We start from the raw sequence: 141,824 nt of genomic DNA on the forward strand, positions 1-141,824 counted from the left end.
GGAAATGCAAGAAATATATATATAAAGACATTAAATTGAATAAAACGGATTTTTTTTTTTACCTCGTTGCCAAGATTTTGACCTCTTCGAACATTTGTCCACGACCCCCCCGCTTCAACGGAATAGGCCATTTGTAATTTTGCACAAATGAAATTTTGTAGTAGAAAATTTGGTGTGGAAAGTGAAAAATATTGGAAGGAGAGGAGTTTGTATGAAGATCTGGTGTGGAAAGTGAATAAAATTGTTAGGTATTTATAGGGAAAAAATTCAGAATTTTTCGGTATTTTTTTAGCCAAAAAAATCAAGGCCGTCGAATTTCTGGAAAAAATTGCATCGGAGCGTCTAGGAAGCACCACGTGGCATATTCCCGTTGGGGCCTGTTACCGATGATGTCATGCTGACGTCAGCGCCTTTAGGCTGAAGCCCAGTCAAGATTTGCTCGTGGGCTTGACCAGGCTAGTGGGACCCAGGGCATGCCCGGGCTCATTTTGCTGCTTTGGAGTTGCTTTGGGCTAGCCGGGGGCCTTTTGCCCTGGCCAAACCGAAGTGCTACACATGCTCTAAGGCAGATATTGTAATGACCCAAACCTAAATTCATATTTAATTAGTAATTTATTAAGAAGAAAAGACAATTTTGCCCTTGGAATAATTTAGTAAAAAAAGTTGACTTTTTGACCGAGAAGGAATTTGACAATTCCACATACATCGTTGCGTAGAGCACGACGAAACGAGTTCGCAGACACGATGTGGACTTGAATCGGAGTTTTAACGAAGAAAATACAGTTAAAATATCACTAGGGGCAAAATGGTAATTAAGAAAATTCAGATTTTAAACCCTCAGTCTCTCTCTTCTCCCTCAGTTTCTCTCTCTCTCTCTCTCTCTCTCTCTCTTTCTCTTTCTATCTCCCGTCACGACTGCCTTCTTCCACCGAGCGAATTCTCACAGCCACTGTCACCACCACAAGCCGCCTTTGGCCACAAGATCGGACTCATTCGAACCGCCGCCACCTCCTCTTCCCTTTCCGATCTCTCTCCGCTCGTGGAACCGCCGATGCTGACCAGAAATTGCAGAAAACCGAGCGGTTTTGACAGAAACTTCAACCCGATCGTTCTCCCTTAATTCTTCTCCAAATTTGTCAAGTAAGTTATAGATTTCTACATATTTTTCATGCTCTAGCTGATGGTTGGGTAGGTTTACATCGATTTTGACCGTAACTAGCACGGTTTTCAAATTGGAATTCGGCAGGTTTTCGGCCTCCGTGTTCGGCCACTTCCGGTCAGTTTTTGGGGTAGGTCCAAGAACAAAAGTGGTTCCAAATATGGTGTTATACCTAGGGTAGGAGTTTGGAGCTGTGTTTTTGAGATTTTCCGGCGATGCGTAATCGCTTTGGACACCCAGCACTGCCGGCGCGTGCGGCGGCACGTGGGCGAGGGTAGTGAAGTGGCATTGTGTCTTGATGCGAGCCTTAGGTTGTCACGAGCGCGTAGAAATTCACGGATCTCAATTTGGATACCGTTTGAGCCTCGAACAGATTTTCCATATTGTGCGAGTTCCGGGTTCAATACAGTTGAGCCGTTGGATCTTAATCAATTTCAGATATGTCACTCTAGATAATTTCAGAAACTTGTAGGATTCAACGGATCATGAATCGAAGTCCCGGATACTCCGAAATCGCGAACCCTAGGGCTATGGTTTAGAAATTATGCGATTGCATGATCGTGATCAATCCGACCGTCCGATCGAGACCAAACCCTCGGGACATGTGTCCTAGATATATTGAACCCTCAGCGGCTTCCGGATCATATTGGGAGGTCATGGACCCGCGGGGTCCCGGATTGACTTTTTGGACTTTAGCGCTTTTTGAGTCCCAAGATACGGCTAAACTGGAAGGAAAGCTTTTATGGGCATAGGAATAATTTTAATTTGACGCACGTACTTCTAGGAGCGGGAGGTCAGGATTTTTAAGGTAATACTATTTGTATTAACAGAATATTATGGTCATTGAATCAAGCACCCGGGCACCAGTTGACCCGCAGGAGGACCTTCAAGAGATCCAGCGAGCTCGGACTATCAGTGAGTGGACTCTTTGTTTTAATAAATGAATTTAAGCAATTCAGTTTCAGTTATAAACTGTTTTATTCTGTTAAATATTTTATGTTGCATGCTGCCGAGTGAAATCTCCTTTAAAGAATATAGGAAAAGATATTCTCGTTAATTATCAGATAAATGGCAGCAGAATTTTAAAGGTTACAGGAATTCTGTTATCCAGCAGATTTTCTTCAGAAATTTTATATTTTCCTAAATCACCTTGTACCCAGAGTTTAAATGTTGCCTTCGGATTATATTGGTTGCCTTCAGTTTAGTCAGCATGCTTGACAGTTGCCCCATGACATCCTTGGTACTCGAACTCGTGTGGAGCGAGTAATGCGGATCAGGTGGACTACGGTCCCCTGAATCTTGCGAGTTGCTGCTTGGACTGACCTCGTGTCACTGAGACCTGCGAGTATGTGTCACCAATGGTGATGCAAGGAATTGACGGAAATAAAGGGTACACCTAGGTGGTAGTTTTAAACTGTTTTCAAAAGTAATGTTGACCATGAATATGATTATGTACATGTATAATTATATACGTGCATTGATTTCAGAAATAAAGAGAATAAGTTAGTTTGTATAACTGTTTTTACAGTGGGGGTTAGTATGTTCATATGCTATTTTCTAAACTTTGTTTTTGGGTCCACTCACCTTTTTCCATGTTTTGCGCCCCCAGACAATAGACGTGCACAGTGATCCACCACCGGGCCGTTTTCCATCTTCCGTGTCTTTCCCTTGATGTATGATTTTTGTTTTGTAAAAGGATTGATTCCTTTGTAAATTCTTAGTAGTTGCTATGATGTTTTGCCCTAGACTGAGAATTGAATTGTTGGAATGTATATATATGTATGCTGGCAGTTGGTTGTATATATATATATATACTTGTTTTGGAAGGTGTAAATGATTTGGTATTGAGCCAGTTACAAGAGAAACTTTGCCGGTTTTTCGGTAGAAGTCAACCTTGTTATTTTATCGTGTTTTGTATAGAAGGGTAAATAGGTCATTTGTGCCCGACATTCGCCCGGTGTCGGACACGCACAGGGTTCGGCTCGAATTCCAAAGCGGAATTTGGATCGGGTCATGTCAGATATATTGATAAAAGGACATGACATACATGGGAACAATTCTTAATAAAGTGTTTTTTTTTCCTTCTAACCACTTGCCTAACTATTTTGTAAATCCAGTTATTGGAAATGATTTAGGATGTTTGGTAATTCTAGTAATATGAAATGCTTTTATGCCACATGAATTTGTCCCCATTAACAATTTAGTCCAACAACAAATATTGTTGGTATTCTTGCAAATCAGGTATAGTTCAGTTAGTTGAGCTGAGCTCAACTGGCCTCAAAGCAGAGGTTTGAAACTCTCATGCACCTAGGAATGTTTGTGTGTAAATCCCTAACACAATCCATCCCCCCTCTCTTCTTCCTGCATCCCTCAATCGCTTGTATTAAAAAAAATGTTGGCATTCTTTTTTAATTTTATATTTCTAACATGGTGTAATTGAAAAACTAAATAAAGTTTGTTTTCCATTCCTACACAAATCAAATATGGAAAATGATATAAAGTAGTATGTCCTAGTTACTTTCCCAACGTTATTAAATATGAGAAAGAAATCTTCCATTCTCATATCTTGAAAAAGGATATGAGATTTTTTTTTATTTTTTTAAATCAAATCAGTTCTACAAACCAAACACATCTTATTAGACACATTTACCACAAAGCATTTTGCCTTGGAGATGAGCCTTGATTGCAAAGCTTGCTGTAACTTTTCATTAATTGTAGCCATCTGATTTGGTCACATTGACATTTCGATTTGAGTATTCTTCCCTTTTCAACATGGACTCTTGTGTTACTCATTTGGTCACATTTTCAAAATGGATGCTAAGACCATATGAGGTCACCCCTAGCATGAGCCATTGCCCACCACTCATTGATTATGGAAAATGACGACATAGTAGATTAAAATTGATCCAATATATATGAATTTTCATAAACGTGAGGATCAAAGGCAAAACTTGATTTCTCTTGGTGGAGAAATCTCATTGGTGATGGAGATATGGAGAAAACCACCACGGAGGAAGATATGCAAAAGCTATAGGCATGTAGAAATGAGAAAATTCAACATTTGTTAATTATTCATATTAATTTTAAATAGAAAATGACATAAATTGAAAACTAATATTCAAAACACGACCAACTTTTTTCCCTTCAAAATTTAGTAAACGCACCCTTTTCTAATACAGAAATACCATTTTTATCGTTGGATGGGGGTTAAAGTGAAATCCAAATGCGAATATGATATAATTTGTTGGAGGCAGAGAATTATTTAAAACCCAAATGTAAGAGGCAGAGACAATAACGTGCTACTTTTATAAAATTAATCACATATTACACAATAAAGATATAATAAATGAACAATTTAGATTCTATATTGTTGAGTAAGCCCAAACGAATAGTTAACACCATATTAACTTAACTGGTTAACGCTCCGTTAACGCTCCAACGCTAATAAGCTTTTATAATATCTGGCAAAAAAAAAAAAGCTTTTATAATAAGAAAAAAAAAAAAAAGGTGTTAGCAAAATAAAAAGAAAGAAAGCTTGTGAAAAAAAGAAATTTAATTAAAATTAAATCCGATATAAGAAATTTTTACTCGAAAAGAAATACAAAAGATTCCAGAGGGGTGAAAGCGTGGATTGGGTTGTTGTTGCTGACCTTCATATACCTGACCAAATTATAAAGCTTCTCACTTTCGTTTGGGTTTTAACTTCTTCGGGCTCTCCTCTCTTGTTTACTCCTTTACGCTTTCCTTCTCCCAAACCCTAATTGCGATCGTATCCAACGCGGTTTAAGATCTCCATCGCTGCCGATCAGGTAATTTCTCTTGTTTTCACGATTTGTTCGTTCTGGTCGTCGTCGTCGTTTTTCAGTTCTAAGGTTCTAATCGTTTCAATCTGCCACTTTTTGTGCAATCAGATATCTGAAGTTGGTTAGTTTTTCGATTTTAATTCGAATTACTTAACTTTCTGCAATGATCTGCTATTATTTGTAGGTTTTTGTATTGAATTTATGTATTTTTAAGTGAAGAGCCTTGAACGGATCTGATATTTATACGTTATTGAGTATCATATTTATTTCATGCATGCGCCTACATATTTATGGACATGTGCGTGTGCAAGGGTTCATTAAAAAAATTTGGTTACTGGACAACAGAAAATCGAACCTGAAGATTGGTTGAATATAGAGGCAGGTTGGTTCTTATGACAAGTTATGGGTTGTTTTTGTTATTGATTTATTAGTGATTATAGGAGGTCAAGTTTAGATAGGCTACATAGTGCATAGGCAGCAACTTTTTTGATCAAGTAAAACCATTGTAAATGCATGAGCATAACCTAAATTTTATTGTGATTAGAAATTTCTAACCAGTGTTGATCACAGTGATCTCTATGTCTTGTTCGGTTTTTGTTAATTTTAGTTTTGTAATTTCTCATGGTTTGTGTATTGTTTTTAATTTAGCAGGAGCAATGTCTTTTACACGTAACTTCCGCTCCCAAGGGGGCACTACTGGTGACGAGTATTGGCCCTCATTCAGTAGAAACGACTTCAAAAACTTCAACAACTTCAAAAACTTCAACAACTTCAACCACTGCAACAACAACTGGAACAGGAGCAGGAGCAATAGTTTCTCTAGGAATTTTAACAACTTCCATAATTACATGGGCAATTATAGGGAGCATGCTGACAATTCTAATTATTCCAAGCCTGACAGTGCTCCATCATTTAAGAGGAGGAAATTTTCAGCTTCTACTTGGGGTGATGGTGCGAGACACTATCTTCCTGCCAACACATATGACTTTGCCCCTTCTATCTACAATAACTATGTTCCTCACACAAGGTCCAATGGTGATGCCTCTACATCTACTACCGGTAAACGTGACCGCTCAAAATTAGAGGAGGATGAACTGGCCTTTATGTCAAGGGATGAGATTGAGAGACACTCCCCATCTAGAAAAGATGGTATAGATGCAGTGCGTGAAGCACATTTGCGATACTCATATTGTTCTTACCTTCAGAATCTTGGATTGCGGCTTGATTTGTAAGCTTCTTCTCTCAAAGTGTGTCTTCGTTTTTAATAAAAAAACTAGTGGCTGTAATATTATAAAGATTTTGCTAGTTGACATTGAGTTTCAAGGTTTTATTCTCTTTTTGTAAGACTATGTAATTGACAAACTATATCATATATATTCCAGGCCACAAACTACTATCGCTACTGCAATGGTTCTCTGCCATCGGTTTTTTGCTCGGCGATCACATGCTTGCCATGATAGATTTGTAAGTATTCAAGTTCTTTTGAAATTCATTGCATCTATAGAAGTTAAAAAGGTTTCCATGTGTGAATTTGGGAAAATAGTTGTATCCCTTTCTTTTAGATAATCATCATTTTTATTGTTCTCGTACAATCAGCGTTATAGCATTTCAGAAATTCAATAATTTATTGTGTTCAAAGTCTTTTCCTTTTTACTTTTCATTTTCATTTACTTAATAACTCATTTAACCTATGTTTCTGCTCTCTTTATGTGCTATTTAGTAATTTCCTACTGTGTAATGTATTAAGTATGTTATTGACTTACTCTGTCACTCCCTCTGGAAATTATAGTTTATGACTCTGCTTCTTTTTGCAGTTGATTGCTACCGCCGCCCTTTTTCTTTCTGCAAAGTATGAGGAGACACCACGCCCTTTGAATAATGTGTTGAGAGCGTCTTGTGAGATTTTCCATAAGCAGGATTTCAGTTTCTTGTCCTATATGCTCCCTGTTGTGAGTATCTTTGAGACTCTATACTCTTTTCTCTCCTCTTGAAAAACCAAACATGAAAGCTGAGATTAGAATTGTACTTTCAAGCATTCTGATATGTGTTGTATGTTAAGCAGGACTGGTTTGAGCAGTATCGGGAACGGGTGACTGATGCTGAGCAAATGATACTGACCACTCTAAATTTTGAACTTGGTGTGCAGCATCCATATGATCCTCTTACGTCTATTCTTAACAAATTAGGCCTTTCACAAACTGTTTTGGTGAATCTGTCCTTAAGCTTGGTCAGTGAAGGGTAAGTTCATACAATCCGAGGTTTCAGCCTTACATTTTGTTGAATGTCTCTACTTGGTCGTTATTTTACCCCCAGCAAAATGTTTGTGTTTGGTTACCTTAGTTGAAGAGGTAAAACCAGCTAGCTCATGTTCAACTTAACACGATGCTACTTTCTACGTAGCCAGTTTACCTTGCATGCCTTCCTCAAAATTGTGTTAGTTTTAGGATATTCACTGTGGTTTTGGCGTTCCTATGGCTGTGGAGGAGGATAAACACTGGTTTTCTTCCTTTTCTCTATAACTTTGATGCTTGATGCTTGTCTCAATAATTTCCTTGTTTAGAGCAACTTCTCTTGTAGCTATTTTGGAATATTAATTCTTTTGGCATGCATATAATTGCAGGATGTACACAAGATTAGCGTTGATCACCTGTATGATATTCTTAGCTGGCGGATTGATATGCTGTTCATGGAAACTTTTTGATTTACTTCTGAAGTTGAACTGCCGATATGTTGTGGATGAATTTTCATAATATGCCCCATCAACTTGGTCATTGGCTATTGAATATAGCCACAGAACCTCCATAGCCATTTTCACTATTTTCTTTTAACATTCTGGTGGAGTTTATTCAGAAAGAGTCCTCTAAAGTCCTGCTTACAAACATACAGTTTGTGAGACAGGGCTTTTTGTGTGCTAGGTTTTGGAGGAAGACCATTCACTAGGCAAGGATTTATTTTGTGCTTGGTAGCCCTTCCTGTCCTTGAGGCATTTTTACGAACGCCTCCAAAGACTTTGCCTACTAACAACAAGCGGTTGACCAGATATCTAGGGGTGGCTTTAGGTTTAACGGAGGCTATGATAAGTGTTTTCTTTCTGCATCAGTTTTGAAAGTTTTGAATTTTTTTTTCCTTATAACCTTTTGCACAAATGAGATAGTACACTGGGTTTGCACTCTGAGTGTTCTAATTTTTCTTCCTTCTTGAGTATCAGGGCTTCAATCTGATTTCAGTTTCGACCAAACTCTTTCTGATGGAAGTTTAAACCTTGGCCCAAGAATTGCAAATTGTTGTAGAAATGTTGCTACTGATGCATGTGTCTCAGGAGCTTGTGTGGGTTCTGTCTGACTTAGATGTTTTGTTGTTTTTAGTGCTGGGTTCTTTTTCCCAGTACAGAATGGAATGGGAGGCCTTAAAATATTGCCATTCATCTACCCTCTCCCCAAAAGGAAGAAAAGAAAATAGAGAAAATAATAATAATGCAACACTTGTGAAGTGAAAATGAGAAAGAAATTGGCAAAATGTGCGGACAGCTCTCTCCATTAGTGAAGCTTTGAGATGTAACTTGTTTTCCAAGATGGGGAATAGGAGGCCAGGAATTGTATCTCAATTTTGATATAGTTGCCTGGTGTCATATCATATCTATTTGGTTTAACCCATATTTCTCAGGTAATGGTTTGTCTGGATCTAGACCGTGCCCAATTATTTATCAGGGCCGAGATCTTGACTGGGAACTGTTTGGTTCCATTTACTTGTTATCAGTTATTGTCAATTGCCTAGTCCCAACTCCCATGTAAGTTCTTTTTCACAATTTTGAATAAATTTTGAGGCCAGTTCGAGTTGGTGGGCAATCTTTATTTTGTTTTTTTGGCCTTGACAATATTATAATATCTTATTTAAGTTTTCCTATATTCAAACTTTATTTGAAACATTCTTTCAAGTGATGAATTTGTTTCTAGATATTTTTTATGAAAAAAAAAAGATAACAGTTTTCTTGAAATGGATTTTGATTTATTCAGTGTCTAAATTTATTATTTTTGTTAACTACATTTTATATCGTATTCCTATCTTCATTTACTTGTGATAATGAGTTTGATCTTAATGCTACTATTGGTGTTATTTATGATTATTAATTTTACTACTGTCACTATGGACTGGCTATTCCTTCTGTTAGATGACTCCTTGTTTTACACAGAAGTACACAGCCATATGTATTTGAAATTTGAAAATTCCACATTCATTTATGACAGTTTGTAAAATCTCATAAAAGAATTAAATGTTTATCTTTTATAGCATATGTCCTTATCAGAAAAAAAAAAGAAAAAAAAAAAGAAAAAATCATAGCGGTTAAGATATAGGCATATACTTTTGTATCCTACTTGGTTTCATCCAGGGATGTTTTTGGTGAGGTGGAAAGGCTACCCCAGATCATTTGTACAAGTGTTGTAAGATTATGTGTACTGACTGCAGCTGGTATGAAAAGCTTTTGTGAAGACTAAAATCACAATGAGTATAGGTTCCAGAGGAAAGATTTTACTACTTTTTCTTTTTGGTCTGAGATTTTGCTAAACTATGTTAAAACTTTTAGCCAATTTTCTTTAGTGAGAAAAATTAACCACCCTACCCCAGTTGAATATCTAGCATTCATCCTTGTAGTTGTCTGAAAATTCCAACCATTGTTAAAATCCTTCTTCTAGGGGTGCAGTCATCATTTTGGTGTTCTAAGAAGTTCTCGGCAAGCCTTGCTTTACCCAGCGCTCCTTAGTATGTTATATAGAATAGATTAGTTGATGGTATAAGAGAAGGATATACGTGTTGTACACACGCAGTTACACACATACTGACCAGCTGGAACAAACTATAAATGACATTTCAGCTTTATCTCATGCCGGCAACATGTGTATAGTCGATGATTCTCATTGGGAAGTCAATAGTTGGGGTAATGTGTATGTTCAATGAGCATTGATGCATGTGTTTGACAAGTCTGTCCAGATCCAGCCATTGAGCAGAAGATTGTGGATTAGCTTTCAGAAGTTTGATTGTTTGCAATGCGCTTCTGCTTCCTGTTTGCTTTCTCATATGAATTGTGTACATGAGTAAAATAGCCGTGCAGCAGTTTTGGGCCTGGGAGTTTTGATGTGTTCTCTAGATGGGTATAACATGTTTGCTATAGATTTGGTACTCTTATCAGCAATCCTGCAGAGATTCTGGAAAATATTCTACCTGACTTGCTGCTTTTGTAGTTGGTAAGAAGAAAATGACCTGTTATTTCCTCATGATCAATGCTTGATTTGATGTCATTTTGCTATTAACTTTTTATGCTATATGTTTATCGCTTGTTGCTGATGTACTGTCTATCAATGTGAAAATTATGCTAAGTTGCACTGGACATTGCCTGGTGTTTCTAGTGTTGCCCCAGATGGTTTGGTTTGGATATGTTGTCTTTCTGCCTCTCCTTGCCAATGTTGGTGTTTTTCTCATAACCTTGTAAAACTGATTTCCTTCTTTTTATTTTTTTATTTATTTTTTGATTTTTCAGGCTCCGGAGTTCTCTGTGGCTCCAGTTCAAACCACATCATATTGCTGCTGGAGCAGCGTACCTTGCTGCGAAGTTTCTAAATTTGGATCTTGATTCTTATCAAAATGTCTGGCAGGAGTTCCAGGCTACACCAGATATTCTTGAAGGTATGCATGCATGCTTTGTTATCACTTTCTATCACAGGTAGAGAGGAAAATGAATTGTACATTTCCATATCCACGGTGAGAAAATGAATGCTTTGATCAAAAGCCGAGCCGTAGCTGCATTATCTTATTTCTTGTAGGTATTAATTTGTATTAATTGTTGATGCAGATGTGGCCCAGCAGTTGATGGAACTGTTCTAGGAGAATGGAACATGGTTGTGGTGGTAGGCTTTAGCTACTTTTTTGTGGATAAAATTAGGATATGCATGTCATGATCAAGTGGGGAAGACATATACACGACTTTGCAAGGTCTGGGCGTGAGGAGGCAGATATTCCCACCAAGATATTTTATATACGTGCCCATCTTTTGTCTCACAACTGCCCCTTCCTCTTGAAGGCGTAAAAAGTATAGGTTTTTTTTAAAGGTTTTTGTAACAACTTCTACCAGCCATACTCTTTTCTCGGAGTGGTAAGTTAATACAATGACAAAATCGCTAAAAAGTTTTTATTTCATGTGCTTGATGTTCTTGTTTCTACTTTTATCTCTCATTTGTCTTGTCTTATTTTTATTTCTTCCGACCAAAAAAAAACTTATTTTTATTTTATGTGCTTGATGTTCTTGTTTCTATTTTAAGACTTGATTATTATACTGATGAGGGAAAATGCTCTTTCAGATTGAAGTATAAAGTCCTTTCTCCCTTGTAGTTTAGGCAATCGTTTGTATTAAAATAAAATAAAAAAGGTAAAATTCTCTTGAAGCAAAAATAGGTTATATCGGCAGTTGTTTAACCATTCATGAGGCTGACAATTAAGGACATATTTTTTGTGGGTTAGTAATGTAAGGATCAGGCAGTCATAGGCTATATCGGAAGTTGTTTAACCATTTGATTGCTGACATTTTTGTTTTCGTTTTTGTTTTAACGAAATGGATTTTTTGTTGTTGCATATTTTAGATGAGTGACCTGAAATATGAAGGGTTTAAATTGTTGATTTTCATTGTGGAGTAACTCTCAGAATTCTACGAGTCTCTTCCTTTTTGCGTATGGCATTGGTACTCCGTTGGCAGCATCATTCTTCTTAAAATTTAGGGCATCTTTAACATTTGTACCCAAAAAAGACATCTTTAATGTATGAAAAACATCAGAATTTATTGGCTAAAATATTTTTCCATCCATTTCTTGGGAGGCGACATTCTTGCTCAAACTCGATGCTTGTTCCTTGCCTCCAAAGTTATGATGGGAACTCAGCGGAGTCTTGGATTTGCAACCACACCAATCATTGTTGTCAGCACCTGCCCCCATTCCATAGCGGGAGATTGTTGGAGCATCTTCAATAGTAGTAGAAAACCAAACTGTTCAAATTGAAGTTTGTTGACCGATGTGGCAATTTGAAAAGCTTTGTTTGCTACTTTAATATTTTGTGCCCCATTAGACTCTTCAATTCAATTAATGCAATGTTATGAAAAAGGATGAAAAATATAAAAACATGTGAAAAATGTCTATGTATTTATTGTTTGAAATAAAAAAAGGACAATGCTTCTGGATCCTGATATATCAGGAGCCATTCCTCCTCCACAGCTGACGTGGCTCCTTAAAAAACAAGAGAGCTTTAGTTTTAAAACACAATATAGTTTACTAATTTGGAAGATAGGAACACAATTTCATCTAATTAGCATAAGGCCAAAGACCAAAATGTAGTGCCTAATTTTACAAAAATGTCATTAAAAAATATCAAAATTACACACAATGCCACTCCTAAAGCAAGCATACTATGCCACTTGTCCATATCTAGCCAACCATCACTGCCGGTGCGGACAAACTTCGTTGCCCTTTATTCACCTTTAAAAAAAAAAAATTTTTGTGTCATTGAAGGGACTCAAACCTTGACCCTTAAAGGAGGAAGGTCACTCACAAACCACTACACGAAACTTGATTTTGTAATATTTATTTAGTTATACAATATTTATATAAACAATCAACGGTTTAAAAAAAAAAAAAAAGGGTTATTGATCCCAATGGTCCCCCAACTATTGCTCTAGTATCATTTTGGTCAACGAACTAAATTTTTCATTTGAACCGTTCTTCAACTCCTTTTTTTGTATCAAGATGGTCCTACCATTAAAGTATGTCAAATATTCCGTTAAATTGAGGGGCAAAAAAGAAAAATATTATTTTAAAAAGGGTTAACGACTGAAATTGTCCTTCAATTATTGCTCAAGTATCATTTTGGTCCACCAACTAAAATTTTCATTTGAACCGTCGTTCAACTTTTTTTATTTTTTTTTGGTATCAAGATGGTCCTACCGTCAAAGTCTGTCAATATTATTGTTATTTATTTTTGTATTTATCTTTTTTTAATTTTTTAATTAATTTAAACAATAGAGAAAAAAACTATTACTTTTGAAGTCCATGTCAACAAAAAAAAAGCCATGTATAAGTTCCCATAATAGTTTCCTTTAAATTTTAATTATTGTTTACTCTTTAAAAAATTTGTTATTATTTTATTGTTATATTTATGTGATTTTAATTGATTTAAACAATAGAGAATTTTTTATTATTAATTGTTAGGTCAGTCTCACACAAAAAAAAAAACTATGTGGCTAGTGATATTCAATTTTTTAAATTTTTTAAAGTTTTATAATAGGTTTTATTTAATTTTTAATTATATATTACTATTTTAATTCATAGAGATATTTTTACTCCTCAATTTAACAATAAAATTGACAGACTTTAACAGTAGGACCATCTTGATACAAAAAAAAGAGTTGAAGGACGGTTAAAATGAAAATTTTAGTTGGTGGACCAAAATGATATTGGAGCAATAGTTGGGGGACCATTGGGATCAATAACCCTTTTAGAGGAGGGTGTTCACCCGTTTTCGCGGTTAACTCCTTATGTGGAAGGGTGAAGTTCCCCACTGGCTTGGAGACCACTTGTTGGTCGACAAGTCAGCTTTCTTTGGTGTGCGAGCGTGCCACTGCTAGCAATGCAAATTCTAGCAGACTTATTTTTAGAGTGGATAACTTGCGCCTCAAGTTACTGACTTCTAAAACAACCGATTGTGAATTTGGGTGAGGAATATCTCCCAAGTAAGTTCTTTTCTTGCCTCAGACTGGTGAGGACTTTCACAATTTATCTCAGTATCAAAATGGTTGTTCTGGCCAGAATAGATAATAATAAAGCACTGTTTCAGGCAGAACTGCCTTTTACAAAATTAAACAGGGAGAAATCAACTCTAGAAGGGCAAACAGGATGGCTGAAATCCCATTTCTGCCTGGGTAGAAACTTTTGATCCAGGCTGGACTGGGCACGTCTATGCTGGACTGTACTGTCCACAACTTTAGCTTCTTAGCTTCAGCTATAAATCGATACCAAAGTTTGATTTTGGCAGAGCTTCAATCTACTTCAAGCCTTGGGAGACTTTCTGAGCGGGCAGAACTGCGACTTCTTCAGTTTGAAGGGACAGAAGTGGCTGTTCTCGAGAATTTAGCAGGCTGGAACTATGCTGTAAAATTTGTTGAGGTTTTCATATTTTGTGAAAACTCAAACTGTGTTTGTCTTGGCTTTTGCTGAACCAAATTTGTAACGAGGGGGATCTCGTTTTCAGAAGACTTATTTTCTAAGTCTGAACTTTGAAATTCTGATCTAAAGCTGTCTTCTCATTTGTTTGATGAGTTTGAGTGTATGTTTTTGATGTTGTTGTATTGATGTCCCTGCTTCCTTGCCTGCCTTCGTCTTTTATAAGAGACCTGTTTTTTTGGGGAGGTGGTTTTAAAATAATGGGCGGCATAAAAGATCTCTTACAACGCAAAGTAAACAAGATCTTTATCAGTCATGGCAGACAAACTCTAAGCAGTCACCTCCTAAAGCAGTCTCTTCCCTGGTTTTCTGGGTGGCACTTCTCTAATTCAACCGATGCCATTTGTCTGTGTGGGCTTTTTATGACGGTTTGGTTTTTCTCTCTTGTATTTCTTTGAACAGTTCCCTATTTTCTGCTTTTTAGCTCAGGAAGCGTGGTCTGTGAATTCCTTGGAAGATGGTATACTGATTTGAATCAAAATCTCGAACACAGATGGGTTTTTGATGTTCTGTCGGCAGTGTTTCAGAAATGTTCCCTTCATATTTTAAACTTAGTTGGAATTGCCGATTCTTCAATATTGAGACAATCACGTGGGCGTGTCTTTGATCCCCTTGGGTCTGAACCTAATCAATAATTCCTGGGCTGATCTTTTGAAGCCCATCTTGTCAATTTCCTCTTTGGGCCTTTCTTTGGGCTGAAGCTTCGTTTTCAACATTCTTGGCGTGAAGCCCAATCTGTCTGGATCCTATTTTTATTTTTCTCAAGTCTTTGGGCTGGGCAGGCAATTTTATCATGGGCTTGTCTCTTGGTTTTGGGTGTGCCGAATTTGGGTCCAAACAATGCCCCCATTAAGTCTGAATCGTTTTTGGACGGTTTTAGACTTAATGTTTTGCCAATTAATTCGCGCGCCAGTTTCTTCCGTCTTTTCGCCCACGTCTGCCACGTCTGCTTGCTACGAACTAGAGTTCGTGGGAAAACGGCTAGTTACTAGCTAATAATCATCAGGTGTCGTCCCATCTTCCTCTTCCCACGTTCTCGAGCTTTTCTTTAAAAGAAATTCAAATTCATAGCCTCTGAAAAAACCCTAAACCTTCCAACTCTCGTTCCTGCGAGCTTCTTTCGAGATCTCCATATTTTCCTTCAAACCTTTTCTTCTTCTGTTTCTGCCTTCGAATCAGAAATGTCTTCTCCAGGGTCCCGTGCTCAATCCTCCTCTGCTTCAATTCCTCCCGATTACATCACTGGGAGCGGGATTGATGCCCACGCGATAGAGGTCAGGAGCAAGCTTCACCCTTTTGCTCAAAAAAATCTGGACGAGAATGTCCTTCATCTGTTCGAGAACACCCTGGTGTTAGGGCCTCATTGGTTTGGTCCTATTCCAGCTGAGATGGCAGAATTGCTAAAAAAGGATGCGGATGCTCCTTTGTGTTTTGGGAGCTCTTCTGCCCTGGCCCATCATTCTTGGGTTAGCAAGAATCTGAGTCGATCTTTCCCGTCCAGCGAAGTGAGGAACAGTTCCGTCAAATGGGTAGACTGGATTGACAGACTTCTCCCGAGATATGGGGGTCACTGGAGGAGAGCTGGGATTTATGACGCCATTCTTCTGTCCAAGCAGTCGATTAACAGAGATGAGAACCTGCTTGCTGCTGCCCTGTGTTTCTGGAATTCTGCCAGCAACACATTTGATTTCCGTGTGGGTCCCATGGCTCCAACTCTGCTGGATATGGCTCAGATTTTTGGGTTTAGGCCCCATGGCAGACCTGTTGATGCTGTTGGAGATTATCACAGGCGGAGGAATCAAGAGAAAGTGGCCACCCCCTTTGTTATCCCCCCAGCTGTGATCAACCAGAACTGCTCCTTCTCCAACTATCTGAAGAAATTCAGTGCTGAGAAGGACAAGGACCAGCAACATATGTTGTTTCTTCTGTATTGGCTGAACCGATTCGTTTTCCCCAATCGGTCCTCTGCAGTTCTGCTTGAGTATAGACATCTGGCAGAAGCTCTTCACAATCACACTGATGTGGGGCTTGGAGCAACAGTTCTGGCCCACCTTTTCAAGAATCTGCATTCCGCCACTCTGGAAAATCCGCTGAACCTGTCTGCCCCTGGCGCATTCTGGATGATCCAGATCTGGCTGCAGGTATATTTCCCTGAGTTGAGGTTCCCCGACATAGTTCTGCCTGAAGACCAAGTTTGGCTCTCCCTCTGATGTCGGCAGAAGTGCCTAAGCGCTCTCTTGAGGAGTATTTGATGCTCTTCAGGCATTGTACCAAGAGGTCGGCTGCTCAGTGGCAAGTGGTGATCAGAAGGACCTATCCCTGGTTCCAGACTGGGTTCCGGCTTTTTGAGAAGGAGCCAGAAGATGAGGCTGCTAGAACAGACTTCAGGAGGAAGTTTTTGAGCATTACTCTGCCTAGAGATCTGCCTCATGGTGGGGGCAAACCTCCCAACTATCATCTGGGGGCAGAAGTTTATCATCCTAACTTCTGTGCAAGGCAGCTTGGCTGTCCTCAGCTTATTCCGCTGAAATCCTACCGGAGTTGCAATCGGGCCTCTTCTTGGAGGGATGCAGACGATCTGGAGGTGCACAAAGATGCCCGGTGTGCAGTAAATAAGATCAATAATAGCACAGATGCCCTCTATCCCTCGTGGGAACCAAATTCCTGCAGTTCCGCCGATTTTGATGCCTGGTGGCACGCCAGATTCCAGAGTCTGCCAGCTTCTGTCACTGCTCTCAAAATGCTTTTTGAAGGTTGGGAGAACTGGCACATTTTTGCGGATGGGGATGCCAGAGCGCACCTGATCCAGACCATCAAAGATATCAATGCGCAGATCGTAGAAGGTAGACATCTAATTCTGTCTTGTGATTTTGTTCTGTCTTGGTTCTCGATCTCTAACATATTTTCTGCCTGCTTTAGATCCTTCTTTGACCAGCGTAGGTGGGCAGTCTATTCATGCTGGAGAAGTGATTGGTAAGTTTTTTCTTTGAGTTCTATTCTATCCCTTCCAGCTGGATTGGTTTCTAATGTCTAATGTCTTGGTGCAGTCTCTTCTGTCATTGCTGCCGGGGACTTGGAGCTTCCCTCTGCAGATGAAGGAGATGAGGTCCAGACAGAACAAACACCTGCCGAGGCTGCTCTTTCTGGCAGAAGAAAAAGGAAAGGGCCTGTCCCTTCTTCGGACAATATCATTCGGCCTGGTATTTCGGGTAAGCTCATGATGTTCCAACCCTTTTTCTTTAAGTTTATTCTGTCTTGCCTTCTTTTCCCTAATACTGCTTTTTGTTCTGTGCAGCTGGAAGTCCTTCCCCTCCTCCTACCAAGCTGAAAAAACCTAAAAAGAAGAGTGAGGAGGAGTATGTCGCTGTGGAAGAAACGGGAGCAGTCCCCACCACTACCTCTGGGACGGATGAAGAGCTGCGGGAAGCCTTTGAGGAGGTGGAGCAGGAGAAAGAGTTGGAAGAGCTGGAAGAAATGCCTCAGAACAAAACGACAGTGGTGGAAGAAGAGGTAGGTTTTATTTCTACGATTTTCGCATCAGTTTCCTTCTTGCCCTGTTTCTTTCGTTCTGACCCCCGTTCTGCAGGAGGAGATTCCTGCTGAGGTGATTGCAGAGAGCATTGCCTTGGCGCAGAAGCAACAAGGGGGCCCAAAGGCTGAGCTGACCAGCTCAGAACTGGCTCTCTTTGAGGATGCTGAGGCAGAACACTCTACTGCCGCTCCAGAGGCCGAGGGTCAGGTGGGGCCATCTGCATCAGACCCCGTGGACCAGGCAGAATTGACTGTTGTGGTTCCGGAGGCTGAGGTGGGAACGACTGCAACTGCTCCTGTGGTTGTGGTAATTTTCCTCCTTGACTGTTCATGTTTTCCTGCTGTTCTGTCTGTCCTGTCTGTTCTAACAGTTGTAGTCTTTCCAGGTGGAAGTGCCTAAGGCTACTGGTGCTCTGGCTGCGGTATCCAGCCCCCTAAAACCTCCCATTGTCGCTGTAAGTTTTTATAACTTTGAGCCTCCTTTATTTTCTACTTTCTGTCTGGTTTTTAACTTATGTCCTCCTCTGCAGATGCCTATTCATTCCTTTCCAGGATCATCTGCCACGGCCTCTTTTGCTGATCCAGAGCTAGAAGAATTTGAAGCCATGGATCTGGATGCTCAACTGGAGAGGCTGGAGAAACTCAGCTCTCCTCCGAGCAAGGCAAAATCTAGAGCAGTGCAGGAGGCCATGGAGAGGTTAAAAATCTGGCAGTCTACTGAGCTGGAATTTGATGAAGATACAGGGGCTCTAGATCAGCTGATGAAGGACCTGGATCTGCTGCATAGACAGAACATGGCTCCGAGGCCTATTCTTAAGATGGGCTTAAGCCTGGCCAGGGATGTGCTTAATCTGCATGATCGCTATGAAGATCTTAGGCCTACGTTCAAAACTTCTGAGTTCTGTAAGGCCACACATGAAGCCAATCTGGCTGACTTTGCTAGGCAGAAAACAGAACTGGATCAGATGGTGGCTGGATATAAGGAGGCCAAGGCTACCGCGGATAAGTTGGAGAAGCAGATTGAAGAACTCCAAAAGCAACTGGCAGAGTGTAGGGAGGTGCAGAACAAGCTTGGGGCTGGGCTAAGTTCCAAAACCAAAGCCACCTTTCTTGTGCAGAGTATGGTTGCAGCTTCCAGGCCAGCCTTGGAAATTGCAGAGGCTTCAATTCACCAGGGGGTGCTGCTCCAGAAAGAATTGTCTGTCAAGAAAGCAAACCTGCAGGAGACTCTTAGAAAGCTAGGATTTTAGCTTCTTCTTTCTCTTGTTTGAATATTTTGCCGCGAAGACGGCTATTTTTATATAAGCTTTCAAAGCATTTTTACTGCTTTTTATTCTTGATGCAATGACCGGACATGGTTGTGAAAGTAAAAGCTGGACAACTTTAAAGTAAAAACAAATCTAAACAAGATTCCTTTTCAAGAAACAAAAGGGTCAATCTTGTTCCTCTTCTATCCCAGGATCCGTTTGTACAGCCTGTGAATCCCACATGGTTGGATAGAACTTCTTTAACCATTTACCATTAATTGGGGCAAAATTAACAACTCCATCTCGGTCCTGCAACTTGTATGCCCCCATTCCGAGGATTTGGTTAATTATAAAAGGGCCTTCCCATGTAGGTGACCATTTTCCATATCCAGCTATGTGTGTTCCAAGGGGCAGAATTGCCTTCCAGACTATTTCCCCCTCTTCAAAACTCTTATCTCTGACTCTTTTGTTGTATGCCCTTGACACAGCCTGTTTTCCTGCCAAGAGTTTGTTGAGGGTGTCAATCCTGCTTGCATCCAATCCTTCTAATTCAAGTAGCATGGCTTGAGAGTAATCTTCTCCTGTGAGATCGTGCTGGTGAGCAATTCTAAGAGACTGGACTGCTATCTCCATGGGCAGAATTGCATCATGGCCGTAGGTCAGAGCATAGGGAGTCATGCCGGTTGCTTCTCTTTTTGAAGTTCTGTATGCCCACAAAGTTTCTGACAAGTTCTCATGCCATTGCTTCGGATTCTTCTCCAGCATTTTTCTGATGATATTGATAATCACCTTGTTACTTGATTCTGCCTGTCCATTAGCTTGAGCATAATAGGGGGTAGATTGAAGCAACTTGAATTTGAATGTTTCTGCCATATCTAGCATATCCCTAGATATGAAAGAAGAACCCCTATCAGTTGTGATCGATTCTGGAATGCCGAATCTCTGTATGATCTGTTCTTCTATAAAGGTGATGATCTCTTGAGAAGTTGTGGTTTTGATTGGCTTGGCTTCTACCCATTTGGTGAAATAGTCTGTAGCAACAATGATAAAACAATGCTGCTGGCTGCTGGTTGGATAGATTTTGCCAATGAGATCCATTGCCCATCCCCTAAAAGGCCATGGTTTCACTACTGGATTCATGGGGACTGAAGGAGCCCGCTGGATTGGGCCGTGTCTTTGACAAGCTTCACATCCCTTGGAATAGTTGATGCAATCCTTCAACATGGTTGGCCAGAAGTAGCCATACCTTCTAATCAACCAGCACATCTTTCTTCCTCCTTGGTGAGCCCCACAAACCCCTTCATGGGTTTCTCCCATGACTTTCATATATTCTGTCTTTCCGAGGCACCTTAATAGCACCTCATCCTTACTTTTTCGGACCAAATCTTCATTCCACATGAGATAGTTTGTAGCCATGATTCTGACTTTCTTCTCAGAGGGTAGAGTGGGGTACTGCAAGTAAGTCATGATAGGTTCCCTCCAATCGTTTTTAGTAATCAAGGCAGAATTGACTTCTATCTCCATTCCTCTAGTCAGAACTGACGGTAGACTTTTCCTTCCTACCTTGATGATCCTCTGGACGCAGTCTTCAGGCATTTGTATGCCTGATGCTACCTGAGCCAGTTCATTGGCTGCGAAGTTCTTCTCCCTCGGGATGTGCTCCCAAGTAGCTTCTCTAAATTCTGTTAGCAGATTTCTAGCTGCCACTAGATATACAGCCAGAGAGGGATTCAGACACTTATACTCTCCAGCAATCTGTTTTAGGACAAGCATGGAATCTCCCAAGATTTCCACGGACTGGACTCCTAATTCTACCAATATTTCGAGCCCTATAATCAAAGCCTCATATTCGGCCCTGTTGTTGGTGCATTGGAAATCTAGCTGGAAAGAATAGCAATGCCTGACCCCCAATGGTTCTTCCAGAACAATCCCTGCTCCTGAAGCCTTGTCTGTCTTCGATCCATCAAAATATAATTTCCAAGGTGTGAGATGAATCGAGTAGATTGGATTGTTAAGGCAAACATGAGCTCTAGTTAACAGATCTGCATTTGCTATGTCCAAAGAATCCATGTTTTCAATTTCCTCTCCCGGGTGATCTGCCAAAAAGTCTGCCACAGCTTGCCCTTTGACAGCTTTCTGGGGAACATATCTGAAGGTGAATTCTGTCAAAGCCAAAGTCCACTTCCCAATTCTGCCCCTCAGCATTGGTCTTGTTAGCATGTATTTGATTAAGTCTGTTTTGGCAATGATGTAAATAGTGTGTGGCAGCATGTAGTGTCTGAGCTTTACTGCAGTGAAATATAAGGCCAGGCAAAGCCTTTCTATCGCGGAATACCTTCTTTCCACTTCTGTCAATGTTCTGCTTAGATAGTAGACTGCCTGTTCTTTCCCTTCTTTGTTATCTTGAACTAGCAGACTTCCAATGGATACTTCTGATGCAGATACATAAAGCTTGAGGGGTCTGCCCCTTTTCGGTGGGGACAGAACTGGCGGATTTGAGAGGTAATGCTTTATTTCCTGGAAAGCCTGTTGGTGCTGTTCTTCCCATTTGAATGTCTGTTCCTGCTTTAGTCTTAACAGGGGAGAAAAAGGTTGGATTTTTCCTGCAGAATTAGATATGAATCTCCTTAGAAAATTGATTTTTCCTAAGAGACTTTGAAGTTCTTTCTTGTTCCGAGGTGGTAGAGCTTCTATGATGGATTTTGCTTTATTTCTGTCAACCTCTATACCTCTCTGGTGGACCAAGAATCCTAAGAAATTCCCTGCCTGGACTCCAAAAACACATTTTTTGGGGTTCATTTTTAGCTTGTGCTGCCTCATTCTCAGGAATGCCTTTTTCAGACTTGCTACGTGATTTCCTTCCTCAGGGGATTTAATCACCACGTCATCTATGTATACTTCCAAAGAATGTCCTATCATATCATGAAAAATAGAATTCATTGCCCTTTGGTAGGTAGCTCCTGCATTTCTCAAACCGAAAGGCATTACAGTATATTCGAAAGCACCTATATGTCCTGTACACATAAAGGCTGTCTTGTGGATGTCCTGTTCTGCCATCATAATCTGGTTATAACCTGCATTGCCGTCCATGAAAGATAGCATCTGGTTATGGGCGACTCCATCCACTAACATGTCTGCCATTGGCATAGGATATTCGTCTTTAGGAGATGCCTCATTCAGATTCCTATAATCTACGCAGATTCTAACTGCCCCTGTTTTTCTTTTGAGAACAGGTACAATATTTGCTAACCAATCGGCATAAACGGCTGGCCTGATGAATCCTGCCTTGAGCAACCTTTCTATCTCTTCTTTGACCTTTAGTTCTGTGTCCATAGACATTCTTCTTCTCGCCTGTTTGACTGGAAGGTAGCCATCTTTAATTGGCAGCTTGTGCTGCACTAACTGCCTGTCCAATCCTGGCATTTCGTGATAATGTCAGGCAAAACAATCTCTGAACTCCTGCAAAAGTGCCGTGAGTTCAGCCTTGAGTGGTTCTTTTAACAGTGTACTGATGAAAGTAGGCCTTGGATCTTCTTCTGTCCCTAAGTTTATCTCCTGTAGAGGGTCCTCTACTTCTGGCAGGGAGTCATCTAGTGCTGCTGGTGCAAAATCTAATACTTCCTCCTGTAAAATTTCCTCCTCTTGTTCTTTTGTGCTTTCATGGGTGAATTCTGCCATATTGATGGCTGGATTCTGTATGAAAAGCCTCCTTTCTTCCCAGTATGTCAACAACCTTTTTGTGATGGATCGGATTGTTGCAGCTCGATCCTTATCCGGTTGATTGGGACTAAACATCAGAGTTCTGGAAGTTCAGCACAAAAAGGTCTATTCCAGTCCTCCAGAGAACTGGCTAAGCCTTCTTCAATGAGTCTTTGGGCCGTGACACCATGGGGGCGGCCGTTCTGATTGACTCCAAGGAAAGTGTAGGGACCGAGGTCATCATGATAATACCTTGCTTCAAAGCACATGGCAGAGGGCAGGAATGGCCGTGGATCGGCCTCTATAATCTCCATGCAGCCTTCTTCATTCCATAGTGCTAACTGCTGGTGGAGGGTGGAAGGGATACAAAGACTCTGGTGAATCCAATCCCTGCCGAGCAGTGCATTGTAGGTGGTGGAGGTAGTGTCTATAACAAAGAATGCTATTCTCAACTCTTTGCTTCCGACTACGACATCTACATCTAAGATGCCGTGTATTTTGGTGATGCCCCCAGCGAAGTTGGTGACGGTCAACCGTGTTGGAATCAGATCTTTCTCTGTTCTGCCTAACCTGGTCAACATTCTGTGGGGTAATAGATTAATGGCTGCACCTCCATCTACCATGATCTTGGAAATAGGAATACCACCAAGATTTGCCGTTATAAACAAAGGTCTGAGGTGATTTGCCATTTCTTTGGTTGGCTTGGTAAACCAAGGCTGCTCTGTAGCTGGTTTGTTGGCTGTTCTGCCTGTCCTAGGGTCGTCTGCTTGTGATTCTGGCGGCTCCTCTGCTTCTGCCAACCTACACTCAAAACTCTCCTGGGAGAAAACGTCCCCTTCCAGAGTGCTTTTTTGCCCTTCAGTAGCCCTGAACTCACCTGGTAGGATGAATACCATGTTAATTCCTAGATCACCCTGTAGGAGGTCTTCTAGTTCTGCGCCAAAAGCTTCTGTTTCTGGGTCTAATTCCTCACCAAATTCCATTAATTCTTCCCCATATTCTTCCGTCCAGTCATCCTGTTCTGTTACTTCGAGGGGCTCTTTCTGATCATTTGCAGAAGGTTCATAGTCTAACTGCTCTTCTTCATATTCCTCAGCGTAGTCGTCTTCTCCTTGTGACGGGGTAGACCTGGATTTCTCTGGTACCTGCGTGGTGTCAGGACAACTGCTGGACGACGAGGCTACATGGATAGAAGACTTGGCTGGTGGTTCTGTTTTCAGCAATTCTCCTGACTGGCAAGCTTTCTGTTCTGTCTGGGGAAGTGTTTCAGGATTTCTTCCTTTCCTGGCAGTACTGGGTTGTGAACGCACCTGCGCATTATCCTGGCTCTTAAGATATGTGCAGTATTGCCTCTGGATTCTCCTTTTCTGAGTTCTGGTCAGCTCCAGAGTTGGTCTACCACTTCTTCCTACGGAATACCATCTTCCTTCTATGATTGTTGCCAAGGGTTTTTCGTTCCCGGGTGCCTTGACTGGTATTCCCTTTCTGGGCTGCTCCATCTTCCTCTCGCTGTACTGTGTAGGTTTAAGACAGCTCTTCTGCCTCGTTTTGTCTTGGGATGAGGTTCCAATCCTGTCAAAGACACTAGGTGTGGGCCGATTTTGTTTGTCTAGAACCACCTCTAGTTCTGTTTCACATTTGCACCTACTGCAGAGCACTACCCCAGCCGAGATGGTCGCTCTTGGTATTTGACTGGTCTCTCTTATGATACTTCTGCCTCTGCTGCAACCGGCATCTGTGATTGGCTGGGTTTTCCTCTGTTCTGGCCAATTTAAGTTGACCATATTGACTTGAGGTTGAGGAAAAGGATCCGTTATGACCAATGGTGGTTTTTCTGCCAGTTTAAGCCTTCCTGCCGTTATTCCTTCTTGTATCACGTCCCTGAAAACAACACAACTATTGGTGGAATGATTCCAAGAGTTGTGCCACCTGCAATACTGTCTGCCCTTGAGTTCTTCTGGCTTCGGTATTCTGTGAGGCGTTTCTATTGCCTTCTGTAGTAGCATTTCGTCGAACAAGGCATCGACCTTGGTTAAATCAAAGGAGTAAACCTTGTTTTGTGTTGGTTTGTTTGGAACGAATCCTCCTGTGAATGGTGGCGGCTTTTGGTCTTTAGGTGGCTTTGTGAGGGCCTTGCAACTAATGGGATGTTTTAGCTTTGCTATTTCTGCCACTGAAACCTCTTTCTCTTTTGATTCCTCTGTGTCTTCTTGTGATTCCACCTTGATCAAGTGGACTGAGGAGGAAGGGGTTTTGTAGTATGTTCCTTTGGAGGAGTTCCTCCTTTGCTGCTCTTCCCTGAGTAGCTCTTCATATTTGGATGCCTTATCAGCCAGTTCTGCCAGATCTCCGAATAATATCCTGTCGAACCTCTTCCTGAGGGAGATTTTAAGGGCGGCTTGGGCCATCTGGATGAAGTGTCTTTCTTCCATTGGGATTCGGCACTTCATCTTGAGCCTTCTGAACCTGGTTATAAAATCTTGCGCCGGTTCATCTTCACTCTGCTTGAGGGCAGCTAGATCACTGATGGTGACTTCTGGCTGAATCCTGTAATAGTAATCATGGAAGACATTTTCCATCTGTTCCCAGGTTTGAACAGAGTTAGCTGGCAGGCTGGTGTACCAGGTAAAAGCTTGCCCAGAGAGAGAGTTGCCAAAAAGCCTTAATTTCAGCAGAGGGTTGTTTTCTATAGCTATGCATTGGACGGAGAACCTGCCTATATGTTCGACTGAGGAAGCATGGGGGTCTTCCCCGTTGAACAAAGTGAAGTTTGGCACTTTGAAACCCGGAGACAATGGTATTTGATCGATGTAGGCTGGGTATGGCTTTCTGTAAGTAGGCCTTTCCCCTCTTCTAGCCTCGGGTTCCATGATCTCTCTGACCATTCTTCGTAATGCCCCTACGTCATTTAAAGCATTGACTGGGGGAAAATTTTGTCCCTGTTCTGGCTGAACGTAATCAAACCTGGGTTCTGCCCTGAGTGGTCTGGGTGGAACTCCCTCCCTGTGTTCTTCCTGCTCTTCGACTTCTGGATGATTCCTCCAGTTTGCCCCCTGTCTATTCCTGTCATGATTAGCAAAAAGGTTGTTCCCTCCTCGGCCTCTCCTCCCTCTTGCAAGTGGAGGGAATGGATTAGTGTCCATCCTTCTGGGTCTATATGGTAATACTGCCGGTGGCTCAGGCAGAAGTGCCAGAGGTTGATCAAGCGGGGGCGCATGATATGGAATGGGCTGAGGTTCCGGCTGGTTTTGAGCCAGTGCCGGGTTGTCTGGTTGGGCTGGGGCCTCATACTCTTGATTAGGAAGGGCTCTTTCCCTCGGACCAGCCTGAATTTCTCTGTGGTCGGGCACTCCAGCCATCTGTGCAACTAGGGGATTTTCCTGGTATGGCCATATTAATCCTGGCGGAGGGCCATAAGGGAGATCCAACTGCTGGATTACAGGATCTGGGTTTGGGGTTCTAGCCAAGGCGGATTCCCGGTCCTTCCGGAACTGTCTGTTTACCTGCCATTGCATCATGGCTGTCATGTTATCGAGAGTGTCCTGGCTCCTTTGTACTGTGATCTCTTGTCGGAGTACTGACTCCTTTATTTGACTCATCCTTTTGGAGCCAGTCCTGGAACGTCTACTTCCTGTACTGCCGTGGGCAGAATGCCTAGCATCACTTTCTTCTGACTCGAGGCCTTCCCTAAGAACCATCTTGTTTTTCTCCATATCTGGTGTTCTGACTAGATCTTCCGGTATTTGTCAATCTGTGGATGATTCTGTCAGAATATGCATACTGAGAAGTCCCACCGGGCGTGCCAAATTGTTCACCCGTTTTCGCGGTTAACTCCTTATGTGGAAGGGTGAAGTTCCCCACTGGCTTGGAGACCACTTGTTGATCGACAAGTCAGCTTTCTTTGGTGTGCGAGCGTGCCACTGCTAGCAATGCAAATTCTAGCAGACTTATTTTTAGAGTGGATAACTTGCGCCTCAAGTTACTGACTTCTAAAACAACCGATTGTGAATTTGGGTGAGGAATATCTCCCAAGTAAGTTCTTTTCTTGCCTCAGACTGGTGAGGACTTTCACAATTTATCTCAGTATCAAAATGGTTGTTCTGGCCAGAATAGATAATAATAAAGCACTGTTTCAGGCAGAACTGCCTTTTACAAAATTAAACAGGGAGAAATCAACTCTAGAAGGGCAAACAGGATGGCTGAAATCCCATTTCTGCCTGGGTAGAAACTTTTGATCCAGGCTGGACTGGGCACGTCTATGCTGGACTGTACTGTCCACAACTTTAGCTTCTTAGCTTCAGCTATAAATCGATACCAAAGTTTGATTTTGGCAGAGCTTCAATCTACTTCAAGCCTTGGGAGACTTTCTGAGCGGGCAGAACTGCGACTTCTTCAGTTTGAAGGGACAGAAGTGGCTGTTCTCGAGAATTTAGCAGGCTGGAACTATGCTGTAAAATTTGTTGAGGTTTTCATATTTTGTGAAAACTCAAACTGTGTTTGTCTTGGCTTTTGCTGAACCAAATTTGTAACGAGGGGGATCTCGTTTTCAGAAGACTTATTTTCTAAGTCTGAACTTTGAAATTCTGATCTAAAGCTGTCTTCTCATTTGTTTGATGAGTTTGAGTGTATGTTTTTGATGTTGTTGTATTGATGTCCCTGCTTCCTTGCCTGCCTTCGTCTTTTATAAGAGACCTGTTTTTTTGGGGAGGTGGTTTTAAAATAATGGGCGGCATAAAAGATCTCTTACAACGCAAAGTAAACAAGATCTTTATCAGTCATGGCAGACAAACTCTAAGCAGTCACCTCCTAAAGCAGTCTCTTCCCTGGTTTTCTGGGTGGCACTTCTCTAATTCAACCGATGCCATTTGTCTGTGTGGGCTTTTTATGACGGTTTGGTTTTTCTCTCTTGTATTTCTTTGAACAGTTCCCTATTTTCTGCTTTTTAGCTCAGGAAGCGTGGTCTGTGAATTCCTTGGAAGATGGTATACTGATTTGAATCAAAATCTCGAACACAGATGGGTTTTTGATGTTCTGTCGGCAGTGTTTCAGAAATGTTCCCTTCATATTTTAAACTTAGTTGGAATTGCCGATTTTTCAATATTGAGACAATCACGTGGGCGTGTCTTTGATCCCCTTGGGTCCGAACCTAATCAATAATTCCTGGGCTGATCTTTTGAAGCCCATCTTGTCAATTTCCTCTTTGGGCCTTTCTTTGGGCTGAAGCTTCGTTTTCAACATTCTTGGCGTGAAGCCCAATCTGTCTGGATCCTATTTTTATTTTTCTCAAGTCTTTGGGCCGGGCAGGCAATTTTATCATGGGCTTGTCTCTTGGTTTTGGGTGTGCCGAATTTGGGTCCAAACAGAGGGTACTGACATAAAAGTACGGTTTTGTCCCTCGATTTCACGGAATAATGTACAGACTTTGACAAATGGATCATCTTGGTACAAAATAAAAAGTTTAAGGACGTTTCAAATGAAAATTTTAGTTGGTGGACCAAAATGATACTAGAGCAATAGTTGGAGGACCATTTAGGTCATTAACCCAAAAAAAAATAATAGAAAAAAAAGAAATATATATCATTTCAACACTTATTAACACAAAAACTGCAAATAAAAACAGAAACTGCAACAAAAATACAATGTGGATATCAATTATGTTAAAAACAAAAAACAAAAACAGCTACAAAATCAAAATTTAATTTTATTGAAGCAAAATGGAGGAACCAAGATGAAAGTATTAAAATGGAAATTGCGATGTAGAAGCGGAAACTGCAATGCATAAATGGAAACTGCAATACAAAAATGGAAACTGCAATGCTGAGTTTGGAAAAAAATGCTAAGCTCTAGAGTTAAACAAAACAAAACAAAACAATATATTTTTATTTATTCAAGACATGTTGGTAAAATAATTTGTTTCTCACAATGCAGTTTCTAATACTGCAATGCAGTTTCCAAAAGTCCAATTTTGAGTTTCCTTGATCTTGGGTAGTTCTACTCTTCTCTTATCCACCCAATTCCTCATATGGGTAGCCTCTACTCTTCAAATTGGTGAGGTTGAAGGCCAAAGAAAGAAGAAAAATCCAATTGTAATTAAATAAAAACTGCAATGCAGTTTCCCAAAGTCCAATTTTGAGTTCCCTTACTCTTTGATAGTTCTACTCTTCTCTTGCCCACCCAACTCCTCAGTTGGGTAGCCTCTACTCTTCAAATTTGGTGAGGTTGAAGACCAGGGAAATAGCAAAAATCCAATTGTAATTACCGAAACTGCAATGTAGTTTGTGCAAAACTACAGTACAGAACCTATGTAAAATTTCACTAAATTAAAGCTTAAATGGTATTGCAAAATATTATATGACAGTGATGACATCAACCATTTCCAAATGAAGACAAATATATAGTAAGTAAGCTTTAAAATAAGAAGTTGCAGCTAAATTAGATCATTGCCTAACCCCATCAAAATCAATATTCATTTAGTAATTGGATCAAGTTCTATGAAACTTATACAACTTCTTTTTCCAAGAGACATATCGGATATGAGGAATATGTTTTAGGTACAATGGTAAATTGATCAAAATGTGTCACGGTACGGTGTTCCATATACAATAAGGTATGGTACAGATCGCACAATACTGTCAATTGGTATTGCAAAGTTAACACCAGTTGATGCTCATGTCCCTGCAAAATATAGAGAGATAATATAAGCATTTAAAAGCCTTAACTAAGTTAGCTTCCAGTGTTTAATAAGTTAACATCATTTAAAAGCCTTAACTAAGTTATCTTTCAGGAGTTTCTGCAACATTCAAGTTTACCAGTTCGGAACAGATTTAAGAATATTGGATTCTGGCGTCAACTGACGGTAGGTGTTGTAAATTGAGGGTCTATTTGAAAAAGTTATGTATGGTAAGTATCACTCTTTAGCCAAGCAGGGAATGCTCAACCCACTTTTGATATACGCCTTAAAAGTTATTGTGCTTGCTGTCTCATGATTTGTCTTCTTAGGTTCGAGAAGGGAGGAGACCAGGCATGGCCTCTGATGTTGAAAATTGTGAGGCCAATATTGCAGAGGTCATGCTTATTGTTCAGGTTAGTGTCTGAACTTGCATCAGGATTGACAATTTCCTTCCTTTCTTCCTCCCTTCTCCTTCTTTTATGGTTAGAAAATTGAATAGTAAACTATAAATTTCAGTCTGAGTTGGAAGAAAAATCTGATTGAATATTGAGAAACAACCCAACTGTAATTTCATTTTTCACACTCATCTCTGTTTGTAGGTTTCTAGTACAGGATTTGATGATGCTCAGAAAACCAGTGATTTTGAGAGAGAGAGACAGCGGAGTCTCTGGATTCATGAGATGGATCAGATTTAATTTATCAAAGGCTCTTAAAAAAAAGGGTAAAATTGTATTTTAACTCTATAATTTAGACATGCCAAACGAATCTGGGCCTCTTCTTCGGCTTAATTCAAAATAACAATTATTTCCTAAGTATTAAAACTCAAACTAAAATACCTAATGTCTCAAATCCTAATTAGTAAAGTTAATTATGTATAATATATAATTTTTCTCACATTTTATAAGACGTCCTCGATAACCATTTTATTTTAAAATTTTATTTTTCATTATCACTAATTTTCTTTTAATTGAAAAATGAAAAGAAAAATTCATTTTAATTCCAAAAAAATCATCGAAAAATACTACGAATTCTTTGTAATATGCAATTTTATTCTATAACCTCAAATTCAAAAATTGACCCAAAAAAAATAAAATTATAAGTTCCTACTTTTACGTAAAACTAAAAATTGAAAATAGTTATCAAACAACTTTTTATGTTCTCGATTTTGTTGAAAACTAAAATTGGTTAGCAAAGAAGTTTCATGTTTTCAGGTTTTTAAAAATGAAAACAAAGAAAGTAACAAAAATAAAATAATGTCAAACTCAACGCCATCATGTTTACCAAACCAGCGAAAGTAACAAAAATAAAATATAAAAAACCCATGAAAATAGCAAACCAGAAAAAATAGAAAAGAAAAGAATTGAAATTGAACTCTACCTGTGATGCGGTCCATATTTGACCACAATTCGGAAACTATCTGCCAAAATGGATAAATATAAAACTTAAAGGTACAAATAATGTTCGACGGCCAAGAAAAGAAGAACAAAGAAGCAGATTTGACTATTTCTTATACAAAAAATCGACATAATTTCCTCGCCAAAACGAAACGAGGCGAATTATTGAGACCAGACACAGAAAGCGAAAAAAGCACCAAATTATTGCATATTTATCTTTTTTTCCTTCCTCATCTGCCGTTATTCTGATTTCTGTCCGTATCCATCTCCTACGTGATCTCAATCTCTTGATCGCCATCGTTGGAAGGCGTGCCCGCATTTTCTATCTCGGATATTCCCGAGAAACAAACAGAAAACAAAAAGAGCTTACGGAGCCTGACCTCACTAGATAAAAATCACGCCAACTACTCCCAATCCAACGCACAAAAGCAACACTCACGAGACCAATCGAGTTTCAACAAAGACATACCAGAAGCTCTCCTATGGATTCAACGCCAGCTGAACGTCGCCTTCAAGCCATTCACGGCCACCTCACCACCGCCGCTGCCGACTCTGAGTCTCCTCTCCGGCCAAACCTCACCGCCGGCGAGTTCGTTTCCGGTGCGCCATCTCTCTCTCTCTCTCTCTCTCTCTCTCTCTCTCTCACACACACACACACACACACACTCTGTTTTCAGCTGAATTTCGGTTTTTTTTGATCGCGTAGTATGCCGGAGAAGCTCAAAGCTTCTTTTTGGTCCAAGTGAGGGGCTTTAATGGTGTGGTACAAAAAAGCTAGGGCTCGTTTTAGGTGGTGAACCTGGGTTTCTCAGTTAATTAAGTATTGCTCGTAGTTTTTTGTCGTGTCTTAATCTTGAGCGCCTTGAGAATCAGAACAATTGTGATTCGCTGCTTTTCGTTGGCTTTGATAGATGTGTGAGCTTTTCGATTATTGATCATCCGTTTTAACTTTTCGATTACTCTTTCAGCAAAGGGTGGTGTGTTCCGTTTGATTTCATGTTTGATACTTTTTTATGTGTCCCACTTGAGCCCACTTTATGAGGATGCTTTCTGAATATAAGAACCTGCTAGAGCGTTATGAGGTGCGTTTGGATTTTAAATTTTAAATTTTGGGTTTTTAGAGACTTGGAATTTTTTTCCTCTGAATAGGTGTTTTCTGAAAAGTTTATGATATGAAATTTACTCTTTAATTCTTTTAGTATAAAGTTTTGGCCCCTCATCCACAATAAAAGCGTAAACATTTTTTTTTAGTTTTTTAGAACAGTTTATGCAAACAGAACTGAAGCTAAATGGTCAAATCAAAATCCCTCGTTTTAAATTACAAGTCCAAATGCCAGTGTGCTTCTGGATTTCATCTGATATTTCTATTTTTTACGTTGGTGGAGCGTAGGTGCTTCTGCCATTACATGACCTTGTTGTATGGGATATTTCACTGCGTGAATCCTGTATTGTGGGATAAAAATGAGTTGTGAAAGTGCTACTGGATAAGTTTATTGCTCAAAAGATGTTTTAGGAAACAGATTTTTGAGCGGGAATTTAGGGCTTTCAAGTGGGATAGGAAATTAAATGCGATTGTTTGAAAGGTTTAACTTTCTTTCTTATTTGGTGGATTACAGAATGAACACAGACAGCTTGACAAAGGTGATCTGCAATCGGATCTAAAAACATGTCTAAAATGTTCAACTTATTGGCTTAAATACATATATTAATCAGGCAATGTCACAATTAATTTCTTAACAGAGCAAGGGTACAGTGTGGTGCTTCCAGAGAAATTACAGACAGGAAAGTGGAATGTATACAGGTGGGCAAATTCCCTTCTTCTTGTATGTGTTGCCTCTACAAAGTCCTCTGGCTAATCTTGTAAAAATCTGGTGGCAGATCTGCACGCTCCCCATTGAAGCTTGTTAGTAGATTCCCTGATCATCCTGAAATTGGTACACTGCATGATAATTTCGTGTGAGCCACCTACTTTTTGCTAAATTACACATGTTTCCCTACAAATATCAAAATGTCTAACCACTCTGTATCTTCCCTTGAATTTTTCGAAATGATTCCATCTAATTTTGTGAATTAGGCACGCAGTTGATACTTTCCGAGATTACAAATATTTGGGAACACGAATTCGGGTTGATGGAACAGTTGGAGAGTGAGTGTCTTTTTATATAAATAAAGTTCTCAAATTCCTGGGGAAGCCTCACCCATTTGCATTCATTATTTTTTCCGCTTCAAGATACAAATGGATGACATATGGAGAAGCAAGTACTGCACGGTCAGCAATAGGTTCTGGCCTAATTTATCATGGAATACCAAAGGTATTTTCACTAATAATTCTACGGTTCCAATATATATACTGTTATTGAACTTTATCTTTGTAATCAGTTCTTTGAGAATTCTCAAGTAATCTGAAAATACCGAGTGGAAGTGTCCATGCTGTTTAATGTCAAATCCTATCTTTCTTTTATTTCTATAAATGCAGGGTGCTGGCATTGGGTTGTATTTTATCAACAGACCTGAGTGGCTCATTGTTGATCATGCTTGCTCTGCATATTCGTACATATCAGTTCCTTTATATGACACTCTAGGTTTGTACTACTCTTCTCGAATTTTGCCAATCTTGGTCTAGTATTCAGATGTTACAGTTAAATATGGTATTTTTTGCAGGTCCAGATGCTGTCAAGTACATTGTAAATCATGCTGTTGTACAAGTTATATTTTGTGTGCCTGAAACGTTGAATAGTGTGAGTTTAAGTTATTCTTTATTCAGGGTGCTCTATAACTTAATGATATCTTTTTGGTTGCTACTTTCTTTCTTCCTCAGTTTTGTATATGTAGAGTATTCAATGACAACTGATAATTATTTTAAATTTTTGGAGATGCATATAGGATCAGCAATGTAAACCTGATGTTATGATAAACCTCATGGAATTTAAACCTGATGTTAATGTAGAGTTTATCACAATGAGTTGCTTAGTTTGAAATCATGGAATATAAACCTGATGTTAATGTAGATATTAAACCATTATAATAATGACAGGAAAATATGCTTTACTTCCTACCCTTAAGTTATGCAAAATATAAAAGGAAGAGATAAGAAGAGAAGGACAAATTTATAAGAGAACATTAAAAATTTATTGCTACAATATAAAACAATCACAATATCCACCTAAATTAGAGAAATGTTTGTTTCTCAACTATGTGGTGTTGACTTCTTTAACCTTGGCATTTGTCTCATGTTTGGCCACGATTAGTGTCAAGGTATAGTTTAGTTTAGTGTATCATTTCTCACTGTTTCAGTGACATCGTTTAAGGCCTTTTTGCCTTCTTCGTGATTGGAATTACTCTTCTTGTTAGTAGATCATCAAAGAGGACTGCATATTTGTAGTCATACTAAAGATTAAATTCGACATTGTTATATTATATGGCTCTGAATTTACTTTGTTGATTCTTGTCATTTGGAATTGCAGTTGTTGAGCTTCTTGGCGGATATTCCAACTGTACGCTTGATTGTGGTATGATAATCCGCCTCATAGTATAAATGAATCTTTATACTATTGAAGGTGATCATGATCTTGACTTTGCAACTTTTTTATTATATATCTTTTAAAGTAATGCTTTCTTTTTCATTCATTATTATACAGGTGGTTGGCGGTATAGATGATCAAATACCATCACTTCCATCATCAACTGGAGTGAAGGTTGTAACATATTCAAAATTGCTTAGTCAGGTAATTCTTTTCTTTCTTATGAATCAACCAAATCCTTGAAAAGTCTTGGGAGATCTTATAAATGATCTTCTTAAGAATGGGGTATGTATCCAGGTTTCATATGGAAGTTTTTCTGTACTAAGACTAACACAATGATAATCCACTCAGGCATGCTAAATGAACTCGTAGACACATCCACTCAGGCATGCTAAATGAACTCATAGACACACACCCATAGCATAAGCAATCTACATTTTTTCATAGCTGCGTAATGGATAGTTTTTCTATTTTACACCTTGTCTTCACAATGAAACTTACCCCTTACATGTGGTTGGTAAGGCTTTCTTCTCACATATTCCAATGCAGAGTCTGTTCACACACGCACATGAGCTGTTTTTATATGCACATGTTGCTACATGGATATTATGACTGTTATCATAGTTGGATTCCATAAGTATGTGATGGTATAATTTTTCAAAAACGTTTGAGTGATGTGCTTCATATTCGTCATATCCTTTTAGGGCAATAGTAGTCTTCAGCCTTTTTTCCCACCAGAACCAGAAGATGTTGCAACAATATGCTACACAAGTGGTACAACTGGCACCCCAAAGGTACAACTTAAACTGCTATGAACTTTTCGCTTTCTGACGAAGTTAGTGGGTTTCCATTAAATGATTTGACTTCCATTTTTCCATATATAGTTTGGATTTCTCTTTTTATGTTGGATATTATGGAAGAAAGGAAGAGAAATTGAGGGAGAAGAGGAAAGGAGAAAAAAACAGCACCTAAGAATTCTAGGGCTGGCTGGCTCCTCCTTATACAAGATTATGTTAAATACTGTCCACATCAGTATCATCCCAAATATTCTAACAATTGCACTATTCCAAATACTATCGTTTGGCTAGGGAGCTGTATTGACACATGGAAACTTGATTGCAAATGTTTCTGGGGCCACTATGGCTATCAAATTCTACCCGTCTGACGTGTGAGTATCATTGGCTGTCTGGTGCTTAGTATACAATAGTTCGTTTGAGGTTTTGTTCTGATCTTTATACATCCAGTTTTTTCTCTGCTAAACTTACCTTATATTTTTCCAGGTACATATCGTATCTTCCTTTGGCGCATATTTATGAACGTGCTAACCAGGTCATGACAGTATATTTTGGGGTTGCTGTTGGATTCTTTCAAGGGGTATGAGACTTGATTTATGCATTTTTATTTTTTAAATATTTCCTCCTGTGGCCTATTAGTACTTTTAAAACTGCAGATTTACCTGTTGTAATATGTGCTGGTATGTTAGAGTAGCTGAGGCATTAATATCTTCTGATACAAGCCTTACAGGGTTTATTTAACTGCTATACAGGATAGTTTGAAGCTAATGGACGATATGGCTGCTCTAAGACCTACCATCTTCTGCAGTGTTCCTAGGCTGTATAACAGAATATATGCTGGGTAAAATGATTTTCAAAATTATGTGATGAGTCTTTGAGTCATCACATAATTATGTGGTTTTTCATCTAAAAGAAACAAATATAGTTAATCATTCATTGATTCAGATGTCCTGGTTATTCAGAATTATAAATGCAGTAAAGACATCTGGTGTGCTGAGGGAGAGGCTATTTAATGCTGCTTACAATGCCAAGAAGCAAGCATTATTAAGTGGTAAAGTATATTATCGACGAGGTCCTTTTTTTGGATTATAACATGAGATTATGTCTATGACTTTCTCAACAGATTATGCTTTAACTGCAAAACTTCTTTAGCCTACTCAACGCTGATATATTAAATAAGTTCCTCTGATCTTATATTAATGGTTTTAAGGGGTAAAGTCAAATTCCTTTACTTTCTAATTGTTTTGATGTAATACAAAACTAGAATTGTGGAAAATAAGAACAAAACCACAAGTGAATAGGTGATATTCTATATTTGATGTAGAAATATAGCAGCTTGAAACATGAGATGTACTGAAATGTTTGCTTGGTACTGCCTCATGATCTCCTGGGACTTTCTGTTTGCCACAGCTGACAGGATGAGTCTCAACTGTTTGATTGTTAATTATAAAATTATCTTGTGTTATGTGATTTCACTATTTCTGATTGTATCATTACTGAATCTTCTAGGCAAAAATCCATCTCCCATGTGGGACAGATTGGTATTCAATAAGATAAAGGCTAAGCTAGGAGGACGGGTTCGTTTTATGGCATCAGGTGCTTCACCCTTGTCTCCTGATGTCATGGAATTTTTAAAGATGTAAGTCGTTTGAATGCCTAGAAGGAGTCACATATGGTTGTTTATTTTATCTTATTGTTTTGTTCTTTCTTTTCTTTAATTTTTTTTTTCCCAACTGGGCTTATAACTATTGATGATTTATTTCCAGATGCTTTGGTGGTGAAGTAAGTGAAGGATATGGAATGACAGAGACTTCTTGTGTTATTAGTTCTGTGGATGGGGGTGACAACCTATATGGCCATGTTGGCTCTCCTAATCCAGCTTGCGGTGAGTTATTGCCCATTGATTCTGTGAGTTTAACACACCTATTTATTGGCATCAGTTAGGTTTATTGCATATAATGCTTACCACAAATTTTAGCTTCTTATTTTTCTTTAACATTTCTACCCAAGGAATCAAAGATTGTAGAAAAGAAGGTTTTCTTCATATAGGATTTATTTCACCTTATACATTCTGCTCTAACCTTGGGCTAATATTTGATTTCCTATTTTTGATTTCAGAAATAAAACTTGTTGATGTACCAGAGATGAACTACATGTCTGAGGATCAACCCTATCCTCGTGGTGAAATCTGTGTCAGGGGTCCTATTATTTTCCAAGGCTATCACAAAGATGAAGTGCAGACGTATTTAACTTACCTGTTAAATCTTGTTTTAAATGATTATTCCTTTAGTCAGATATTAAATTAGTTCGATAATATATTCCTAATGAACAGGAGAGAAGTGATCGATGAAGATGGATGGCTTCATACTGGAGATATCGGGCTGTGGTCACCAGGAGGTCGTCTGAAAATCATTGATAGGTGAGATCATACCATCCTAAATGGTAGTCTCAGATTTATTGATACTGCTTCTGCTTTATATTTTCAAACTATGATATGTTCCACATATGGGGGTTGCCCATGTATAACTTTACTTTGCAAAGGGATAGTCAACCTGATAACTCTGAGGTGATTTGCTTTGCACCTTCCCAGGGCTTGTTTGGGAGTGATTATGCGCGGGCCATAATCACTTGTGGGGAGAAAGACCTACTATGCTTCTCCATATAATCACTTTAAGTGATTTTAAACGATTTTGGGGAGAAGCACATGGGAGGTGCTTCTCCATAAAATCACTTAAAACCACTTAAAGTGTGCTTCTCCTCAAAATCGCTTAAAATCACTTAAAGTGATTATATGGAGTAGTGATTCTCCATAGAAGTGATTTTTGGCCTATCCAGAATCACTCCCAAACGAGCCCTTAGTGTGAAAATTTCAACTTGGTAACTCTGAAGTTCAATATATATATCTGCTACAATAGTGGCTTCTTTATCATCTTATATAAGGCTGCTAAAACCCGTTTGAATTGGTAAGAGCACTTAATGAGGTACACTATATTTTTGGACAATTAGGATCAGACGTGCTGTAGCATGGGTTTATATTGTATGGTTTTACTAAGGGTCAAACGAACTGTGAGGTTTATTGAGAGAAAGGAACTATTCAGAAAAAAAAAAGATTTACCCCACATATAGAGAGATATTTATCAAACTTACAGGATTTGTCATGATTAGAGCATATTAGTGTCTGTTTAGCATGTGGCCTTACGCCTATAACTGAAGGTTTTGTATGCCCATAGGAAGAAGAACATTTTCAAGTTGGCACAAGGAGAGTATATAGCTCCAGAGAAAATTGAGAATGTTTATGCCAAGTGCAAGTTTGTTGCCCAGTGCTTTGTCCATGGTAAGAAATAAGAATTTACACTCTCACTCTCTCTCTCTCTTTCTCTCACACACACACACACACTCACACACACACACACACACACATATGGGCTGCTGACTTCTTATTTGCTGCTACTGGTAGGTGACAGCCTAAATTCTTCTTTGGTAGCAATTGTCTCAGTTGACCCAGATGTCTTGAAAGCGTGGGCTGATTCTGAAGGCATTAAGGTCAGATATGACATTTCAGTCGCACAAAATGAAAATGAAAACTTCTATGCTTGAGGACTCGAGTAAAGTTTGGTTTACATTTTTGAACATGCACATAGAAAAGTATTTGGCCTTCCATTTACCTACAACTAGTTGATATCTTCATGCATTAACTTGTCAAAATTTATACAAATTAGAAGCAGTTTAAGTGCAATAGATCTTTTCTCCCCTGCATATATGGAAATAGTGGTATGTAGACGAGTAAACATACAGTCTCTTCACATATATGTCTGATCATATAGAATTACTGCTTCCAGGTTTACAGTGATTGACTCATCTAGATCACTGAACTAATTTTGTCTTAAATGTCCTGCATATTCTGTCCAACTATCATGGCCAATTTTAATTTTATAACTTCCATATGAAAAAAAGAAGCAAGTCCGCAAAAATCTTAGTTACAAAGTCTAGATTTAGTGTCTTTCTATTATTTGGAGAGAAAAGGGAAAACATGCACATTTGAAAGTTTACCTTTCTAAGGATCAAGGTGTTGGAGGTTTGGTGCTATAAACAAAATAAGAATATTATAATATTACATCTACATACATAAAGGGCCCTTCTAAGGGATCCTTAATTTAACTAAAATAAGGTGCACATTGAGGGAATTGTGTTTACTCCCTCATTTCTTTCTACATCTAAGGACATGGGCATTAGCTGCAGAAATTTGATATTTGATTCATGGTTCTCTGGTGGTGTGGGTGCAGTATCAAGATTTAGGGCAACTGTGCAATGACCCTAGAGCAAGGGCAGCTGTATTGGCTGATATGGATGCTGTTGGCAGGGAAGCTCAGGCAAGTGTTCTAATAGCTCACTCAGGGCTACCGTGCACTTTGTTCAGATTTACACTTTGAACTTTTTTCTTAATAAATAATTCTATATATTTCACTTCAGTTGAGAGGTTTTGAATTTGTGAAAGCTGTGACACTGGTGCTTGAACCATTCACGATAGAGAATGGTCTGCTCACTCCAACATTTAAGGCAAGTGTTCAGTTTCAAAAGATTGATAGCAAATGCATGGATGAATTAACATCACATTCTCACTTTCTTCTCGACTTCTTCAGATCAAGAGACCTCAAGCAAAGGAATACTTTGCAAAAGAGATATCAACTATGTATTCGGAGCTCTCGACTTCTAATCCCGCCCCTTCAAAACTTTAAGTGATAGTATGAGGATCAGCTAAACTGATGCTCTCAGCCAGCCGCAAAAGAATTCAAAGAAAAATATGGAAAAATGAAAAAGGAGAGTATCGGATGGAAAAAAGAAATAACAAAAGCAACTGAGTAGGGAAAGGATGCCAAGCCAAGCCACGCCAAGCATCAGAGATGCTCTGGAGGTGACATACTGGAAGACACAGGTCAAAGTGTCTCATATCTTGCTTCGGTTTTTCATTTGTTTCTAAAAGAAAATTATATAAATAATATCAATTTGCTCATTACAATACAATGTACCAAAAATTAGAAAATTATATTATTTTAATAAACATACATTATTTTTCAGAGCATAATTTTGATAGGCGAGGAGGTAGATGGGAAAGTCTTCTTATATTATATGTCAAAGGAAAACTGAAACCTTCTTGTGACACAGTTTTGACTGATAAGTGTTCTGTTTGGTGTTGTTCATCACATGTTATGACAGCTTATTTCTATAATAATACTATGCATCTTTTGGCTGCTTCGAAGTTTGAAGCAACAAACCTTCTTTATAGGACATTGAAATTCCCTCTTTTTTCGTTTTCTAAGTTAATTTTTTATGTTAATATTTTTTGTTGTTGAGGAAATGGTAGAATCACTCTTATATTGGCGGTACTATTAGTCGTGACCTCAGACTTGGAATGCATTCGCCAATTGCCAATTGCCGATCGTTTGCGTGCTTAAATCCCTCTTATGTGACTCTTGGCTCACTAAGTAGAATGAATGGATTTCGACTGAAAAAAAGTAGAATGAATGGAGTTTCATCATAGACCACTAAAAGAGCCTTTTTTTTGGAAATTAACCACACAGAGATAACATACCCACCAAAATCTAGCCTAGCTAATTTTTTAGGTGACAATTTCGACCCCTAAAAGAGTTAAGATACCCATTGTCCTCATTTATATGGTCCGACAATATAAAGAGGCAAAACCACTACTTTTTTTTGTATATTTTAGGTATATTTTGTACAAACGAAAGAAGGAGAAATTCAAACACATGATCTCTGATGTATGAGTATTTGCTTGTAATTATCTGAGCTATAATCGCCTTGCAACAACTGCTATAATCACACAATATTATTTTGAGTAATGCTAGCAACATTCCTTTCTTGTCTTCCTCTTTTTTCCCTTTTTTATTCATTTTCTGCCACACTTACACATAAATATATTTATTTAATATATTCAAAAGCTAAATGAAAAATAACATTAATTCGCAGATCAGTGATTTCAAATTCAAACCCGAATAACATCTTAGCGTGTCAAAAGTCCGCAACAAAATGCACATTTAGCTAGCACTGCTCATATATTTTTATTTTCTAGAATGGTACTCGGGATCTTAATATACCCGAAACAAAAATATACTTGTTACTCATGTTCAATTCTATGTTATTTCAGATTACCAAAAGTAGAGATGACACTGATATAGCGGCATCCATCCATGGACTAAACAATGATTATAAACCATGCGCCTTTGCCCGCCTCGGTTGGACACGTCCCCACCAACCACCCACCATACTATAATATTTATAAAAAAAAAACATTTTTTAATTTCCTCAACCGTAAGTCCAAAATTCCGTTCAACCGACCCCACGGGCTACCCTCCCCTACACTACTACCCTCAACCTAACTGTGCACTTGTATCCCAGGCCACCCACCACGCTAACAGCACAACATTCCAAAATTCCAAAATTCGCCTTGTCTTATATAACCGCCGATCTCAAGAATTCTTAAGTCACCATCCAGCCGTCCATTCACTAGACCCCCAAAAGCTCACACAACCGCTGCCGCAGAAGATCCTATCCCAGAGCGCGTAACACCTGCTTCGTTGCAAAGCGAACGGTTTTCAGAGTCAGTCAAACGCACGCAAAGAAAATAGTAAAAAGACATAACAAAGCCACACACAGCGAAGGAGACAGAGAGAGAGAGAGTCACTCCCGGTTCTAACTTTTACCGCCAAAGTCAGCCAACACCTCACCTCTCCCACTTCTCTTCTTCAAAAGCACTTTCTCGGATTCCGAATAAGATTTGGTTAATTCAATTCACTTCTCTGTAATCTCCGATCTGTTATGCTGTACCGGCTCCGATTTCGAATTCGGAATTTCTAGGGTTTGATCCGAAATCCGAGTTTGGAGCAATCATGCTGTCGAATCATTTGCATAACGGGATCGAGGCGCCGAAGCTCGCCTGGTCTCGTCTTCCGAACTCGGAGGACGGCGAGCCTGACACCGTCGGCCTCGTCAAGAAGAGCGACGAGAGCAGCATCGATAGCCTCGACTATGAAGTCATTGAGAATTACGCTTATCGGAAAGAACAGGTCACACTTCTGAGCTTAATTGAGCGTCAACTTTGTAGAAATGTTCGTTTTTTTTTGGGGGGTTAATTTTGTGTGTTTTGATATCTACAGGCGCAGAGAGGGAAGCTTTATGTTGGATATTATGTGATGGTGAAGTGGTTCTTTGCTTTGCTCATCGGTATCGGTAAGCATATATTAGCTATGGCACCAATTGTTTAGCTTTTGTGTAGTAGTGTCACTTCAGAGGAACCAAATTGGAGTAGAATTCAGTATTAAAATTTTGTTTGGTGGTCTATTTACTTTGGTTTTAACTCCTCAGACTTTCTATTCATTTTATGAATTCTTTTTTTTATTGCTTTCAGGCACTGGATTAGCTGCTGTTTTCATCAATCTTTCCGTTGAGAACTTTGCAGGCTGGAAGTTTGCATTGACATTTGCTATAATACAAAAATCATATGTGGCTGGTTTTTTGGTATACGTATTAATCAACTTAGTTTTGGTTTTTTCCTCTGTATATATTGTTACACAATTTGCACCCGCAGCAGCTGGTTCCGGTATTCCAGAAATCAAGGGATATTTGAATGGTAAGTTGGACTTATAATGTATTTCTATTGAGTATTGCTAATTTTATGAGCCAAGCGTCCTGCTAATTGTTAATCAAATGTACAGGGGTTGATATGCCTGGTATACTTCTTTTCAGAACCTTGATTGGAAAGGTGTGATTACCTGTTTTGGCTTTCTATTTATTTGTTGAGATTTAAATAATGTACTTTGAGTTATAGTCTTCTGGAAACTGCGCAGATATTTGGGAGCATTGGGTCGGTGGGAGGTGGTCTAGCTTTAGGCAAAGAGGGCCCTCTTGTTCATACTGGTGCTTGTATTGCTTCTTTGCTTGGACAAGTAAGCGCATGCATACTGCTCTTTTTGAAGGCTTCTAATTAGTTCTTCGTTCAACTTCTGGAGTATGTTGGCAATTGTTTGCACATTCTTGTTTTTATTTATTTTTATACATTTATAATCTTAATTGTCATGCACAAGTTCTTAAAAACCATGTTTTTGATGTCACATATTATAATATCTTTCTAGTGTCCGAGTTACATACAATTTTTCTTTTAAAAATTATTGTGGTCATATCTGAATACAGGGTGGATCTTCAAAATACCATCTAAGATCCAGGTGGCTACAAATTTTTCATAGCGACAGAGATCGTCGGGATCTGGTGAGTGATTTATGACTTTCAGGTTTATTGTCTGAACTCTAAAAATTTTACCTGCCTGGAACTAGATTTTTGTCAAATTCCATTGCGAATTAATCATAGGCATGGTAATCTCCTTTGACTAGTTTCTATTCACAACTTCCATACTTGCTAGTTGTCAAGTTCATGAGCTTTGTAGTTGTAGCTGTCGTTTTTTGTCCTTCCCTGATGGTATCCAGAATCTAGTTCATATATGGTGTTCTGTTTTGTTGAAAGAAAAACGTAGGCACCCTATAACAGTCTTGAACCATTTATTTATTGTATGTTTGTCTGTTATGTTAAAAATATCCAAGTACTGTTCTTACCATCTACCTTGGTATTCTTAGATATGTCCAACTCTGGTGATAGAAGTCATGCACCTCAAAATTGTGCTCATTTTGCATTTTTGTGATTTTTTGAAAAGGTAACCTGTGGGTGTGCAGCCGGAGTTTCTGCTGCTTTTAGAGCTCCTGTTGGCGGCGTACTATTTGCATTGGAGGAAGTTACATCTTGGTAATGCTGTTCCATTCTTCATCATGCAGTTACTGTCTGATTTTTATTATAGTTATTTCTTGCCGGTGTGTGGGTCTTTATGTTTCGTTGTGTTTCGATCTTTTAGTTTCTTGTCTCGTAGGAGTGTGGTTTAAGTCTGTCTGTAGTTCGCTTGAGGATTGCCTTTCCTCTTGTTTATCAATATAATCGTTTCTATTATAAAAAAAGAGTTATTTCTTCAAATATGCAGTGTGCGTTTCTTGTGGATTCATGCAGATAGTTATATTTATATATGCTAGTATTGTGGAATTAAATTAAAAAATATTTCAAACTCATTTCCTTGGAAGCATTTTTCTTTTGTATTTCATCAACTTTTATGTTTTTCTTATAAGGTGGAAGAGTCAACTTATGTGGCGGGTCTTTTTCACTTCTGCTATTGTGGCTGTTGTGGTGCGTACTGCAATGGGATGGTGTAAGAGTGGAAAGTGTGGGCATTTTGGGTCAGGTGGCTTCATAATATGGGACATATCAGAGTTAAGATCTAAATTTTCTTCATTTTTCTGAAAAGATCTAAAACTTTCTTTAGTTCTGTATTTTTTTCTCAATTTTTAGCCTTTTCTAACATCCTAATTAATTTCATTTAGTGGTCAAGAGGACTACTCTTTTGAGGAGTTCTTGCCGATGGCAGTTATTGGAGTTATTGGAGGTCTACTGGGTATGTGTTTGTTGCCTGAGCTATGAAAGTGTCCATGCTCTTTTCTGGTTTCTGTTTCTCCTGAAATTAAACTTTATTTTCAAATTGTTCTCTTTTTCAGGAGCCTTATTTAACCAGCTTACATTTTATATTGCTTACTGGCGCCGGAATTATTTGCACAAAAATGGGAATCGAGTCAAGGTAGGTTTTTGATGTAGTCAATGAAATTTATGTTTTTCAAATGGTGCCATGTTGCTCTACGGTTGACTTCAACTCTCTTCTTGTCCCTTCCTGCTGAACCCCAAAATGCAGATAATTGAAGCGTGCCTCATCTCTCTGATAACATCAATCATTTCCTTTGGTTTACCCCTTTTAAGAAATTGCAGTCCATGCCCTGAAGCAAATCCAGATTCTGGTATTGAATGCCCAAGGCCTCCAGGAATGTATGGGAATTATGTAAATGTAAGATGTTGACTGATAATTATTTGCTCTCAACTATTTTGAGATGATTTTTTTCGTTCTTTCTTGTATTTAGCATGAATTGAAAAAACCTTACTATTATTTTCACTCATAGTCATATAACGATGCGGAAATTGCATAGCCAACTTAAAACCTGAAGGTGCACGTGTCAATTCTTTTAATAAAAAAGAAAGATAATAACTAGGTTAGGAAGTACATCTCTAAGATAATTGTTAGATTAAATTGTGAATTATTTGGAGTTGCTCAGTGCATGTGGAAGCCTCCTGCGTTTCATGGTTTTAAAAGATATCAGAAATACTTCTTGTTAATTTTCTTGGAAGAGCTCAGCAGTTGTTTGAAGACTTCAATTTAGAGTTTCTCATGTGAGCCTAAGTTACTCTTACAGATTAAAAACACATCTTACTTTATTAGTAAGCTTCATCCTCATTTAAGTGTTGAGTAGCTTTGGGTTTGTGTTTGAATTCTGAGAATTCTGAGGCTGCTTTAGAATTTCCATTCCTAATTCTAGGCTATTTCCAGTTTTATTGCAGCAAGGACAAGGAATACAATGATCTGGCGACTATTTTCTTCAACACTCAGGTTTTGAGAATTTTTGGAACAATTTATCTTCTTGACATATAAGGTTGCAGGTCTCGTCGTTCGTTTTATTACAGATTTGTTTTTTGTTGTTGCAGGATGACGCAATCAGGAACTTGTTTAGTGCAAAAACAATTCATGAGTACAGTGCCCAAAGTTTATTGACCTTCTTGGTATTGCTTTTATTTACTTAGCTATTGCCTTTTGTGCGTATATACTGTTCACACACAACATTTTTTTTGTCTTTAGATGATGAATTGACCGGGTTCCTCTACTTTGCGTGTTGGTTTTTTGTCATTTGGGTACTGTTGGTCTTATGTATTGGCCATGGTGACAAAATCTCACACTCCTTGAGAGGGGTAGCTGTTCCATATCCAATCTAGTTGGAAAAATAATTGAATGAAAAAGGAAATTTTAAGACTCAGAAACAAATGAAGGTACATGAATGAGTACTTGCACATGGACATCCCTGGAAGTACGAAAATAATATATAGAAGGTAGGAAGATTGGAACCTGCCTAAGGGGCTTGGAGTTTCTAAGATACGAAAGTATATTTACCCTAGGAAAATGAATTTAACTCTAAAACTAATGGGCCTTCTAAGATACTGTTCTAAGGTCTTGGCAGTCCTTTTTCCTGGGCAGCTTGACGGTTTCAATAAAAATGTAATTTGACTAATTAAGTTCCCAGAGAATTTTTCTCTCATTGCTCCCTTGAGTTTTATTTTTACGTGACTTTGTTTTCCTAATGCATTTCAGGTTATGTTTTATTCATTAGCAGTTGTGACATTTGGTACAGCTGTTCCAGCTGGTCAATTTGTTCCTGGGATAATGATAGGATCAACGTATGGGCGTCTAGTTGGCATGTTTGTTGTTAAAGTTTACAAGAAGCTCAACATTGAAGAGGGAACGTGAGTCTCTTGAGCCTTTATGATCTTTGATACTCAGATTTAATCTGCCACATTTTATACTACTAACAGAGCTTTAGAACTAAATGCACTTTTATGCTTGCTGGTTCTGCAGATATGCACTACTCGGTGCGGCTTCTTTTCTTGGAGGTTCAATGCGGATGACAGTGTCTCTATGTGTCATTATGGTTGAAATCACCAATAATTTGAAACTTTTGCCTCTTATCATGCTTGTTCTTCTTATTTCAAAGGTACACTTTCTGAAACTTTGTATTATATTAATAGACTCTGTGGAGAGATACTTAAATCTTTTAGGTTTGCAGGCTGTTGGTGATGCTTTCAATGAAGGCCTGTATGAAGAACAGGCACGATTAAGGAGCATTCCACTACTGGAATCAAGACCCAAGTACCAAATGCGGAAGATGACTGCGAAGGAGGCCTCTGGAAAAAGGGTGAATGTCACTTTAATTTAGCATATTTAGCATTACTGACCCCTCATATGTATACATTAGTACGGAGCCCATGTATAAATGTGCCTAGAGATTTTCACTTGTCCTGAACTTCCCTACTCTGATCCATTCAACTTCAAAGACGCTTATCCCAAGTATGAGCCACCTTAAACTCCAAGGATTATGGCCAAATTGATTTGAATCCTTTGAAAATGGGTTCTGCTGGTGATATCATTGTGATAGATAACTGACAATTGGAAGCTAGGGAGCCTTTTGTTTAGTTCTCACTCAACAGGGAAAACATTGAAATGAAGGCAGAGAAGAAAGTTGAAAGAAAAACCTTCTGTTATCATACGAAAGTGGATGCCCATACCTTAATAACCTCACAAGGCGGTCTTTCTGATTTCAAGTTCAACACCGTGTTCTTTATTTTGTTTGATGCATTTTTCATTTTGAACCTATTGTACATGGGTCTCTGTGCTCTGCGATCCACAGTGCATTGATTTCTTTACTCTTTTTATTCATTGTAATAGTAAGCTCACTGTGCTCAATTTTTTTTTTTTTTTTTTTGTGTGTAGGTTATTTCCTTCCCTCGTGTTGTTAAGGTTGCAGATGTGGTTTCCATTTTGCGGAGCAACAACCATAATGGCTTCCCTGTATGTTACAAATTTGTTTTTTCTTCTCTCTCTCTCTCTCTCTCTCTCTCTCTCTACCCCTCTCTTTCTATCGTTTGATATATAAGTTTGTGTTTCATGTTATATTCATTTCAGGTGATTGATCATGCAAGAAATGGAGAAACACTTGTCATTGGACTAATGCTGCGTAGGTATGGTGTTTATATATCTCACATTTATGTCTGATTTCATGTATGAAGGTGGTAAATGTTCTAAAAATTAACATTAGTATGTGGTTTGTGATGCAGTCACTTGTTGGTACTTCTGCAGTCGAAGGTGGATTTCCAGCATAGTCCCTTGCCCTGTGATCCAAAAGGATCCAGGTCTATCAGGCAAGTGGAGGCTTGAAGTTGGTTTGTAGTCTGGCCCTTCCCTTTTACTATGAGATTTTTGACAGATCCTCTGTACTGCAGGCACACTATAAGTGAATTTGTGAAACCTGCTTCCAGTAAAGGATTATCTATACATGATATACGTCTTAGTTCAGATGACTTGGAAATGTACATAGATCTTGCCCTCTTTTTGAACCCATCTCCTTACATTGTCCCTGAGGATATGTCTTTGACAAAGGCGAGAATTTCGTTGCAATTTATGACTTCCTAGTTTCTTACCATGTCACATAGTTCTAGTCTTATTAGATTTATGCTGCACTTGATGATGCAGGTATATAATCTTTTCCGCCAACTGGGTCTGAGACATATATTTGTTGTACCCCGGCCATCTCGTGTGATTGGCTTGATTACCAGGAAGGATTTATTGATCGAGGTATTGCCATCCATCCCCCTACTACATTCTACCAACACTGGTTCCAAGTAATGACTTTTGAAAGTTTGTGTGGCAGGAAAACGACGATTCGGCTTCAATGGAGCTCCAATCGACTAGTGTAAGGTCTCTATGATGCTTTACTCATGTCAAATATCTCAAAATAGCTAGATGTGCATGGGATAATCCAAATTTGATAGGAAAAGCTTGTGGCATTGTATATGGCCTTCAAGTACAAATTTGGATTCAATGTATATGCCAAAGTCTTTTTTTATCTTTATCTTTTTTGGTGTGTGGGTGAGTAGTTAACTTTTCTCGAAAGAAGCCAAGTACCACACCAGGGACAAGCTTTATACAAGTGATCAAGTCTGAGATTTGAATTTCTCACACATCTTTCATGCTATCAAGAAAGTAAACTACTGATTGAGCTATGCATGAGTTTGGATTTCAAGTCCTAGCTTTTTGTTTAGCACCTAGAATACAAAGATACCTAGATGTATATGTCTCAGAAAATATGTGTTTGCAGACCAGAAAAATAAAGAAGCTTTTATTCTTTTATATAATTCATAATTTTGATATGAGACTACATGGCACATTGCATTGTTTGATCTTGCGTATACTGGCATTACGAGGGTGTCTTTCTAGTTTAGATTTTAGGCCATGAATCTTTCATTATTTTCTCCTTAAGGTTTATATTAGTGAGATGATTCAATTTTCTACACGTTGATGGTATAATGCACGTCTTATAAGCTTTCCTAATATAATATACTGAAGCATCTGCATACACAATTTTCAATTTTCTTTCTGCCTTTTTGGCTAGAGGTTTTGACAATGTGGCACTTCCTTTTGCATATACTGGATAGAAAGTAAGCCAATGAACACCTGTAATGACAAGAACACACAAGCTGAATCCACAGTTGCTTATCAACGGGTGGAGTGTGCTTAATGCACTTACTAGCTGAATACTTGTTGCTCAGGTGTTCTTAAGCCATCTAAAAGTATGGTTATTTGTTTCTCTGTCAGTTTTAATCCTGTATTGGGTCATATTAATGGTGATTTAGTTTGATAGTTCCGTCCAATTCTAGGATGCAGTTGGCAAGTGATGGAGACTTGTAAACTTACTGGTGAGTTCGGATGTTCATTAAACTACATCGAGGAGAATTGTTTTTTAGTTTACAGAGTAACTGTTAAATATGGTTTTCCGAATGACATATTTGATTGGCAGCGAGGCTGTCAGTCATTTTATCTTTTTATTTGGAGGATTTCTGAGCTTTACATATCAAAACATGTTGTTCTTGCTTGTTCCAATGGACTGCTCGGATAGATCCTTTCTCCAGTGGAACTTATTATTTTGCCTCACACAGAGGTCTGCAACTTGACAGTGCAATCTGTTTGCCAAATTTAGTATGCTGTCAAAACTGCATGTTGCCCACAAATGCATGTTATCTTGTTAAATTTCAGTTTGTTAATCCTCTTCCTAATTCTCTGATGGCAGAGCTCGGCATCGAGATAAAAGTAAGGTCGGAAGGAATGGAGATGTGGAGCGCCCACTTCTCACTAGTCTTCTGGTATAACGTCGCGGGTCTGGCTGATAATACGAGGTCCAGCTATTGTAGAAGACTTGATTCTTTACCACCTTCTCCATTCTTTACACCTAAATCTTATTCTTTCCAGCTTTCTCTGTCAGTTCACCATAGTTTCTAGGACTTAAAGAGTTCACTAATTATTTCCCCTCGCGGGGTAAATGGACCACACCCGTCTGAATTTTGTAACATATGTAACTGGAAGAGTAATGTTAACACAGCAGATTAATATGACATAGAAACGTAGAAAGATATGATGCGTTACAGAATTCACAACTGGGAAGGATGTGATCCATTGTACTTCAGGCAGCTCTAGTGTTACCGAAATTTAGAAAGTTAAATCAGAGTAGTTTTGTTACAGACGATTTTTAGTGAAAGGAATTTCAGCTCTCTGTCTTCTGATGCATCTTTCTAGACTAATGTATTATATTCACCGAATTGGAGAATGCAATTTCATACTCATTCACAAGCTTCTAAATAAATCTTGAACTGAACGAGCTTTAAATTCAAAGCCTGTAATTTGAACTTAGGATCTTTAACTCAGAATCGAGACCCATAATTAGGACTTGTAGCCCAGGTTTGGGGTATGATTTTGTCTTTCCAGGATTGGGTTTGAAATATACATCCCTAGTGTAACAGCATTTTATCTTTTTGGGAACTTTGTTTAGAATTTGTATCTTTATGTTGAAAACGAACATTGTTTAGAATTTAGTTTATAAATTGATCTTACCGCTTTTCTTTTGCGGGGTGAGGGGACCGCCCTTGATTTAAAAGTAAAACAAAGAGCTTCCTCCAGTTCATTGTTCTTCTGAAAAAGTGAGAGATTTTCCCCATTTTGTATAAACCAAATTGAAATCTGCATTGACCAAAACCCATAAAAACCAAAGAAATTTTTCGCTTAGCCAAAAAAAAAAAAAAAAAAAAAGAATTTTTTCAGGAGATGAATGGTGGAAAATATTTCCTACGTTGAGCATTTAACTAAAGTACACTATATGATATAACCCCCTGTTAATTTAGCTTGCAAAGGGACGATTTCTATTGAAATTGAAATTATATTTAAATCCTGAAAAATCTGACATTCACTAACATCATATGCCAGTGCAAATGTGATGAATGTTTTTGCAATTCTTCAACATTATGACAAAAATTTTAAGCATTGGAATTTATTAAAAAGTTCTGTAATCTGTATATTTAAATATGAAAATGACTACCCACCTAAAAAATAGCCTTAAGAAGAGACTCAAATTACTGTCCATATAAACCAATAAACTTGAGGGACATTCCCTCATTACCATCACTAAGCAAGACCAGACACAAGAACAGCAAGTGTTGCAATTGCCAACCCTAGCACAACAAACTGCCCCTTCACAGATTTTAATGGAGCAGCCATGTTGGGACCTGGTGCCGGTGCATGGGCAACAGGAACAGCAGGAGAGGCTAATGCAGGAGTTGGAGCTGCTGCAGAAGGATGGCGGAGCACGTTGATGTCGACCTTCTGGCCGGCTTGGCAGTGACCGGGGATTCCACAGATGAAGAAGTGGTGGCCTTTGGTGGTGATTGTGATGGTGTCGTTTCCAGTGGCATAGGAGTCCAAGGGGACTGTGGCATTACATGACTGGTACATGGGGTGTGTAACGCGCATTACGTTGTGAAATTGAGAATTGTACTCGAACTCTGATCATTGATATCCCACACAAAAGAAGGAAAAGAAAGAAGAAAAACACAAAAAAAGACAAATGAGATATATTTCTAGAGATATAGAACAGCGCCCAAGAAGGAAAACCTTGCTTTGGACCATTTCATTAGATTGCCAGGTAAATTAGCTGCCTAATATTACCAAACTCCAGTTACTGACACAAGCTTGAGCTATATAGCTAACACCCTAACATATATCCGCACCCTTTTCCTTTAAATTTGGTTGATTTTTTCTTTTAGAAAAAAAGAAAAGAAAAAGGTTTGCTTAATTCTTTATACTAGCTATTCTTATTTTCTTCACCTTGTATGATATAAAATCATAAAGTGGGTATATTTGGGTTAGACCAGTTGGCCAAGACAGTGAATCTACCTTTGCACCCAAATTTAAAACTAAAGTAATTTACACTATTGCTCGTATCAATAGAATGTAAGATGTATAATGGTGCTGCTGCACCTGCACCCTTTTCGAACGTGAATGTAAAGCTATAATATTGCATCAAAGCACGCGTGCATAATGGGTCAGGGAGGGTGGGATTTAGAAAGAGATGTTTAGCCTTTTGTCTGGGCAAGCATGTCCAACATATATCAATCATGGAGACACCCCAACAAAAGGTTGCATTTATAAATATGAATTATATTATATATGAGCTCATAATTACATGCTACTACGCACTGTTTTATGGAGCAATAAGAGATGCAGAGAAATTAAAATATATAGTAAATGAACTGAGAAAACTTATGGAGAAAATTGAGAGAGAAACTCACTGATAACATCACCAACATGAAAAGTCTTAGAGGCAGCCCACTTCTTGTAGTCGACACCGCCAATGGTGGTCCACCCTGCGGAGTCTCCCACCTTGTGAACAGCTGCATGGGATACCTTCAGAGCAGCCATCACCATCAGCACCACAGCCAAGAAAACTCTCACCACCAAAACCATGGCAGCTGCTAGAAACTTTGAGACTGAGATCTAGCTAGTAGTTAACTTGATTAGTTGGATTTTTTTAATTGGTATGCAGTGAGATGCTCAAAGGGAGCTTTCCTTCGTTGGCATTTATAAAGCTTTTGGATGGGCTGGCTGGTTGGAGAAGTTGCAACTTGGAAGCCTAAAAAGGAGAATTTTAATTGTCTGGTTGTAAAACTTTTGGGGTGGTGCTTTGGTTTAGTTGTCCCTTGTGGTTTAATTCAAGTAAGAAAAGTGAGGCGAATCCAACGATTGTGACTTACCAAAGTATAGTACTTGGTTGCGGTTGAATAACGCCAATGTAAACTGCTAGAGAAGAAATTTACAAGGATCCCCTTTTTGTTTATTTATTGTATAATTTTGGTGGTGATATTGCTGACATTTGAAGGATGGAGAGGGGCATTAAGCAGCAAATCAGAATTTCTTTTTCTAAAATTTGTGTTCATTTTTGGAGAAAGTACTTTTGGAATTGGGGAGAGTTCTTTATATTTCTTTTGGCTTTTGGATATTGGTAATTTGGTAGTGGGCTTTTGGGTATTCGCTTGGGAAGGAATCTGATGGGATGAAGGTCAGAACAAAACTATGGCCATATTATTCAGATGAGTGGCTCTGATTTGTTGGAAAAGGGGCAATGTCGTCGGGCTTGTAAATTCTTGGTTTGGTAGAATACAATGACCTTTCAATCCAAAGAACAGGAGATAATTTTCAATCTTCTATATTTTATTCCATGTACTATAATAATGCTACCATCTAAGTCATCAACTTCTTGTAAAAAATAATACATACATCATTCAGTTCAAGTGTTATCCTCTATGTTGACGTGACCAGACTTACAAAAATCATCAGTAGGTGTGTGGCTTGGTATTATTAGTAGTGGAATCGTCCATTATAAACTTTTGAGTTGACTAATCTATGTAAACAGATTGGCGCATCATCTTCTTATTTGGGACTACTGACTATAAGATTGAAGGACTTGAAAGGAAAGGATGTTGGGTTTTGTTGGTTAGAAAGAGCGAATGTTTGTGCCCCTGCCATCCCATGAGTAGAGTTTTTGTTTATGTAAATTTGTACACAAAGTTTTGTTGTTATTGGTGAGTTGCATGATGACGATCGCCTACCATTATAATTCTTTGCAGTTGAGAATGTTGCTTTGTACATGGGAGAAGAACAGCCTTGCTTTGTACAATTCCTTATAAGATGCTACATGCACGTGTTTAATATATTCTTTTACCTTTTAATCCAGCATATAATCAAGATTTGAAATGCAAAACAGAGGGTTCAAATTGTGCTCTCGGCACTAGACTTTTCTTAATAATATTCAATATGAAAAGAGAACCATGTATTCTCTCTCTAAGTTTGTTCTCCTACCAAGGGTGTCTCACACGTTTCTACAAATGAGTGCTACTTTTTTTTAACAGAAACTTGTCCCGGTATGGAATATAATTTAGTATTTAGTATTTTGAATTTTATTTTATTTATTTTGCAACTATTATTGAAATACTTGAATCTTGAGAAAATTTATATTTATCAACAATATCTAGCGTAAATGTGATGACCTTTTTTTTTAGTTCTTCAACATTTTCTCAAATTTTGAGAAATAGCACTACCCCAAACTATGGGCAGTGAGAATGAGTCAAGTTAATTAAAGAGTTCTGCAATATGTATTCAAAAAAGAAGATGGGATGTTACTATTTAGATCATATTTATTGATTATATTGCTAACCACCTCTCTAATATATATGAGCTCCTCGTACATTGATAGAGCCGCCTCTATTAGAGAGGTGCACTAGTACAATATGTGGCTTTGAGCACCTATATTATTTGTGTTTGAAAAACCCATTTTTTCTTTTCCGTGTCCTAAAATTCAATACTTTTAGACACATATATGACATTGTGTGGCATTATTCTGACAACATTGATTTTTGCTTCTGATTTGACTTTTTCATTCGTGTCCAATGTAATTATTTATGAAAAAAAAATGGTAAAAAAAGAAAACAGAAAAAACATAAACCACCTATTTTATCTCTCTCCACCACAGCCGCCTATATTCTCCCTCGCTCTGTTTCTCAACCACCGCCACATCTAAATCAGCCCAGTTCTTCTCTCTCGCCACATCAAATATCCTTCCACATAAACCACCTATTATTAGGAATCTTGGCTTCTTCCATGTGCATTGCTTCAGCAAATCCAAATTTCCTGTAATAAAAAATAATATAATTAATATTAATTATAATTATATGTACATGAAAGAATTGATCAACATGAAAATATATATACACAAGCACAAGAGATTGATATAATATACTTGGTCAAGAAGCCCATCAGTTCCGTCTTCAGGAATGGGGTCTCTCATACCAAATGTCAAAAAAATTGTTCTTATGATGAGAGTCCACTGCCTCATCAAGAAGAACACGGCCCAAATTATTCAACTGATACCGGCGTATTTCGTCATTCAAACCAGCCGAGGCCGGTAGGGAAGGAGAAGAAGCTGTTGAAGAATGACCATATAAGTATGTGAAAAAAATAAGGCCAAGAAGCAAAACCTTGCTTTGCACCATCATATTAATTTTTGAGTTAATTTGACCTAATACTAAACAAATTATTTGTTTTATAGAAGGTAATAACACCAAAATAATGTAGTTACTAATCAAGAGGAACAATCTTTTACGAGATATCTACATGTCATCATTACAGCCCCCCTACATTCGGGAAATACCTGTGAAGCAAGCATTTTTCCCATACCAGAGGGGTTCAGATAAGACGGCTATGTTATTGAGGGTCACCCGTGAAACAGTGTTAAACAAGGCCTGCATGCCGCTAGTATGGTCACCAACCCTCGGGGGATTCTCAACCGATCTTCCCCCTCTGATTTGGGAATACACAGTCTGCAAGTTAATGTCCTTTTTCACTAGATTAAACCTCGCTTTGGCTTGTTTGATTGCTTCTTTAAAAAATAGTTAAGAAGAGTATAAATTTATAATGTTATTATAATCTGTGTCTCGTCCTCAGATCCCTATATTGATAACAATCTAATTTTTCTTCACTAAAATATGGATATTAAGAGAAAATTGTGATGTGATAAAACTCGGTGATATCTCTCACCAACATGGAAATTCTTAGTAGCAGCCCGAGTGGTCCATCCAGAGAAGTCTCCAAACCGGCAAACAGCTGCATGGGATACCTGCGGCACAATCATTATCACCAACTCTTGAGCCAAGACTCTCACTCCCAAAGCCATGGCACCTGCTAGAAACTATGACGGAGGGAAAGAGTAGTAAATTAATTTCTTCTGATCAGGTCTAAAGGGGCATCATCAGTAGCAAAACAGAATTTTCTTCTTTCATATTCTTTGATCTTTGTTTTTGGGATGTCATGTTGCAATTGAGTGAAAGATCTTTTTGAGATTAAACAGATTTTTTAAAGTTGTTTTGGCTTTTGGGTACTAGTTTGGTGGCAAGTTATATATTCGTTGGGGGTATGATATGAAGTTGTTTCTTTGCGAGAGTGAAGGCCAAAACAAACCAATCGCCATCTGTTGGCATTGCTTTACCAGTCATTCTTCCGTTTAGTGAATGGTTCAAACCATAGGCAAAACTAATTCCAAGGGAAATGACCCTTCATACTAGCGAGTGCCTTGAAAGAGAACCCAAAAAACGAAAAAAATAAAACAAAATTGAAAACAGAGATTTTTCATGTAAATTAGTTTTGTATACTAAAAGCTACTATCAATGAGTATCGATTCTGAGCAAAACAATGTTATGTTGTAATAAATTCCAGAGATACGCATAAGATGAACAAATGCACCGCATAAAGCTTTTCAATACATGACCTTCCCCTTGAAACAGAGGAAGGTTAATTAATGACACTGGAAATAATATATATAATATTGTTTAGATATATCTAAGCGATGTATTTACTATTTAGTGTAGACAAAACCCTGCTACTTTTCCCAAATTTACAGCTGAGAAATAGGATCAAATCCATTAGCATGCCCGTTTTTCTTTAAGTCATCTCCAGCAATCTGATTTCCTTCAATGTGGTAGTCATCCATGAACCTCTTCCAAAGCCAATGCTGCTTCCATACCCTCTCTGTCATTTCTTCAATTGGGATGTTTTTCGTCTCCGGGAGCAGGAACAGCACAAAGAATGACATGATTAAGACCCAGCCGGAGAAGAAGAGGAAGATGCCAAACTTGAAGTGGCAAAGCATTGAGAGGAAGCCCTGTGCTATGACGAAAGTGAAGAGCAAGTTGGTGCAGACGGTCACACTTTGCCCGGCTGAGCGGGTCTCTAGAGGGAATGTCTCACTAGGTATCAGCCAACCTAGAGGTCCCCAAGACCAAGCAAATGCAGCTACATAAGTGCAAACCAGAACTACCACAAAGATTGCAAAGCCTTTGTGAAGGTCATCAGAGTGGTCCTTGACCTTGAGTCCTAGTATTACGGCTATAACCACTTGAGACAGGAACATCTGAACTCCAGCTTGCAGTAACAGCATGCGACGGCCTACTTTATCAACTGAGTAGATGGATACAACAGTGGAGACAACATTGACGGCCCCTGTTATAACAGCTGAGTAGAGGGCAGCGTCGTTGCCAAATCCTAATGTGTTGAATAGGACTGGCGCGTAAAACATAATGGCGTTGATGCCAGTAAATTGTTGGAAGATCTGCAGAGAAGTTTCAGTCAAGAAAGAAAACACAATCAGCATACTAGTACTAATTGAATTTTTTTTATAATTCGGTTTAGTGCAAAAAGGCATTCTGTTAATTACTAACCTGCAAGGCTACTGCAATGATAAGTTGGGGGCGATTCCTACGCTTTAAGAGATTTCTAAAGGGGTGCTTCACTTCTTTAGCGATGCGACTAGCCTCAACAAGTTCCAAGAACTCTGGTTCCACATTATCAGTGCCCCGGATCCTCCTAAGTACAGCTTTTCCTTCTTCTAAGAGACCGCGCTCTACAAGACTGTTGGGAGTTTCCACCACCAAAAGGGCTCCCACGGTTAGAAGACCAGCAGGAAGACCAGCCAACCCCAATGACACCCTCCAGCCCCATCCTCCTGTGATTCTGTTAATCAAGGAAGTTCATCAACAGTATGCAAAATAGTCAGCATTTACAAAATACATGTGCTATATGAAATTTTTCATGGAAAATTGTTAAGTAGACAAAGTAAACCATTAACTAGACACTTTTTGTGACCGAAAAAGTAAAGGAGACAGTGGTAATTTCACATGTAATGAAATAACATAAATTAAAATTGATATTTTCTATGGACTTTCCCCTGAATTTCTATCTCATGATATTCCTGGGGACAATTAGGCATCCCAAATGCCCAAATGAATGACCTATACAAAATGAATAGCTTTGAATCTTTGATCATGTTTGAATTCCTCAAATTGACTTGGAGACATGATAAGATTGAAATTTTTGAGCCATCTGAATATGAATAAGATAATAGAAAAGGAGGTCAAACAATTTGTACGCTGAAAAGAATATCTTGCACGTCTTTGTTAACTAACACCCATCCTTTTTTGTCATAAGGTACCATAGAGACACTTCTTGATTAGAAAACCTTGTAAATCCCACAAATCAAGATCCTATCTATTATTCAAATGCATATTTTAATAGAACAACCCTCCCTCTCCCCCTCCCTCCCTCAGACAGATACTCATCTATCGTTAGTATTACCAGTCTATTACTCGATAGTTTATTTGATGAGCCAAATTGTTGACTTTTGAGTGCTGAACTGAATGCTAAAATCCCAATAGTCCAACAGAGCAGCATTTATACTAACATATAAAATTTGACAGAACGTTCAACATCTTGCATGTAATTTATGGGCACGTGTAATGTTTTCTCTTGCATCAACAACACGTGTACTGTTATTCCCACACAGCTACTCTGTCTTCCAATTTACAATATATACTATTTTTTTTATCTTATTAAATTCTTTTCTAAGATCTTTTCATATTGAGAGAGACATTATTTATTAAATTCACACATATTATATGGATACTAGAAGTTAAACACATGACATTTTTTAGAGGAGCATTTGCTCCAAAACGAATACATTAATGGATCTTTTGCTTTATCTTATTAATTTTTTACCAATAATTCTTTCATTCTGAGCAGTACCATGATGTCAAAGAAACCAGTTCCTATACATTCAGCGAATACACGAAACATGAACAAGTTAGGGAGAAGCTGACTTACTTATTGGTGCCGTAATTAACGAGGCTTGCAAATAGAATGCCAATGGTGATATTGAGCTGGAACAGTATGTTTAGCCCTCCACGTATTCTTGTAGGTGCAATCTCCGAAAGGAACAGTGGCACAGCCTGTAAGTAACATGAAAATTGAATGATTATTGAACAAGAAAAGCAGATGACCAATTTCAATAGTTTATCTGGATATCAAAATTTTTTTTTTCCAACTGAAACATATATATCAACTTGTCGTAGTTGTAACAGGATTAGTTTAGTCGTTTTGATTAAATAAGTTCAAAAATACATATTAAACAAGTAATTAAGTTGTTAAACACAGAGAGAAAATCCCCCGAACAGAATCAACTTGGGTTCATATGCATTGTGCCTTAAGGATGCCCTTTTTTTTTAAAATAATCATCCAGCGCCAACCCTTGGTACATAAGTGGTTGAATTTAAGGTCATAATAATTACAAAAGGATAAGATAAACAATTTGGACATGTAGATCACATAGTCATGGACCAGCTAGAAAACATTGGAACAAGAAAGGTCCACATTTTCACGTTATTTCACAAAGAAATTCACGACTTTTTGGTATAAAAAAAATGAATCGAAAAAGATGCAAAGAAATTGTGTGAGGGCGGCCTCTCTGGATAACTCCGAGTCCCCTTATCGTTATCTGTTATGTATTCTTAAAGAAATTAAGCCACAAAATAGGAAAGAAGTCTCATGGTGACCACATGTACAAACGTCAAAACACGAGAATATATTTAAAGTAAACAGAGTTGGAAAACCGTGTGGATGATTGTGACTTGCAAAGAAAATGACTTTAAAAGCACAGAAATAAAGATGCCCATGGGCCATGGCTTCTGATTTGATCATGTTCATGGGCATACATCTCTTCCAATCCAAGCGTTTGCAACCAACAAACATTTTATAAGCCACAAAAGAATATTTTGCCATGATATTTTGGGAAAAATTTATTAACTGAACCACCCCTTTCTTTGATTCTTAATTATAACAAGGTGAGCTGTCTAAGTCACTAGTCAGTTTACAACTATGACATGTTATAATCAAATTAGACTTATTACAGAAGTAGGAATGGACTCAATACTTATATGGTGTCGGTATGGCAAGAGACAAGGCTAAAGAACGCGTTTTCAGCTTACACCACACTCGGTCCCCACACAGAGATTATGTACCCATACAATTAAATTTGTTATTATGGTATTGCAAGATATATGGATTAGGTCGGTTGGCGAGGATGATGTGCCAACCTCTCTCACATTCAAGTTTGAATTTCTTTTTCTAGTAAATTAGATTAACTTAGACTAGTTTAGACTATCTCAAGTTTAAAAAATACCTAATTATGAACAAAATTGAAAATTGAACTGACCTGATTGGCAAACCCAACTCCACAACCAAGTAAGATCCTGCCAATGATGAGCATGGCAAGGTCTTGAGCTGCACCATTGAGAATTGTCCCGATTATAAAGAACACGCCAGCGATGAGCATAGACGGCCTTCGCCCAAACTTTCTGGTTGTGTAGGAAGCCGCGAACGTCGCCGTTAAACCAGCAAGGTAAAGCGACGACGTGAATAACTGCAGGCCCTGGTTATCGTATTTGCAGTAATTGCTGTCGATCCCCTGCTCCTGCGTCCTCCTGTATACAACAGGGAAGAACTTTTTCAGGAACGGGGGCATGGATGTAACTCCACCTGCAACAAAAGGGTATAAAGGTCATTTTACAAAACTTGGAAATCAAAGCAGCACATGGTGATGGTAGTCAATGGGTGTGATGATGGCTGATGCATAATAAGGCATCGACTCGACTCATGATTTAGTCATGTCTGCTCGGATTTCCAATTTGGCGGGAGCGACAAAAGGCCAAAAAAGAAGAAGGTGGGAAAGAAAAAACTCCTTAAATCTCATTGGCCCAAAAATGGATCAGATTTGGTAACTTTAATTTAGCCCAAAACTCAACCAGAAAGCACTCACAAGTTTCTCGTGAATTTGGAAAATTTCAGAAAACATACATCATATGCAATTTTTTGTTTTAAGTTTTTATAAATAAGTCCATATTAACATGATATTATACAAAAACTCACATAGTGTATTTCGTGCGAAAAATTCAAAATTAACCACTTGTTATTTGTGAAAAGCGATTTTATTTTTTGGAATTGAACAGCAGAGAACATAAAAATAGAAACTTTTTGCTTCATTAAAATAATAATTTGAACAAAAAAAATTCTCCCTTTTCCATTATAAAAATAGAAACTTTCTTTTGCTGCTTTCACCGGAATTGACTAAAAGTGGTTTTGTTTACTAAAAGAGAAGAAAAAACATGAATTAATTAATCAAGCACAATATTAACGCATTGAACCCTAACCAAACAATGCCCTCAAAGTCCATCTACCAGAGTAGCTGAACCAGCAAGATCTAAGCACACCAAGCCCAAATGATTCGTCAGGTGAAGTTAATTTTTACCTGAAACGCCGACGTCGTAGCCAAACATGAGCCCTCCGGTGGCCGCCATTATACACGAGATGATGACGATGGGCGTGATCTTCGCCTCGAACTCTTGCCCGGCCGAACTGGCCGCGAACCCTCCACCAGCCATTGCCGATGAACCAAGACCAAAACTTGACTTTAGTTTCGTTAATGTCTGAAACCAAGAGGAGGAAGAAGAAGAAGAAGAAGAAGAGAGAGAGAGATGAGTGGTAGTGTTTATGAGATTTTATGGAGACGAGGGGGGTTTATATAGAGGAGGAGGCATGAAAGAAAGCACGAGGTACGAATGAGATCCTGCAGTGGGCACCACCGTTGAGATTTGTCCACGTGTATTGACACGGACGGATGGCGTTCTCTGTTCACTCATTGACGTCTTGCTCCCTGGCTTGCTGGTCCGCAGTCAACAAAAACAATATCTCCTGTAATAAGTATTCTAAAGTTCTCCTGGCATTTGGTTTTGGACTGCTAATTCATTTGTGCACCCACCAATCCGAATGTTAATGGGTTTTGACCAAAATAAAAATTCGAATGTTAATGGGTTTTTTTTTTTTCTTTCTAAAAAATTATTTATCATGTTCATACTAAATCCAATTTAGAATTCTTAAAGTTGCTCTTGGGTATTGCCCCGAGCCTCCAAAATTTCAGGGCTGACTCTTCTTACGCTTTATTAAAGTATTAACATCATTTGATTTTTTTTGTATCAATTTGTTTTTTTTTGGGGGGGCAAGCAAGTTCCCAATCGACTTCTTTTTCTGTTTTTCAAATGCTTCTTTTGGTCAACTTAATAAGAGTCTCATTAATTAGGTTATCCATGGAGGATTAACACAAATACCTAAAATTCCAGAGGTCGACGTGCCCCCATAATCCACATGTGCAATAATGCAAGTTCGTGGAAATCATTGATGTTATATTATTTATGCTCAATTTAAATATGCCTTTCGAATTCAAAATTGCACATGTAATTTTATGATCAGTCCGTCGACATCATCAACAGATTGCCAATACGACAAGCGTTCAGACACTAAAAACGAATATAAAGCCTTACGTACGTACATGAGACTGTTTTTATTTTATTTTTTCTGATTACATGACATAGACGACGACAAATTGATGGCTTTCATTTCCCACCGTCGAACCTTACACAGTGCTATACGTAACGCCTTACTTCCCTAACAAAGTTCAAGTCAGTTTAATAAGACCAAATATCACAAGATTATTTAGCCACCTATTTTGCTGCTGGGTTGAATATTTTTTCAGAATCAAGGCAACTTCAAACTTTCAAGGCATGCTAGATTTAAGGTTCCTTATAATTTTAATATTATTTATTACATGCACGTGTAATAATTTGAGTGAACTTGTAAACTATATCATTTCGATACGAGCTATTTTAGTAGTAGAGCTTTGATCAAGTAGTCATTATAAGCCGTAATATCAAAAGATTGAACTTAAGAAGGAGCAATAAAAACGCACTGAAACAAACTAGACTAGCAAAAAACTATAATCATCCAAAATAGGACTATTTGTTCATTAGGTCAATATACAATATTGGAATTCCCACCAAATTAATGCTTTTAGTGTAGGACCCAAAAGGAAATTAAAAACCATGATTTAACTCCATTAAAACCAAATAATTTCTCTAAAATAATAATTATAATTGGTAATCTAGTCATTAGAGACGGAGCCACATACGAACTTGTCATGGCCATGGCCCCCCACAAATTAGCTTCAAACTCCGCCACTACTAGTCATCTTTAAATGTCATATAGTTTTCTATTTTTAATATTGTGGGTGATATCTCATGTGGGTGATAAAATATAGTTTTGTATTAATAAATTCAGCAACCTCAATAGAACCGTTGAAATAAAACAAGTCAGGCTGATCTTGCGGTGACTCAACCATGGACCCAAGATTTAAAATTGCAAACCCCACAATATTAAAATAAATGTGGAGTACTTTTCTTCAATCCCCAATACAAGACTTTTATTATTATCCATTTCCTTTTTTGTTTATTAAAAGAGTAGAAATTGGCAAATCCAGCATCCAAATCTCACTGCTTGGCGTGTTCTTAGAATATTATTGTTTTCCTCCAATTCACATGGCAAAAATCAGATGATTATTTTGCTGTTATCTTCCCCTATTTTTGTGTGTGTTCACATGTATCACCTGAAACATGAGATTCTGTAGTTTTGGGAAAATACAGTTTACAACGGAAGAATGTCTCTGGCCAAAAGAAACAAAACCCTCACCTTCACCCCCCCCCCAAAAAAAAATTTGGAGAAGATGAATTCGTACACAGGACCTTGAGTGCAGAGATAAATGTTCTTATCACTTGAGCTACAAACCTCTTGAACAACAACCATATCATTTAACCGGCACTTTATTTTGATGACCTTGGCAAACCCCTGCGTTTGCCCTTTTTTCTTTAAACAAAAGAAAAAAGTTAATCAAAAGGTTCAAAAAGAAATGTTGAACAAAAAATTAAAAAAATTGAAAAGAAATGACGTTAAACAATGACCTCAGGGAGAGTTGAGAGGGACAGTGGGCTGCCAAGAATGCGTGAGGGTTGATGTATACTTTTGGGAGGCACCAAAGTTGACCGTTTTTATTTAATTAGATGCTCAAAAACCATGCAAATCGCAAGGCGTTTGGGTTTCGGATTTGGAAGTCTAGACTTTCGTTGTTGGTTTTGGATAAGGATAAAAACAAAGACATGACTTTGTTCACGGGAAAATTCGTGAAAGTAAAGAAGGAAACGTACGGATGCTCATGTCCGCGGCCGAAAGGTTGGGAGGTATAAGATGCATGACTTTTTCTACTTTTTCACAAAGCAAGAACTTTCAACTGTTCATAAATAAATAGACTTATTTTAGAAGTCTTGAGGTTGAACCAATATTAAGCAGCTTTTGTGGTGCAGCCACTATTAGTGCAACTGTTGCTTGTCTTCCAATGATAGGCCTGCAATTATGACTTCACTAATTGATTGGGCCTTTCTTTTTCTGGTTTGGCTATGAACTGTAAGTTGATTATTTCAAAAGCACTTAATACTCTTGTCACTGCACCATTAGCTTCAAGTTCACATCCTCTTTTTTTGTTTTTTTAATAATTTTTTTTTCTTTCTACAGAAGTGACAAGCATCTACTGCTTACAAAAGCAAATTGTCTTGTAAGTTATAATTATCTTGGAGAAGTTAGTTGGACATCAGTTGGTGGAATCGTTAAGCTCAACGATGGGATCCCTGAGCCCTACCATTATCTTTATTTTTGTCCACTATTTTGAAGGGAGCAAATTAGGAATTCAGAAAGTTGCAGCTCAAACGAAGTGTTGGCGGGAGATTGTTGGAAAAATAATATGCCGAATATTTTTAGGTCGATCTAAAAAGCGAAAAAGAAGCAAAAGAAAAAGTAAAAAGAGGAAGATTTTTTTTTTGCAGCATCAATTCAAGGGTGCTGGCACTAGTCCCTTGTGCTCCAGCGCACAGTCGTGATTCCAATTTATTACTTCATTGTTTTGAATCTATTCCAAGGTTCATGATTCTGTGAGATTTCTCTATCGAGAATATAACTTTATATCACACTTATCAGATTATTTGCAACGTATCTGATAACATGTGATTCATCTTTACAAGTTGATCTCACTTTAAAGAAATATGGTTCGTAAATAAAATAAAATAAATTACAATTATACGTATATAGTTCAATGCATCATTTCATTTACATCATTAAAACAAAACAAACTTGGTTTATAAATAGAAGTCTTAAAATATAAATCATAAAATTAGTAAAATAGAGATGTTTAGAAAGCCTATATTTAAATAAATATTTGAGCCGATAATTAATTTGAGGTGGATGAGGATCTAATTTTGGGGTGTGTAATCTTGGTCAAGACGACTAAGACTAAGCAAAGCAAGAAGAATGAAGAGTATAGAACAACAGTTGACCATGCCATGTGGAAAGGTCTTGTCCATGGAACTTACTAAGTCACGACAGTCATCCATTTTCAACGTTGTTCACTCTCTGTCGCCTTTAGGTTTTCAGGTCGTCTGGTATATATAAGCCTCTGAAGAACACACACCTCATTTCACCTAGCAAAGTCTCTTCTTCTTCCTTTTCTTCTTCAGTTTGATAGGGGTCATCTAGTAGATATATATACATAAATAAATGCAAAATACTTATGTGTAATTAGATACTATAAGAAATAAAGTGTAGCGAAGTAAGTTCGAGTTCTAAATTGATTAAGAAGCAGAAACCATGGCGGGTGGTGGATTTGGGACCGGGACGGGAGGAGGAGACTTTGAGGCAAAGATCACACCTCTTGTGATCATTTCTTGCATATTGGCCTCCAGCGGAGGCCTCATGTTTGGTTATGACGTTGGTATTTCCGGTACGTACGTATGTAGCAAAGAGCTAGCTAGCTATGTTCTCATGCATGCATGCATGGAAGCAAATGGTTATATATTGGTCTTCTTAAAACACAATTAATTAAAAATTATTTGATACTACGTATGTAAACATAATTAATTTATAATGTAGTCTAATGATGATCAAATTATAATTGATCATGCAGGGGGTGTTACATCCATGCCGGAGTTCCTGAGGGAATTCTTCCCAACAGTGTATAAGAAGAACAGCCAGCCTGGACTTGAAAGCAATTACTGTAAATACGATAATCAGGGCTTGCAGCTGTTCACATCTTCATTGTACCTCGCTGCTTTGGTAGCTACCTTCGTTGCGTCCTACACAACCAAATCGCTAGGCCGAAAGCTAACCATGTTGATGGCGGGGATTTTCTTCCTCGTCGGAACAGTTTTCAATGCTGCAGCTGTTAACCTTGCCATGCTTATCATTGGCAGGATCTTACTTGGTTGTGGAGTTGGTTTTGCAAACCAGGTTTAATTAACTCTTAATCTTATCTTAATTTCCATTATAAGGATTTGTAGTTTGAACACATAATATTCATAAATTTAATTCCATGTAATTAATGGATATCTATATGATTGATTACAGGCGGTGCCACTTTTCCTTTCGGAGGTTGCACCCACAAGAATTCGTGGGTCACTAAATATACTCTTCCAGCTGATGTGCACCATTGGCATTCTTGTAGCAAACATGATCAACTATGGAACTTCCAAGTAATTAAGCCAATATAATTAATTATTAGCTAGTTATAAATATTAATCACATATAAGGTGTAATGAAGTTGTGCTATGTACCACCTGCATGCAGAATGTCAGGGCCAAATGGATGGAGGATATCACTGGGTTTAGCTGCCATTCCAGCACTCTTGTTAACCATGGGGTCTCTCATTGTAACAGACACTCCTAACAGTTTGATTGCTCGCGGTAAGATGGAGGAAGGGAAAGCCATTCTTAAAAAGATTCGCGGTGTTGACAACGTCGAACCAGAGTTCTTAGAAATTGTTGAGGCCAGTCGTGCGGCTAATGAAGTGAAGCATCCCTTCAGAAATCTCCTTAAGCGCAGAAACAGGCCTCAACTGGTCATTGCAATTTGCATGCAGGTGCTGCGACTATAGCCTATTGCTGTGTTAACTAGTTTTCACAATCACATATTATTAGATAGTCTGACATGTTATGTTTGTACGTGCATACAGATTTTCCAGCAATTGACTGGCATTAATGCAATTATGTTCTACGCTCCCGTTTTGTTCAAGACCTTGGGATTTAAGAGTGACGCTTCCCTTTACTCATCCGCCATAACAGGAGCTGTCAATGTCCTCTCAACTGTTGTATCAATCTACTTTGTGGACAGAGCTGGTCGCCGCGTGCTCCTGCTAGAAGCGGGTGTTCAAATGTTCCTTTCTCAAATTGTGATTACAGTAGTGCTCGGAATCAAACTTAAGGACGACGTGAACAACCTCGGCCATGGCTTGGGAATTCTTGTGCTGGTTTTCGTGTGCAGTTTCGTTGCATCCTTTGCATGGTCTTGGGGACCTCTTGGGTGGTTGATTCCTAGTGAGATTTTCGCACTAGATGCTCGCTCAGCTGGCCAAAGTGTGGCTGTCTTTTTCAACATGCTCTTCACCTTTATTATAGCCCAGGCCTTCCTCTCAATGCTTTGCCACATGATGTTTGGCATTTTCTTGTTCTTCGCAATTTGGGTCTTCGCCATGACTCTCTTCACTCTCTTCTTAATTCCGGAGACGAAAGGTGTCCCTATTGAAGAGATGACTGAGAGAGTATGGAAGAAGCACTGGTTCTGGAAGCGATATATGGATGAAGTCGAGGATAATCCCAAGGCCCAGGCAAATGCTTAAAGCACTTATCCTTGCCTGCAGGGTTCTTAGATTTTACAATTTCCACGAATTTAAGTTTTAGGAGTTCTTGTTTAGTTCTAGTAGACCTTCATCTCGCACCCCCATGCCATTTGATTTGTTTTTCTTCCTTTGAACGTAGCTTCAGTTTCATTCCAAGCAAAGTACTTGTCAGCAGTGTATAGACTACACTCTGCATGGCAATTGCTTTAATAATTGTTATTTTCGCCGATTAATGTAAGGTTTATCTTTTATTGTTATGTCACGCATGATCTGGTCTATCTTAAAATATATTATTCAAAACAAATTAAAAATATTCGTAGGTTAGTACATCTGGTTTACCTTGTGGCAACATCCATTTTAAGACATATGCAAGATGTACTAGTTAACGAATTAACTGCCACATGATAAGGTTAGGAAATGTGTGGCCCTTCTAGTTTTACTCTAGACAGACTCGATCAACTTTAGATGTACTAGTTCAACGAATTTCGCTTTAATGCCTGACCAAGCAATCAAAACCAACCATAGATCATGCCATGGGGAAGGATCCTGACCATGGTACAGACTAAATCATGCCTTTTTCTAGGAAAGTTCACTCGCTGTTGCCCTGAGGTCACCTAGTATATAAACCCCTCAAGCACACATTTCATTTCAGCGAGCTAGTTTTTCAAAACAGTGTCATTGAGGTTGGCTAGCATATACAAGTATCCGCATTCATCAAATTAGATACGCAGAATCAAAGTGTAGCGAAATAAGTTTCAGTACTTAAATAGGAAGCAGAAACAATGGCCGGAGGTGGCTTTGGGGCCGCATCGGGAGGCGGAGACTTTGAAGCAAAGATCACGCCTCTAGTGATCATGTCTTGCATAATGGCCGCTAGCGGAGGCCTCATGTTCGGTTATGATGTTGGTATTTCAGGTAGGCATTGTGGAGCTTTTCATATCATTCACGTAAAATTAATTAACCATTTTTTTTTTGGGGTTAAAAAGTTAATTAGAATTCTTTCTTAATTTAATTAATTTGACACGTGTGATCATTGTGATGGATGCAGGGGGTGTTACATCCATGCCTCCTTTCCTGAAACAATTCTTCCCGGTTGTTTATAAGAAGACTCAAGAGACTGGACTTGAGAGCAACTACTGCAAATACGACAATCAAGGCTTGCAGTTGTTCACATCTTCCTTGTACCTCGCTGCTTTAATTTCAACCTTCTTTGCGTCGTACACAACCCGATCCCTGGGGCGAAAGCTCACCATGTTCATTGCTGGGGTTTTCTTTGTAGTCGGAACAGTTTTTAATGCTGCAGCTGTTAACCTTGCCATGCTTATCATTGGGAGGATCTTGCTTGGTTGTGGAGTTGGTTTTGCTAACCAGGTACATAATTATTTCCTAATCTTAGCTTTTTCTATAACATGCTAGGTTTTACTAATTAATGAATATAAGTACAGGCAGTGCCGCTTTTTCTTTCGGAGATTGCACCCACAAGAATTCGCGGGGCACTTAACATACTCTTCCAGCTAAATATCACCATTGGCATTCTTTTCGCAAATCTTATTAATTATGGAACTGCCAAGTAAGCCACCATCCTCCCTAATATTCCATTAATCATCACCGGTAATTAGACACGAGTGATTAATTAATGTACTTTTTCTGGCACAGAATTGAAGGGGGATATGGATGGAGAGTGTCACTAGGTTTGGCTGGCATTCCAGCAGGTATGCTGACTATTGGGTCTCTCATTGTGGTAGACACACCTAACAGTTTGATCGAACGAGGTAAGTTGGAGGAAGGAAAAGCAGTTCTTAAAAGGATTAGGGGTGTTGACAATGTGGATCCAGAATTCTTAGAGATTGTGGAGGCAAGTCGTGTGGCAAAAGAAGTGAAGCATCCTTTCAGAAACCTCCTTAAGCGTAGGAACAGGCCTCAATTGGTCATTGCAATTTGGATGCAGGTGCCGCAACTATACTAGAACTTGTGCTAACTAAGGCATTTCAAAATCTTAGTTACATTTAACGCGTATAAGATAATCTCACATGTTATGTTTTACATGCCTACAGATTTTCCAGCAATTTACTGGCATTAACGCAGTCATGTTCTACGCTCCAGTTTTGTTCCAGACCTTGGGATTTAAGAGTGATGCTTCCCTCTACTCAGCTGTTATCACAGGAGCTGTCAATGTCCTCTCAACCGTTGTATCAATATACTTTGTTGACAGAGCTGGTCGGCGCGTGCTATTGTTAGAAGCCGGTGTCCAAATGTTCCTTTCTCAATTGGTGGTTGCAATAATAATGGGACTCAAAGTGAAGGATCACTCTAACAACCTTGGCCATGGCTTGGCAATTATTGTGGTGCTTATGGTTTGCAGTTTTGTTTCATCCTTCGCGTGGTCTTGGGGACCTCTCGGGTGGTTGATCCCTAGCGAAACATTCCCATTAGAGGCCCGCTCAGCAGGCCAGAGTGTGGCTGTCTGTACCAACATGCTCTTCACCTTTATCATAGCACAGGCCTTCCTCTCAATGCTTTGCAACATGAAGTTTGGCATTTTCCTCTTCTTCACATTTTGGGTCTTTGTCATGACAATTTTCGTTGTGGTCTTAATTCCTGAGACCAAGGGTGTCCCTATTGAAGAGATGACAGAAAGAGTTTGGAAGCAACACTGGTTCTGGAAGCGATTCATGGATGACGTAGAAGATGATCCTAAGGGCAAGTTGCATGCTTGAACTATCTGAATTCAGATAGTTTATTATCTGCTTGGTGGTTTATTAGATTTTATAAGTTCCCTGAATTTGAGGCTTAATAGTTCTTCTTTGGTTCTAGTAGCCTCACAACACGCGCTCTCTGCTTGCCAAATAATCTGCTAATTTATTTTCTGAGAGGCAATATTTGAACAAAATGTATTCCTGCAGGCCCCTCTTGGATTACATTTCATTCTTTTGATTTCGTTTATCAATTCAATTGTCGGAACTGCCCTCTGTCTATCTGCATGGATTTGATGAATTGTGTTTTTCTTAAAGCAAACTTGTCAAAATGAAGAGGATAACAAGAAAGAATGTTTATCCCGAGAGAGATGTTTTTGAGCTCTCCTCTCTCTCAACAAAATGAAAGCATAAGAGAAAGGAGAGCTCAAAAATGCATTGCTAAAATCTTTAATATTATGGAAATATGAAAATGTACAATTGTAGTGATATACAATTGCAATAATATGTACAATTGTGATGAACAAAATTGAAAGCAAATTTCTAAAGGCATAAGAAACCAAACAAAATTAACAACCGCCATGCATACGCCGTAAGATGGTTTAAGCATTTGCCTGGGCCTTGGGATTATCTTCGATTTCATCCATATATCGCTTCCAAAACCAGTGCTTCTTCCATACTCTCTCAGTCATCTCTTCAATAGGGACGCCTTTCGTCTCAAGAATTAAGAAGAGCGTGTAGAGAGTCATGGCGAACAGCGAGTGAACTTTCATAGAAAAAGGCATGATTTAGTCTGTGTCATGTTCAGGATCCTTCCCCATGGCATGATCTATGGTTGGTTTTCTTTCTTGATTGCTCGGTTAGGCATTAAAGCGAAATTCATTGAACTAAAGTTGATCGAGTTTGTCTAGAGTAAAACTAGAAGGACCACAGTTCCTAACCTTATCCTGTGGTAGTTAATGAAGGAAGTTGAGGTTCCACCCCAAAACCAATTGGCAATGGGAAGAGTAGCCCAACTCCTTATAAACCTAGGCTAGGTCCCTTAACATTTCAATGTGGGACAAACACTCTCAATAGTTAATTCAATGTGCTCGTCTATTTGTTTAGTCACACTTGAAAAATAATTAGTCCAAATCATGAGAAGCATTATGCATTGGGTCTAAATGCGTGGTTAGTTTCGTGTTAAGTTACAAATTGTTAGCTCTTGACCGCTACTACAAACATATTTGTTTTGTGACACTTTTAATATTAAACAATAATCTCAATTAATTGAACCTTGTCAATTTTTTACATTTCTTCATGTGGGAGTTTAGAAAGAACCTATCATTTTATTTTCGAGAGGGGTCACAAAAAGCTTATGGCCGGCCTTAGGCATATAGGGACATATTGACTGTTGGCAGACAAAGAAAGGAACATATGGAAAATTCTGTAGAAATAAATATGGTAGCATTAGTCAGGCATGTCTATTTCACGTCTGTTAGTTAGAGACACAGTTAGAAGTTGTTACGGTTGTAAAGAATTAGTTAAGACTAAAACAATCTACAAAGCTTAGAGAGTCTCATTTGTATCTCTAACAGATTGAAGAAAATCAGAAAAGCTTTTCATTTTCGTCTTCTTCCATTGAACCTTCCTTTCTGGTTATCATGGCATCAGAGCATGGACTTGGTTCTGCGTGTAATCTTCAGCTTCTTCGACTTTTCTTGTTCTTCAATTGTAATTGTTTTGTGGCACGAAGCTGTCCTTCTGTGTATTGTTTTCTGATGCCATCTGTTTCTTGTTCCTCGTGTCGTCAATTTCACCCAAAACTGATGGTTTACTTGGCATGATTTTGAGTCGAGTACATGAGGATAATTTGTTGAAAAGGAGATAACAAATTCAGTCAGTTCTTGAGGGTTACGACCTTTTTGGTTACTTTGATGGTACAGTGGTGTGGTGTGGTGTCCACCAAAGTACGTAATTACAGTTAAATGAGGGGGCACCAATGAAATTACTGTGGCTCTTATAGAGATTGGATGGCACACAGATAAAGCTTTGCTCAGTTTGCATCTTGCCACTCTTTATGAGGAAGCTATTAAGCATGTGGTTGGTAGTAGAATTCTCATGAGGCTTGGGCTATTTTCAAAAAGATCGCTATGCTACAGTTTCTCCTACTTAATCATCTTAAGACAGTTATTAAATGCCATCCGGAAAGGTGCAGATTCCATTAATAGATATTTGTAATGGAAGCAAACTCAGGATCAACTCAAGACGAAGTAATGTGGTTTTCTTAGGCAATAATCTCATCTCATGGCAGTCTAAGAAACAAGGTTCAGTATCTTGAAGCTCTACTGAAGCTGAATACAAAGCTTTGGCTAATGCATCTGCAGACATTGCTTGGATCAGATCAGACAACTGCTCTGTCATCTTCATGTTGTTCTTCCAGATCCACCAAATCTTCATTGTGCCAATTTGTCAGCACTTGCTTTAAGCGATTAGATCCTGTTTATCACTCTCACATTAAACATTTTGACATTGACTTCATAATCTTAAGCTGGGTGCCCCAGCTACAATTGAGGGACAACTATAGAAGTTGTTACGTTTGTTACTAATTCTGTTTAAGAATTAGTTAAGACCAAGCTATAAAGCTAAAGAGTCTCACTTGTATCTCTAACAGATTGAAGAAAATCATCAGAAAAGCCTTGTGCAAATCTTTCTTTTCAATTTCCTTTTCCTCTCCGTTTGTCTTCTTCCACTGAATCTTCCTCTCTGGTTGTCATCATGAACCCCTACAAAGTTAAACTACATACAATTAAGGACAGCTTTGACAACTGAATTGATAAACAAGATTGAAAAATGTTAAATTTAATGCACACTTGAAGAATATAGAAAAATCTAGAAGAAATTAGAAAACTCAAGAAAGTTCACTAACTTTGACAAAGTCAAGTTTTAAGAGAGGATTATTGTAAACTCTAGAAAATTCATAATAAAAATCTCGTAATAAGGTAATATTATATTATAAAGTAGTGGCTAGGAGAAGAAACCAAGTCCACCGACTTGGACAATGGCGGCAGCTTTAGTATATAAATAGATGTTATTGTCTCTTGTACAAAGCTAAGAGAGTAAGAACAGGCCAAATAGCCAGCAAAGAGAGTGAGAACAGGCCAATAAGCCAAAAGGCAAGCCTAGCAAATAGTTTCTTTCTAGTTGTTGAAGGCCAATAAGCCTACCCCTACATAAAGCCTTGTACCCATCTTTTGTTGAATAAATAAAATCACTATTTTGTTCTCTAAAACCCAACAAGTGGTATCAGAGCATCACATAGGCTCATCACACACCCACTATATTCCAACAAAAAAGAATAAAATGCATGAGAGGTAGCAGGAATAATTATCATTGGAAATAATGCAATCCAAGAGAGGAGTGCAGGACTGCATTTCGTAAGTGCCCTCTCAAAAATTAAAGAAGAAATCCTAAGCTTCAAATCGAGATAGGAGGAGGTAAGATAGTTCAAGGCATGCAACTTGCCCTTAGGATTATCTTCAAAGTATCGCTCCCAAAACCAGTGTTGCATCCGAACTCTTTCTGTCATCTCTTCAATAGGGACACCCTTGGTCTAAGGAATTAAGATCACAACGAAAATTGTCACGATAAAGACCCAAAATGTGAAGAAGAGGAAAATGCCAAACTTTATGTTGCAAAACATTGAGAGGAAGGCCTGTGCCATGATAAAGGTGAAGAGCATGTTGGTACAGACAGCCACACTTTGGCCGGCTGAGTGGGCCTCTAATGGGAGCATCTCGTTAGGGATCAACCACCCATAGGTCCCCAAGACCACGCGAAGGATGAAACAAAACTGCAAACCATAATCACCACAACAATTGACAAGCCATGGTCGAGGTTGTTAGAGTGATCCTTCAAGTTGTGTCCCATTATTATTGCAACCACAATTGACAAAGGAACATTTGGACACTAGCTTCTAACAATAGAACACGACGACCAGCTCTGTTGACAAAATATATTGATACAACGGTTGAGAGGACATTGACAGCTCCTGTGATAACAACTGAGTAGAGGGAAGCATCACTCTTTAATCCCAAGGTCTGGAACAAAACTGGAGCGTAGAACATGATTGCGTTAATGTTTGTGCAAATAATCTCACGGGAGAATATTCGCCCAAGATTCCTTCGTCTTCTCCGCCTCTCTTTCTCCCTGCAAAACAGATCGGAGTAAAAGGACCACACCCGGGGGGTGTTGGCCAAAGGCCCTCCGATGCCTAAGTTAGGTAAGGGAATTCAAGGAAAACCGGGTGGCCGGAGCTGTGTGTGGTGGCCGGAGCCTTGTGTGAGAGAGAGAAAGAGAGGAGGTGGCTAGGGTCTCTGAGAAAATAATTTATGCAGAGTTTGAGTAGGAATTTAGACGTACCTCATCCTTGTGTGTAACCAGGTATTTATAGTGGCTTTTGGAGAGGTAGGTGGGGTTGGTGGGGTTGGTGCATTTAGGGATTATGGATGAACCGAATCCCTAATTAAATTGGGGATCAAGTAACCCCCAATTTGATTAGGTAATTCCCAATTAGGTTAGGTAACTCCTAATTAGGTCAAATAATTCCCAAATTGATTGGCCTAATTAAGTGACCTAGGGTTTTGATTTAATTAGGTTCCCACAAATGCCCCCCAGCTTCTGCGTGGCGTGCGGCGGCATGTAGGAGATGTGGATTAACCGTTGGGCCATCCAACTGCATCTGGGCTTCCTTATTTGAATTGGGCTCCTGCATGGAGGAGGCTTTTTACTCGGGCTGTCCAGCTGTAACTGGGCTGGAGGTGCGCGATCTGCTGCTGGAGCAAGTGGCAGTTTAGGTCATCTTTTTTGTGGATGATCCAAATTGCTTCAATTCCTTCTTATTTTTGTGCCACGAACTAGGATCAGTATGAGTCAAGGCGATCATGTGCGGAGCACGAACGTGCTGAAAGTCAGCGGCAGATAGGAAGAGGAGGTTGGCGACGATCCGCTCGTTCCTCTCACCTACTGCAATGGTAAGTTGCATCCCTCTGATCTGCTATTGTTGCCATGGAACTCTTTGCTGTGTCTGACTAACTTTTGTCTTATGCTTGCAGATGATGCCATCCGAAAGAAGCTCGTTCTCGACCCGGACATGACGAAGGTTCGACAAGCTTTGAGCATCCCCGCCAAGTTTCGTGAATGGCGCTGGCTGCTGAGCGAACATCGGAAGGAAGTCGGTGGCCTGCCCCCTGCTGAAGATATTGAAAGGTGGAAGTCGTGCTGCTTGGAGCTAAGTGACTTGCCAGTTGAGCGGGATGAGTCATCGACTGAGTCCCCTGAGGGTGGGAAAGCGTGTAGTAGCTCTGCTCGAGATGAAGCTGCAGTTTCACGATCAGTGGATATGTTTCCACAGGGAAGGCAGCCGAGATCTTCTCTTGCCACGAACAAGTCTTCTACAAGGGAGGTCTCGCCTGCTCAGAAGGCCCATATGGGAGTTGCTCCTGCCTCGTCTGCCGGGATCAAACGCCTCGTCAGCGCGAACAGCAAGAAGGCCAACGGCATGCAGGAGGTTCGGGAAATTCTGCTCAAGTCTTTGCCCGTGCTGCCTAAGACCCGTGATCTGCCATGCAAGGAAGCCGCTGGGAAGCAAGGTTTGGGTCGTCCGTGCCGATCTGGGAACCAAGCTGAGATGACTGTACCTCTGTCTAGCAACCACGACTCATCTACGGGGCCACGAACAGTCAAGCACAAGGCTGACTCAATGTTGCAAGTTGCAGCCAAAAGAGCTAAAGAGTCGTCTGCTCGAGCGAAGAGTCCTCCAATTGCACGAACTGCCGGTCCGGGAACTGGTGATAGCTCTGCTAGGGGCGAGCCAGTGTCTGATCTGCTGAAAACAGGCTTTCTGTCAAGTCCATCTGCTTGCGCTAAGCTAGTTGATCACATGTATCGAGCTGGTGACCTTTGTGCTTTCTCGAGCCTTCCCTTGGATAAGCAAGAAGAAGCTGCAATTGAGGAAGACAAATGCCAAGGTGGGTCAGCTGATGAGGGTAAAGCGGATGCGAAGGAGCAAGCAGCCGAGGCGGTTGAGCAAGTTGTGCTGGTTGGGCAGAATGAGGCTGTTGCCAGTGCAGTTGAGGATGTGACCGGCTAAGGGTCTCCTGCTGAAGTTCCCTAGTAGTTGTAGTTCATTTTTGCTATTTTTGAACTTTGTTATTTTCTTTCAATAAGTGGTCTTTGTTTGACCATCTTACTTTTTGTTGAACTTGGCTGATTGGCCGCTTTGTTATGGAATTTTCAGTTGTCTTTCGAACTTCAATTCTCATTGTATCTTGTAAGTGTGTGTCCGGAGACATAGCACTTGGAAGATATAGCGCTTGAAAAAGACTCCATTGAGTTTGTGCTCCAGAGAGCAGCTTGTCTGCAATTGAGGTAAGGCTTGTCGCATGTTTGCGTATGTCGGGGACATAACGCTTGAAAAAGACTCCATTGAGTTTGTGCTCCGGGGAGCAGCTTGTCTGCAATGGAGGTAAGGCTTGTCGCCTGTGTGCGTATGTCAGGGACATAGCGCTTGAAAAAGACTCCATTGAGTTTGTGCTCCGGGGAGCAGCTTGTCTGCAATGGAGGTAAGGCTTGTCGCCTGTGTGCGTATGTCGGGGACATAACGCTTGAAAAAGACTCCATTGAGTTTGTGCTCCGGGGAGCAGCTTGTCTGCAATGAAGGTAAGGCTTGTCGCCTGTGTGCGTATGTCAGGGACATAGCGCTTGAAAAAGACTCCATTGAGTTTGTGCTCCGGGGAGCAGCTTGTCTGCAATGGAGGTAAGGCTTGTCGCCTGTGTGCGTATGTCGGGGACATAACGCTTGAAAAAGACTCCATTGAGTTTGTGCTTCTGGGAGCAGCTTGTCTGCAATGGAGGTAAGGCTTGTCGCCTGTGTGCGTATGTCAGGGACATAGCGCTTGAAAAAAGCTCCATTGAGTTTGTGCTCCGGGGAGCAGCTTGTCTGCAATGGAGGTAAGGCTTGTTGCCTGCATGTATATGTTTTGCAGCCTTCTGCTTGATTTTCCTGGCCTCGGACTTGTCATCGGGCAAGTTTTCATTCACTAGGTAGTCAATGATGGGTTCTTACCAGCTAGGATCCTCGTCGATCTGCATTAGGTCCGGTTGTTCTGCGTCTTCTATGCTAGGCTGGTCAAGGTGTTCGACTGGGATAGAGCGTCTGAACTGGGTATCCAGTGCTGATCCTAAGCTTGCCAGTGCATCTGCGTGCGCGTTCTCTGCTCGGGGCACTTGCTGGATGGTGAAGGTGGGAAATGCCTTCAACAGCTCTTGGACTTTGTCAAGGTACAAGATCATCCTTGGGTGCTTCGCCATGTATTCTCCTAAGGCTTGACTTGTGATCAGCTGGGAATCCGAGTAGATGGCCAGCTTCTTGATTGATAGCTCCTTTGCCAAGCGCAAGCCAGCGAGCAATGCCTCGTACTCTGCCTCGTTATTTGAAGCCGGGAAGCCAAGTGTGATAGCTTGCTCTAACAGGGTTCCATCAAGGGTGATGATGACGACGCCTGCTCCAGCTCCTTTCTGGTTTGATGCTCCATCTACGCGTAGCTGCCACATGTCTCTGGGTTGGTCAGGTTCCGCGGAGGTCTTGTTTGCTCTCGAACTTTCCTTCTTTTTGCTGACCAGCTTCTCTTCTTCGGCTGATGGTGTGGACTCTGCAACAAAGTCTGCTAAAGCTTGGGCTTTTATCGCAGTCTTTGGCCGGTAGAGGAGGTCGTATTGGCTTAGCTCTATTGCCCACTTCATGTGAGTCGCTGAGAAGCATCAGGGCTGTGGAGGATTGATCTCAAAGGAAAGTCAGTCATAACGACGATTCGGTGAGCCTGGTAATAAGGTCGCAGCGTTCTCGCAGAAACGACAAGGGCCAAAATGAGCTTCTCCAACTTTGGGTAGCGAGTCTCTGCATCGAGGAGAGCTTTTGACGTATAGAATATCAGATGTTGGGCCCCAAGTTCTTCTCGGATGAGAGCTGAGCTGACGGCCGAGTTAGACACTGCCAGGTACACGAACAAGTCTTCATCAGGAACTGGCTTCGAGAGCAGGGGAGGTGAAGTAAGATAGGTCTTTAGACTATGGAAAGCTACTTCGCACTCCTCGTCCCACTTGTCTTTTTGCTCCTTCTTCAAAGCTTTGAAGAATGGTCTGCACTTGTCGGTAGACTTCGAGAGGAATCGGTTGAGGGCTGATGCTCTGCCCGTCAGACTTTGTATTTCCTTCACTGTAGAAAGTGACTTCATCTCGAGAATAGCTTTAATTTGGCGTGGGTGTGCCTCTATACTTCGTTGTGTGACTAAGTACCCCAGGAATCGGCCGGATGATACACCGAACGTGCATTTACTTGGATTCAGCTTCATGCGGTATTGGCGGAGCAGGCTGAATGCCTCGGCGAGGTTTTTGAGGTGGTCTCCACGCTTGGGGGCTTTGACCAGCATATCATCCACGTAGACTTCCATGGTTCTACCGATCTGCTCCTTGAAAATCTTATTCACGAGCCTTTGATAGGTTGCTCCAGTGTTCTTCAACTCAAAGGGCATGACCTTGTAGCAGTAGGTCCCTCTCTCTATGATGAAAGAGGTCTTCGCCTTGTCATCGTCGTACATCATAATTTGATTATAGCCGGGGTAGGCATCCATGAAGCTGAGCAGCTGGTTGCCGAAAGTCGAATCCACGAGCTGGTTGATCCTCGACAATGGGAAGTTGTCTTTAGGGCATGCTTTGTTGAGGTCGGTGTAATCGACGCACACTCTCCATTTGCCCTTTTCTTGTTTTGCCACCAGAACAACGTTGGCCAGCCATTCTGAGTAGGAGACCTCTTCAATAAATCCAGCGGCTAGAAGCTTGTCGATCTCGACTTCAATGATCGCGACTCGCTCGGGAGCGAAGTTGCGTCTCTTCTGCACCACGGGCTTGCTGGCTGGGTTGACATGGAGGCGGTGGCAGATGATATTTGGGTCGATGCCGGGCATGTCAGATGGTGACCACGCGAATATGTCTTTGTTGTTTTGGAGGAAGGTGGTAAGCTCCACCTTCTCGTCTGGGCTTAGGCGTGAGCCGTCCGCGCTTTCTTGTCTGGCTAGTTAGGATCGAGGGGTACTAACTCAACGTCTTCCTCAGGCTTCCAACCTTCTTCAAGGGAGCCTTCCGGGCGGATTCCCTCCTCTCGATCCTTCTTGTTTGGATTCTGGCGCGAGCCGATCTGCGCTTCTTTATCTGGCTGGCAAAGATCAGGGGGTACTAACTCAACGTCATCCTCAGACTTCCAACCCTTTTCAGGGGAGTCTTCCGGGCGGATTCCCTCGCCTTAATCCTGGCTCATTAATTGCTATTGTGAGGTAACAGCTCCCTTCTCGTTCGAGCTTGCTTGTCTGCTGGGAGCGCTTCGTGCCTCGTTGACAGCTTGCATTACTGGTGTGAACTGCATCTGCTTGCTCTTCTTGAGTCCGTGAGCTGTGCATCTTCTTGCCATGGCTTGGTCACTATTGATCTGCCCGATTCCGCCTCCAGGGATGGGGTAGCGAATCTTCTGGTGTAGAGCAGATGTGATAGCCTCGATCTTGCTGATCCACGGTCGGCCCAGGATTCCGTTGTACGGGGAGATCTCATCGATGACCATGAAGGTTTGTGAGCAGACTACTGGGGGCGAGTGGACGTCAAGGTCGATCTGTCCAACAGTGATTGTTGTGGCCCCATTGAAGCCCGTCAGCGACCTTGCAAGTTTGCTTATCTTGGGCTCCAATCCCATCTGTTGGATGACAGATAGTTGCAGGATGTTGGCTGCGCTGCCCTCATCCACATGAACTCGCTCGATCACAGCTTGTTCAATCTGAATGCAGATGACTAGGGCGTCATTATGCGGCAGGTCAAGCCCGATCAAGTCTTTCTTCTGGAAACCAATGATGGGTGTATCCACGATAACTGGTACTCCTGTTGTGATTTGGGAGACATAAGTCGCCTGCGCGATCTTCCTCTTGCGCTCCTTGGTGGTCAGCCCGGACTTCTGAGAGTCAGCTAGAATGGTGTTGATTCGAATGACCTTTTGGGGAGGTTCCTTGGCAGCCGCATCACGATCCTCGATCTGTTGGATGGCCTTCTTTGCGACGAATTCTGTGCAATGACCTTCTCTGACCAACTCCTCCAGATGCCTTTTCCAGGCATTGCAATTGTTGGTGTAATGACCGTGCTCCCCGTGGAATGCGCAGTATTTACTGGTGTCCCTCTTAGAGGGGTCTCCTTTCATGGGTGGCGGTCTCCTCACCCACGGCTTGTCCTTCTCTTGAGCCAGGATCTGATGAATTGGGATAGCGAACTCAGTGAAGGTCCCAATTTCTGAGCTTCCCTCTCGGGGCCGCGATCTGCGCTTATCTCGGGCTTTTTGCTCGAACTGGTTGCTCTTTTGGCTTGCCTGCTTCGTCGGGTGATCAACTTGCTTGCTAGCTTTCTTTGAGGCGATTCGATCATCGTCCCAAAGTGCGTAGCGTTCTGCCGTCGCGAACACTTCTGCCAAGGTTTGACTTGGTGTTATGGCCAGTTCCCGGTATAGCTCGTGCTCGGTTGGCAAGCCCTTCTTGAAAGCTGAGGATGCAACTTGGTCATTGCATCCTATGATGTTAGCCTTTTCAGCCTTAAACCGTCTCAGGTAGTCTCGTAGAGACTCGTCTGGCTTCTTGCGCAGGTTGAACAGATGGTCTGCATGCTTTCTGACCGTCTTGTAGGAGGTGTACTCCTTTGTGAAGATGAAGGCCAACTCCTTGAAGTTTCCTATCGACGCGGACGGTAGAGTGTGGAACCAGTCTTGAGCTGCTCCTCGCAGGGTCATCGCGAACACTTTGCACATCAGGGCATCATCTGCCTTGTACAGGATCATGGCGCTCTTGAAGTGCCTCAAATGGCTCTTAGTGTCAGAGTCCCCCTTGAATGGAGTGATGGATGGCGTTGTGAACCGCTTCGGTGGAAGAGCTCGTTCCACTTTGTCGGTAAAGGGCGAGCAGTCAACTCGATCAATTTCCTTATGCAGGGCCTCCTCCGCGCTTCCTTTAAGTTGGAGAGCTTGGAGTCGGTCATTTACTAGCTTCTCGACGTCCTCTGCTTGCAGGACTGGAGTCTCGGGCCGGCGTCTTCGGTGCCTCGAGCGCGACCGGCTAACTTCTTCCTCGGTTCCCAAGGGTCGATCCCCTTGGGTGTTCTGCCCGTGGGGCAGATTAGAAGATTGAGCTTGTGAGGATTCCTCTACATCTTGTCGCCGCATGTTGGTCCTCGAGCAGGTTGGTGAGCGTCGATCATCATCTTCTACCAGCAAGGAGGGTCGCTCAGGTCGACGTCTTTGGTGTCTCGAGCGTGACTGGCTAACTCCTTCCTCGGTTCCCAAGGGTCGATCCCCTTGGGTGCCCTGCCCGTGGGGCAGATTAGGAGATTGAGCTTGGAAGGATCCCTCTACAGCTTGCCGTCGCGTGTTGGCCCTCGAGCGGGTTGGTGGGCGTCGGTCGTTGCGCTCGTCACGCGACTGCTCACGAACTCGAGCTCCTTGTGGGCCCAAGCAGGCGTGGACATTAGTCTGTGGGCCTAGCCTCTCGAGCACATTGGTCCTTGGTTCTAGCCCCGAACGGCTCAGAGTACGGCTCGCGGCTGTCTGCGTCCCATCTACTCGATCTCGATCTCTCCTCTGCCGGTTTGCCCTTGTCTGACCAGCTTGGGACCTCTCGAACTGCTCGCCGACATGCTGGTGTGCCCTCATCTCCTCGTCACGGGGTCCAAGGCTAGGGCCTTGATTCATTGATCTGCCTGAGTAGCTGGCCAATCAGGTTGTTCTGATCATCGACTTTCTGTGTGAGTTGATCGACCCGTGAGTTAAGGTCCACCTGACTGCGCGGGTCAAGTAGAGTGCTGTGCATCGGGCCCAACGGCAAATGGGCTAGGGCTCCATTAGACGCGTACACAGGTGCATATGTCGAGTGTGATCGCAGAGGAGGGAGAGAATGGATCTGCTCCAGGACTGGGATGACGTCGAAGTAGCCATGGGGCTGAGCAGCAAATCCGGTAGTTGAGTGGTGTGGCTGCTGCTGTGCTACGACGGCAGGACATCGGCGCTGGCAACTGCAAGGCTGTGGAGGTCCCGAGGTCATGGTCAGGCTGTTCTGCAATTCCAGCAGCTGAATGCGGCTGCAAAGCACTGGAGGACGACTGCAAGGCGTTGGCAGCCACGATTCGGTGCGGTTGCATTGAGGTTTCCACCACGAAACCATGAGATGGGCCCATCGTGGTGGCGTTACTCTTCGTACGTCTTGTATCAACCATGGTTGTTTGAAAAAAATGTGTGAAAGATGGATTTTGAGCACGCTTTGAATATATCTCGTGCTCTCAATGAAAGCACCAATTTGTTTGTGCAAATAATCTCACGGGAGAATATTCGCCCAAGATTCCTTCGTCTTCTCCGCCTCTCTTTCTCCCTGCAAAACAGATCGGAGTAAAAGGACCACACCCGGGGGGTGTTGGCCAAAGGCCCTCCGATGCCTAAGTTAGGTAAGGGAATTCAAGGAGAGGTAGGTGGGGTTGGTGTAGTTGGTGTGGTTGGTGGGGTTGGTGCATTTAGGGATTATGGATGAACCGAATCCCTAATTAAATTGGGGATCAAGTAACCCCCAATTTGATTAGGTAATTCCCAATTAGGTTAGGTAACTCCTAATTAGGTCAAATAATTCCCAAATTGATTGGCCTAATTAAGTGACCTAGGGTTTTGATTTAATTAGGTTCCCACAGTTAATACCAGTGAATTGCTGGAAAATCTGTAGGCATGTAAAACATAACATGGGAGACTATCTGATACATGTGAGACTATCTGATACGCGTTAAACGTAACTAGGATTTTGAATTGCCTCAGTTAGCACAAGTACTAGTATAGTAGCGGCACCTGCATCCAAATTGCAATGACCAATTGAGGCCTGTTCCTACGCTTAAGGAGGTTTCTGAAAGGATGCTTCATTTCTTTTGCCACACCACTTGCCTCGACAATCTCTAAGAATTCTGGATCCACATTGTCAACACCCCTAATCCTTTTAAGAACTGCTTTTCCTTCCTCCAACTTACCTGGTTCGATCAAACTGTTAGGAGTGTCAACCACAATGAGAGACCCAACAGTTAGCAAACCTGCTGGAATGGCAGCCAAACCTAGTGACACCCTCCATCCATATCCCTCTGTAATTCTGTGCATACACGATGAAAGTACATTAATTAATCACTGGTATATAATTACGGGTGATTAATGGAAACGATTGCTTATTCTGTGAAGCCATATATCTAACTCGTTCAATTGTTACCTAAGAAGTAGGGAGAACTACCACTAAAATGATAGATGCCGGTTCATATATCTTCTTTTTCAAATTGGGGAGGATGGCTTACTTGTTAGTTCTATAATTTATAAGATTTGCAAAAAGAATGCCAATAGCGATATTTAGCCGGAAGAGTGTGTAAAATGAGGGGTTTATATAGTAGAGTACCTCCCGGCAATAGAGAGTGAACTGCATAGAAAATGGATGATTTATTCTGTGCCATGGTCAGGATCCTTCCCCAAGGCATGATCGATGGTTGGTTTTCTTTCTTGATTTGCTTGGTTAGGCTTTAACGAGAAGTTTGTTGCACTGAAGTTGATCTAGTCTTTTTAGAGTAAGCTTGCCCTTGTCATCCTTAAGAAACGGAGAAGGAGCGACGGCATCACTGTTGACGAAGGACATCAGATTGCGACTCTTGAGGAGAGGGAGAATCTGGGCCAACCAAAGGGGATAGTTATTGCGATCAAGCTTGATATGAACAGCTTGAGTGATAGAGGGAAAAGCAGCAGCGCAATCAGAAGAAGACCCCATGGGGAAAAGAAAAAAAAAGATAGATAGAAGAGAATTTTCAGACTGTAAGTCAATAGGCTCTTGATACCATGAAAGAAGTGGAACGTACGGGGGTAAAGCCTTAATAATCATGAGGGCATATTGTATTGATTTATACAGTATTACAGATAGAGTCCTATATCAAATATGATAAGGATACAATGTCATCAGATAACCAAGAGGAATCCCACATGGAATAAACGTAAATACAAGATAGAGTCCTAAGGACAATAGTCATCTAATAAAGAGGACCACATTTAACGGTATCATGTGGCCCCTAACATTATTCATTTCAGAAACTCACGAATTGTGCTACGTTTGCTAATGACCAGATCACCCTTACCAAACAGAGCATCCTTACCAAACATCTCCACGCTAGTATAACCAACTTTACAAATCTGATTGTAAATATAAACTGCAAATTCGTGACTAAATTTGAGTATAAATTATAAAACCTTAAGGATACCAACTATTCATTTCGTTAGAAGATATCCCAAACTCGAATTCCCTTTCTCCTAAGTTAAAAAGAAAGAAGAAAAAAGAACTAAAGGTCAACCTTAAATTCGTGATAGGATTATTGTTTGGATACAAGAAAGATCAGGTTGTGTTGTCCAATCAATTAGGATATGTGTACTGTGTCACAAGAGAAGGAAACTAAACATAACTGCAAACAAGACAATGCTAGAAAGGAACTGTAACAATATAGAAATAAAGCATGAACAATTGTAATGTATCTACAATTGAGGAAATTAAGCACCAAAATTAAATAGAGCCACAGGCACACAGAGATCGCGTGCTTCGAGGCTAGCTAACACTTATGAAAGAAAACTTCCTACAAAAAGAAAATTTGGTCGAGGGAGTCGCCATCAGAGGCTATGTAAGGCCAGTGCTTCAAGCATACCCCTTTTCCTTCGGTTCATCTTCGGAGTCATCCATATATCTCTTCCAAAACCAGTGCTGCCTCCAGACTACGTCGCTCATTTCTTCAATAGGGACACCCTTGGTCTCAGGAAGTAAGAAGTAGACAAAGACAGTCATGATCAAGCACCAAGCTGCGAAGAACAAGAATATGCCAAACCTGAAGTGACAAAGCATTGAAAGAAAGGCTTGTGCTATAACAAATGTGAAAAGCATGTTGATACACACAGTCACACTCTGCCCAGCCGAACGGGCCTCTAGTGGGAATATCTCACTAGCAACCAACCAACAAAGAGGTCCCCAAGACCAGCCAAATGAGCCCACAAAAGAGCAAATAATCACAACCACAAGAATTCCCATGCCCTTGTCGAGGTCGTTCGATTGATCCTTCAGTTTCCATCCCAGTATGACTGCAATGACCACATGAGAAATGAACATTTGGATGCCACCTTCTAGCAAGAGCATGCGACGACCAGCTCTGTCCACGAGGAAGATTGACACAATGGCTCCTAGGACCATGATACCTCCTGTTATAACGGATGAGTAAAGGGAAGCATCGTGCTTGAATCCCAAGGTCTGGAACAAAACTGGAGCGTAAAAATTGACTGAGTTAATTCCTGTGAATTGCTGGAAGAACTGCAGCAAACAACATGACCACATACAAATTAAGAGAGTCAAAATTTGGGAAAGTTTTCTTGCCAGACATAATATCAAACTGTGATGATCAGTTGAGACTATACGGAAAAAAAACTGAAATAATTAATGACCTGTAAAAAAACTGTGATGATCAGTTGAGGTCTATTCCTACGCTTAAAGAGATTTCTGAAGGGATGCTGCACTTCTTTAGCCGCACGGCTTGCCTCAAGAATCTCTAGGAATTCTGGATCGACATTGTCAATACCCCGAATCCTTTTAAGAACTTTTTTTCCTTCCTCCAACTTACCTCGTTGGATCAAACTGTTTGGAGTGTCTGTTACAATGAGAGCCCCGAAGGTTAGCAAGAGTGATGGAATGCCAGCCAAACCCAGTGAAATCCTCCATCCATATCCCCCTTCAATTCTGCATGTGGTGGCCCAAAACATTATAGATGGGAGTGAATATTTATGGTACAAAAACAAATCGAAATACAGAAGCTCAATAAAATATTATTGTGTAAAAGAATTATGCTAGTAAGCTGACTTTTTAATTAATAATTATTATATAATTAGTGAGACTCCCTTTAGCCTTCCACATGCATAATGTTATCAATTCATGTCGCAATATATGTATATTTACTAGCAATACCTAAAGTATAAACTTGTAGTTCATCTATGTTATAACACGTAGATTAGTAACACCGGGTACTTTCACAAACAAAAATTGATCGTTAATTAGGAAGAACTGTGCTGGCTTACTTTGCAGTTCCATAATTGATAAGGTTTGCTACAAGAATACCAATGGTGCACATGAGCTGGAAGAGTAAGTTAAGTGCCCCACGAATTCTTGTGGGTGCAACCTCCGAAAGGAAAAGTGGCACCGCCTGTCATAGATAACCAAATTATTTACCGAATAATTAATTAACTAATATTAACCAACATCATTAAGAGTAGGTTCAATAAGATTTGATGTAAGTATAGTAACATATATATATGTACCTGGTTAGCAAAACCAACTCCACAACCAAGAGCGAGCCTCCCAACAATAAGCATGATAAGGTTCTGGGCTGCAGCATTAAGAATCGTTCCAACTATAAAGAAAATCCCAGCAATGAGCATGCTCATCTTTCGACCGAAGACCCTGGTTGTGTATGATGCAAAGAAGGTTGCTATCAAGGCAGCGATGTACAAAGAAGATGTGAACAATTGCAGGCCTTGATTGTCGTATTTACAGTAATTGCTCTCAAGCCCTGGAATCTGTTGCCTCTTGTATACAACCGGGAAGAATTCCCGTAGGAACTCCGGCATCGATGTAACACCCCCTGCATTGGTATATATCGAATTAAATAAAAATGTAGTGCGTGTGTATGAGATCAGTAGCTAGACAGTCACGTATATATGTACCCGAAATGCCGATATCATAACCGAACATGAGGCCACCGCTAGCGGCCAATATGCAAGAAATGACCACAATAGGTGTGATCTTTGCTTCAAATTCTTCGCCATCCGTCGGCCCGCCAAATCCCCCCGCCATGATTCTGATTTCTTATAGTTTCAAACTTACTTAGCTACACTTAATCAGTTTTTAGAACCGAATTATATATATATATAATAAGACGTGACGCAGGTCAACAAAGAAGGAGAGAGTAGCTCGGTGAAATGAGGTGTGTGCATGAGGGGCTTATATATTCAAGGCAACAGAGAGTGAAAGACGTACGTAGGAGATGGACCATTTAGTACGTGCCATGGTCAACATCTTTTCCCCAGGCATGACCTGCGGCTGTTGTTCGTTCTTGTTGCTTGGTTAGTCATGAAGGTACGAGAAGTTAGTTGCACCACAGTTGATAAAGTCTTTCAGAGTAATGTTAGAAGAACCACGTTTTCTAACCAGATTCTTTAGCTGACCATGCGGCTGAAATTAGCAGCTTGTACATAATAAATTAAAATGACAAATGTACATCAAGACATTATGCAACTGTACGTAGTCAGAAAAATGCACATGCTTCCTGGTTTAACTTTTTTTTTTTTTTTTTTGGCTCTCAATGATACATTTTACTTCATAAAAAAAAAAGAAAAGAAGTTGATACATATTCAAATTCTTATTGAGGGGTTGGGTTTAATCTTCGAATTTGATGGCTTTGATCCAAGTCTTTTGATTTTTGTGCCACATAAAATTACATTCCTTTTTTAATATTTTATGATGTAATCTTTTTAGTATTTTCTTTTTAATCTTTTTTTTTCCAATGTTGCCCCTTATGACTTGAATCAAGTTATAGTCATTTATGTCATTATTGCCTATTGACTATTGCATAGTATATATATATATATATATGTGTGTGTGTGTGTGTGTGTTTTTTCATATTTTCGACAATGTGTAATAATATTTTATGTACCTTTTTTCATAGGTAACATACAATTTTATTTTGTCTATTTTTGTATCTGACTTATAGGTAGTCTTCTAAGTATTTTTTGTTGGTAATAATAACACTATTTACCTGTATGTCAGGTACATAATTTAATGTGGGTGCTTGTCTGATCGATTGGTATAATATGTGGTTCTTTACTTTTTATTGTTTAAATTGTATTTTATCCATATATTAGGAATATTATCAAGGAAAGAATTCAAAATTTAAATTCTGGAATTTAATTACACAGAAATAATGAAATTAAATTTAGATTTTCATTGTGTTTTCTTTATTTACCTCAAAGGGTAAAATCCACACAATAAAAAAAGTAATAAATGTCAAAGAACCTACATCTAAAACAAAAAACGCGAGGACTAAACCTAATAAGAACTAATCGTTTTGGACCTAGATCTAAGAAGCCAAAAAAAAAAAAAAAAAAAACTCAATGATACATTTTTACAACAATTAGTTGTGTCATGTGGCTCTTGCTCAAGGAAAATGTGCATGTAGGTTAAAATTAAGGTGGACTCATCAGGCACGTAGGATCCACACTTATGAGTTACTATCCTACAACATCGAACACTCTACATTATGTGTTTATATAATCAAGAAAAAAACTTTTAATGTTTTGGAACAAAAAGATCTGAATTACAACAACACATTGCTAGAAATAGAAAAAAGGGTTAATTATTTTATTAGTCTCTCAACTTTAACTGGATTTGTATTTGAATACCTCAATTTCTAGAATGGTACCCGTGGTCCTTTAATTTTAGTTTCGTTTGGACAACTAGTCCCACCGTTACTTCTGTCAATTTTTTCGTTAAATTTAGAGGTAGATGGGTCTTTTCAGGTTGGTTTTATTATCCCCCTTCCACATACTCTTCTCGCTGTCTCTATTTTGCTGCATTTGGTTTGAAAAGCTGAGGCTTGAACCGGTTTTGTGAAGTTGTTGCAGTGTTGGATCTGGTTCTTTTTAACCGGGCCTCAAATGGGTTTGTGAGTTTCTCAAATTTGGTCTCTGAGTTTGAAGGTTTCCTGCTAAATTTTCAGTTTTTAGTGTTGACTAAGTTTTTATGTGCTTAGACCTGAAATGGGTTTTTGAGCATTTCAATGTTGAGATCTGATTTCTGCAGATTTACTAGTCATAGTGAGGTTCAAGATTCTGTGAGTTGGATTTGGTAACCTACTTTTGTAGGTCAAAACAGTTCAGTTGAGACTGAGAGGTTAAAGTAAAAATGGCTCCAAGCTTGGATTTTTCCAGGTGGTGGGCAAAGGGCAATACAAGTTAGGGTAATCCAGTGGTGGTGACCATGAGGAACCCCAATTACTCTGTGCTGGAGATAAATGGTCCTGATGAAGTATTTGGGCCAGTTCATAAGGACAGAGGCAAGAATGCTAAGCAATTTACATGGGTTTTGCTTCTAAAGGCGCATAAAGCTGTTGGTTGTGTTGCTTGGCTGTGAAACATTCTTTGGTCATTGCTTGGTTCCATTAAGAAAAGATTGATATTTGGGCAAGGAGTGACTCTGGAGAATGAGAAATCTGGAAAAGGAAGAACCTTGCCTCCCACGTGCTCTCGTCCATCCTTCTGTGCCTCCATTTGAAAGGGGCTAACGTTGTACTTGTCCAACGAGTTGTACAACGCTAGGTTGGCTATGTACGAAGCCAACTCCTCACAATCTTGACCGCTTACTTCATACACCGTAATAGGGGTGGGCGCGGTCCGGTTCGGTCCGGTTCTCACCGCAAACCGGAACTGAAATCGGTATTATTTAATCGGTCCGGTTCGGGTAAAAAAAATTTTAAAAACCGGCCGGTTCGGTTCTAACCGGTTTCGGTCCGGTTATGACCGGTTCCGGTTTTGAACCGGATTATTAATTTTTTAATTATTAATTTTTTTTTTAAAAAAAATTTTTAAAATTTTTTTTTATTAAAAATTTGTAATAAATAACTTATTTTTTTAGCTTTAAAATGAACAAATAATCCAATTCATACATTTAGAAATTTTTTGAAGTTGAACTTGGAAAATTAGTGATTATAAAAGTTAAAATATGGCATTAGATTTTAAAATTTTGTAAAAATATAAATATAAAATATATGACCGGTCCGGTTCGGTCCAGTCCGGTGCGGAGAGATGTAAAACCGGAACCGGAACCGGTTCGGTCCGGTTCCGGTCCGATTTGTTGACTTTTTTGGTCAACCGGTTTTTTTTCCGGTTTTTTTTCACCGGTTCGGTTCGGTGTTCCGGTTTTCCGGTCTCGATGCCCACCCCTACACCGTAATAACCTCTTCAATCTCGCTCGCGAAAATGTTGTTCGCGTAAGCTTCGTTAAAACCAACTTGAAAAGATCCATTTAGAGTAAAAGTCTTTTTTGTCCCTCAAAACCAACCTGAAAAGACCAATCTACTCCTAAATTTAACAAAAAAATTGACAGAAGTAATAGTGGGACTAGTTGTCCAAACGAAACTAAAGTTAAAGAATCATGGGTACCATTTTTTGGAAATTGAGGTACTCAAATGCAAATCCGGTCAAAGTTAGAGGACTAATAAAACGATTAACCCTAGAAAAGAAAAAAACTAAAATTTGAACAGTAAGAAAAATAACATACAGACAGATATTGTGAAAATTGGTGTTTATGATATATGTCTTTGCAATACATATGGTAGAAAAGGAATCCTGAGCCTCTACATTTAGCATCGGTGCATTTATCATCGGTGCATTTACACGCATTTATAAGACTGTCAACTATTAAATTAATCTAATAAATTTTAATCAATCCACATCAGCATAATTGTATTAGACTATAAATCACTAGTTGCACCTTGTAATTTACAATTTTATCATTTCTTTCATAATTAAATCATTTCCTCCGCCAACATCATTTAACTGTCCGATTAATTACCATCATGAACACAGTGCACTTTCTACACTGACAGCCTCCCAACAGCTCCCCCTTATCTTTCCTTTTCTTTCTCTCTCTCTCTCTCTCTCTCTCTCTCTCTCTCTCTCTCTCTCTATAGATATGCTCTCTCTTTCCACCTCCCCCTTCTCTCTTCTCTCTCTACCGCTTCTCTCTTTCCTAAGAACATAAAAAGATAACATAAACTGTAAGCCCACAAAATTAACGAGATCATGAAATCATAGCATGTTGAAATTTAATTTCTAAAACGCTGAAATAAAGAGATAATATTAGCATAAATAAATGCAAATCTGACATTTAAATGCAGTCTACGAGCAGCGGCGGACCTAGGAATTTTTCAGTGGAAGTGCAATTTTTACTAATACAGAGAGAGCTAAATAACCCCCAAAAAAAAAATTATTAAAAAAAGAATAAACAAAATTGGAGTTTGCTCAAGAAAAAAAAATATGCATTCTACTTACTTTGGATTGGCATTCTCAAGAAGGAAAAAAAAAACGTAGGATTCTTGTGATGCACATACACTTTGATGAAATTGGGTGATGCTAAATTGGTCTTTTACATATAGAATTCCCAATCATACATAATTAAGAAATTCCCAAAACCCAATTGAATATAGAGAACTCACACAATTAAAACCCAATTAACTAAGGAAATAAAACCATTTGGAAAGCCCACAAAAAAGCCCACATTTAAAGCATCAGTTTCCCTGTTTTTACTTTTTTTTAAAAAAAAAAAAAATTTAAAAACCCTGGTCCAAAACAAAGTCGTTTTGGCAAGGTTTCGTTAAAAAAAAATATGTGCGCACTGCGCGCACAGCAGCATCCCCCAGTCTCACTTGCGCATTTCATCGAACACCTTATGTGCGTCGCTGGTCTGAAGCAGAGGTGCAATTCCAGCTCTTCTAATGATGATTTTCGGCTACCAGAGGTGCAGGTGCACCTCCTTGCGCCTGCACAGGTCCGCCACTGTCTACAAGGGAAATTATTTATGGAAGAGAAAGGGAAGGTAATTAATAAAATGATAATTATTTATGGGAGAGAAAGGGAAAAGCCACAGGAGAAATGGGTAAGTGATTAGGTGCAACGGGTGAATTTTAGTCTAATACAATTATACTGATGTGGGCTCATTAAAATTGATTAGATTAATCTAGTGGTTGACATTCTTGTAAATACGTGTAAATGCACTGATGCTAAATGTAGATGCTCGGAATCCGTAGAAAAGAGTGCTATGTAAGGTAAAAAAATAAATTCCTAAATTACAGATATACAGACCCTAAAGTAAGGTGTTAACTATCTAAACAAGGTAACAAAATGAACTTTATTGCTATAACTCTTTCCATATCTTCAACATTCCCCCTCAAGCTAGAGTATGGAGATCAAGAATACCCGGCTTGTTTTTCAATGTTGGAATTGATCTTTACCTAAAGACTTGGTAAAGACATCTACGAGTTGCTCCTTTGAAGGAATATAGGCGGTACGTAAAGAACCATTTTGAATCTCCTCTCGAATAACATGACAATTGAGCTCAATATGCTTGGTACGCTCGTGATATACTGAATTAGCTGCTATGTATAAAGTAGCTTGGTTGTCACAATAAATTAATAGCTTGGTGTGGTGTGTGACATACCAAGATCATGAAGCAAATATTGTAACCATTGGAGTTCACAAGTTGCCATAGCCATCGCTTTATATCTTGCTTCGGCTGATGAGCGTGATATAATATCTTGCTTCTTTGTTTTCCATGAGATAGGACTTTCTCCAAGAAGTACAAAATAACTTGTAGTTGACCTCAGTGTCATTAGACAGCTAGAATCACAGTAAGCTCTCAATTGAAAATTATTAGAAGTTGATAACAAAATCCCTTGGCCCGGAGTCCCTTCCAAATAATGTATTAATTGATATGCAGCCTCTTTATGAGTTGTACGGGGACTTTGCATGAACTGGCTCAAAATATGAACTATATGAACAACGTTTGGCCTAGTGATGGTGAGATATATCAAGCGACCCACCAATCTTCTATAGGTTTCTGGATTATGTAATAGTTCTCATCTTCATTGTTTAACTTCAGATTTTGTGACATGGGGAAGAAAGTAGGACATGCACGGTGCACCCATAAGACCAGAGTCTTTCAAAATGTCAAGTGCATACTTTTGTTGGCTCAGATACAATCCCTTCAAAAACGGGACACTTCTATCCCAAGGAAGTATTTTAAATCACCAAGGTCTTTTAAATGAAAACATTGGTGCATCAAATTTTGATAATTGAGATAATAGCAGCGTCGGTACTTATAATAATAATATCATCAACGTAAAGCTTTGGAAAATTTTGCAAACCAACACCGAAAAGCTTGATTTAATCCATAAAGTGATTTGTTAATACGGCACACCATATTTCCCCTCTTGCCGTGATAACCTTGAGAGAGCTGCATGTAGACTTCTTCCTGTAAATCACCATGAAAAATGCGTTGTGACATCTAATTGTTGAAGACACCAACCCTTGGTAGCGGCCAAGGGTAATAAAACATGAACAAAATGGTAAGCTTGGGAATAGGTAGAAAAAGTTTCATGATAATCAATCCTTTCTATTTGTGTATATCCCTTGGAAACGAGGCAAGCTTTGCATTTTGTTCAATAGGGCCATTAGAATACCACTTGATTTTATAGATCGACTTGCAGCCAATGGCTTTTTTATGAGTAGGCAAGGCCATAAGAGTCCATGGCAGCAAGTTCACTTTGCATACACCAATATTTAGTGGCTTCATCAAAAGTGTTAGGCTCAACAATGGTAGTACTAGAAGCAAGAAAACTTTGATGTTTAATAGAGAATTTGTCATAAGATAAATAATGGGATAAAGGGTACCTGGTGCCGTGTTGAACCATAGTGGAAAAGGGAAGATCAACTTGAGATTGGTAGCAGTGGCAGTCACTAAGATACCATGGTGGGTTTCGATGGCGAGGAGGAAGAGGAGTACAGTGAGATGGTGTTGGTAAAGATGGAGGAGAGGATGATGGAATAGGAGGGATAAAAGAAGTAGGTGTTATTGGAGAGGAAGGGGTGGTAACTTGAGATGGAGAAGGTGTGGTCTCAATAATGGGGTTAAGAGATTGTGTAGGTGTGGAAGCTGTAGTAAGGTCAGAAGGCTCAAATTCTGGGATAGGAAGAGGTAAGACGTTGGGCATGGTATTTGTGTGGGATAAATTGTAAGGAAATACAGTTTCATAGAAAGTGACATCACGTGAGGTATAAACCTTCTTAGTGTGAAGATCATAAATTTTGTAAGCCTTTTGAGAAGGTGGATAACTAATAAAAATGCATGGTTTGGCTCGTTTATCAAACTTTGAGTGAGGAGAAAGATTATGCCCATAACAAAGGCAACCAAATATATGTAAATGTGCACAAGAGGGTGACTTTCCAAAAAGAACATCATAAAGTTTTTTTGCTTTTAAAATTTTTGTGGGCAAACGATTAATTAAATATGTAGCAGTTAGAAATCCCCAAAAAGATAAAGGTAAGTTCGATTGGAAAGGAAGAGAACGAGCAATGTTTAAAAGATGACGATGTTTGTGCTCAACAACGCCATTTGGTTGCCGTGTTGCCACACAACTATGTTGATGAATGAGACCAATTGAAGAAAAAAAATTGTTTAATGGTGTGATTAAAAAAATTCAGTTTCATTATTGGTACGAACTTGGCGAATAGTAAGATTAAAATGTGTTTTAATCATAGCAAAAAAAAAAACAAAAAACTAGGTAGATGGGTAGTTACTTCAAAGTTATGTTGCATTAAATAAAGTCAAGTACTGCGAGAATAATCATCTACTATGGTTAAAAAATATTTAGCACCAGAAAGAGAAGCAACAGAATAAGGACCTCACACATCACATGAATCAAATTAAAACAAGTATTCGTTGAAATAGTACTTCAAAAAAGTCTACAATATTTAGCCAAAGGGCAAATGGTGCAAACATGATTATTAGCAATAGAAATTTTAGAATGAAACTTTTGTAGGTGGGAAGAATAAATTTAGATGGATGACCTAAGTGCGAGTGCCATAGATTGAAACTCGGGGAAACAACAGTGGAATTAGCAATGGAAAGTACGCCAGGAGCCAAATAATAAATATCAATATGTTCCAATCCCTTACCAATCTCCCTCTTCAAACTCAGGTCCTGCAAAACACAATGATCAGAAGAAAGGTAATGAAACAACTAAGCAGCTTGGTGAGTTTGCTAACAAATAGAAGATTGAAACGAAAATCATGTACCAATAAGACATTATTTAGAAGTAAAGATGGTAAGGGTTTGGAAGAGCCAATGTGAGTAATATTAGATGTTTGTCGCGTAGATAATTTAATAGGAACAGTATTAAGAGTGGTCATGTTGTCTAACATATTAGAACTAGAGACCATGTGGTCAGTGGTGACGGAATCAATGATCCAAGAACTGAGATTGAATGAAGAATGAAAACATAATGAGTTACCTGCGACATTAGCTATTGAATTATTTTTACTGGATGACAACATGTCAATCAGTTGATTGTATTGTTCATGAGTTAGAGTTGGTGCAGCTGGAGTGCTGGTGGTTGTCGTGACAAAAGAACCAGTAGAGGCATTATAGGAGGAAGAAGAATTGGTCTTGGCAGTACCATTCTTCTTTTTGCAATGAGAATCTGTATGCCCTGCTGTATCACAAAATGTGCGAAACATATAATTTTTGCTTGCAGGGTTTTTTCGACATCGGGATTTGAAGTGACCTTCAGTATCACAACATTTGCAGTGATAAAATGGCTTCTGAGACTGCGGTCAATTAGCTGTCTTGGCAGATTGATCAAGAGATATTGTGATTACAGGTTAAAGAGAATGTTGGTGTTCATCTTGTAAGAGTAAGGAGTAGGCGCGATTGACAGTCGGCAAAGGATCCTGAAGATGCATATTACTACGAATCCCAAAATAGGAAACGTTCACCAAAAATTGCATAAGATGCTCTTTTTAAATGTGATTCACGCTAGTTTGAGAAGCTCCATAAGTGCATGGGGTTAACGAAACATATCAAGATAACTCATCCCAATAACCTTTCAAAATAGTATAATAAAAGGTTATGGATGAGTTTCCATGTGTATGATTGGCAATGGCGTGACAAATCTCAAAAATCCTAGGAGCATTCTTTTGAGAAAAACGTTTACGAAGATCCTCCCAAACTTCGCGTGCTGTAACAGTGTAGATAACACTATTTGATATATCGGGAGAGAGAGTGTTAACAATCCAAGACATAACCATACTATTATACGTGTTCCATTAATGAAATTTGGTTGAACAATCCTTAGGTTTGGCGTGTCGTCAATGAACCCAAGTTTGTTTTTGGCATCAAGAGCCATGCTTATGGTGCGAGACCATGTAGGATAATTGTCACCAATGATCTTGTTGTTGATGGATGAATAATCAAACACTCAAACACCCACAAAAAATAACCAAGCTCAGAATGACACAAGAATTATAAAGGTTCAGCAATTGCCTACATCCTCTTTGGTGATCCCCTTGAGAAATTCACTAATGAAAGAATAGGTTACAAACTTTGGTTTTCAAAGACAAACCCCTTGAACTCTATTCTCTGCCCAAGCTCTCTTTTCTCTCTCACTCATTGCTTAACACTTTGATGCACTTGTGAACACTCTCTCACACTTGGTGTTTCCCTTCCTTGGTTTCTAAACTTATAAAACTCCAACCCTTGAGCTCTTACCTCTTGGCTTTCTTGGCTTGCTCTTGAGCCTTTTTAAATTATTAATTTAATCAGATAAAAGACCATTTTGCCCTTAGAATATTTTATTAGGTTTAAAGTTGACTTTTTGACCACAAAGTAATTTGGGAATTTCGACTGTACCGTTGTGTAGAACACGGCAAGATGCATTTATAGACACGTAGTGAGCTCGAATCAAAGTTGTAACGAAGAAGTTACGATCAAAACAAGTGCAATGGCATAACTGTAATTATTTTGAAGTTGAGTTTAATAAATCTGAATTTTTTATTCTCTCTCTCTCTCTCTCTCTCTCTCTCTCTCCCCGACGACAGCCCTCTCCCTCTATCTCTTCGAAACTCCAGCCACGTGCCACGACAATGGACGGGACCGGTGCCAAAAGGACCGGCCCTTCCCCAACATCGGCTACCGCTCCAATGGTCGGAAAATGCAATTTTTAGGCTGGTTTTTGTTCGAAACTTTGCCAGCTCCGATCTTTATCCTCCGGCTACCGTTTTTGGTGATCAAGGTATGGAAATTTATCCATTCTTCATGATCTAGCTGATGTTTGGGTAGGATTTTATCAATTTTGAGCCTAGATAGTTTAATTTTCGAATTGGGTTTCGGCCGATTTTGGGATCACGATTCCGGCCACTTTTTGGGGTAGGCCCAAGAACAAAAGTGACTCCAAATAGGGTGCCACACCTAGGATAGGAGTCTTGAGCCATGATTTTGAGATTTTCTGGAGAAGCTTTATCGTTTTGGACACCCATGCGCTGCCGGTGTGTGTGGCGGCGCGTGGGCAAGGTGGAAAAGGGATATTGTGTCCTGATATGATCTCCTAGTTGTCACGAGCGCGTAGGTGTGCTCGGATTCCAATTTGGATACCATTTGAGCGTCGAACGAATTTCGCCTAGTGTGCGATTTTCGGGTTCGATAGGTTCCGACCGTTGGATCGAACCCGTATTCAAGTATGTTGGTCTAGAAAATTTCAGGATCATATAGGAATCGACGGATCGTTAAAAGGAGTCTCCGATACTCTAGAAATGCCAACCCTAGGGCTAGGGTTATGGTAATTGTCTGATCGTGTGATCGTGATTAATCTGACCGTCCGATCTAGATAAACTCTCGGGACATGTGTTATGGGCATATTGGGACCTTTAGGGACTCCAAGATTTGTGATAGGAGGTCGTGGGTCCCGTGGACCCGGTTGACCAAGATTGGGTAGGTTGACCCCTCGGTTAACTGTGAGTTTTCCGAGCTAGTTTCACCCTTTCAGGAGCACTAGAACGATCTTATTAACAAGTCTCGACTGTTTTTCGAGTTATGTTGACTATGTTGGGATTTGGAGAGTGTTTTATATTACCGTATGAAATGTCTTGGATTTTATTTTAATAATTGAATTTGTGGAATAGGTGAGGATGGGTGAATTAATATGGTGAGTTGTGAAAGTGAGTCATGGGCTTGGCTATGATTATTAAGAAGTGAGTGGGCTTTGTTTTCAAATCATAAGCATGGTTTTATGATGGAAAAATTATGCAGAATGTTTTAATGGTGTATTGGATATATTATATACTCAATTGTTGAATTTGTTGTTGTGTTAAAGCTTTTGCAATATATTTTGGGTTTTAGCATATTTGCGTATTTTGAGTTCAATTATATAATAATTGAGAATGTGCTATCTATGCTGAATAGGTGTGCGGTACTTAGGTTGTTAATGTGAAATGTTGGGAAGATATGAGTTTAGAATGTCAGTTTGAAGTGTTATTAGCACTACCTTAGGTACCTCACCGGTTACGGAGTATATACTTAAGAGCTTATTGTCTACACTAGGAATAAATCTTTGGAACAATTGAATTGAGGAAGGGAATATTGTTTGTATAATATTGTTATAAGGGTTACGAACTCCACCATCATACGTACCTTCCTTGGTTACTATACACACACGTGCCGGGTTTTGGGCGTGTGAGCTCTCTGGTTACATATCCTAGAATTGTGGGATGCCGGAAAAATTGTGGAAATCTGGATATGTTGGAAGTCGGACGCCCTTGAACAGGGGTTCATGGACCCTTAACAGGGTAGTCTACGCACGTAAGACTGGTTACAGGCATATGGGTCTTGAAGATTCGGTAGTACGTTCTGGCTGAGAGTTAGTCCCCCAGTTGGACGGCTCGCTTCCTAGCCACATGGTTGTTGAGGACTCCTCCATGTGGTCTAGTCAAATGATCCCTAGTTGGATTGTTTTTCCCTGTACATGATGTACATCATCATGTGTACCTTCCCTTAGATACTGATACTTGGAAACAGTGGATATGGATATGTGGAAGCTTGAAAATGGATACATGGATGTGGACATGTGGATATGTAGACCCTTGATTTGGGTAGTCTGCGCGCGTAGGACTGGTTACAGGCATATGGGTCTTGAGGATTCGGCAATACGTTCTGGTTGAGAGTTAGTCCCCCGGTTGGATGGCTCGCTCCCTAGCCACATGGTTGTTGAGGACTCCTCCATGTGGTCTAGTCAAACGATCCCTGGATTGGATTGTTTTTCCTTGGTACATGATGATGGTGAGAGGTGGGTGTGGTTATTTATATATAAATATATGGACACGCATATTACATAGGTATATGTGGATTTGATTCCGGATTGAGATCCGTGAGGTTGTGCTTTGTGATTACCCTGCATTGGTATGAATGTCTGAGTCCCGGATTGGGAAGTGTTGTTTGGCAACATATGCCTTGGATAGGGTATGGTTGCGCGGAAAGAATTGATAAAAGAAAGGAAATCATAAAGTGTTTAGGGATTGCTTGGTGAATTTGATATAATAAGGAGTCTAAAGTCATTCATTGGTTTTATCTAAAAGGAAAAAGATTGGATATTATTGGAGCGGTGATTGTTGAATATAGAACTACGTGTGGCTTGATCCCTCAGCAAGGGTACGTAGGTAGCCTAGGGTCTTACCTAGGTGCAGCCGGGGACTAAATTTTACTTATGTTGTTTTATTGAGTTTGGTTATAACCTTGTCGTTGGTCATGAAACTTGGTTGAAACCGTGGTGCTATTAGATAATGGTTCTTACTCCCGTTTGGCTAAGGGACGGTTGTGTAAATGTGTTATGATCAAAATAGGGGTAAAACCTGTTTGGATTGTTGTACGGTTTGGACTGAGGCCTTAAACTACTTGAGTTTGTGTTAGGATGTTATACATCACATGATGGAAATTGCATTTTATGTTGATTATAGTGGGAAATCATACAATGGTTTGAATTCATTATTTGCATTGATTGGAGTATTATTTGATTTAAGATTTTTATTGGTAGTTTTGGTTTCGGATTATTTGGAGGCCGGAGGCCGTTTATGTGAATTGCATGTTGTTACTTTGTGCATGCTGCTGGTTAGGATATTAAATTGTGAAATTTTAACAGGTTAAAATTTTTGGGAAAATCCAATTTACAAGGGAGACTCTGCTGAAATTTCAGCAGAAAACCTTGTGCCCTATTTCTTTTTGGGAAAGGAGGCTATAGTTTTGGTAAGTGGGCCCGGATTTGGGGCGATGTAGGAAATTCCACAGGATTTGTTTCGGGTCCCAAGGAAATTCGGGGCGGGTCCTGTCGTTTAGCCCCTTGAACTCCTTAAGCTTTTTGCTTGTAGTTTATGCACTTCCCACTTAAGTAGACAAGTCGAAAACCTCATTTCAACGTCAGCGACCCTACATTGACTATGATTTGAGGAAACCATAGAGTAGGTGCTATGAAACAAGCCAACCAACAACCTTAAATGATGTTCCAGCTTTTCCAGCGTCTTATCAAACTTCCTAGAACCCTTAAAAGTCTTTGGAGGCACTTGGAGTTAGGTAGATAACCAAAACACATGTGAAAAGAACCTGAAAAGTGCATGGAAAAATCAACCCATTATGGCAACGATCGGTCACACGTTCTTGGCGATCGGTAGTATTGAGGAAATCTCACTGGCGTGCAATCTGCCTGTAAATGACCGGTTGCTTTATGCGTTTTTCCAGAATTTTGACTCTACTTCAAAACGACTGGTCGCGCCTACCTGCCAACCGGTTGCCTCCTGCGACATTTGCATCTTAATGTGAGCTAATTTTTCCAACAATCTCTACCTTGGCAAACAATTAATCACCCGTGAACCATTGGTGACCTATAGAACCCCTTCAACCTCTTAGAAATCGTTCTAGTAATTCGCAAGACCTCTTCCATGGCAATAAACCTCTTGCCTCAATGCATCTTAGGTGAGAAGGTGCTCCACCTAATGCTGAACTTGGGCCACCTGGATCTCTTGTGTAGAAGAGAGATCCTTCATGCCAAACTCCTTGCTCTTTACCTTCTTGGAACCTTGAATTCTTGACATACCTTGATATGCAAACTGCAGACCTAATCATTGTTCAATAAATCCCTAGTTAGCCAACCTTGCTCTTAGATTTAAGAACATATTCCATTTCATCAATGCACCTTCCCAACTTTCCCACTTCATGCTCCCTATAACACTCCGAAACGTGGCTGAAACTTCTTCGTCCATCCATCCAAAACTGAGGGATAGTTTGATGGATTCCTTGGGCCCGCACCTTGCAATTGACGATGGCTCCACCTCAAGTAGAAACCCCTTTGTGAGTTTGTTGTTGTTACCCTCCTTCTTCAACCCTTGTGTCAAGCTCCATCTCAAATGGAGTCCTTCCATGACCACCTTGGCAAGACGCTTTTCTTCAACAACATTCTCCATATCATCCATTGTCTTGACTTCACTTTTGTGGACCTTGTCCTTCGACTCTATAGCTTATACATTTTTGAAATCAAGTACTTTTGATGATGAAATGTTAATCAAGGAATCTTGACTAACCTTTCTTGCCCAACTTGTCTTGAGCAAACCTGTAGCTGCATTATGTTGAACCAGCTTCTTGACATTTCAATATGTTGCCTGCTCTTCCTTAGTACAAAACACACCCAACTCGGCCTTCCTTTCATCCGAGTATACCTTGGTAGACTTCTCTGCTCCACCGGTGGTTGTACTACCCAAAAACTGGTAAGTGTTGTTTGGTTGAATCTCCCTCCTCATAACCACAACGGAACCTTGTGTGACTATGGGCTTCCCTCATTCGGCTTTGTAAAAGTACCTTTCTCTATCTAAAGAGCCAAGAGAGAGTAGATTTATTCTTAGTGAAGGTACAAACCTTACCTTACTAAGACTCCAAACATCACCATCTTGCAACTTGATCTTCACCATCCCTATGCCCAACATAATCTTGCATGCCTTCTTAGCCTCATCTGTGTCAAACATCAACTTATTTGAAAAAAATATGATAACAACACTTGGAATCTAAAATCCAATTTGAAGTAGAACTCTTACCTGAAGAACTTGCCATGACTTCCTTGTTACTCTCCTTTGTAACCGTCAAAAGTTCATCATTTGTGTCTCTAATAGACACGTGACCTGAGCTTGAACTTTCATCATCCAATGATCTGGAGATCCACACTCGAAGCAGCCTTTCATTGTCCTTAGACTTAGCATTCCTCCCGTTGCTTCTCTTGCCTCCACACTTGTTTGAACGACTCCTTGTGAATAGAATTGCATCTTGAGAGTTCTCCTCTGAACGTTAGGACATCTTGTGATGCGTCATCACATCTTGAACCACCTCGTCAAAATTCAAAGTACTCTTCCCGAACAAAAGCATCATTTAGCAATGCTTATATGATGGAGGCAAGGATGTCAGAAACATGAGTGCCTTATCCTCCGTATTATACAAACACTTCTATTCGTTGCAATTCAACAACACACCTATTAAAATTGGTTAGGTGCTCTATCAGATTTCCTTCCTCCTTAATCCAAAGATTAAGTTCCTCCTTGAGGAAGAGCTTGTTGGACAACGACTTCCCTGCAAACATCTCCTTGAGTTTCTCCCATCTTTGCTTCGTTCTCTCCCCAAGCTCTCTTTTCTTTCTCACACCTTGCTCAACACTTTGATGCACTTGAGAACACTCTCTCACACTTGGTGTTTCCCCTCCTTGGTTTATAGACTTACAAGACTCCAATCCTTGAACTTGCTCCTCTTGGCTTTCTTGGCTTGCTCTCAAGCCTTTAGCCCTTTGAACTCCTTAAGCTTTTTAAGTAGACAAGTCGAAAACTTCCCTTCAACATCAGCCACCCTACATTGACCCATGATTTGAGAAAACCATATAGTAGGTGCTATGAAACAAGCCAACCAACAACCTTAAATGATGTTCTAGCTTTTCCAACATCTTGCCAACCTTCCTAGAACCCATAAAAGTCTTTGGAGGCACTTGGAGTTGGGTAGATAACCAAAACACATGTGAAAAGAACCTGAAAAATGTGTGGAAAAATCAACCCATTACGGCAACGACCGGTCGCATGTTCCTGGCCATCGGTCACATTGAGGAAAACTCACTGGTGTGCAATTTGTCTGAAAACGACCAGTCGCAATTCCCTGGTGACTAATCTCTTTCTACGTTTTTCTAGAATTTCGACTCTGCTTCAAAATGTCTAGTCGAGCCGATCGCCTCATGCGACACTTGCATCTTAATGTGACCCAATTTTTCCAATAAGAACAAGTCACATATGCTATGGACAACGGCGTGTCCTTATTAACTCATTTCTTCCTATTAGATTTGGAAGAAGTAGTGGAGACCATTCAGACATGGTTGAAAAATGTAGGAAGAATGGAAAAGTTTAATGGATCAATATAGGCTCTGATACCATGTGAAAATGGTATTTCTGATATAAGTCTTTATAATACAGATGGTATCTTTTATAAGGGAAAATAGTGCTATGTAAGGTAAGAAAATAATTCCTAAATTACAGATATATAGACCCTAAAGTGAGGTGTTGACTATCTAAACAAGGTAACAAAATAAACTTTATTGCTATGAATCTTTCCATATCTTCAATAGATATTGTCCTCACCTTAATCATATAAGGTGAAGTTAGACCCAATAGATCATGTACTGATATTATCCCCATCTTAACTACCTTGAGTGGCAGGGGCGAAGGCACATTGGGACCAGTGTGATCCCAAGCCCCCACTAAATTTTTTATTATTTATTTTTATTTAAAAAAAGTACTATGGTGTTATGAAATTTAAAATATTATATGACAATCTTTCGATTATAATTGTAACGTTTCAATAACTGATGCCAAGTTGCGTAAATGTTTATTTTTATGGTTGGATCTGATGCCAAGTTGCATAAATGTGTTGACCACTTAGTGGGAAAGTTGCCTTTGTTGTGTTTTGTCTCACCACAGATGGGAAGGAAGAAGGAAACTAAGGGGTTACAAGGATGGAGAGGGAAAAGGAGAGGAAGAAATCCCAAGGAAGCTGGTGTGCAGACGACCGATCTATTTTGGCTGAGAGCTTGACGTTGATGTTCTGCTCCAAAGCGACTGGTCATTCAAGCCCGATGACTGGTCGTCCAAGCCCAACAATCGGTCCTCACGATAATAGTGTCGCACGCTGTTTTGGCGTGTTTTGATGTGGTTTCCTATTATTTTGGGGTTTTCTTGCCTAATTTAATAGAGTTTTAGTTTCCTATTCCTAGTTAACTTGTAACCTAAGTTCTATGAGTTATAAATATGAATTTTAGGGTGAGGTTAAAAGTAAGAGAGGAGAATTCATGAGTGAATTTTCAAGAGAGAGACACAAGAAAGAATTCAAGAGGGTGAATTTCTTGAGTGTTTACAAGGGCATCAAAGGGTTTGAACAAAGGTGTGAGAGAAATTAAGACCTAGGATTCGAGAGGATAGAGAGCTAAGGGGTTCTTGTTGTAACCAAAGTTATTCCTATTCTTATGAAATTTCTCGAGGGAATCACCAAATAAGACGTAGGCACGAGACCGAAACTCTATCAATCTGTGTGTTTGCTTACTTTCTTCGTGGTATGTGTGTGTTTTATTCTTAAGGAGTTTGTGTGTGACGTTGCATAGTCCATCAACGACAAGGGCTTAGAGTGTTTCCGCACAACAGCCTTTCTGGGCACAATTGCATGTTGTAATTTTTATTTTCATGCATGCCAACTCGTTCACTTGCTCATACATTGATTGGGTGATCTGATGGGGTTTAGGATTGCATTTATCAAAAACTACCATGTTACGAGCTTTCCAAAATGCCCGACACATTATGGAAATTTGAAAGAGAATGCCCACGTCCTCCTCCTCCGTGTTTACGTCCTTGGTAACTCAACTTCACAGCCATTAGTGTAGGGTTTCAATTCTATAATTTCGATGGCCTCCAAACCAAACAAGTTCAACCCATGGGAAAGTTGCAGTATATACTCGACTGACTCTTCCTAATCATTGCAAATGGGACATAAGGGGGTGGTGAGAAGTTGACACTTGTAAAGGTTCATAGCATTGCCCAAGTGACCATTGAGCGCACGCCACAGGAAGTGTCCGACCTTTAGGAGAACTTCAACATGCAATATTGTCTTCCACACCTTGGAATTGATCGATAGAGATGTAGAGGATCTTCTGGCTACGCTTATGTGATGGTGGGTATGGATTCTGTGATATCCACTTTTATCTTCAGGCCAAACAATGCAATCCATCTCTCTGCTACTACCTAAGGGGATACTCATGATTGTACGTTCCTCCTCCACCGAGACAAAAGTGTGAATAGGGTCCAAGTTACACATCGTCATTTCTAATCAATAATGGAATAGTTACACATTTGTTGTCCATAATTTAGCTCGAGTCCCATTAATAAATTACCATTTTGCTCTATTCAAGCTTACGTTTCTGCCTTTAATGAGGCATGTCCACGCCTAAGATGCCCACCCTTTTTTTTTTTTTTTTGGTTTGAGAAAATTACACTCTTGGAAGTATTGAGCCTTAATTAGCTAAGCCCACATGGAATTAGGTTCAGTGATGCGCCTCCAACATTGTCTGGCCAACAACCCCAAAATAAAATCATGAAAGTCTATGAAACCCATCCCTCCCATATGTATTAGGAGGTCAAGATAACTCATCTTTCTCATCATGCCTCTGACCCCACTAACTTTAGATATCTCCTCCTCTAATTTTTTATTTTTATTTTTATTTTATTTTATTCAGAAAGTCTCAGGTAACAAGAAGACTCATATTGGGTACGTCAGGACTTCTTGTGCAACAACTTTTATAATACTTCTCTTATCTCTTAGCTTGGGAGAGCATGCTCTGTTTCCACCCTTCAACCTTCTGCACCAAGTTCTCCCTGCCTAATGCGCATTGTAGGGTTGAAAGTATCCCTTGGCTTCCATAATCTTAAAGGATAATAAGTAGCGTATCTAGCTAGTGTAAAACCCCAACCTAAGCATAGCCGCCTCGAGAAAGTTTGACTCCACTGGATCATATGTTTTATTCATATCCACATTCATACCTAACTTATAGATTTTGGTGGACTTCGTCCTGGATGTAGCGAGTAAAGACAAATGCACTATGAGCAAGTGATATAATTTGCGGTATAAAAGATTTTAACTGGTTGGCCATTACTTTTGATATGAGTCTCCAAGTTTGGGACTTTGGGAATGAGCACGATGTTGGTTTGTTGAGGGATATTGGGCTGCGGTGGTGAGCTAAGAAGTCTTCCATAATTTCATGTATCTCCTTGTGTATTATGTTCCAATGAATACTTATGGTAGCTAACACCTGATAGCCATCCAATCTAGGCACCTTTAGGGCCCTCATTTGGATGACCTCCTCCTTAATTACTGTAGATTGAGATCGTAGGCAATAGTGAAAATATCTGTAGGATGACTAAAAATGTCTAGAGGAGGGTGAATAGGCCAATTTAAGATTACAATCAAATAAGTAAAAATAAACTTCGGTAGCAGGATTGATATGGCTTATCAATCCTGAAACGTGCTTAGCATAAAATAAAAGAACACGCAGAGAATTATTTCTGGGGAAAATCCACGGGACTCCTCAGTCCAACACAAATCCACTATAGAACGATGATTACAAGAAGTACTCACACATTTATCTTAGACACATTCAAGATAATGTTTACCGACTTCTTCGTAACTCAACTTCTGTCACGGGATGATCTTCGACACTCCTTATATTGAACGCAATACTGGCCACGATTGCTTCAAGCTCGCCGGAGGAAAACTGCCATCACGGTCTTGGTGCCCTCAACCATATGAGTCACCGATATGCATATGAATGCAATATGAATGATTAAAGTGTTTGATAAATCACCAAGTAAACATAGAACACTTGATGATTTATCTCAAATATATGCACAACAGCTTTTGCTTAAGAATTCTATATGCTCAACACAAATATCAAAAGTTGTACAAAACCAAAGAGATGCAATCTACTTTTATTCAAAGCTTCCTATACCTAGTCAGATGGCCGCACACGAGTACCAAACCCACTTCAATTATAACTATGAACTTTTAGCTTAATTTGGACTCTTATGAAGACCACAATTGGTTTTCAAACATGAATATTAGTTCAATATGGATTCTTATTGAAAAACGCCAACCAACCAATTTTTAATAGAAAAACAATATCTATTAAAACAAATGAATTAGACCAATCAAGTAAGAGAAGATTTCAACCTGCAAGTCATAATAGGAAAAGATAATAATTTAACTTAAATTAAAATAGAGTCCAACTAGAAAAGTAATCTTAAGAGATAAAGTCTAATCCTATTAAAAATAAGATTAACATAAAAATACTTGATTGAAAAAAAACTCAAACTAGGAATCCTATAATGAATGCATGATTATGTCATGATTTACCTGAAATAAAGTTTCTCATATTGGTCAAGTCATGCCTCGGATGTATGGGGTTAAATGAGTTGTGCCAAAACGTCTAGTAACAATTCTTCACACACTAATTTTCAACCTATGCTAGAGTCTAGGAAATGACAACACTATTTTCATACTAACGAATAGAATATCATTAGTATTTTGGTTTAGCACACAATCCACACAATTAAAAATATTATCTCTGATGCAGGTGCATCGCAAGCAAAATTAGGAGAGCCTAAGAGATCAATCAAGCCACCTAATTACCTGAAAGATTATTGCTTGAAATAAATTAGGAGACCTTCCTTACTACTGATTTACTTCCTTTTCTATTTTCCTTCTATTTTGGTTTTCCTGATTATACTAGAATTATGTTTTCCTTATATTCCTTGGGTGTAGTTGTTATTTAAACCTTTTTTTGTAGCCAATTGATCACATTGAATTTGAAAATATATTTAAAAATCGCAGCTAAGTTTAGCCGTAAATTGTGAGTGTTTATTGTATATTTCTAGTGTTGGTGTAGTTTTATTGGAGGTTCGTGTTTGAGATACCATCTCCTCCATCAATTTGATATCGGAGCCAGGTTCTTGTGGGTGGGCAGAAGCCTCCATGGCTTATAATAGGCGTGGTTGGGGTGGTGTCTGAATAGAGGGCCGTAACACTATAGACGACATGGATGAAATTAAAAGAATGATTCAACAACTCACTTATCTTGTCGCTCACATTGAGACTCAAAGCCATGGTGGTGAGAGTTCCAACGAGGAGGGAGACAAAAACCCCTTCTAAAACAACATGCTGCTGGAAGGTGTGCAAAGGGAACGAGATCATTGCCGTCGAAATCTCAACATGAAAGTAGACTTACCTGAGTTTAAAGGAAAGATGCAACTTGATGACTTTGTTGACTAGTTCAATACCATTGAGCGTATATTTGACTACAAAGAGGTGCCGAATAAGAAGAAAATTAAGATCGTGGCCATTAAATTGAGGAGGACTGCCTTTGCATGGTGGAAGCAATTGAAGAATTAGCGTGACTGTACATGGAAATCCAAAATTAATACTAGGGAGAAAATGAAGAAAGAGCTAAAGAGAAAATGTTCACCAGAAATCTACCTTTAAGACAACTTCTTGAAACTTCATAATCTACGAAATGGACATTGGACTATCACGGAATATACTAAAGAATTTGATCTCTTAATTATGAGGTGCGGACTCATCGAAGAAGAAGAACACAGTCGCACGTTCTCTTGGAAGGATGCGTAGAGAAATTCATGATGCGGTAGTTTTACAGTAATTATGATGATGTCTTCGAGTTAGCCATACAAGTAGAGAAGCAGATGAAGACATGGTCAAGGCTTATTGAATGACTAAAGGCTCATAAAATTCAGAACCAGGTAAGCCCAAGACCAATGCACCGAAATAGCCAACAAACCGAAGGGGATCAAGTGTTTCAAATCTTCTAGAATAGGACATATTGCTTATGAATGTCCTAACAGAAAAATTGTAAGTTTGGTTGAGGAATTGGGCGAAACGAGCGGTGTATCAAAAGAGATGCTGCTCATATTTGATGATTATAGGGACAATGAAGAAGAAGAGATCACATGGAGTGACCATGGAGAGTTCTTGGTGATTTGAAGGGTCATGAATGCTACCAAGGTGGAGGAGAACCCTAATTGGCTTATGAATAATATATTCCATACCAAGTGTACCTATCATGGAAAGTTATGTAGCGTTATTATTGATAGTGGTTGTTTTGAAAACATTATTTTATAGGAGATGGTTGTTAAATTGAATTTGAAGACTGAAAAGAAGCCAATCCCTTATAAGTTGTCTTGGGTCAAGAAAGGGAACGAAGTCGTGGTGAATCAACGATGCCTAGTGACATTCTCCATCAGGCAAAAGTATCAAGACTCTCAATGGTGTGATTTAATTCCAATGGATGCTTGCCACATACTATTGGGTAGACCTTGGTAATTTGATCGCAAGGCCATACATGATGGATACAAAAATACATATACCTTCATCAAAGATGGTACGAAGGTCCTGAAAGAAGTGGAGGAGAGTGACGATATGTACTTGTTGATGTTGAAAGAGGCAAATCTAGAAATTCTTAATTTTCCTAAGGAATTAACACCTATTTTGCAGGAATTTAATGATGTTATTCTTGAAGAATTACCTATTAGATTACCTACTATGAGAGACATCCAACATTGCATAGATTTGATTCTAGGTTCAACTCTCCCAAATAAACCTCATTACCAGATGAGCCCATTAGAGTACGAGGAACTGAACAGGCAAGTGACAGAATTGTTGATGAAGGGAGTGATCTGAGAGAGCATGAGCCCATGTGCAGTACCTGCATTGTTTGCGCAAAAGAAAAAGAAAAAGAAGGGACTTGGCGTATTTGCATCGACAATCGGGCAATAAACAAGTACATAATTCCAATCCCTTGTCTAGATGATATGCTAGACCACTTGTCGGAAGCAAAAATATTTTCCAAAATAGTCTTGAGGAGTGGATACCATCAAATACGAATGAGGCTTGGTGACGAATGAAAGACATCCTTTAAAACTTAGGATGGTGTATTTGAATAGTTGGTGATGCCATTTAGATTGACCAATGCTCCTAGCACATTTATGAGACTTATGAACCAGGTATTTCGTCCTTTTATTGGGAAGTTTGTATATTTTGACGATATTTTGGTTTATAGTCTTGATGTTGTTCAACACCTAGAGCACTTGAGACAATTTTCTGAAGTTTTATGGGAGCAACAACTCTTCACCAATTTGAAGAAGTGTGAATTTTTGAAAAATAGTTTAATTTTTCTTGGCTATGCAATATGAGCAGATGGTACTAAAAGGGAATTTTTTTTTGAAGCAATACAAGGGTGCCCTATACCACAATTTGTCCATGATGTGTGAAGTTTCCATGGCTTAGCTTCATTCTACCAAAGATTTATCAGAAATTTTACTTCTATTATGGCACCCTTGATTGATTGTATGAAGCATAATCTTTTCAAGTGGACTGAGACTGCAGAGAAGAGCTTTCAAGCTATAAAAAAAGCTATGACTAAATGACCATTATTGATTCTGCCTAATTACCCAAAGGTTTTTGAGGTAGATTGTGATGCATCCGAAGTTGAGCAGTTCGTAGCCAGGAGGGGAGACCAGTTCCCTTCTTTAGAGAAAAACTCAATGAAACCAGACAACGCTACTCCACTTATGATATTGAGTTTTATGCCATTATGCAATCTCTTAGACAATGGAGGTAATATCTGATTCACAAGGAATTTATCCTTTATTGATCATGAAGCCTTGAGAATTATCAATAGGCAACACAAACTGAATTAGAGACGTGCCAGATGGGTGGAAGAATTGCAGGAGTACAATTTTGTGATTAAACACAAGGCTCGAATCCACAATAAAGTAGCGGATCGCTTAAGTTGCAAGGTGGCCTTATTATCTGTCATGCATGACAGGACCCGCCTCGAATTCCTCGGAACCCGAGACGAATCCTGTGGAATTCCCGACACCACCCCGATGTCGGGCCCACTTTTGAAACTATAACTTCCTTTTTCCAAAAAGGAACAAAGGCACGAGACATTCTACAGAAATTTTGGCAGAGTCTCCCCTGTAAATTGAACATTTCCCAAAAATTTCAACATGCACAAAATTCACAATTTAATATCCCAACAGGCAGCACGCACAATATAACAACATGCAATTCACATAGACGGCCTCCGACCTTCATATAATCCGAAGCGAAACCACTAACAAACTCTAAACAATGCCAGTAATGAATTCGGACAATTTATGAATACCCACGGGAAGAAAAACAAAGGGGGGAAGGGGGCTGCTCGCAAGGAGAGAGAGAGAGAGAGAGAGAGAGAGAGAGAGAATTTTCTGTTTTTATAAAAATCCCATTTTGAAATAATTACGATTGTGCCACTGAGTTTCTTTTGATCGTAACTTCCTCGTTACAACTCCAAATCGAGCCCACTATGTGTCTACGGACTCATCTCGTCGAGCTCTGCACTACAGCTGAAATTCTCAAATTCTTTCCCGATCAAAAAGTCAACTTTAAACCCAATAAAATATTCTAGGGGTAAAATGGTCTTTCATATGCATAAATTAATAATTACCAATTTATTTAAGACCGGGTCATTACAATGCAGGTTAGAGTGGAGGGCTTTAAGCAATTGCAGGAGTTATATAAAAGAGACAATGAATTTGGTGAAATCTGGTTCGAATGTGTGCACAATAATTCGGTACGAGACTACCATATTCAAGATGGATATTTGTTCAAGGGGAGCAAATTAGGCATTCCTGATTGCTCTTTGCGGTTATGGACAAGTGAAGGGCGACATGGGGGAGGCCTTGGAGGACACTTTGGACGTGACAAAACAATTGATCTAGTTGAGAACAAATTTTATTGGCCAAAGTTGCGAAAGGATGTGGAAAGGTATGTACAACGGTGCATGACTTGCCACTTGGCCAAGACTCATAGTCAGAACACGAGGCATTACACTCATTTACCATAAACACAAGCACCATGTGAAGACATTAGCATGGATTTCATTATTGGCCTTCCGAAGATGAAACAAGGATTTGATCTAGTCATGGTAGTTGTTGATCACTTTTTGAAGAGGGCCCATTTCGTTCCTTGTAAAACAATCATGAACGCTAGCAATATTGCTCATATTTATTTTCGGGAGATTGTCAAATTGCATGGGATTCATACTACAATTACATCTGATAGAGAATCATTTTAGTGGGGATGCAATGACAGGGTTGATTATATCAAGAAGGTCCATGAACGTGTTAGCCTTTGACTTAAAGAGAGCAACACAAAGTACAAGGAGAGTGCTGATAAACATAGGCGTTACAATGAGTTTTAAGAAGGGGATTTAGCATGGATCAACTTAAGAAATGAGAGATTTCCTCATGGAAAATATGGTAAATTGCATGATAGAGGTGGTGGACCATACAAAATATTGAAAAGGGCTAGTCAAAATGCTTATGTACTTGAATTGCCGAATGACATTGGTGTCTTGCCTACATTCAACTTCACTGACTTACAAGCTTATTGTCGTGAGAGTGAAGCCCCATATTTTGATTCGAGGTAAAGTCCTTTCCAACCCGAGGAGTCTGATGCAAGTGTCACATCCTGGGATCGGCTCTGTCGTAGCACAATATTGTCCGCTTTGGACCCCCCCTCTCTGCTCTCACGATTTTGTTTCTGGAAACTCATGAGCAACTTCCCAGTGGGTCACCCATCCTGGGATTGCTCTAACCCCAACTCGCTTAACTTCAGAGTTCCCATGACTCCGAAGCTAGTAAGCTCCCAAAAGGCCTTGTGCCAAATGGAGGTGGGCATGTACATATAAGACATATCACCCTCTCTCCGTTGGTCGATATGAGATGTTACAATCCACCCCCCTTAGGGGCCCGACGTCCTCGTCGGCACACTCGCACCACATGGCAGAATGACTCTAATACCAAATTGTCACATCTCGGGATCGGCTCTGCCGTAGCAAGATATTGTCCGTTTTGGGCCCCCCTTTCTGCCCTCACGGTTTTGTTTCTGGGAACTCACGAGCAACTTCTCAGTGGGTCACTTTTCCTGGGATTGCTCTAGTCCGAACTCGCTTAACTTAGGAGTTTCCAAGAATCTGAAGGCAGTGAGCTCCCAAAAGACCTTGTGCTAGATGGAGGCGGGCATGTACATATAAGGCACATCACCCCCTCTCTGTTGGTCTATGTAAGATGTTACAGGAAGGAGATGAAGTTTCAGATAGAAGACAGCAAGGGCATAGCTACATGTTATCTGCCGTGGACTATATAACCCAATGCACACTACTACATTTTACTCTTTGCGCGACGAACAACAAAACATCGCGCAAAGTCTTATTTAGTCGCACTAAATTAAGCGCGACAAAATATTCGTCGCGCATATTCCGTCGCGCGAAGATCGTGAAGAAAGCCTTTGCGCGACGACGAATAACCCGTCGTCGCGCAAAACTGTGCGACGGATAAACCATCGTTGCACCAACGGTGTGGAGACGAAATAACGGTTCGTCGCATGAATATTTGCGCAACGACAATGTATTCGGCGTACGTAATTTACGCGACGACAGGGATAGCGCGACGAAATATAATTCGTCGCGCAAAACTTGTTCGGGAGACGTATATGTTCGTCGCAGAACCATTCGCGCGATGAGAAAGGTTTTGTCGCTCATACCTTTGCGCGACGCAAATATCTGTCGTCGCGCAAAATATGTTGCGCGACGAAATATTGCGACGCGCAAAGAGACGTATGTATTCGTCGCGCAAGAATTAAAAGTAATAAAAAAGTTGATTTTTTATTTTTTTGACATGTGGGTTTGCGCGACGAAATATAATTCCGTCGCGCAAAAATAATATTACAATTTTTTTTTTTTGTCAATAAAATTGGTTTTTTTTTATTGATTAAATGAAATTGCAATAAAAATAAATTAGAATAAAATTTTGTTATAAAATAAAATAAATGTATTACAAATAAAATAAATGTTTATGATGAAAATAAAGACACTAATCAAATAATGAAGCAAAATCAACCGGGTCGTCGCCAGTATGCGGCTCGGAGGTCTGGGCGTCCACCGGGGCAGTGGTCTGGTGGGCATGCTCGGGGTGGACGGGCTGGGAGGTCGGCACATCAAAATGCGGGACTGGAATGCCGGACTGTGCGAGGGACTGCAGAATGACCGACATCTGGCTCTGAAGAGTGGCCACCTGTGCTGTCAAAGCAGTGACCTGACTGTTTGACTGCACTGATGAACGGGGTCTGGGTTCCCTCCGCCTGGCATTCCCCATCCCTCTACAATATGTCCCCGGTCTCCTCCCTAGAGTCTGATCCAATGTCTCCGTCAAGATCTGAAACCTAGCATCCTGTGGAGGATCCACAGACTCGATCAGAGTATCGGGAGGAAGTTGGGAGGCAGACTCCTGAAGAACCAACTGGCTCCTCTCCACCATCGTCGTCTGTTTAGCATAACATAAAATATAAATTCAAACATTCATATAATAACCTTTAAAGTTGAATGCGCAACATAAGAATTAAAATTAAATAATACTTACATGAAGGGACTCGGCCAATTCATTCCCAGGTCGAACATAAACGTCGCCAAAGACGTCGATCTCTGGGAATTTGGACCCCCCCCCCCCCTAAATTGAACACAAGAAGAAAAATATTAGAACGAAAAAATAAATTAAGAATAATGAAAAAGTAAAAATTAAATAAAAATTATTTTATTATTACTTGACGCCGGGCATCCATCCTATAGGAGAAGGGCCTGGAACCCGAATGATGGAGAAGAGTCTTCTTTTTCCTATTGCCCTTATTGACTTTGGCTTTATTCTGTTATACAAAAATAAAATGTATTAGTTGAAATTGAAATTAAATATAAAAAATTAAATAAACAATAGTAAGAAAATAAAAATAAATATAACAAATTACCACAAAAGCGGGTGCCTGAAAATGAGCGCAGAGCCAAGCCCAACTATCCTCCCGCCCCTCAAGCTCTTTCGGGCAACCCTCTTGAAGAGCAACTTGCGGATCATCGAACGCCTCAAAATGGCGGTGCAAGTCGCTCTTCCACTGCTTGTACCTCTCAGAGAAGAGTCTGTTGACGTACGCCAACGACTCTTCATCAAGGTCCTCCAAGTTGTAGTTCGTCTGCAATAAATTAATTACATACATTTAAATAATATAAATATAACGTTTGAAAGAAAAAGAATGAAAAGGCCTACATACCGACAACTGGCCGCGAACCTGAGTCTTGGTCTCGTCAGGCATCACCTTCCAAGACTTCCATTGCATCGGGCAATAGCTCCGAATGACATGACCAATGTCGTGGGCCAAGGAGCTATGCAACTCCGCCTTCGGTGCAGCCCGATGTCGCTCGTCGTATCCGATGTTGATACGACTGTTGGTCACCCGGGTGACCTTCGCCGTCTTCAACTGCCGACACGGCCCTCGGGTGTTCCTCTTGGCTGCAAAGAAAGATGACATGAATGTTAAATAAATAACAAATTTAACAATCAAATACACACACACACACACACACACACAAAACAAGAAATAAAAAATAAAATTAACTGGAGAAAAAGGAAAGCTATACCTGGCTGTGACCCCGACGCATCAGTGGATGTGGTCTCAGTGGTGCTTGCGGGCCGATGACGCCGCCTGGCACTAACAGGCTGCGCCACTGACGACGCGGATGAGGCAGGCCCCTGGGACCCCGCAGGTCCAACTGCCAAGTGGTCCATCAGTGCCGGCGCAGTGGCAGGAGATGCTGGAGCAGTGGCAGCAGATGTCGGCTGAGTCGGGGGCGCCGTACTCTACGTGGTCGTCACCGCCCTACGACATGTAATCAGGTCTGACATCTGCACATTTTCATTAATACACATAAAAATTAATAAAATATACGAATATTTGAAAACACATACAATTTCATTCACATTATTGACCTAGGGTTTGCGAGTTCGGAGTATCCGGGACTCCGATCCACGATCCGTCGAATCGTAGACGATCCAAGAAATACAAGGTACACCATACGTGAGTTTGAGTTCGATCCAACGGTCCGAACATAACAACCCCGGAAATCGCACAATAGGCAAAATCCATTCAAGGCGCAAACGGTAACCAAATTCTAATCCGAAAACACCTATGCGCTCGTGACAACTACAGGAATGCACTAGGACCGAATTCGGGTTCCTACAGGAACCCACGCGCCGCCCCGTGCGCTGCCGGCGCGCGGGTGTCCAAAGCGATATCAATCGCCGGAAAATGCTTAAAACTAAGGGGCAAGGTTCCTATCCTAGGTTCAAAACATCAATTGGAGCCACTTTTGTTCTCGGACATACCCCGAAAAATGGCCGGAAGTGGCCGGAATTGAAAATCAAAATCCGGCCGAAACTTAGGGTTTCAAATTAAGTGCCCTAGTGCAACAAATTCAGAAATCCTACCCAACCATCAGCTAAAGCGTTAAAAATAGGATAGAAACCATACCTCAGTTGTCGGAATTGGTCGCCGGAGGAGGGAGAACACGGCGGAGCCGATTCGGTGAAAACCGAAGAAATCGCAGCGGCTGGCTTGACGGCGACGGCGGGGGAGCTCCGGGGTACCACCAACGTTGCGGGCGCGGTCCAAATCCACCGGGGTAGGAGGCTGAGCTGACGGCGGGGAGAAATTTCAGAAATCTGGGGAAGAAGGAGGCCATCGCGTGGTTTCTGAAATTTTATTCGTTTTTGCGCGACGAAGCCAAAGTAACGTCGCGCAAGAAATTTTAAATGGCTATTGCGCGACGAAAAATAATTGAGTTCGTCGCGCAAAGTCATTCATCCGCCAAAATTTGGTGAAAGTGTCATTTTTGCGCGACGCACAAATGTGAGTGTTCGTCGCACAATGTTGGCAGTCTGCCAAAATTTGGGATTTAGGGTTTAGCGGGCGAATTTTATTCTTGCGCGACGCACAAGCATATGTTTCGTCGCGCAATGATGGCGGCCGCCAAAATTTGGGATTTAGGGTTTAGCGGGCGAGATTGAAATCTTGCGCGACGTACATTCATATGTTTCGTCGCGCAATGTTGCGAAAAAACTCGCCAAAAAAATGACATGATGTCTGTCCAATGAGACAGGGCTGGCTGAGATTGCGCGACGTACTACTAGCGTCGCGCAAAATCTCAAAAATGTCAAAGTCCGGCTGATATTGCGCGACGACGTTAAGAAGTTTCGTCGCGCAATCCCTCGCAAGAAAATTTCCGCTAAGTGTCCAGGGAGGAAGACAGTTAAATGTGAAATGTGAAATATTGGCTGATATGGCGCGACGAAGGGAATCTAATGCGTCGCGCAAGACCTCGCAAAAAATTTTCTCCTAAGTGTCCAAGGAGGGACAGAGTGAAATGTGAAAGTTATGGCTGGTATGGCGCGACGAACTGACTTGTATTCGTCGCGCAATTAAGTCCTTGGCAGGCCTTGCGCGACCAAATAAGTTTATTCGTCGCGCAAACCCTAAACCCTAAACCGCAGAAACCCTCAACCCGAAACTAGTTTTCATGATCCAACCGGCAAACTTGTTTTTTTACACTTCGAGATCGTATATGCCAAAAATCGACAAAAACAAAGTTTAAGAGATCGAGTAACAGGACGAAACTTATCGACGGTTGTAAATGAAAAGTCATGATTTAACGGTTATTTTAGCTCTGATTTGTATAATTTTTTGCAGCTACTTTTCTTTACCCTATTTGAATACAATTAGTGAATTTGATCTTCAATTTCAGATGTTTACACTAGGGTGATATGACATAAGGTGATGTTATATTTAACGAACGTATAAGTAAACTATTTATTGTTTGTGAATATATGGTTGATATGGCAAATGCATTCTACAAAAGTAGTTTCAGCAATCCAGCCGTCAAACTCGTTTATTTGTACTTCGAGATCTTACACCCCAAAAATCGAAAAAATAAAACATTCAGAGATCAAGTAACGGGACAAAACTTTTGAACGGTTATAAATGAAAACTGATGATTTAACGGTTATTTTAACTCCGATTTTGATGAATTTTTACACCTACACTCCATGACCCTATATGAATACAATACTCTAACTCGATCGTCAATTTCAAATATATATGTGTATATGTAATATATATTATAAAATGATATATATTTGCGCGACGAACATAGTTTTATCGTCGCGCAAACTTTTGCGCGTGACGGAAGACACGTTGTCGCGCAATGTTTTAACTTCACGCGACTAGTGTATTTTGGGACGCGCAAACTTTGAACGACGAGGTTTTCTTCGTCGCGCAAAAATAGCACGACGAGGTCCACTTCGTCGCGCAAGGGTTTTATGTTTTGCAAAATGTTTATTGATCAATGTTTTATAACAAATTTTGTATCATTTTCATTTTATAAATTTGTTTTGTCAAAAACAAAAATTAAAAATGATTATTAAAAGGGTTTGGATATATTGATTTACCAATGTTTTATAACTAAATTTATTTGAATAAAGTGTCAGTTTTCCACATATATAAGGTTTGGATATTTGTACTATATATATTCAAACATTTGTATTACACAAAGTCTGTACTGTAACATAATAAAATTACAACAAATTTAATTATTCATCATCTGAACTATAATAACTTTCGTTATCGTCGCTATCATCACTTTCGGTCTCCCAATCCTCCTCCTCCTCGTCTACTATAACTACATCATCTTCGCTGCTCATGCCCACTGCAACATCGAATCTTGGAAGATCCCCGAGGTCAATTGTAATTGACTGAATCGGTATTTCGATTGAAGACACTCCTTGGATTTGAAACGGTTCTTGTATAACATGTGTATCTCGAAGTGTTTCCGCATCATTTTCCATTGATGATTCTAAACGTTGGTCAGCCACATTGTCGACGTCGTTGTCAGTTAGGTCTAGTTCTGGTATAGCATACATGTTCCTATGATCCATCTTTTGAACAACTTTCCAACTGCTGCCGGCTTTAGGGTCATCTAGATACACAATTTGTGTTGCCATGTTCGCCAAAATGTAAGGGTCGTCATCATACCAAGTTCTGTTAATGTTCACAGATAGTAAGCCGTGGCCGATTTTAACACTTCCCGGCCTATTTGGGTTGCTATCAAACCATCGACACTTAAACATGATCACTTGGTATCGATCTTTGTAAAGCAATTGAACGACATTTGTGAGTTTGCCATAGAAATCAATGTTCGTACTTTCGCCTCCACCTGGGACATGGACACCGCTGTTTTGCGTACACAACTTGTCATCTCGTGCAGCCCCCAAAAATTTAACGCACATGTTAGTCTAATAAAATTAAATACTACAATTTATATTTGTCAAATACAAAACACTTATAACTTACAGATTCCAAAAACCATTGTGGAAATAATTCACGTTGTTTCTGGGCAACTAAATGTGATGGATGTTCTCGCTTCATCATCTCTTCATGCTCATCTAAGTATGCCATTATCTCATCACAATTGTTCAGTACGAACCAATGCGCTACTTCCATGTCATTTCTAGAAAATGACTCCCCTCGTCCAGGATCTCCAAAGGGCCGTGCGCTTTGGGCAAAAACAGAAAGTTTTTCCTTTCTCATACCTCCGTCGTTATTACGCTGAGGACGATTGAAAGCCGTCTCCACATCTTTTAAATACATTCCACAGAAAGTAAGCGACTCATATTGAACCCAAGCCTCTATAATTGATCCTTCTGGCTTCGCCCTGTTGCGTACACTTTTTTTCAGCTCTCCGAGAAGCCTGTCAAAATAAAAAGATATGATACAAATTAGCAAGCCTGTGATAATGATGCATACACAAACGAAAATGATTATATACCTTTCTATTGGATACATCCAGCGGTAGTTGACAGGACCAGCAAGCAATGCCTCTCTGGCAAGTGAACCATCACGTGCATCATACTTGTGAAGAAAGCTGGAGGAAATATCATCTCAAACTTGCATAGGACTTGGACAATGTCATGGCGCAACTGAAACATGTCTGTCCTTGGCAATGTTTTTGCCGTCAGTTGGGAAAAAAATCTGGATAACAAGATGATTGGCTTCACCACATCTTTCGGCAGTAGGTGTCGAATACCCACAGGAAGTAGGCGTTGCATAAACACATGGCAGTCATGGCTCTTAAGTCCAGTAAATTTACCCCCATCGACATTCACGCAACGTGCGATATTAGAAGCATACTCATCGGGAAATTTGACAGACGATACAAACTTTAGAAACTCTTTTTTGTCATTCGGTTTCATAGAGAAGAATGCAAGATCCCTTCTAGCTTTATCACTGTCCCTATTCATCCATAAACCCCTTCGTATGCCCATTCTTTCCAAATCAAGACGAGCTTTGATCGTATCCTTCGTCTTCCCCTCGATATCTAGAATCGTGCCCACCAATGTGTCGAATACATTTTTCTCAACATGCATCACATCTAGATTGTGCCTCAATTTCAGTTTCGACCAATATGGGAGCTCAAAAAACATAGGCTTGTGCGTCCAGTTCAAATGTGTAGAAGGTCTGGTCCGACTAACTGTTTTCCCGAACGGAGCAAAATCCAAACGGTTCAGCTGTTCCAAGATCTCATCACCGGACCATTCTCTAGGTCTGAGGCGACGCTCTGTGTTCCCGTCGAACTCTTTATCTTTTTCTCGCCACTCGTGGTCCCATGGCAACCATCTCCGATGACCAAGGTAACAAACTTTTTCCGCGTGCCAACCAGAAGTTACATCTTCCTTGCATACAGGACATGCCATATAACCCTTTGTGCTCCACCTAGAAACCATTGCATATGCTGGAAAATCATTCACAGTCCACATAACTGCTGCTCGCAAAGTGAACATCCTCCCAGTTGATTTATCGTACGTGCAAACACCGTTTGTCCATAAATCCTTCAGCTCATGAACCAGAGGCCTTAAGTACACATCAATTGACCTGCCAGGATCCTCAGTTATCAAAACAGTCATCATCATGTATTCTTTTTTCATGCATTTCCAAGGCGGCAAATTATATGGGAATGCGAAAATCGGCCAAGTGCTGTGGTGTTGGTTTAGAACCCCATACGGATTGAATCCGTCAGTGGCAAGTCCCAATCTAACATTTCGGGGATCAGCAGCAAACTCGGGGAACGTTCGATCGAACTCTTTCCATGCCTCCCCATCTGCAGGATGCCGCATCACATCATCGTCTACCCGTTTTTCCTTATGCCATCTCATGTCTGTGGCAGTATGCGTCGACATATACAATCGCTGCAACCTAGGTTTAAGGGGCAGATAACGCATGACTTTTTGTGGTATCTTAGTCGTTCTATTCTGGGATGTCATTTTGAACCTCGACTCATTACATATAGGGCATGTATCCAACGTTTCATGCTCTTTGTAGAATAACATGCAATTGTTTTTGCAAGCGTGGATTTTTTCATAACCCAATCCAAGACCATGCAACACCTTCTGTGCATGTTTATGATCTTTCGGCAAACAATTGTCCGTCGGAAGCATTCTCTTGAAAACTCCCAAAAAGTAATCGAAACACAAGTTCGACATACGATACTTTATTTTTCCGTGCATTAGCTCCACAATGGCAGTGAGAACGGAAAAGCTCTCACACCCCGAGTATAACTCTTGGTTGGCATTTTTTAACAGTTTTTCATACTGTTCAAACTCCGCACTGTCTATTGCTGTAGGCACGTCATCTTCCCCTTCCTGATTGATGTTGGTCGATGCGAATGGAAAAGCATCCTGTATAATACCCATGACTTGATCATTAGGATCCACAATAGGTTCAACATTGTCCACTCTTGGGGCATTTGAAGACGAAGCAGGGTCTACTTGTTCGCCGTGAAGATTCCAAATGCTATATGTTTCAATCATTCCATTCCTTACTAAATGAAATCCAACATTTTCAATTGTCTCCCACAACGTGTTGTTACACCTCCTACAAGGGCAACGGATTCTAGTTGCACCCGGGTTGTGTCTACGTGCAAACTCAATAAAATCCTCGATTCCATCCAAGTATTCGTCTGCGCATCTATTCGGGTTCTGTATCCACCTTCTGCTCATAATTCCTGAAACCACAATCACGACACAACAATCACAACAACTTCATACGAAGTTATAATGTCACCTTATGCCTCCGGTAAGGGCCCTATCCCATTCGGGAATGCATAGTCCTGTCACGTAACCTACGGCTACATGAGATTAGATTTCGATGTGGATTAATTTCGGCAGCATCTCGACACAGTTCTTGAAGTGGGCATAGGTATAAATACCTACGTACCACCCGAAGAACGTACCGAGATGACACCGAAATCTCCACAATCGAAACCTAATCCTGTAGCCGAAGATTATGTGACAACACTATGCATTACCAAACTGTCCAAATAATGGGACAATTCAAGAATTAATTGGACAGCAGTCATGCCTTACGCATCCACGCACAAAATCCAACTAATCTCGAACGGGAAACTACGTGTTACTAAACATAAAAATAAAAGTACGAAGTTAATTTCAATTAACTTCGTACATCACAAATACATTGTGCTACGTCACGCACAATTTCACAACATTATACACATATAACTTCACAAAAAAATTACAAACTTAACAAACAAACTTTTACAATAACATACCTTCTCAATCGTTCTCCACTAATCACAGATATCCCTAACGAGAACAAAATTAATAGTGTTAGTACGAATTTACATTAATACATTTAAACTAATGACAAAAAATACATACCCAATTAACGTACTGAATTCACAGCAGAGCAGCGGCAGAAGGAGTGAGAAAGAGGAGAGAGAGGCAGAATGCAATTTCTGCATTCTGCCTCTGCAATGGCAGATACTAATATGAAGAAGAAGGACTTTGCGCGACGAACAATTGAATTCGTCGCGCAAAAAGCCGTCGCAAAAGGGCACTTTTCCGTCGCACAAAACAACATTTTCGTCGCGCAAATACGTGCCGACATCTGCTTTTTTGCACGACAAAACACACTATGCGTCGCACAAAATTCGTCGCGCAAATTATATTTTTCGTCGCGCATGGTTTACTTTTCGTCGCGCAACATTTTAATTTCGTCGCTCAAAATGTTAATTTCGTCGCGCAAGAACTCACCGGCATTCAACTTTTCGCGACGAAGAAAATCCGTCGCGCAAAAAAACATTTTATCCGCCTTTCATTTTGGCGCCAAAAAGAAGTATCCCTCGTTTTCTTACGCGACGGTACATTTTTTCGTCGCGCTAAGTTGTCTTTTGAGACGAAAACTCTCGTCGCGCAAATGTTTTACCCGCCAAAAAAAGGAGCCAATTTTCTGTCCATCTTTACGCGACGAATCTTTTATTTGTCGCGCAATATTGTCATGCGCGACGATTTTTGTCGTCGCGCAAGATTTTGGCGCCAACAAAAAAAACCAGGTTTTTTTCTATTACCTTTGCGCGACGAAATGAATTTAGGTCGCGCATACACTTTTTGCACGACGATTATATTTGTCGCGCTAGTTTTCTGTTGTTTGCGCGACGGAAATTGTTTTTCGTCGCAATAGTGTTGTTTGCGCGATGAAAACTTCTTCGTCGCGCAAACTTTCGTCGCGCAAATAGTAAATCGTACTAGTGGTAATTATGCAACCTTGTTCCAAAATGTATTTTACGGTATAATATTTTAGCTTTTAAATAAGTAGTTTCTTACAGCTAGCTAGTGACGGAGAAGTTATATTTTCCTAACTTAAATCATTGTTAATTGCATCTTTTGAAGGACAAAAGTTCAAATTAGTTGTTCTTGGTGTGACTAATTTTTGTTTTCGCAGTTAACAAAATATCACCATCAATTTATATTGGAGGAGTTGCTTGCAGAGGGAGAAAGGGGTAACAACAACGTTACCAATTTATTAAAAAACTCAATAACCTATCTAGCTGATGTGGTAAAATCCAAAACCATGGGAATTCTTCAATATACCAGATTTTTTATAATGCACAAAAATATATTCTTTTTAATGTTGAGTTTCGGAATCCATAGAGACAGGTATCCATTTATTTTGTATGCATTTTATTTTTTCAACGGCATCTAATCTTTGAGTTTGTATCATTTCGTTATAAAATAATTGGGCCTTTATTAAATTTCCTCCTTTTAATTTTGAATTGAATTGGGCAAATTATTATTATTATTTTTACAATACTTGGGCCTAACATAATATTTACAAGTAATATTTATATAACAGAATTTTTTTCCATAAAAAAATAACATAGGTATGTATATACAAATTGGGGGCCCTCCAAATATGAGAGCCTAGGCGGCCACTTTACCTGCTTGTGCCCAAAGCCTTCCCTATCTGTCTCCACTCATCCATGGCTGCTCAAAAGTTCAGTAGCAATTATAACCAAAAATCAGAAGAATGGCTATTGGTTCTTGATATATAAAATCTAAGGTCCACAATTCAGCAGTAAATAGCCAAAACTTAAAGCTATAAAAGGAACCAAAGCACCCATGATGAAGCCATTTCTGAAAAATTTCAGAGATGAAAATTTTGAAAAATCAAAAGAACGGCTATTTATATATGGTTCTTTCCCCTTCCTCGCCAGAAGAAAAATAATTTGTGGTTCATTCAAAAACTCGTTGAAGTTTGTGGACAATTTAGATTTTTGTGTTTAATATCAAAATTGGTATAAGATTTTTTCCACACACATGGATATATATAGAAAGCAATGTATTAAGAAAACCACACACAAAACGTAAACAGAAATATCTTAATGTCAATGTATTATTTCCACATTAACTTGTGACTTGTTCAATCTTCACGAACGGTGAGGCTTAGAAACTTAGGAAAGTTTAGTAGAGAAGCCGGACCAATCCTTGATACAAATACACTATCAGGCACATGAATGATGTAATAGTTGATGGATTAACCACATGTTATTGTTACGAAATATGGTCAAGTGGCGAAGCCAAGATTTGATGTGTGTAGGGGCCTCTTACAAATTATAAAGAATCAAAAATTCGAACTCACAATACATACGAAAAATAGTATATATATATATATATATATATCACATATGTCAAGAATTATATTGCTTATTAATTGCAATCATAATTGTCCTCGACAAAGGGATAGACAAATACATTTTAAGCAAGAAAAATTGTAAGAGATAGACAAAGAGTAGCGATTTAGCAAATATCTTTAAAGCTTTTTCCCCCATTAAACCAAATAGAAAGAAAAAATCAAAATTTCACAAACTAAAAAAAAATTAGGTCCCTTCATGCATTCATATCATACATGAAAAAATATTTTATGTAAAAATATTGACTAAGTATGAAAAATGGTTTTTCGAAATAATCATTTTCTTAAGATAATTTTTGGCAGCTTTTATTCCTTACACATCAAATAAGAAAACTTGATTTTATGGGATTTTAGTATAAAGTATATATTGACTTAATGAGCCATCATTTTTAGCCTAAATCGTATTTTGCACTAAAACCGATTTTTCATACTTTGATTTGGTGGGAATTTGATTTTCTAGTATTTTTATTTGAATCCAAATATGAGGTACTTCCTTATTTACATTGTAAACTTAAGTAATGGAGTAATATAAAAATAAATGAAAATAAAAGGACAAACCTGGAGTGCACCACCACCAACTGAGCAAATAGGCAATTTGAAGCACCTCATTGTGCCTTAATAGATCCCCACAACACATATGGGTACATATCAAAATGTAAAGTATTTGAAATAATATACATATAAAAATACATAACAGTATATTACTTTTAAAATATATAAAAACTTGAGTGGGAGCCCGCCCCTGATGTGGTCCTTCTAACATTACTCATAAGAGACTTGATCAACTCTAGTGCAACTAACTCCTCGTTAATGCCTAACCAAGCATCAAGAAAGAAAAACAACCGAAGATCAATGCCATGAGGAGAGATCCTGACCGTGTCACTAACTAAATGATCCATTTTTTACGTACGTAATTCACTCCTTGTTGCCATGAAGTCATCTAGTATATATAAATCCCTCAAACACACACTTCATTTCACCGAGCTACTCTTTTCTTAAGAACAGTTGCCTTGAGGTCGTGGACCATATACAAACTACAACATTCCTCAAATTAGATACTAAGAATTAAGGTACAGTTAAGCAGGAAAACTATGGCGGGTGGTGGCTTTGGGGCCGCGTCAGGAGGCGGAGACTTTGAAGCAAAGATCACGCCTCTAGTGATCATGTCTTGCATAATGGCCGCTAGCGGAGGCCTCATGTTCGGTTATGATGTTGGTATTTCAGGTAGGCATTGTGGAGCTTTTCATATCATTCACGTAAAATTAATTAACCTTTTTTTTTTTGGGGTTAAAAAATTAATTAGAATTCTTTCTTAATTTAATTAATTTGACACGTGTGATCATTGTGATGGATGCAGGGGGTGTTACATCCATGCCTCCTTTCCTGAAACAATTCTTCCCGGTTGTTTATAAGAAGACTCAAGAGACTGGACTTGAGAGCAACTACTGCAAATACGACAATCAAGGCTTGCAGTTGTTCACATCTTCCTTGTACCTCGCTGCTTTAATTTCAACCTTCTTTGCGTCGTACACAACCCGATCCCTGGGGCGAAAGCTCACCATGTTCATTGCTGGGGTTTTCTTTGTAGTCGGAACAGTTTTTAATGCTGCAGCTGTTAACCTTGCCATGCTTATCATTGGGAGGATCTTGCTTGGTTGTGGAGTTGGTTTTGCTAACCAGGTACATAATTATTTCCTAATCTTAGTTTTTTCTATAACATGCTAGGTTTTACTAATTAATGAATATAAGTACAGGCAGTGCCGCTTTTTCTTTCGGAGATTGCACCCACAAGAATTCGCGGGGCACTTAACATACTCTTCCAGCTAAATATCACCATTGGCATTCTTTTCGCAAATCTTATCAATTATGGAACTGCCAAGTAAGCCACCATCCTCCCTAATATTCCATTAATCATCACCGGTAATTAGACACGAGTGATTAATTAATGTACTTTTTCTGGCACAGAATTGAAGGGGGATATGGATGGAGAGTGTCACTAGGTTTGGCTGGCATTCCAGCAGGTATGCTGACTATTGGGTCTCTCATTGTGGTAGACACACCTAACAGTTTGATCGAACGAGGTAAGTTGGAGGAAGGAAAAGCAGTTCTTAAAAGGATTAGGGGTGTTGACAATGTGGATCCAGAATTCTTAGAGATTGTGGAGGCAAGTCGTGTGGCAAAAGAAGTGAAGCATCCTTTCAGAAACCTCCTTAAGCGTAGGAACAGGCCTCAATTGGTCATTGCAATTTGGATGCAGGTGCCGCAACTATACTAGAACTTGTGCTAACTAAGGCATTTCAAAATCTTAGTTACATTTAACGCGTATCAGATAATCTCACATGTTATGTTTTACATGCCTACAGATTTTCCAGCAATTCACTGGCATTAACGCAGTCATGTTCTACGCTCCAGTTTTGTTCCAGACCTTGGGATTTAAGAGTGATGCTTCCCTCTACTCAGCTGTTATCACAGGAGCTGTCAATGTCCTCTCAACCGTTGTATCAATATACTTTGTTGACAGAGCTGGTCGGCGCGTGCTATTGTTAGAAGCCGGTGTCCAAATGTTCCTTTCTCAATTGGTGGTTGCAATAATAATGGGACTCAAAGTGAAGGATCACTCTAACAACCTTGGCCATGGCTTGGCAATTATTGTGGTGCTTATGGTTTGCAGTTTTGTTTCATCGTTCGCGTGGTCTTGGGGACCTCTCGGGTGGTTGATCCCTAGCGAAACATTCCCATTAGAGGCCCGCTCAGCAGGCCAGAGTGTGGCTGTCTGTACCAACATGCTCTTCACCTTTATCATAGCACAGGCCTTCCTCTCAATGCTTTGCAACATGAAGTTTGGCATTTTCCTCTTCTTCACATTTTGGGTCTTTGTCATGACAATTTTCGTTGTGGTCTTAATTCCTGAGACCAAGGGTGTCCCTATTGAAGAGATGACAGAAAGAGTTTGGAAGCAACACTGGTTCTGGAAGCGATTCATGGATGACGTAGAAGATGATCCTAAGGGCAAGTTGCATGCTTGAACTATCTGAATTCAGATAGTTTATTATCTGCTTGGTGGTTTATTAGATTTTATAAGTTCCCTGAATTTGAGGCTTAATAGTTCTTCTTTGGTTCTAGTAGCCTCACAACACGCGCCCTCTGCTTGCCAAATAATCTGCTAATTTATTTTCTGAGAGGCAATATTTGAACAAAATGTATTCCTGCAGGCTCCTCTTGGATTACATTTCATTCTTTTGATTTCGTTTATCAATTCAATTGTCGGAACTGCCCTCTTTCTATCTGCATGGATTTTGATGAATTGTGTTTTTCTTAAAGCAAACTTGTCAAAATGAAGAGGATAACAAGAAAGAATGTTTATCCCGAGAGAGATGTTTTTGAGCTCTCCTCTCTCTCAACAAAATGAAAGCATAAGAGAAAGGAGAGCTCAAAAATGCATTGCTAAAATCTTTAATATTACGGAAATATGAAAATGTACAATTGTAGTGATATACAATTGCAATAATATGTACAATTGTGATGAACAAAATTGAAAGAAAATTTCTAAAGGCATAATAAACCAAACAAAATTAACAACCGCCATGCATACGCCGTAAGATGGTTTAAGCATTTGCCTGGGCCTTGGGATTATCTTCGATTTCATCCATATATCACTTTCAAAACCAGTGCTTCTTCCATACTCTCTCAGTCATCTCTTCAATAGGGACGCCTTTCGTCTCAGGAATTAAAAAGAGCGTGAAGAGAGTCATGGCGAACAGCGAGTGAACTTTCATAGAAAAAGGCATGATTTAGTCTGTGTCATGGTCAGGATCCTTCCCCATGGCATGATCTATGGTTTTGGTTTTCTTTCTTGATTGCTCGGTTAGGCATTAAAGCGAAATTCGTTGAACTAAAGTTGATCAAGTCTGTCTAGAGTAAAACTAGAAGGACCACATTTCCTAACCTCATCCTGTGGTGGTTAATTCGTCAACTAGTACATCTTGCATATGTCTTAAAATGGATGTTGGCATGCCACAAGGTGTATCAATGCACACAATAGTTTCCACTGTCAACTATTTGATTTGTTTTGAATAAAATATTTAAGACGCACTGTTAACCAGATCATGCGTGACATAACAATAAAAGATAAGCCTTACATTAATCAGTGAAAATAACAATTATTAAAGCAATTGACATGCAGTGTGTAGTCTATACGCTGCTGACAAGTACTTTGCTTGGAATGAAATTGAAGCTACGTTCAAAGGAAGAAAAACAAAGCAAATGGCATGGAGGTGCGAGATGAAGGTCTACTAGAACTAAACAAGAACTCCTAAAACTTAAATTCGTGGAAATTGTAAAATCTAAGAACCCTGCAGGCAAGGATAAGTGCTTTAAGCATTTGCCTGGGCCTTGGGATTATCTTCGACTTCATCCATATATCGCTTCCAGAACCAGTGCTTCTTCCATACTCTCTCAGTCATCTCTTCAATAGGGACACCTTTTGTCTCGGGAATTAAGAAGAGAGTGAAGAGAGTCATGGCGAAGACCCAAATTGCGAAGAACAAGAAAATGGCAAACATCATGTGGCAAAGCATTGAGAGGAAGGCCTGGGCTATAATAAAGGTGAAGAGCATGTTGAAAAAGACAGCCACACTTTGGCCGGCTGAGCGAGCATCTAGTGCGAAAATCTCACTAGGAATCAACCACCCAAGAGGTCCCCAAGACCATGCAAAGGATGCAACGAAACTGCACACGAAAACCAGCACAAGAATTCCCAAGCCATGGCCGAGGTTGTTCACGTCGTCCTTAAGTTTGATTCCGAGCACTACTGTAATCACAATTTGAGAAAGGAACATTTGAACACCCGCTTCTAGCAGGAGCACGCGGCGACCAGCTCTGTCCACAAAGTAGATTGATACAACAGTTGAGAGGACATTGACAGCTCCTGTTATGGCGGATGAGTAAAGGGAAGCGTCACTCTTAAATCCCAAGGTCTTGAACAAAACGGGAGCGTAGAACATAATTGCATTAATGCCAGTCAATTGCTGGAAAATCTGTATGCACGTACAAACATAACATGTCAGACTATCTAATAATATGTGATTGTGAAAACTTGTTAACACAGCAATAGGCTATAGTCGCAGCACCTGCATGCAAATTGCAATGACCAGTTGAGGCCTGTTTCTGCGCTTAAGGAGATTTCTGAAGGGATGCTTCACTTCATTAGCCGCACGACTGGCCTCAACAATTTCTAAGAACTCTGGTTCGACGTTGTCAACACCGCGAATCTTTTTAAGAATGGCTTTCCCTTCCTCCATCTTACCGCGAGCAATCAAACTGTTAGGAGTGTCTGTTACAATGAGAGACCCCATGGTTAACAAGAGTGCTGGAATGGCAGCTAAACCCAGTGATATCCTCCATCCATTTGGCCCTGACATTCTGCATGCAGTTGGTACATAGCACAACTTCATTACACCTTATATGTGATTAATATTTATAACTAGCTAATAATTAATTATATTGGCTTAATTACTTGGAAGTTCCATAGTTGATCATGTTTGCTACAAGAATGCCAATGGTGCACATCAGCTGGAAGAGTATATTTAGTGACCCACGAATTCTTGTGGGTGCAACCTCCGAAAGGAAAAGTGGCACCGCCTGTAATCAATCATATAGATATCCATTAATTACATGGAATTAAATTTATGAATATTATGTGTTCAAACTACAAATCCTTATAATGGAAATTAAGATAAGATTAAGAGTTAATTAAACCTGGTTTGCAAAACCAACTCCACAACCAAGTAAGATCCTGCCAATGATAAGCATGGCAAGGTTAACAGCTGCAGCATTGAAAACTGTTCCGACGAGGAAGAAAATCCCCGCCATCAACATGGTTAGCTTTCGGCCTAGCGATTTGGTTGTGTAGGACGCAACGAAGGTAGCTACCAAAGCAGCGAGGTACAATGAAGACGTGAACAGCTGCAAGCCCTGATTATCGTATTTACAGTAATTGCTTTCAAGTCCAGGCTGGCTGTTCTTCTTATACACTGTTGGGAAGAATTCCCTCAGGAACTCCGGCATGGATGTAACACCCCCTGCATGATCAATTATAATTTGATCATTAGACTACATTATAAATTAATTATGTTTACATACGTAGTATCAAATACTTTTAATCATTTGTGTTTTAAGTATATAACCATTTGCATGCATGCATGCATGAGAACATAGCTAGCTATCTCTTTGCTACATACGTACGTACCGGAAATACCAACGTCATAACCAAACATGAGGCCTCCGCTGGAGGCCAATATGCAAGAAATGATCACAAGAGGTGTGATCTTTGCCTCAAAGTCTCCTCCTCCCGTCCCGGTCCCAAATCCACCACCCGCCATGGTTTCTGCTTCTTAATCAATTTAGAACTCGAACTTACTTCGCTACACTTTATTTCTTATAGTATCTAATTACACATAAGTATTTTGCATTTATTTATGTATATATATCTACTAGATGACCCCTATCAAACTGAAGAAGAAAAGGAAGAAGAAGAGACTTTGCTCGGTGAAATGAGGTGTGTGTTCTTCAGGGGCTTATATATACCAGACGACCTGAAAATCTAAAGGCGACAGAGAGTGAACAACGTTGAAAATGGATGACTGTCGTGACTTAGTAAGTTCCATGGACAAGACCTTACCACATGGCATGGTCAACTGTTGTTCTATACTCTTCATTCTTCTTGCTTTGCTTAGTCTTAGTCGTGTCCAAGATATATATTTAGACAACCCAAAATTATCCAGCTAAAATTGTCATATCGAGTCATTGAAATGATCTGATCCGCATAGTAAATAATATGTATATTTTGAGACTTCTATTTATAAGCCAAATCTGTTATGTTTTAAAACAATATTACTTAAAGGAATATTTTTGCTCATCACCTTAAACCAAGTGCACCATTATCTCCACTTTCAACCCAAGATTTCTCTAAATTGTTAAACCATAATAGCACAATATACCCTAACTCGTTGAGTTAGAGGAAGAGGATTGAAGGTGCTTTTTAAAAAAAAACAAAATAAAACAAAACTGCACTTAACGGAAGATAACAGAATGTCTGTAAATTGTAAATTTTGGAAAACACAGTGACCAATTTTGGCTAAAATTTTTTTTCAGTGACCAAATTGAATTTCCATATAAAACCCAATGACAAAAAAAATATTTAACCCTTTAAATTACACACAGGATGGAAGCCTAGTGAAAATTCAATTCTCAATGCAATCATTTGTTAAAATTTGGGAATATTAAGATTGGGTGTGTAAGGTTTTGGGTCCCCTATATTTACATTGCTTGAATATAGGGGTGCGCATTATAATCCTTCTAGGAAGATAAAACTATCTCGAAAGACTCACGGTCAACCAAGGGTCAAACTACTCAAATTTGGTCAAACGGGCCCACGGGACCCACAACCTCCAAATTCCAATCCGAAAGTTCTTATAAGTTCCACAAAGTATAGGACACTCGTCCTGCAAGTTTGGTCCAGATCGGACGGTCGGATCGCTCACGATTGCACGATTTGACGGTTGTTATAAACATAACTTTAAATTAATAAATCGGAACATCCGGGACTCCGATTCACTATCCGTGAAATCCTACACGATCCTAGAAATACCTAGATTAACATATACTAAATTCGAGACCATCCAACGGTCCCAACCTATCAAACCCGGATAACGCACAATAGGCGATATCTGTTCGAGACTCAAACGATATCCAAATTGACATCCGAGCACACCTACGCACTCGTGAGAACCAGCATATTACATCGGGACATAGTGCCCTTTTTCTACAGTGCCCATGCGCCGGCAGCACTGGGTGCCCAAAGCGATTACGCACCGCCGGAAAATCTCAAAATCACGGCTCCAAACTCCTACCCTAGGTATAACACCTTATTTGGAGCCACTTTTGTTATTGGACCTACCCCAAAAACTGACCGGAAGTGGTCGAAATTGCGATCCCAAAACTGGTCGAACCCTAAATTCAAAATCGAACGACTTAGGCTAAAAATTGATGCAATCCTACCCAACCATCAGCTGGAGCATGGAAAATAGGTAGAAATCCATACCTCACCCGACTGAATTGGTGGCCAAAGGAGAGAGATCGAGCGGTGAGAAGTTTTGTCAAAACTAGCTCATTTTCGACGGATTTCGGCGAGCACTGTAACACCCAAATTCCAAATTTAATCCCATATTTAAATTATTTAAGTGAAATTACAAATTTACCCTTAGGATAGGGGTATTTTGGTCATTTTCTTACCCGAAAAGATTTTGGAGCAGTGACTGGTATTTTTGGGTAGGTCGTACTGAGATCAGTCCGTAAACACGTAGTGGGCTCGATTCGGAGTTGAAACGAAGAAGGTACGAGCAAAACAAGCTCAGTGGCAAAATCGTAAATATTTCAAAATGGGTTTTTTTATATAAAATCAGATTTCCTTCTCTCTCTCTCTCTCTCCTCCCTGCGTGCAGAAACAGCCCCCTGTTACTGTTCACCGCGGTGGTTTTTGGGCCACCACAGTCGTATCCGGCCACTGCTTGGGGTGGCACCGGTCCCAAAAGAACCGGGCCATCTCTCTCTTCCCATCCCGACCAATCTCAGCCGCTGAAACCACCTGTGATCGCCGAAAAATGCAAAAATCTGGCCGGTTTTAACCCAGAATTTTCGGAGTTCATTTCGGCGATTTCGGCTACCAAATCTTGCGATCTAGGTATGTTTTCTCATCCTTTTAATGTGTTTTAGCTGCCTGTTGGGTAGGATTAGATCGATTCCTAGCGTAGGTAATTCGATTTACGAATTGGAATTCGGCCAGTTTTTGGAACGCGATTCCGGCCACTTCTGATCAGTTTTTGGGGTAGGTCCAAGAACAAAAGTGGCTCCAAATGGGGTTTTATACCTAGGGTAGGAGTTTGGAGCCGTGGTTTTGAGATTTTCCGGTGATGCGTAATCGCTTTGGGTACCCAGCTCTGCCGGCGCTTGTGGCAGAGCATGGGCGAGGGTGGTGAAGTTGCATTTTGTCTCAATGAGATCCTTAGGTTGTCACGAGTGCGTAGGATTTCGCGGTTCTCAATTCGAACGTCGTTTGACTATCGAACGGATACCGCCTATTGCTCGTTATCCGAGTTCGATAGGTTGGGACTGTTGGATGGTCTTGAATTTATTATCGATTAATCTAGGCAATTCTAGGATCATGTAGGAATACACGGATCGTGAATCGAAGCCCCAGATGTTTCGATTTAATAATTTAAAGTTTAAGCTTATAATAACCATCAGATCGTGCGATCGTGAGCGATCCGACCGTCCGATCTGGACCAAACTTGTAGGACGAGTGTCCTATAACTTATAGAACCTACAGGAACTTTCAGATCAGAATTTGGAGGTTGTGGGCCCCGTGGGCCCGTTTGACCAAGTTTGGGTAGTTTTGACCTTTGGTTGATCGTGAGTCTTCCGAGGTAGTTTTGCCTTCCTAGGAAAATTATTATGACTCTAGTGAAAGGTCTTGAGTGTTGTTGAGCTGTGTTGACTAAGTTGAGATTTTTAGAGTGTTTATTTTTATTTTAGGAAACTTTTAGATATTATTTTAATAATGAAAACTATGAAATTCATGTTTATGTGAATGATCGTTGGTCTAGAAATAATATTATTTTTATGATTAAATTACGTTGCAGTCTACTATAGACTGGTATCATTAAAATGGGAATACCTCTAGTATTAGTTTAGATAAGTGAGAGAATGTCAGTTTGAAGTGCTATACGCACTACCCTAAGTACCACCCTGTGAATGTTAGGTCTCACGTGGCATACGTTATCCGGCATGTGGACATGCCTCATACGTGGCGTTGGTAGCACCGGCATATGGGGAGATTATGTGACAATATGTTGAGGTCACACATGGCGTAGGTTATCCAGCGTGTTGACATACTCCATACGTGGCGTTGGTTGTACCGGCATATGAGGAGATATTGTGATAGTATGTTGAGGTCGCACGTGGCGTAGGTTATCCGGCGTGTTGACATACCCCATACGTGGCGTTGGTTGTACCAGCGTATAGGGATGTATTGTGATATTATGTGAGGTCGCACGTGGCATATGTTATCCGGTGTGTTGACAGACCCCATACGTGGCGTTGGTAGTATCGGCGTATGGGGAGATATTGTGATATTATGTTGAGGTCACACGTGGCATAGGTTATCCGGCGTGTTGACAGACCCCATACGTGGCATTGGCAGTACCTGCGTATGGGGAGATATTGTGAATAACAGAGAGATGAATAAAGGTATTGTATGGGTTTGGAATCGGGTTTTAATAAGAAGAACTACGTGTGGCTTGATTCCTTAATGAGGGTACGTAGGCAGCCTAAGGTTACTAGGTGCAGCCGCAGACTAAATGTTAGTCATGTTGTTTTATTGAGGTTGATTCGGACCTTGTCGTTGGTCTTGAGATTTGGGTGAAAACGAGTTGTGACTGTGTTAGGAGGTTAAAACCTCGTATGTTGGGATTGGAAAAGTTAGATGATGTATGTTGTATTTAGTATTCATAACTCATATTGGAATTTGTTGTTCGCCTTGTTTAAGGTATGATTTGAGTTGATGGCGTACTTAGTGGTTTGTTGTGGATTATTGGAAGGCCAAAGGCCGAATGCCGTTTGTGGTTTGTTGTGGATTATTGGAAGGCCAAAGGCCGAATGCCGTTTATGTGAATTGCATGAAATTATATTGTGCGTGCTGCCAGTTGTGGATATAAAATGCGTTTTATGCAGGTTGAAATTTTGGGCAATGTTCAATTTACAGAGGAGACTTTGCAGAAATTTTGGTAGAAAGTCTTGTGCCCTTATTCCTTTTTGGGAAAAAGGATATAGTTTTAGAAGTGAGCCCGACATTGGAGTGATGTCGGGAATTTCCACAGGATTCGTCTCGGGTTCTGGGAAATTTCGGGCGGGTCTTGTCAAGCACAGTGGACGGGGATGGCTGAGACCAGTCACGAAAGGACGAGGGAGAGGTGGCGGTTCGAATGGGAACGGTCTCGAGGTCGGTCGTGGACTGTGGTGGCGGCGACAGCCTTGGAGGGTGGCGGCTGTGAAAAACGAAGGGGGGGCTGTTCGTGACGAGGGAGGGAGAGGAGAGATTTCTGTTTTTATAAAAATCGCATTTTAAAATAATTACGATTATGCCACTGAGTTTCTTTTGATCATATCTCTCTCGTTACAACTCTGATTCGAGCCCACCACATGTCTATGAACTCATCTCGCCGTGCTCTACGCAACGGTAGAGTCGAAATTCCCAAATTTCTTCCTGGTCAAAAAGTCAATTTTAATCTTAATAAAATATTTTATGGGTAAAATGGTATTTTCTCTCAATAAATTAATATTCACTAATTTATTTAGGACCGGGTTGTTACAGGATTTTAGAATTCATTTGACCGAACTTTTGATGCTTCCAGGACGATATACGTTGAGCACAAAGAGAAATATTAGCCGTAGGAGAATCCCCAGGTTGCCACCCTTCTTGAACTATTTTTTCACATTCTTGATCGGTTGTCCATTGTTCTTCAAACTAAAAGTGACGCACGAAGGGAAAATTAGGTGTAGGGATTTCTAAATTTCCTAAAAGCTATGAGAAAACAAATCATCTAGCCTATGCATATCAAATATGAAATCAAATAAAAGCGAAAGCTAGAAAAAACTAGAGATTCATGCAAGTCTCAATATAGGTCCCAATCTTTATAGGTTTATGAAAGTTTACACGTTTAATACTAATATCACATATTAAAAAGAATGTAGAAAGTGAGGTTAATTTTGGAGCATATCTTGAATCCCAAAATGGTATTCAAGTAGAGGGAGTTGTCCCTTAGTTGTTGATTCTCCACCTTGTTATCCAAATAGACACAATATGGTTATGCCTCCCCAAAGTATCTTCACCAAGGTAGAATGAGAATGAGAGAATAAAGAACCAAGAGAAGAAGAAGAGGTGCTAGCCCTTCTTCTTTATGGTGGCCAGCTAAGGAAGTGTTTGAGAGAGAGGCTTGATGTTTTCCTCTCTTCCAAAACGCCTAACTTGAAACCCTAAGGAGCTGTTGTGCTATGACTACAATCATATAGAGACGTATTATCACACATGTGCCACTAAAGAGACCTCATGTGCCGCACCCTCCTCTTCTTTGGCCTTTTTGATCTACTTTGGTCTACCACATTAACCTTATAATGTGTCACACTTTGCCTAAGTCTATAAGGTCCATTTTCCTTTAAATGCTTAAGTCATTAAGACCAAAACTAAAGTTTCAAAACTTTAATTAATTCATTAAGCTAATCTAATTAGTTTAATTGATTTAATGACTTAATAAATTAAATCACTAACTTGTCTAACAAGCATTGGTCCAAGTCAACCTTGTGTTGACTGCGTCAAGTCTCGGTCTATGATTTGACCTTTGACTTTAACTTTTGACTTTGAGTTTGATTTTGACCAAGCCGCAAAATCATTTATTCTCTTTTCAATTCTCAATCCATACATTAGTCCTTACAGGGCTTCCACAAACCTTGATTGACACTTAGTAGTATGTCATGGCTGCCCAAACTAAATAAAATTTATTTTGAGAACCTAGTTAGTTTGTGATTACAATGCAATTCAGTTATTCTTCATTACAACACTCTATGTCGTGTTGTTGGGATATGGTTAACTTGTATCGAATCCCTTAACATGACATGTAACACCCCGACCCCGAATTTAACTCTTATTTAATTATTTAATTATTTGAGGGTATTTTAGTCATATTTTTAACCGGAGAGAGTTTGGGACTGTGACTTGTATTTTTGGATAGGTCATACTGAGACGAGTTCATAGACACGTAGTGGGCTCGAATCGGAATTGTAACGAGAGAGATATGGTCGAAAGAAGCCCAGTGGCACAATCGTAAATATTTCAAAATGGGATTTTTTTATAAAAATCTGGTTTTCTCTCTCTCTCTCTCTCTCTCTCTCTCCCCCGCGGGTCTCTCTCTCTCCCGCGACCTCTCCCTCTCTCCCGTCAGCTCTCCCTCTCTCTCTCCTCGCAACTCCGACCACCGGCCACGGCTGTGGACGGGGCCGGTACCAAAATGACCGGGGCGTCGTCCTCTTCCAGCCCCAGCCGTCTCTCGCCTCCAGCCGCCGCGGTTTCGCCGGAAAATGGAGGAGAAGCGGCCGACGTCGTCCGATCTTCGCCGCCGTCGATCTCCCTCCTCCGGCCACCAAATCCGACGAGCAAGGTATGGTTTCTCACCTATTTTTCATGCTCTAGCTGCCTGTTGGGTAGGATTAGATCGATTCTTAGCGTAGACGACTCGATTTTCGAATTGAAAATCGGCCGAACTTCGGCCGCCGTGATCGGCCATTTCCGGCCACTTTTTGGGGTAGGTCCAAGAACAAAAGTGGCTCCAAATAGGGTGTTATACCTAGGGTAGGAGTTTGGAGCCATGGTTTTGAGATTTTCCGGCGAAGCGTTATCGCTTTGGGCACCCACGCGCTGCCAGCGCGTGCGGCGGCGCGTGGGCATTGTAGAAAAAGTAGCAATGTGTTCCGATGAGATCCTTAGGTTGTCACGAGTGCGTAGGATTTCGCGGATCTCAATTCGGAAGTCGTTTGACTATCGAACGGATATTCGCATATTGTGCGTTATCCGGGTTCGATAGGTTGGGACCGTTGGATGGTCCCAAATTTAATATATGTTAATCTAGGTATTTCTAGGATCGTGTAGGAATTCACGGATCGTAAATCAGAGCCCAGGATGTTCCGAATAATAATTTTTAAATTTATATTTTATATTAACCGTCAGATCGTGCGATCGTGAGCGATCCGACCGTCCGATCTGAACTAAACTTGCAGGACAAGTGTCCTGTACCTGGTAGAACCCATAGGGACTTTCGGATCGGAAATTGGAGGTCGTGGGTTCCGCAGGTCCGTTTGACCAGGGTTAGAGTAGTTTGACCCTTAGTTGACCGTGAGTCTCCCGGAGTAATCTCACCTTTCCAAGGGAGATTATGGAGTGCTATATGTACTACTTTAGGTACCTCCCCGGATGTTGGATTCACTACAAGTACCACCAAGTGAAAGTTAGGTCCCGCGTGGCGTAGGTTATTCAGCGTTGGGACAGGCCACATACGTGGCGTTGGTTGTACCGGCGTATGGGGAGATATGTAATATGATGTTCAGGTCTCACGTGGCGTAGGTTATCCGGCGTTGAGACAGGCCCCATACGTGGCGTTGGTTGTACCGGCGTATGGGGAGCTATTGTGATATTGTGTTGAGGTCGCACGTGGCGTAGGTTATCCGGCGTGTCGACAGACCCCATACGTGGCGTTGGTTGTACCGGCGTATGGGGAGATTTGTGATATGAAATTGAGGTCCCGCGTGGCGTAGGTTATCCGGCGTTGGGACAGGCCTCATACGTGGCGTTGGTTGTACCGGCGTATGGGGAGTTATGTGATATGATGTGCAGGTCTCGAGTGGCGTAGGTTATCCGGCGTTGAGACAGACCCCATACGTGGCGTTGGTTGTACCGGCGTATGGGGAGATATTATGATAGTATGGCATGGTCGCACGTGGCGTAGGTTATCCGGCGTGTTGACAGGCCCCATACGTGGCGTTGGTTGTACCGGCGTATGAGGAGAATATGTGAAATACAGAGAAATGAAATAAGGTATCGCCGATGTGTGGAAGTGGGTTTTATGGAAGAACTACGTGTGGCTTGATCCCTCAAGGAGGGTACGTAGGTAGCCTAAGGTTATTAGGTGCAGCCGCAGACTAAATATTAGTCATATTTGGTATTTGAATTGTTTGGTAATCGGTTAAGAATTATTGGAAGGCCGAAGGCCATTTGTGTGAATTGCATGAAATTATATTGTGCATGCTGCCAGTTGGGAATATTAAATGCGTTTTCATGCAGGTATAAATTTTGGGAAATGTCCAATTTATAGCGGAGACTCTGCCGAATTTTCGGCAGGAAGTCTCGGTTTTTTTTGTATTTGGGCCTGGCATCGGGAGGATGTCGGGAATTCCAAAGGGGTCGCCTCGGGTTCTGAAAAATTCGGGGCGGGTCCTTTCATGACATCTTTAGGTTATATGATTCACTTGGATGTAATTGAAAACGTTCTTGTTTCAATTCTCATTGTGTACTTTGGCCAAAGATTCAATATCTTTAGAGTATTTTCTCTTCTTACTAAGAGTAGAGATTCTTTGTTGTACAAGTTTGGATGGTTTGACCCTCGGTTGACTGTGAGTCTACCGAGGTAGTTTCACCCTTCGAGAAGTACTAGAGCGACCATGTAAACGAGTCTTGGCCGTTATTTGAGTTATTTTGATTATGTTGCGATTATGAGATGGTTTATAGTATCTTATGGAATTCTTGGACATTATCTTGATAATTGAAATTATGGAATAGATAAGCATGGGATACTTGATTGGTGGGTTGTGAAGGTGAGCCTTGGGCTCGGCTATAATTATTAGGAAATAAGTGGACGTTTGTGTTTAAGTGTACCTCGTTCTTCTATTATGGAAATTTCCTGCTTAAATAAGTTTTGATTGAAAATTGATTTAATTTGGGTTAATGAGGATATGAGATCTCTAAGGGTTATTATTTAGCATTATTTAATATTATTATGATTATTATTAAAATATATGGATTGGGTGATAGAGGGTTGTTTACGAAAGTCTATTATTTTTAATTGTGGAATTTAGTATTTTATAGAAATTATGTGTAAACAAATTTTGGTTTTTATTTGAATTATTTTTGGGTCTTTATGGAATATATGCTTGAGAGTTTATTTTCTATACTATGAATAGATATTTGGAAAAATTGAATGAAGGAAGGGAATATTATTTGTATAATATTTATATAAGGGTTACGAACTTCACCATCATATATACATTCCTTAGTCACTATACCCACCTGTGGCATTGGATTTTCCGGCGTGTGGGCTTCCTTGGTTACGGATTCTAGTATTGATGGATAGTTGGAGATTGTGGATATTGTTTGGATATGTCGGAACCCGGGCACCTTCGACGGGGTGTTACTGTAGACCTTTGGCGGGGTAGTTTGTACGCGTAGGACTTGTCATAGGCGCACTAGTATTGAGGATTCTACTATGCGTGCTGGTGAGCCCAGTCCCCCGGTTGGACGGCTCGTCCCTGGCCACATGGTTGTTGAGGATTCCTCCGTGTGGTTCAGCCAAACGACCCCCGTGTTGGATTGCTTTCCCCAGTACATGATGTGCAATATCATATGTATCTCCCTTTGGATACTGATACTTGGAAACAGTGGATATGGATACTTGGATACATGGATATGGATACTTGGATATGATCGGAACCCGGGCACCCTTGAAGGGGTGTTACCGTAGACCCTTGGCGGGACAGTCTGCTCATGTAGGACTTGTCACAAGCGCACGAGTATTGAGGATTCTGCTGTGCGTGCTAGTTAGCCCAGCCCCCGGATGGACGGCTCATCCCTGGCCACATAGTTGTTGAGGATTTCTTCATGTGGTCTAATCAAACGATCCCCGGATTGGATTGTTTTCCCCTAGTACATGATAATGGTGTGAGGTGGGTGTATTTATATATATA

General features: G+C 40.0%; 10 protein-coding genes and 1 pseudogene across 28 annotated transcripts; 6 read left to right on the forward strand and 5 right to left on the reverse strand.

The window, feature by feature from the left end:
• Positions 4,744-11,177, forward strand: LOC18791262 (cyclin-T1-4). 6 transcript variants are annotated; one of them, XM_020561669.1, is made up of 8 exons: positions 4,783-4,968; positions 5,614-6,190; positions 6,345-6,426; positions 6,777-6,911; positions 7,022-7,200; positions 7,583-10,202; positions 10,496-10,641; positions 10,808-11,175. In XM_020561669.1, the coding sequence occupies exons 2-6, from the start codon at positions 5,619-5,621 to the stop codon at positions 7,710-7,712; spliced, it is 1,098 nt and encodes a 365-aa protein (XP_020417258.1). In that variant the 5' UTR covers positions 4,783-4,968; positions 5,614-5,618; the 3' UTR covers positions 7,713-10,202; positions 10,496-10,641; positions 10,808-11,175. The 6 variants fall into 6 exon arrangements, with proteins under 6 accessions (XP_020417252.1, XP_020417258.1, XP_007222081.1 ...); XM_007222019.2 differs by having other exon boundaries at positions 4,786-4,968; positions 7,025-7,200; XM_020561663.1 differs by lacking the exon at positions 7,583-10,202 and having other exon boundaries at positions 4,744-4,968; positions 7,025-7,200; positions 10,808-11,177.
• On the forward strand, positions 30,822-40,353 carry LOC18788595 (long chain acyl-CoA synthetase 6, peroxisomal). Of its 2 annotated transcripts, XM_020554118.1 has the most exons (24): positions 31,425-31,839; positions 32,374-32,398; positions 32,498-32,558; positions 32,636-32,713; positions 32,832-32,903; positions 32,988-33,069; positions 33,234-33,339; positions 33,419-33,495; positions 34,222-34,266; positions 34,396-34,482; positions 34,983-35,072; positions 35,367-35,446; positions 35,559-35,652; positions 35,825-35,913; positions 36,035-36,123; positions 36,582-36,711; positions 36,839-36,957; positions 37,191-37,314; positions 37,405-37,491; positions 38,303-38,406; positions 38,530-38,615; positions 39,356-39,442; positions 39,543-39,629; positions 39,713-40,353. In XM_020554118.1, exons 1-24 carry the CDS (start codon positions 31,795-31,797, stop codon positions 39,806-39,808), a joined length of 2,040 nt encoding a protein of 679 aa, XP_020409707.1. In that variant the 5' UTR covers positions 31,425-31,794; the 3' UTR covers positions 39,809-40,353. The 2 variants fall into 2 exon arrangements, with proteins under 2 accessions (XP_007225174.1, XP_020409707.1); XM_007225112.2 differs by lacking the exons at positions 31,425-31,839; positions 32,374-32,398 and adding an exon at positions 30,822-31,357.
• On the forward strand, positions 41,698-50,444 carry LOC18788198 (chloride channel protein CLC-d). Of its 13 annotated transcripts, none has more exons than XR_002271858.1 (25): positions 41,698-42,154; positions 42,245-42,317; positions 42,496-42,717; positions 42,803-42,849; positions 42,935-43,033; positions 43,278-43,352; positions 43,792-43,880; positions 44,252-44,392; positions 44,504-44,574; positions 44,675-44,754; positions 44,866-45,015; positions 45,553-45,612; positions 45,708-45,782; positions 46,366-46,517; positions 46,630-46,765; positions 46,838-46,966; positions 47,542-47,619; positions 47,734-47,789; positions 47,886-47,969; positions 48,051-48,207; positions 48,301-48,402; positions 48,479-48,525; positions 49,220-49,397; positions 49,485-49,523; positions 49,895-49,967. XR_002271858.1 is itself a non-coding variant. In XM_020564554.1 (24 exons), exons 1-23 carry the CDS (start codon positions 41,978-41,980, stop codon positions 49,513-49,515), a joined length of 2,331 nt encoding a protein of 776 aa, XP_020420143.1. In that variant the 5' UTR covers positions 41,699-41,977; the 3' UTR covers positions 49,516-49,523; positions 49,895-50,010. The 13 variants fall into 13 exon arrangements, 10 of the variants coding, with proteins under 10 accessions (XP_020420139.1, XP_020420143.1, XP_020420146.1 ...); XR_002271864.1 differs by having other exon boundaries at positions 41,699-42,154; positions 49,263-49,397; XR_002271863.1 differs by having other exon boundaries at positions 41,699-42,154; positions 48,479-48,520; positions 49,263-49,397.
• LOC18791228 (mavicyanin) lies at positions 50,976-52,955 on the reverse strand. The gene is made up of 2 exons (XM_007224606.2): positions 52,443-52,955; positions 50,976-51,656 (listed from the first exon to the last, which is right to left on the reverse strand). Exons 1-2 carry the CDS (start codon positions 52,615-52,617, stop codon positions 51,280-51,282), a joined length of 552 nt encoding a protein of 183 aa, XP_007224668.2. The 5' UTR covers positions 52,618-52,955; the 3' UTR covers positions 50,976-51,279.
• LOC18791073 (sugar transport protein 13) lies at positions 56,384-61,592 on the reverse strand. The gene is made up of 5 exons (XM_007221752.2): positions 61,337-61,592; positions 60,245-60,567; positions 58,858-58,982; positions 57,420-57,711; positions 56,384-57,310 (listed from the first exon to the last, which is right to left on the reverse strand). Exons 1-5 carry the CDS (start codon positions 61,467-61,469, stop codon positions 56,597-56,599), a joined length of 1,587 nt encoding a protein of 528 aa, XP_007221814.1. The 5' UTR covers positions 61,470-61,592; the 3' UTR covers positions 56,384-56,596.
• Positions 65,608-67,673, forward strand: LOC18788341 (sugar transport protein 13). Its single transcript, XM_007223180.2, has 5 exons — positions 65,608-65,740; positions 65,924-66,246; positions 66,364-66,488; positions 66,583-66,874; positions 66,968-67,673. Exons 1-5 carry the CDS (start codon positions 65,608-65,610, stop codon positions 67,628-67,630), a joined length of 1,536 nt encoding a protein of 511 aa, XP_007223242.1. The 3' UTR covers positions 67,631-67,673.
• Positions 68,413-70,496, forward strand: LOC18789685 (sugar transport protein 13). The gene is made up of 5 exons (XM_007223181.2): positions 68,413-68,545; positions 68,679-69,001; positions 69,076-69,200; positions 69,287-69,578; positions 69,685-70,496. Exons 1-5 carry the CDS (start codon positions 68,413-68,415, stop codon positions 70,345-70,347), a joined length of 1,536 nt encoding a protein of 511 aa, XP_007223243.1. The 3' UTR covers positions 70,348-70,496.
• LOC109950840 lies at positions 70,926-84,212 on the reverse strand (annotated as a pseudogene).
• On the reverse strand, positions 85,122-87,317 carry LOC18789686 (sugar transport protein 13). Its single transcript, XM_007226212.1, has 5 exons — positions 87,188-87,317; positions 86,783-87,105; positions 86,543-86,667; positions 85,916-86,207; positions 85,122-85,784 (listed from the first exon to the last, which is right to left on the reverse strand). The coding sequence occupies exons 1-5, from the start codon at positions 87,315-87,317 to the stop codon at positions 85,122-85,124; spliced, it is 1,533 nt and encodes a 510-aa protein (XP_007226274.1).
• LOC18792622 (sugar transport protein 13) lies at positions 126,296-128,278 on the forward strand. The gene is made up of 5 exons (XM_007223182.2): positions 126,296-126,428; positions 126,562-126,884; positions 126,959-127,083; positions 127,170-127,461; positions 127,568-128,278. The coding sequence occupies exons 1-5, from the start codon at positions 126,296-126,298 to the stop codon at positions 128,228-128,230; spliced, it is 1,536 nt and encodes a 511-aa protein (XP_007223244.1). The 3' UTR covers positions 128,231-128,278.
• Positions 129,578-131,584, reverse strand: LOC18789687 (sugar transport protein 13). Its single transcript, XM_007223183.2, has 5 exons — positions 131,452-131,584; positions 130,962-131,284; positions 130,720-130,844; positions 130,334-130,625; positions 129,578-130,240 (listed from the first exon to the last, which is right to left on the reverse strand). Exons 1-5 carry the CDS (start codon positions 131,582-131,584, stop codon positions 129,578-129,580), a joined length of 1,536 nt encoding a protein of 511 aa, XP_007223245.1.

Source organism: Prunus persica, chromosome G1, assembly GCF_000346465.2.
Source record: "Prunus persica cultivar Lovell chromosome G1, Prunus_persica_NCBIv2, whole genome shotgun sequence".
Lineage (NCBI taxonomy): Eukaryota > Viridiplantae > Streptophyta > Magnoliopsida > Rosales > Rosaceae > Prunus > Prunus persica.

Excerpts from the sequence above, each read along its gene's own strand:
- LOC18788595 (XM_007225112.2), top strand. The coding sequence starts at position 31,240 with ATGGATTCAACGCCAGCTGAACGTCGCCTTCAAGCCATTCACGGCCAC. Across the intron at positions 36,124-36,581 it reads GAAGCAAGCATTATTAAGTG|GCAAAAATCCATCTCCCATG; the intron begins GTAAAGTATATT and ends TGAATCTTCTAG. Across the intron at positions 37,492-38,302 it reads CGTCTGAAAATCATTGATAG|GAAGAAGAACATTTTCAAGT; the intron begins GTGAGATCATAC and ends GTATGCCCATAG.
- LOC18791262 (XM_020561656.1), top strand. The coding sequence starts at position 5,619 with ATGTCTTTTACACGTAACTTCCGCTCCCAAGGGGGCACTACTGGTGAC. Across the intron at positions 6,191-6,344 it reads CTTGGATTGCGGCTTGATTT|GCCACAAACTACTATCGCTA; the intron begins GTAAGCTTCTTC and ends TATATATTCCAG. Across the intron at positions 10,642-10,807 it reads TACACCAGATATTCTTGAAG|ATGTGGCCCAGCAGTTGATG; the intron begins GTATGCATGCAT and ends TTGTTGATGCAG.
- LOC18788341 (XM_007223180.2), top strand. The coding sequence starts at position 65,608 with ATGGCGGGTGGTGGATTTGGGACCGGGACGGGAGGAGGAGACTTTGAG. Across the intron at positions 66,247-66,363 it reads GAGTTGGTTTTGCAAACCAG|GCGGTGCCACTTTTCCTTTC; the intron begins GTTTAATTAACT and ends GATTGATTACAG. Across the intron at positions 66,489-66,582 it reads ATCAACTATGGAACTTCCAA|AATGTCAGGGCCAAATGGAT; the intron begins GTAATTAAGCCA and ends ACCTGCATGCAG.
- LOC18789686 (XM_007226212.1), bottom strand. The coding sequence starts at position 87,317 with ATGGCGGGGGGATTTGGCGGGCCGACGGATGGCGAAGAATTTGAAGCA. Across the intron at positions 87,106-87,187 it reads TTATGATATCGGCATTTCGG|GGGGTGTTACATCGATGCCG; the intron begins GTACATATATAC and ends ATACCAATGCAG. Across the intron at positions 85,785-85,915 it reads TCATCACAGTTTTTTTACAG|TTCTTCCAGCAATTCACAGG; the intron begins GTCATTAATTAT and ends TGTTTGCTGCAG.
- LOC18789687 (XM_007223183.2), bottom strand. The coding sequence starts at position 131,584 with ATGGCGGGTGGTGGATTTGGGACCGGGACGGGAGGAGGAGACTTTGAG. Across the intron at positions 130,845-130,961 it reads GAGTTGGTTTTGCAAACCAG|GCGGTGCCACTTTTCCTTTC; the intron begins GTTTAATTAACT and ends GATTGATTACAG. Across the intron at positions 130,626-130,719 it reads ATCAACTATGGAACTTCCAA|AATGTCAGGGCCAAATGGAT; the intron begins GTAATTAAGCCA and ends AACTGCATGCAG.
- LOC18791073 (XM_007221752.2), bottom strand. The coding sequence starts at position 61,469 with ATGGCTGGTGGAGGGTTCGCGGCCAGTTCGGCCGGGCAAGAGTTCGAG. Across the intron at positions 60,568-61,336 it reads CTACGACGTCGGCGTTTCAG|GTGGAGTTACATCCATGCCC; the intron begins GTAAAAATTAAC and ends CTTTTGTTGCAG. Across the intron at positions 58,983-60,244 it reads GAGTTGGGTTTGCCAATCAG|GCTGTGCCACTGTTCCTTTC; the intron begins GTCAGTTCAATT and ends TGTTACTTACAG.
- LOC18791228 (XM_007224606.2), bottom strand. The coding sequence starts at position 52,617 with ATGGTTTTGGTGGTGAGAGTTTTCTTGGCTGTGGTGCTGATGGTGATG. Across the intron at positions 51,657-52,442 it reads TCATGTTGGTGATGTTATCA|AGTTCGAGTACAATTCTCAA; the intron begins GTGAGTTTCTCT and ends ATCAATGATCAG.
- LOC18788198 (XM_020564534.1), top strand. The coding sequence starts at position 41,978 with ATGCTGTCGAATCATTTGCATAACGGGATCGAGGCGCCGAAGCTCGCC. Across the intron at positions 44,393-44,503 it reads ATAATATGGGACATATCAGA|TGGTCAAGAGGACTACTCTT; the intron begins GTTAAGATCTAA and ends AATTTCATTTAG. Across the intron at positions 48,403-48,478 it reads GGAAGGATTTATTGATCGAG|GAAAACGACGATTCGGCTTC; the intron begins GTATTGCCATCC and ends TTTGTGTGGCAG.
- LOC18792622 (XM_007223182.2), top strand. The coding sequence starts at position 126,296 with ATGGCGGGTGGTGGCTTTGGGGCCGCGTCAGGAGGCGGAGACTTTGAA. Across the intron at positions 126,429-126,561 it reads TTATGATGTTGGTATTTCAG|GGGGTGTTACATCCATGCCT; the intron begins GTAGGCATTGTG and ends TGATGGATGCAG. Across the intron at positions 127,462-127,567 it reads TCATTGCAATTTGGATGCAG|ATTTTCCAGCAATTCACTGG; the intron begins GTGCCGCAACTA and ends ACATGCCTACAG.
- LOC18789685 (XM_007223181.2), top strand. The coding sequence starts at position 68,413 with ATGGCCGGAGGTGGCTTTGGGGCCGCATCGGGAGGCGGAGACTTTGAA. Across the intron at positions 68,546-68,678 it reads TTATGATGTTGGTATTTCAG|GGGGTGTTACATCCATGCCT; the intron begins GTAGGCATTGTG and ends TGATGGATGCAG. Across the intron at positions 69,201-69,286 it reads ATTAATTATGGAACTGCCAA|AATTGAAGGGGGATATGGAT; the intron begins GTAAGCCACCAT and ends TTTCTGGCACAG.